At 40.0% G+C, this 144,179-nt stretch overlaps 6 protein-coding genes across 9 annotated transcripts; 2 read left to right on the top strand and 4 right to left on the bottom strand.

Moving 5' to 3' along the window:
* Positions 1 to 70,193: 70,193 nt before the first annotated feature.
* galt (galactose-1-phosphate uridylyltransferase) lies at positions 70,194 to 102,330 on the bottom strand. The gene is made up of 11 exons (XM_083983507.1): positions 102,162 to 102,330; positions 101,034 to 101,203; positions 100,808 to 100,883; positions 100,600 to 100,648; positions 99,222 to 99,351; positions 97,788 to 97,844; positions 92,351 to 92,473; positions 85,199 to 85,331; positions 83,995 to 84,078; positions 75,019 to 75,173; positions 70,194 to 73,746 (listed from the first exon to the last, which is right to left on the bottom strand). The coding sequence occupies exons 1-11, from the start codon at positions 102,196 to 102,198 to the stop codon at positions 73,648 to 73,650; spliced, it is 1,113 nt and encodes a 370-aa protein (XP_083839633.1). The 5' UTR covers positions 102,199 to 102,330; the 3' UTR covers positions 70,194 to 73,647.
* Positions 102,331 to 102,541: 211 nt separating this feature from the next.
* On the top strand, positions 102,542 to 106,444 carry sigmar1 (sigma non-opioid intracellular receptor 1). The gene is made up of 5 exons (XM_083983508.1): positions 102,542 to 102,884; positions 102,996 to 103,047; positions 104,058 to 104,206; positions 104,320 to 104,412; positions 104,549 to 106,444. The coding sequence occupies exons 1-5, from the start codon at positions 102,740 to 102,742 to the stop codon at positions 104,776 to 104,778; spliced, it is 669 nt and encodes a 222-aa protein (XP_083839634.1). The 5' UTR covers positions 102,542 to 102,739; the 3' UTR covers positions 104,779 to 106,444.
* Positions 106,445 to 108,573: 2,129 nt separating this feature from the next.
* Positions 108,574 to 114,400, top strand: katnal2 (katanin p60 subunit A-like 2; the record flags this gene model as incomplete). Its single annotated transcript, XM_083984043.1, has 16 exons — positions 108,574 to 108,624; positions 109,436 to 109,506; positions 109,811 to 109,977; positions 110,071 to 110,107; positions 110,221 to 110,311; positions 110,405 to 110,503; positions 110,743 to 110,808; positions 110,910 to 110,987; positions 111,348 to 111,446; positions 112,343 to 112,406; positions 112,573 to 112,691; positions 112,830 to 112,921; positions 113,099 to 113,209; positions 113,663 to 113,825; positions 114,030 to 114,132; positions 114,261 to 114,400. The coding sequence occupies 16 exons, from the start codon at positions 108,574 to 108,576 to the stop codon at positions 114,398 to 114,400; spliced, it is 1,551 nt and encodes a 516-aa protein (XP_083840169.1).
* On the bottom strand, positions 114,099 to 118,801 carry hdhd2 (haloacid dehalogenase-like hydrolase domain containing 2). 4 transcript variants are annotated; one of them, XM_083983135.1, is made up of 10 exons: positions 118,745 to 118,801; positions 116,969 to 117,078; positions 116,670 to 116,772; positions 116,427 to 116,532; positions 116,152 to 116,236; positions 115,828 to 115,993; positions 115,507 to 115,557; positions 115,342 to 115,405; positions 115,108 to 115,218; positions 114,099 to 114,372 (listed from the first exon to the last, which is right to left on the bottom strand). In XM_083983135.1, the coding sequence occupies exons 2-9, from the start codon at positions 117,067 to 117,069 to the stop codon at positions 115,115 to 115,117; spliced, it is 780 nt and encodes a 259-aa protein (XP_083839261.1). In that variant the 5' UTR covers positions 117,070 to 117,078; positions 118,745 to 118,801; the 3' UTR covers positions 114,099 to 114,372; positions 115,108 to 115,114. The 4 variants fall into 4 exon arrangements, with proteins under 4 accessions (XP_083839261.1, XP_083839263.1, XP_083839260.1 ...); XM_083983137.1 differs by lacking the exon at positions 115,507 to 115,557; XM_083983134.1 differs by lacking the exon at positions 114,099 to 114,372 and having other exon boundaries at positions 114,940 to 115,218.
* A 2,060-nt stretch (positions 118,802 to 120,861) lies between these two features.
* On the bottom strand, positions 120,862 to 121,975 carry ier3ip1 (immediate early response 3 interacting protein 1). Its single transcript, XM_083983474.1, has 3 exons — positions 121,843 to 121,975; positions 121,497 to 121,598; positions 120,862 to 121,119 (listed from the first exon to the last, which is right to left on the bottom strand). Exons 1-3 carry the CDS (start codon positions 121,931 to 121,933, stop codon positions 121,064 to 121,066), a joined length of 249 nt encoding a protein of 82 aa, XP_083839600.1. The 5' UTR covers positions 121,934 to 121,975; the 3' UTR covers positions 120,862 to 121,063.
* Positions 121,976 to 124,561: 2,586 nt separating this feature from the next.
* Positions 124,562 to 132,152, bottom strand: skor2 (SKI family transcriptional corepressor 2; the record flags this gene model as incomplete). Its single annotated transcript, XM_083983290.1, has 7 exons — positions 124,562 to 124,618; positions 125,709 to 125,776; positions 126,022 to 126,120; positions 126,216 to 126,281; positions 128,585 to 128,662; positions 129,463 to 129,526; positions 130,179 to 132,152. 7 exons carry the CDS (start codon positions 132,150 to 132,152, stop codon positions 124,562 to 124,564), a joined length of 2,406 nt encoding a protein of 801 aa, XP_083839416.1.
* Between the last annotated feature and the right edge of the window lie 12,027 nt (positions 132,153 to 144,179).

Raw genomic sequence — 144,179 nt, 5'->3', positions numbered from 1 at the left:
CTGTCAGCAATGAAGAGTGTGTGCTCATTATATGCCAGTAACTGCAGGCAGGTGAATTTGTGTGTGAGTGTGAATGCTTTAAACAAGATGCGTTAATAACTTATTTTGCCATAGTAATTGCAAGCACTCAAGTTGATTATTTTATCTCCATTTGATGATATATAATATATACAAATTAAAATAAATAGAGAGTTCAATCTCAGGTCAGCTCAGTTCTTCCCTCTCATAGCAGCCTGTGTTAATTCCCCAATGTCGGCTGTTGGTAAGAGGCAGGTTGTTCTAGTGTGCACTTTGTTTTGTTGTATGTGTGCTTACATGGATGGTTGGAGTGTTCATCCCCTTCACTCTTAGCATTATGGTGTTTTAACGACTCTGGCAGATGTTGTTGTTGTTTTTGTGAGAGAATGAACTCACTTGAGTGTGAGATGGTGATCTGGTGAGATTACCTACCTTTCCCCCTCAAGGGCACGTTTTAATGGTGCTGTAAATCAGCAAAGAGCTCATTTCACAAGAATTATGCCGCCATCTCTCAGCTGACAGAGAAAGAGCTGACAGGTCGGCCAATTAATTAATATGCTGTAAAGAGATTTGTTGAGTGTGATTAAACGTATTCAATCAATTCTGTATCTTTTTTTTAATCAGTTCAATCACTCAGTGGCATGCTCTTCACCAGTATTGCCACTGCGGCTGCAGAAACAAGTCAACTTTGCATCATGACCTTCAAAGAGAAAAACACACATCTACTTCATAATGTAAATAAACAAAACTTAAAACCTCCAGGATGAACAGAAAACTAAATTTAAACGCATAATAACAGCATAAAATGATTGATGGATGGTGAAGCAGGGACAGATTGAAAGGAAAAGAGGGATTTGGGTGGAAGTAGAGAGAAATATACTCTAAATACTGTCACTTTGAGACCGTACTCAAATGAGCTGTGAGAGACAGAAGGAAGGTGGGATGGCAGGATAAAACAGGGATAGATGGATTGACAGAAATAGCGTGTATAATGGGTTCTAACTATGACCACCTGCTGGAGGTTTTATTGAATAAGCTGGTCTCATGAGACAACAAGAAAATGGAGTAATTTGAAGGATCCCAGAATGTATTTTACAGCATTTGTGATTGCAAGTTTTCCTTTCAACTTTCTGTTTTTTAGACACATATGAAATTGGAGATAGTCATTGTTGCAGCTTTTGAAGCTTTTTTCCTGAAGTAAATGCAAGAATTTCAACCAGGGACTGATGGGAAAACGGGGTCGGACTCTAATATGACATTTAAAAACTATGAACTGTATTATTCTTCAGTCTCATGCAAATCCACAACAAGTGCTGGACCAAATTTTATAAACATGAAACAGTGGCTTAATAAGTAAATTAAACTGACATAAGATATTCAAGATATAACCATAGGCTTAAGTAAATATTTAATGAGTACAAAATACTATACCCATGCCATTTAATTTGATGTAAATTACACCAGTGCAGTGGTGTGAAACAGGAGCCCGAGTCTGGACTGCCAGCTCAGCAGCTGAGCAGTGCACCACACAAATACAAGCCAGCCTCACTTTTGGAGATTAACAGCAAGCAAACCTCTTGGAGTCTTAATATAGTGTGAATCAATAATTTCCACAGTGACTATGACAAATCCCATGTTGAAATATTGCATACCATGCATTTTCACCACTACTTCATTTTAATCTTATGCCAGCCAAAAGGGAGTAGACTTAACATGCTAAAAGGAGGTTTAACATGTGAGCTTAAGTGTCATGCAAGTATATAAAACTATGTAAGGAAAAGAAGGAAATGTAACCAATTACCTTCATCTTTAATCTACAGTATACCAACAAAACATGATCCTAGTTAAATTGAATTGTTATATATGTCTTGGTGTCATGGCTCGGTCTCCCGTTGTGATTAAGCCACAGCTAGAACATCTGAGCTATTGAAACAACATTGGCTGCCTCCTCCTGCTGCTGCTGGACCTGTTATTTCCCTGACTGTTTAGTCAATTGTTTACTCCTTAAATACTTTTCTAATCTTGGCCCCATGCAATTCTTGCTTTTCCTGATGCACCTTCGCTTCAAAGACCATGTGCCTCAACAGCAATTTGCTGACCTGTTCTATTGATTTTTAAGTGTCAGATTCTAACAGATCTGGCCAACTATGTCCTTTCTACCCTCTCATCATGTGGTCCAGAAGTCTGGGACCACTTTTCACAGACATTCGCACCCCAATGTGTGAACTGGAAATGGGCAGAAGCAACCATTTAAAAGAAAGCTGTCATTGCATTTGAGTCCCAAAACTGAAAAAGAGATTTTTTTTTTTCCAACAGTGCTGACTTTGTGCCAAGCCTCGCTCAATAATACAGTACCCAGTCTGTATCATTCTAATATCTTTTACATCTACATTGAGTCAAATGACCATGTAATACATCTTAATTTAACAAGGGTAGTTTCTCTAGGAGTTATAATGTGAGCTGTGCTCTGCTTTGCTCCTCTCAAGGAGCCCCCTGCTTGTAGTCACACACATTCAAACATGGAAGCTGCTCAGTAAAGCAACAGTCCTATCAGTCAACCACTGACGAGCTCTACCCAGTCTGTTCATACTGGTTGAATTCACACCTCATGAATTAAGTACAACATGCAATGCCAGTGAGGGAAGTTGTGTGCCCTATGAGGTTGGATGTAAGGTCAGGGTGACCCATGTCTGTCTTACTCAAAACTTCTATCTTCAAACACTCAGTACGTTTACAAAGGAAATTATTGCCTTCATTCATTATTGACTTCACCCAAAATCAATAATTCACTAATTTTCTACTCACCATCATGCCAAGGAAGGGTTCCGAGAACTTTCAGAGTTATCAAAACACTTTTGGAGTTCCAGGGTGGGTTCGACTGGCAATGGATTTTCATATAATGGCGGTGGAGTGCTCCCTTTTGAATCGTCCAAAACACACACTATGAAACATCCAGATACCTCCATACTGCTCATTCGTACTGACCCAAGTGTCCTGAAGCCATGTCATGAAAAGGTTGTTCAAAAATTTTTATTTGATCTCTGTTTTTAGCCTTGTTGTAGTAGTAGCTCCCAGTGGCTGCACACGATGCGCGAAATTTGCTGCAAGATGTTCTTCCGTGTTTACATCATACATCCAATGGTTTCCAATGACGAACAAACATCTCGCAGCAAATCTTGCACATGTGCACAAACATCAACAGAGCAGCCTATACTGCAGCTGACAGGTGATTCTGGTAGACCCTGTGGCTGAGAAAACCCTGCTTTACCACATATGGAGCTCTTTCTATTGTTGGGCTCACATCCATGTTGTGGATCGTCATAACTATTTCCCCAATAACAGACGCTATCTTTTCAAACATTTTTTAGGCAGCTTTTTCCATTGCTCTACATAAATGTCAGACCATTCAGTGAAATAACACAAGGTAAGATTGACCTCTACATAATGAAGAATGTTCACTAGTGTTTGATCTTGAAACACTAACAATTCCAACCTTTTTGGATTTGATAAACTACTTTCAAAGGGTTTTCAGCAGGAGGTAAAAGAACACATAACTCCCATGGAGTTATTTTAGTATTATCAAGGGTGGATTAAGGGGCTAGAACCTGCTGAGATTTTCAATGAGAGATTATAATGGATGTACTGTAGTTCACTAACACCGCACAGCCTCCATCTCTAACACTATACGCACTGATCACCTAATTTGGCAAAGCACACACATCCACATCATAGGCCCAAGATCTTGCTGGCATAATAGGGTGGAATACCTCCCCATCTGTGTCTGTGCTTTAGTTTAGCTCATTTAGAAGCAGCAAGCTCTTACTCAGGTCTTGGCTTATTAGTGGCAGTGTGGAGAAAAAGTGGATGGATAGTGAAATGAATTCATTTAAAAGGAACAGCATGTTGGTAATCACCTGGGAAATCAAGGATCAGATAAACCTACCTGTTTATCCCTCCAGGAGGCAGGTAACATATTGCAGACAATATTAACTGGCTGGATACGGGACTAGGACACAGAGAAGATACAAATAGTGGGTTAGACAGATATGCAGGGATAAAGAATGTACCATTATAAACAGGCTACAAATCAAAGCATGATTCAAGCTATCTGATTACTAGATAGAAAACAACACCTGGGTGACAGAAAGGTGGAGAGTGAAGAGAATGAAAACAGATCATTGATCACATGTAGCTACCTCTTTGGTTTCACTTTTGCAGTTTGAGCAGAATGACTGGGGCCATGGGAAACCAAGGAGTAGCCCTACATTGATACCTATCACACACAACTGACAGCACAGAAGGACATGCATCTAGAAAAGGCAGTCCAGAATAAAATAATATGGAGGGATTATATTACATCCTCTCTGAGGGGATCTTCAAGGAGGAAATGTTTCATGTTTGGTATGTTGCTGGGTAGAAAGACCTCTGAGGAGCTCCTCTTGGCTTCAGCTGGCACACTATATGCCATGCACATGTTGCTAATAGTCATGGTGTAGTGCATCCACCTCTGTTGGCTGAGAGGGTCAAGAGATAATCATGTTTCCAGAAAGTAGAAGATACAATATATTGGGATGAGGGTTGTTAGATGCCTTTCAGCACCTTGGCTGCAGGAGGTGGCGGACTATGATATGGATTTCAGACTGAATGACAATCCAGAAAGTAGAGACAGGGTTTTTCTTGCAGGCATTGCTTGGAGAGGCTGGGAGATGTGCGAAACTATACTGTTTTAGAATGCCTTTGATACAGCGTGACATGTAAGGCCCTCTGGACACAACTGTAAGGGTGACCATTCAATACTGTGTTTTTAATCACGTTTTAAACTGTCTCTTACAAAGAGAGATAAGATGTTAGACATAGACAGTGGTAGCTAAAATCTGGTGTCATAGTTCACATGGACAAACACAGTTTTCCTTACTGAAGGTTCTTAGGTTAGTGTTAGGTTCCTGTCTAGGTTAGCTAGAAACGGTCCAGCCTTGGTGAATTGTCAACTGTTTGCTCAGTAAGGTATGTAAGACTACAGATGGAGCAAGATGCAGATGGATTTTCACAGCCAGGTGGGACGATGATGAAAGGATCAGGCTCCAGATGGTGGGCATCATCCAAAGACAGCTTGGTGGGGGCAGGCAGCGGACAACGCTGATAAGAACGACAGCTCTATCCGGACGATGTAGCAAACACACCGGAAAGCCCGGAATGACCTGGTCTGTAATGTCTTAGATATGTAAAGCGTGTAGACAAAGACAGGGGTAAGTTAGTTGTTTATAGGGTTTATCCTGCTTTACCCCAGGCTTAGCTTCATCGGCAAGAGGATTGGAATTACTGTCACAGAGGCAGAAAGAGAACTCTGGATTTGAAAAGACAGACACAAGCACCAGCAAAGGAAGCTGGAAGTGATGGATTGTTTTGGAAGTTTCATGGGACTTGAACACTCAAAAAGGGCACCAGTTGGCGTAAGTTAAATAGGTGGTAATGTGTTACTAATTCGACCACAAATCCCACAAGTGTGAAGCATGCATCTAATTCACGTGTGGGCAAAATCTCAAAACATCAGTGTCATTCTTTCCCTAATTTTTGAACATAGATTGGTGCCAGATCAGCTCACATAATATGCTACTATCTGCAATGGGATTTAAATGTCTGGTGTGAAGTGAAGCTACAACCAGAGAATGCATCGTAATACTTGGTTTGTGCATGACCACAAATCCTATTGTGTCTGTCAGCGTCACAGAGAAAGGGCCACCATTGTCTGTCTTTATTTACAACCAAAATGCAGATACCATAATCAAAAAGTTTGACACGACTTCAGTGTCCTATTTATTCCAGTTCCAAAGTGAGCTGTAGATTACAGTGGTTGGATTGGCTGGCATTTCAGCAGAGCATGATTTTCAAGAGTTCAGCCAATGTGGGCGATGCTTTTCCGGGCAGCTGTCTGTGGCAACACTGAATGTGTTGACCAAACAATTACTTCTGTCTGAGAACTCTCAGAACAGACCTTACAGACACATTTGTCGAGTCTGTGGGCAAATAAGAACTCTTAAGATTTCTTTACAGTGTGATTTTTTGTATCAGGTGAGATCAATTCTAGTTTTGGTTGTATTTCTGCAATGTATGAGTTTGCCATCAGGGTAGGGAGTAAACAACTCTACCATCTGAGCCACAGTCCAAACAATCCTTGTTTTGTTAATGAATCCCTTAATACTGCTCGTGAAGTTTTGGGGCTATACAGAGGAAGCAGTGTGCAAAAAAGAAATGCTTTTAACAGAATGCTGCGGGAGCTGTTTGAGACGTTTCTATGCACATTTTGACACTTTGGTTTGTTGTGAATCCAAGCTGACTACAGCTCCTGTCCTGTCGACGAGAAAGTTACAAATCTTTCGACCCTACAGGGAGCGAGTCTTTGATACTCAGTAGCTGTCAGCCTCAAGCTGCTCCAGAACTTGGATTTAACCCGAGTTAGCGCTGAATGGTTCATGATAGATTGTGTTTGTGCCACAAGTTGAGTGTCGTTTTTCCTGTTTTGAAATAAACTAATATTCCTCACCCGGGACTGAAAATATAGAATCTGGACTCATTAGAACAATTTCCAAAACTGCAAATTCAAAAATAGCTTATTTTTCTTACCTGCATTGTTTTATTTTTTCCTTTTGCTTAAATTATTCATTTATACACTCTTCTTATTCTTCTTCTAATTGCCTGAGGCTAAAGAACATCATTTTATGGGAAGAAATCCTTTTTTCGGCGGACAGGGTTTAAAGCAACCCACGTGGCAGGAGAAGAAAATGAATGCTCATTTATACCATCCCTGTTCCCTTTTTCAAAATTAGACATTAATTGCCTATTAAGTTAGACAGTACTTTGTCGCAGACCCCCAAATCTTATTGTGCTAAATGGTTTCCGTGCCAAATGGTTTTATCCCTTAAATGAGAAAGCTCAATGCCTGAATGTGACTCATCCCTGACTGCATGTAGCCAGGGATGAGCTTCTCCTCATACCTGCATATATATATAGCTCAGCACAGCAAGAAGAATTCATTATAGGGCCTTATATTAATTAAGAGATGATGGTTTGTGATTGCTCATCACTCACAGGGGAGAAGGAGAGACAGGGGGAAACAGGAGATGGAGTATTAAGTCAGGAATTGTGGGGAGATAATGAAAGAGAGAGAAAATGAATACGCTGTGTAGCTGAGACAAACAGTCTGATCTGATAACATTGTGTTTTGTGGAAAGTGCAGTTGCTACAGTAGATGTGTTGATCTTGTGGTAACCAGAAAACCTTTTGCCTTACCTTTTTTTTTTTTTTTTTTTACATGAATTGCCATGGATGAAACCTTTTCTCAGAGTATAGTAATATTTGCAGTAGAGAAACTTTTCACAGTAGCAGCAATGCTGTTAGTGACTTCAATGAGTCACATCATTGTGATACCCATAATTGTAGCAAAGAGCAGCCTTGTGGATATTAGTACTAAAACTAGACATTGTTCTCGGACAGCGATCCCTCTTTTCTTTCTCACTTTCTCTTTTTTTTATCTCCTTCTGTCCCCTCAGTTCACCCCTCCTGGTGTAATAAATGATCATTCCTCATAATTACATCTGTTTTGTACAGTCAGCTAGACACAAAGGACAAAGCCATCATTTTGTGCTCTCAGTATCTCCCTTGTTCCTTACCTCCGTTTTTTACTCCCTCCTTCCCTTCATCCCTGTATTTGTCTTAATTTTTACTCTCGCCGTCTCCTCTGAATTTATAACCTCTTAAAGCTGCATTAATCAATACTGTTACATGACTAGATGTAATGTAAAGGGGGCGCTTTTAGTCACAAACCAAGAAAAATGATTACCCAACTCTGCACTTCCACTCAGCTGTAATATGAGCATTTTTCTTTTGCTCATTGTTTTAATGCAATCTGTAACTTTGCTGTTTTGGTTCAGTTTCACCGCTGTCATCATATAACAGACAGCCGCTTTTTGCTACCTGCTCAGCACAAGATGTCAGACAGACAGAATTTTGCTGCTACAGCACAGGGTACTGTATGTTTTGTGAGCCATAACTGAAGGTGAAGTAGTGAAAACACTGAACTTAATGGAGAAATGTTGGGACTTTTGCAGATGAGCAGAAATAGCACCCTTTTCAGCAACAGGTGGTAAGTCCATGGTCCCAACACACTGAATTTATCCCGATACATCATCTCATTACAAACCACTATACTAAGAAATCATGCTGCTCCCTCATGTCATGTTAGCATGAGATCATTTGGACCACTGCATGATAGTAGCTCCTCTTTGCCTCTATGCATTTACTACTGTATGGTAACCTTCATTTATGCCTCTCTTGTCGTCTTGTGTTCTTACTATTAAGTAGTTGTTGGTGTGTTTGCTTGTAAATTAAAACCTTTGCTCACACTCTCATCCAACAACAACAGCAGTGAAAATAAAAGCAGTATACCGCAATGACATGTTATATACTGTACACCGCTGAGCCACAACATTATAACAGGTGATTGGTTTGAAACTTTTTAGTATCAGTTAGTTTCCATGGCTTCATGGCTTTGAAAAAAAAAAACACAGATTCATCACCACATTAGAACTACAGTAGGTTGCCTGGGAGTATTTCCAGAGATGCCCCTATAGGTGAGGACAAATGACCTGCACATGGATTTATAATAGTTTCCTCTCTTTTTGGTCACCAGTTGTCAGCTGTAACTGTCTCCACGGTGAGATTGTGAGAAAATGGAAGTAGATAGGAACACATTAGGGGACTACAGACAGAGAAGAGGAGAGACGAGGAAGGTATAGCGATATTAGAGAGATGGAGAAAGACAGGGGGGAAGGGGAGGAGGAAAAAGAGAGGCGCAGGGATAAAGGGCAGATAGACTGTCAAGGCAGGGAAGATGAGTAAGAGAGGGGGACACTGTGACAAGAGAGACTGTGCAGATCAAGCTGGAGCCGTGCATATGTAATAACCTCATGATGGATGGCTAGCCTACAACCACATCAACTGTGTGTTACTTGTGCATGTCATTAACTTGCTGCAAAGGGGGGAGTCAAACTGCGGAGCAAAGTATAAACACTTATGATGAATGATAGATGGACAGTCTGGCAGGTAAATCGTCAGGCAGGGAGACAGACACATTAATATGCTGGCAGACAGAGAACTGCTCAAATAATGAGGCAGATAGGAAAATGAAGTCAGACTAATAGCTCCAGAGTTTCACAGATAAACAATTTACAAACAGGCGAAAAAAACCAAAGCAAAACAACAACAACAAAAAAGGCAGACACTTAACATTAGGCCCTAAGGCTCTCAGAGAAAACAGTTGGTTTACATCCAGAAAGAGAAACACTGTTTACATGCATCCCAGTACCACAATTATAACAGGGAGATAATTAGGGTATTATTTCAGTTTCATTTTACATGGAGTGAAGTAAGGCTCTTCAAAACCAGATGAATTAAGGCAATTATTGCTCATCCTTCCACTGCATACTGTAGCACCTTTTATTTACTTTCCAGCATCTGCCATACTCCAGAGACAAACATTTCCTATATTTGGTCAGATATGCACGTTGGCAATAGGAGCAAGTATGGCAAGTATGGCAGTTATATTACTTAGTCTATCAGTGATGAAACACTATATGCATTTACAAGGAAATATGTAAATTACAAGCTATTACAGAAAAAAATCAACGTATCTGCCACCCCATACCCTGTCATAGAAAGACTTTCCCAGTCAGAAGTGAGTCTTTCTCTCTAACTGAGTGTTTGCTTCCTTAATCCAGACGAATATTAAAAAGAATTTCAAAGATTTGCCCTGAGGAGGCAAAAAGACAAAAAAAAAGGACCAGAGGTATTAGAAAAACTAAGCACCTAGAAAACACACAAGTAAGGTGAGCAAGTCTGGCCACTGTGACTGGCTATCCAACTAATTTGTTTCATATACTGTGTTTCCAGGCTTCATCCAGTGCTGCTGTGGCACCTGAAGCAGCAAGAGAGGGTCAGCAAGGGATGGCAGCTAATGAAGAGAGAGCTGCAGGGGAGGAGGTGGAGGAGGAGGACAGCTGCCAACATGCTGCTGCAGGAGAAACAAAAAGGACAGAAGCAACAGGTGAGATTGACAGCAAACACACTGATAGAGCTGTACAGTATATATTATTTATGCGTCACAAAGTATATGGCAAATAATGAAATACTTGCAGTGGAGCACCCCATCTATGACCTTGACGGTATTGCGATTAGAGCTAGGGGTGGAAAGGGGTGCTAGTGGTGCTCAAGTGGGTGTGGATGTTTACACCTAAGTGGCAGCAGAGACCTCTACTGTAGCACCCTCAAGAATTGTGACTGTTTTCCACTGGGATTCACAGAATGAAAACTGTCCAGAATATAATGACAAAACATCCATTTATTTATTTCCGGATATTGCAGTCTGGACCAACACTGCCATCACCTAATTGGTTTGGGTCGGAGGAAAATCTTGGTCATGAAAATAAGTAAGTATTTATTGTTGGTTTCCTGAGAGTGCTGCATCACGAGTCAAAGTCACACATACTGTTAATCAAACCATCCACCCTGGACTTTTTTTTATGGTCCCTATGTTGAGATGTTGAGAGCACAATAATTAGTGTCTGACTGCAGGAGGTTACATCAAGTGAAGTGACTATTGCTTTTCTGATGAAGATGACCTCTGTTGTAAATTGGCAGAGAAGCCCACTGCAGATGTGCAGGTAAAATGTATAGACAAAGATGGACAATTAAAGACACAGACAAAGGATAGAGACAGGTAAAAATAAATAAATAAATAAATGAAACAGACAGGTAGAACCCTAACTGACCTGCGCAAGGCCAGACAGTGTGAATAAAGAGAAACAGAAGTGTCCTTTAGTCATCGCTAAGCTGACAGCTAGTTCAGGATTTAGAGCAGCTCTGTGTGTGAGAGGGAGTTTATGTCAGGGATACAGGTCTAAGTTGACATGCTTCATGGGACAAAGCCTCACACACATTGATTTCACTACACAGCCTGACATCCTTCAACAGACAGGGGCAAGATGTACAACCCCTTTTCACGTTCAAATTTTAATCATATCATCATTGGGTCATTAACTCAGAGGCAAGGCCTTTTATCAAGGTTGAAAAGTGAAAACTTTTTATCCCATTTTCCGAGAAAATCGGATGTCTCCCAAGTGTGAATTGTATGATCTAGTGTGTGCAAGGCAGCAGAGATCCGTATCTAGTGTTTTCGTCTTTTTTCTTTATCTTTGTTTTGGTCAGATAATTGGGCCATCACTGCAAAAAACCTCTACACTTCACCTCCTCTTAAATTAAGTGCTGGTACTGTGACACATTGGTTGTTGTACTCTTTTGTTTGTTCATCCATGGTGGCTGGAATTGCCATCACAGAGAAAGAACTGGATAGTGTTGAATAAGAGACACAAAGCTACTAGACCAAAAATGTAAAGCAAGTGTGAAATACACTGGGATACTTTATGTTGTCAGCTGGAGAGAGGAAAACCTGTATTTATTTGAAAAATTTTCACTGTTTCCCCCATACAGTAAGTCCAACAATTTCTTCCCGACTGTTAGAGAATCCAGTTTAGTGGATGTGTTGATGCATATTTTTGAGAACTTTTTGTTTTTATATGTATCATATCATCCATCCTTTGTGCAGGAGGAGTCGACGATTGCAGCTTGCTGGGGAGTCGGGACAACATAGCAACCAAAGCATGATGAATATGCTAATGAAGATTTCTGCATGAACAGTAAGTAACCTACCACTCAGAGTGTACATCATTAGTGAGGCAGGCGTGTGTTTCACCTCCTCTGTTTGCTCTCTTGTCGAGATGTTCACCAAAATGATCATTTTTAGCGCTGCTCCAAAATGCAATCAATGTGTTGGGTGCTCTGAGAAAACTGGCTGTGATGACTTCTCCTTTATGTAAAGATGCATGTATATGTGTGTGAGTGTGTGTGTCTGTGTCTGTGTTTGGCTTTGTCATTACCTCTTGTCGTTCTATCACTGGTTTCAAAGCATTTCCGATTCCCTCTCTCTGGCTCTTGCATAACCACACATAGAAACACTCTAGGATTCGTATTAACTACACTTTGAAGGAGAAAAAGCCTGTGGAATCAGCCTCGTCCCCTCGTCGTTTTCAGCCTTGATGTACCTATAAATCATAATGTCAACAGAAATATGCAGCTCTTTACTTTGGCTCCCCAAACTGATTTTCTGTTGTGATTCACTCGATAACATGACAGCTTTAAGTGAAAGAAAGGGGAAAAAACACTGCACTTCAAATGGGTTCTTTCAGAAAATTGCAGTCGCAGTTATCTTAGCAACAACAGGCACCAGCAGTGTTTCTGCCAAATATCTGCTGTATGCCAATACTTTATATGAAAGAGAAGGCTGACAGGCACAGAGCAATGGTGCTGATCAAGGAGTCAAACATAAGAAAACGGTAACAAGAGAGGAAAGAGGCAGTATGAAAGGAAGCAGCTGAGCCAGAAGAGTAAAATCTATATCACAATAAATTGTCACATCAATCGTGATAATGATACTGTTTAAAAAAAAAAAAAAAAAAAAAAGCATCACTGCATGATTTTTGTTTTGTTTTGTTGTTGTTTTTTTCTCATCTTGGTGCACTTCTGATGTGATTGCCTAAATTAATCACAGCAAAAACAATTACAGATTCTGGATAAGGCTGTGAGCTGATTGGAAACTATTAGTTAGATGTCATTTGTTGTTAAAGTTGTTTTCAGTTTAATTATGTGAGATTCAGACAGTTCATTTACTGAGAAATTAGCTCTTGTTTGGGTCTGCTAAGACTGACCGCATCTTTAATCTGATCTATTTATCCCCAACTCTATTTCTGTTGAGGTCTCGGTGTCCACTGGGCTGTTTTGTGACAATATTTCTCTTGAAAATTGATTTTAATAATGAAATATTGGTAGTGTTTTCAGGTGCAAGGTTTTGGACCCATTAAAGTCTATTTTGTCCATGAATGCTGGTGACACCTGTTGCTGGCAGGTTGCATTGGTTGTGCCTATTATTTATATGATTTCCAGTCCGTTTTTAAATATAGCTATTTGTCAGTTTTGTATTTGCCACATAGCCACCAATGTTATCATTACTTATCAATCTGGAAGAAACATTGTTGTCCAGAGGAAGAAAGCAACACCAAGGTTAACTCTTGTCTTTATCACATCTTTCCTTCCATCAGCATGCTAACCAGCCAGCTCCAACCTTTATTGCCACTTTCCAGTAGAAACTCACTGTTGCCTCCAGTTTGCCCTCATATAGCGCTGCTCAGAGGGCGTATTGTAACCTCTTGTCTTGTCAAGTGACAATTACCTCCGCCTTTCTCTGCACAAGAGAAAACTTAAACTCTTCCTCTTACTAGTGACCACTGCATTTGGAGAAGATCTTGCATGCCTACATAGAGTTTGTGAGCTGTGATTGGACAATCAAAAGTCCTTAGGAGTTACAAAAGTAACCTACGTTTTTGGGGGAGAAACACAAACTGACTGTGACACAAACTCTGATCATCCTCTCATCACCCACTGTGCTGTATAGAGCTCCTTGTTGACAACTTCAACATGGGTTTATTGATCAGGTTGATCTATACAGTCGACTGATTAATACATGGTAAAAACAGGCCAAAACAAGCAGTCAATCTCACAGTGATTAGCCACGCATGCTAAAAGCTCAGTTTAGATTTGCTTATCACTACAAGGATCTCAAAACTCTCATAGATTTTGGAAGCGTAAGTCACCTCCTCCATCTCCATCCAGTGTCCTACTTTATACTGTGCATGATAACTGGGCTGATCCTTTGGATGATATTTGTTATCAAAAATCAGCTTATTTTATACGTTCAACAATGTCCAAATGAAAGACAGTGACTTCATACTGGCAGAAGATAAACACAGAGCATGTGAGGACACCAGCCTCCGCAGTGACAGCATCCTTAATAAACCAGAATGCAATGCAGCTTTGATGTTTTCTAAAGGGGGGCAAAGTCTTGTTATTTCTGATGCCAGTCCCCGAGGTCAGCTGTTTTGTTTGGGACTGTATTAAACACAGGGGCCTTAATTTTGCAGCATTGACCCGATGATGTAGGAGCTATTCATCACCAGCAGAGTGCATTGACATAAGCAGCTAATGAGGGCTTTTGCTAACACTGAACGATGGAGACTTTTAATAAGGAAAACCGATGGATACGGATGGAGAAATGCGGGAGATGAGTGATTGTGCTGAGGGAGCAGAAGATCACCCAGTCATCCATGTCATTAAAAAACACAAGGCTTCGGGGAAAACAGTCCTGTAGCTCTTATTTTACTTCCCTAATGATTTTCCTTCCAATCCAACTACCATCAGCTCTGTTTTTGACAGCGTTTATCAGAGAATATGTGATTTATGCAGAAGCAGCAAAGCATCTGAGTTTTCATGTGGAGGCCTAGTCTGGGTTTGTCTTGGTCTGTTGCTTTCATGTGTCTGTGCTTTTATTCTGTTATGCTTTAACAGAGTAAAGCTCCTTTAAGAAACTCTTGCCCTTGTTCTTCATTGTATGTGAGGAACTTGATACAGATTTTCTTAAGTCACTTAGCCAAGATCTTTCATGATCATCTGCCCCTATAACTTTTGTGACAGTTTTTAGACTCTTGGACTGTTTATGTTTGGGCCTTTGTTGATTTCCTCTTTTATTTTGGAATCCCTTACTGAATGTCCACTTTTTTCAGTTTACTTTCAGTCATTGCCACTCTGATTGTCTTGCTCTTCTCTTTCACTTGTATTTAGTTACCCTGTCCTCCTTGTGCCAGGCTGGGTTTTTCCCTCAGTCCTTGTGAGTTTGTCGGTTCAGTTCCTCTGATGTTGTTCCTGAGTTCTGCTAGCTGATTGGAATTTCTGAGTTTTGTTTCTTTGCCAGCTCTTCAGTTTCGCATCTGTTTCTGAGTCAGGTTTGTTCATTAAATTACTCTTATTTCACCAGCTTGCCCTCGTTTGAGTTTATCTTCATTTGGGTTCTGAAAAGTTTGCAAGAACATCCTGACAAACCCACTCTTTGATATTTGAAACATCTTTCTTTTTTTATGAAGTGCTCTTCAATCTTTGCCAGCATAGTTCTAATATACAGAGAAAAACACTGAATAATTTCTTGTATTTTCGAGTAATGAAATGTGTGCAAACCTGAGTGGAAAACTTTGGCAATTAACCTCTAACTGATGACTTTATTTTACTCTGTGATTCCCTGGAAATGAAGTGCCTAAAACATTAAATACAAAATGCTGAAAAATGCAGCTCTATGCACCAACACATCTATATGCAGTAGATTGAAATAAGGCAGGAAAAAACTGCTGAGTTACGCCACTGTTAAAAACGTCGACACATTTGTGATTCTTCTGATGTATGTTGACATCACACTGGTGCTTTAAATTGACTAAAAACACACAGGCACTGGGATGAAGACAAAAAGATAACGCATGTTGCAGACAAAAGCTGCAAATAATTATAAAAGGTCTTGTACCAACATGCCTTCCTCAAGCTTTTACATTACTCAGGTCTTGGTATTGTCATTTCAGGCTTTTTTGTGTTATTTTGGTAGCATGTATGCATGATTTTAGTTAAACCATGTTGACAGTCTCACTCATTAGTTTTACAAAAATGAGAGTTTTGCACTGTATTGCCAGTAATAAGCTGTACATGGAGTTTGTTAACAAGTGCTACAATTCTCAATAATGAAGACATGAACATTGTTCCATACAACATACTGTATAACAAGTTGATGAGTCACTGTTATGTGTGGCCTTGTAAGTGCACAATTGCACATCCCTTGTGGGATTGTTTTGTTTCATTCTTCTTTTTGTTTTGTGCGGCAGTGGAGCACCTGAACTCAATTAATGACCTAACAGAGGAGAAAAGGTGGAACCTGAGGAGCAGAGGCACAACACACACACACACACACACACACACACACACACACACGCTACACAGCCTGTACAATGCTTGAAGTGGGCTCCAGATTGCCCTTTGTTTCACGACATGGTCCAGATTGTTGGGTTTTTGTTGTTGTACTTCTGGGTGGGAAGTCACTGGTAGTCGAGGTACTGGGGTTTGGTAAATTTTTCTTTAGGCAGCACACCATATGTGTGTGGCTTACTCAGCAGCCTCCTCCACTTTTGTTTGTTTGTTTCTATACTCTGCAGTTTATTTTAAAGCAAGCTGGCTTTCCTTTCTTGGCAACTCCAACTCTTGTTATCCTTAATATGTACTTTCATCACTTTGCTTTAGGAGGCTGTAACAGTCACAGTAAGAGCTGCACAGATATAAATAATGAAATTAATGACGGTTGACTTCCATTTAACTGCTTCAATTTCAGAGACTTGCTGTAAAACTGTAAGACTAACATCTGTAACACTTAACACCTCCTAACACTCTTTACTAAAGCAGCTATGTATGGATACACACATTCACATTTTCTCTTGAAGATTGTCTGGAAAATATGGTAATATTAGCACAACATCTGACTTTGATGTTTCACTGTAGGTGCCATAACTAACAAGTCACAAGGCCTGCTGTTAAAGAGGTCTATTGGAAAAATTGCCCTTCTCTGAAATATGAACATGAGTAGACCTCAGCAGTTTTCCCCTTGTAGTAGCCTCATACTCTCAAATATCACAGCTGTATATACATTATATACTGTACTGTAAATAGTATATATACTGTACTATACAGTAGGTATACCTGTATGTATTTCAATTACAAGAAAAAACTGTAGAAAACAGGCCCATAGTTTAAGTTAAAAAGAAAAAAAGGCACACTATGCAATGTATATTTCAAATGTATCTAAGAACCTGTAGCTATATTTAAAATAATAATTCATAACTGCACTGTATCCTCCTGTGCACAGAGACATTTAAAAAAAAATGTATCACTCTTTTGCAACAAAGACTCACACTTACACCAGTTTCTCTCTGGCTCTCAGATACAAACAGATGTTATCAAAGGCTGGTGGCAGGGTTTCTAGACGGCCTATGGAGACAAACACATGGTGCTGCAATGGAGTGGAGAGGGGAGGCTTACACAGAGCTTCATAGCTGACAAGACCTCCCTGTTTCAGTACTGAGGGGACAGCTGAGAGGAGAAACGGGGAGAGAAACTGGGGTGGTGGAGAGGATGACAAATACAGGCACAGCTTCATAGGAAAACATGACCTCCTTAGGGAAAAAAAGAGGGAAGAGGGACTAGAGATGAGATGGAAAAAGAAAAGTCGAGAAGTAGGGACACAAAAAAGAAGAAGAAATGATTAGAGGAGGACAAACACACAGCTCTATAGTTGACAAGACCTCCTGCTGAGGCCCACATGGGAACGGAGATGTTTGGGAAAAAAGATGCAAACAGAGGAGGGAAGAGAAACTCTGATAAACATGCACTGCTCAAGCTTGGAGACAGAAAAGAGGCTGAGGTCCACTCAACAGCTGGTGTAGGCTTTGGTCTACTTTTGTTCCTATTGGCTTTTACAATATTGTTTTATACATTTCCAATTGGCCAAATACAGACATGTTATATAAACCTGCATAAATGTAAGTAAATGATAAATAAACATGGCAGCATCCATCACCAAAGGACTGTGGGAGCTATTTTTGCACAGCACTCAGTTTCTTAGATGTATATATATTCAGATTTCATCTCTCCTCTCCTTGGCATAAACAAACACAGTGCATTTAAACTGAGCAACAGAGAGTTTACAAACTGTAAATCTGTCTCAAAGACAGTTTTTACCCTTGTGGTGTGGGTGTGTTTTTAAGAGGTCAAGTTACAGCTACACTGACTGACTAATGTGGTGTATTAACTACATTTACAGAGCCACCACCTTGGCAAACAAATAAAAATGATGCATAGTGATCTGCAGAGGGATTACAGTAACATGCACATACAGGGGCAAACACACTTTAAACTTGGTTGTTAAAGCACACACTCAAATAATAAAGTAAACCCCTAAATGTGTGCCTCTGTGCTTTATTCACAGTCCAGCTCCTGAAAGGAAAAGCGATGCCAAATTAAAAAAGGGGGTCATTTATTTAAGAGTTAGATTTAAAAGGACCAGCAGACGGTTCAGTCTTTGTGCTGTTGACTCCTGAGCACTCCTCTCTTTTAATATGGATTACGGTAGAGATTTGGTTTTGGGCACGGAATTGCTTCAGTGTTCAAACAATGACAGAGCTCAGCGTCCTAATCTGTATGCTAATGAGCGTGTTTGATATTTCATCTTAAGTCTGCTTCCTCTTAGCTTGCCTTGCTCTCTGCTGCCAGCAGAAGCTACGAGGCTGTGATCGGGACAACCGCAGAGCAGGGACGTTCGTGGCCTTAAAATTTGCAATGCTGAATAAAAACTCTGTTTCATCCCTGAGGGTTTTGTATTAACAATAGGAGCTTTTCCTGTAGAATCAGTTTTCACACAATGGAGGCTGATGAGACTTAGACTTAGAGATGATGGGAGGCCAACATAATGGAAACCAATGAATGAGAGGACAGAAGAGAAGGAACAATAAAAAGACTTGCACACGCTCATTAACACACATACCTACACACATGGTCACTGTGTGCAAATGCGTGGGTTTTGTTTTTCTGATTTTATTTTCTTGGAACCTGTTGGCTTAATTTCTTACGGCCTTTGAAACCCAATGAAGATTTATTCAAAAACAATTAGAACAACATATTTTTTACAAAGATGTGTGAAAATGTTGAAGTGTGGAAAGTTAGCTATACTGTACCTCCACCCGCTTCTCTCTGATAAGCACTTTGAGACAACTTGAGAATGACTGCAGGTTTCAATCCTGTAATAAAACTTTTGGTTGTTGCACTGTGCTTTTGTTTTGGTTTGGTCATAATTTGTGCTTGTGGCAGATACAGTTCATATAAAAAAAGGAAGGCATGATCAGAGGATTCAGGAAATCACACTGTGTTCACAGAAGCAGGCCTGTGTGGGCAGAGAGCATGTAGGTGTTTAAGCTTTATTGTACTGCGTACATCAGCTCAAAAATACATTCAGTGTTCACAGTGTTGACAGACACAGCATCCGTGGTTATTAATGTCAATGTGCTAAGACAGAACTGAGACAAGCTGCTGAAGTCTACGTTGTTTTGAAGTGAGAATCCCAGTAATCACATCTCAGAAATGATACCTGACTGTGCAATACTGGAGACCAGGTGGGATCATATGCAGTTATTGTGTCCAACTATGTTGATGAAGTTGATGAGAGCCAACATTTTGCAGAATTTCATTCAAATCCAACAGTACAGCAGCTGATTACACTGATTAGCACCTTCAACCAGAGAGGAGGATGTAATCACTGAAATAACCAGCTGCTGTGTTTGGGTGGAATTACATCCGACCTGGTCTCGGGTCTTCCTGGCATATGTTAGGACCCCGCTGTGCTGCAGAATTTGCAAATTCATTCATGCGCAGAGGAAACTCAGCTTTGCAAATTCTTAACTTCCGTAGGTATTTGGTTGGCACATTAAAGTCAGAGCAGTGAAGGGAATTAAGACGGAGTCACTGAGAACTGAGAGAATGTAGGGTATTGTCACATTACACCTGCGTCTTGTCAGTTTTGGCTCAGTTCCCATTCAATTCAATTGAAGCCTGTGCAACAGACAAATTCAAGCATGTGTCTTCTGTTTCAGTGCAATTTACAGCTGCTCCAACAGAGTTCAGCTTTGTGTCTACTCTGAATGTGGATGCGCTCAGTTGGCCAAGAGCAGCACACTGAACATGGAAAAGTTATTTAACCAGCATCTTTTACCACTAGTTTGATCACAAATTGAGGGTCTAAGTGCAGATTGTAAAAGGCAAGGCAAACTTGTCATTTGTGATTTTTTATATAGTGCATATTGCATATTGTTGGCCTGCAACTCTGGACGAATAAGCAGCATAGCCGATGGATGGATGGATGGATGGATGGATGGATGGATGGATGGATGGATGGATGGATGGATGGATGGATGGATGGATGGATGGATGGATGGATGGATGGATTGTGTCATCATACAGTCAAACTACATCACTCACACTTGCTCTGATCATTATTAGTTGTACAAGTAAACTTTTGTTGAATGATATGAGCATATGAACATACTCATATACTGAAGGAGAAGTTTTGCTATCGCTGGCTGCATAGCCAATGTTAGCTGTTGTTTATGAATCCAGAAGGAACGTTAAGTGTTCACCATCAATCTTTATTCCTTTGTTCACTAAGTGCTGTATTGAGTGGTGGAAAAAGCTGCCATTGTTAATCATGTTGCCATGGCTTTTCCTCTGCAGAGGATTAGCAAGCTAACCAGCTTGCCACCGGCCCAAGGTCACTCACCGTATAGCCTCTAGTCTACCAGGTTTAGACGGTGTATTATTACCTCTTTTAAGTGACGATCACCATGTGATCTTGTTCTGAAATTGTTTTTATTACAGTGAAGTACTGTATTACGCATACGATCTTCACAATTTCTTTCCTTGTATGTTCCACTAAAGCCATGAAATTGAGGCATCATCAGAAAAATATTATTTCATTTTCAAATGCTACTGCATCAAACATTAATCAGTTAAAAGAAATCTCTGTCACTTTGATCTTACACCTTATTTTCATAGTGAATTTGGACAAATCAAAGAACAAGTTAAAAAGTTTGACTGAGTTTGGGAACATCTAGAAAATCTACTTTAATATCCACGGTGATGGATGTTTCAGGTCATGGTGGAAGGTGGCATCCCACAGTTCACCTGTTTATTTATTCCGTCCTCCTTAATACAGAGGGGCCTCCTCGACTGCGGGTGTGATATCATGCAGAGTGACACTCCTTGGTGAAGTGCTAGTGGGAAGGAAGTGATTTGGCAGAGCTCCATATTGTACCCAGAAAGAGTTGTGATGGGTTTTCTGCCCTCGTGGCCTGTGGTGAGGGAAAGAGAGCAGCATAATGGATCTAATGAGGCCAAAGCACTGTGAGTGAAATTAGTACCATCTCTAGGAAGGTTTCTGCAACAGATATGCTGTGGAAATGTGTGACAGCGTCTGAATGCAAAACTCCTATTGTAAATTACACTGTGGCCTGATAGATGAGGCCATGGCTTCCATCAGACAGCTAAAACTAGAACAGCACACCGTGATGCTGAAAGTTGTATTATTCTAAAATAAAGTTGAGCCATTTATTATCTAGTTATGACTGTGATGTCTTGATATATCCCCTTAGGATGTGTTATTCCACTTTAGTCAGCACAATTGAATTAAATAGTTCAAGTATAGTTTGCCCCAAAACCACTGACACCACACAAACACTAGACCACAGCTCAGAGCAATTTTTATTCAAGTCACTGTGCAGCGTTGGTTGTTTTTTGATGCATCTATTCCTCGCTTTGTTTCTCTTTCAGTCTCTCTGCTGATTTCACAAAGAAATTACTGAGCCTCCTCTGTGTCCCACACCGGTCCCAGTCCGAGCATAGTTTAATTCATTGTTGAAGTCCATCCAGTTAGTTTAACTGCAGCAGTTGAGCCTGTGCGCATGGGGCTGATCTAATTGTTGGTTTGTCTCAGCCGGCGCCACCGCAGGGCTCTCAGCAGGAAGAAAAGATGGGCCAAAAGCTCCCGCAGTGAGCCCGCCGGTGTCGTCAGCTGAGACAAAGCAACAATTAGCAATTAGTCTCAGCTGCTAAAGTGAAACTAACAGCTCCAGCTACTTGACTGTAGGGATTACATTCATTGTTTGGATTCCAAAGCAGAAAACTACATTGATTAGTGAAGATTTTAGCTCATCGCAGAAACGTTGCAGGAAAGACACAGTAATTAAATCAGGTCCTTATTCAAATTCTCTGTGTCTGGAATGAAGAAAATCAGCAAAGTGCCACTCAAAGAACTGAACCTCTGAAGTACACCTGTGCATAAAGAGCTATGTGTGCGTGTAATAGTGCGCAAGTGTGTTGTTCCTGTCTATATGGAGGGGATGATGTAATGATGGTTGTTTGGACCATTGAATAATGTCTAGTAATGGACTTCTTCCCCAGTTGCACAGTGTTTTGGTAATACACAGACTCATAAAAAACCCTCCTGAATCTGACTCTTCTTAAAGGACAATTCCAGGCGAATTCAACTCGGGGGTGTATTTTCCTATCATTTTAGGTCTAAAAGAAGGAATCTGAAGATTTTCAGTTTAATCGCTCCTGTTTTGCGGTAGCTGCGTCTGTCCCCGCATCGCCACGGCAGCAATGAATGGGAGTGGATGTAAGTTCCGCTGTTTAGACTGTTTCCAGCCCTCAAAGCCGCAATTTTTTTCCACAGACAGCGTCAGATGGCTACTCAAACATGCACCGAGAAGTTTATTTACTTCAAGCAAGCCGACATGTTTGTAAAAGTCTCCCGGAGTCTCGCGCGAGACCCAGTTGCCGTGCGCGGTGTGTTCACATGCAATGGGAAAAGCTATCGTTTGTGTCATAAACACAGGAATATCAACTCTTTACTTGCTTCAAGTAAAAAAAACTTCTCGCCGCATGTTTGAGTAGCCACCTGACGCTGTCTGTGGAAAAAAATGTACACTTCAAGCAAGTAAAGAGTTGATATTCCTGTGTTTATGACACAAGCGGTAGCTTTCCGACTGCGCCTGAATACAGCAGCACTGCAACTTCGGGCTCGCGCGAGACTCCGGGAGACTTTGAATTAGATCTAGTTTTACAAACATGTCGGCTTGCTTGAAGTAAATAAACTTCTCGGTGCATGTTTGAGTAGCCATCTGACGCTGTCTGTGGGAAAAAATTGCGGCTTTGAGGGCTGGAAACAGCCTAAACAGCGGAACTTACATCCACTCCCATTCATTGCTGCCGTGGCGATGCGGGGACAGACACAACTACCGCAAAACAGGAGCAATTAAACTGAAAATCTTCAGATTCCTTCTTTTAGACCTAAAATGATATGAAAATACACCCCCAAGTTGAATTCGCCTGGAATTGTCCTTTAAAACTTGAAAAAGACAGTGTTTGTCCATTTAGAGAAGCTCCGTGGCCAGTGCAACATTAAAATCATTCACTCTCCCCTTAGGGAATAAATTACAGCCTAATGGGATTTTAGAGTGTCTCCGCTGTCATTTTACCAGACTTTACTTTACCTGTGTTTAGTTTAAGATTTATTGAGTACAGTACTTTGTGAATTGAGTCGTTCCATTTTTTTCTGGCAACTTGATGTTTTCGTGTTGCCATTACCTTTCCCATTTGTCATATGTATTACTTATGCACTGAACGTGATTGAGTTATTTTGTCTTTGTGGACTAGACAATGAGTCTTTGGATGATGAATAACCATTATACACAGTAAATGTTGCCTATTGCTGTATAATCAGCATTCACTGGAAGTTTATAAATCACAATCTTTATATTAAATTCCACCTTCCACAAAAATATAGCAGCTCATTGGGACAACTTCATGCCTGTGTTTGACAGATTCCAGTGTTAACAAAAGAAACAGGATGCATAATCAAAAGTGGAAGAGGGAGTGATGAGACTGGGAGAGAAGTGGAAGTAATGAAGAAAATTTAACACTGAAGCACAGACTTCGAATGTTATTTTTTGCTGTTGAATACTACATCAGGGCTATCAAACTCTCACAGGTGCATTTACAAAGTAGCTTCCGGTATTAAAATATTGAGTTTCATGGCAGAATAATGCAGCACCCCCAAATATCTTATCTTTCTGTATCAGTTTGAAAAAACATAAGAAAACATTATACGTCCATGCTTCACACTCTCAGAGGTCATGAGCAACTGGTCTCTACCTGTTCAGAGATTTAATCCAACTGTGACTATTGAGACAGTAACCCATGCGTACAGAATAGAGCCTTCAAGCATGTAATGTAATAAACACTAGTTGATTAGACTATGGCATGTGCTGTACTGTAGTTTGTACTATGGTCCATGAAGATTAGTGATAGGAAAGGAATGTAAGAGTCATATTGTTTATCTGCAGGAAAATGCCTCATGAAATAATACTATATTGGCTCACTATGGGCAGCTACACATGATTATCAGAATGAAATAAAGATGTCATGGAGCCAGGAGTTCTCACATCTTTAATTTCTATTCTTTCACACTCTGTTTCTGTTCACCTCGCTACCTCTTTCCTTTGCGTGGTGTCTTGGCCACAGTCAACATACACTGCATGTCTATTGAAAAAAACAAACACATATGTTTGTTTGCTCATCCATCTGGAAACATTGTGAAATAGACTAAGATTTTTAGACTGCAGACATTTTGGTACATCTTCAACTAATGATGCCACACTGAAATGGCTTTCTTTTCTTAATGATATACAGTATTGACAAAAGAAAAGAAATGGTAAGGTAGCGGAATCACTAAAAACTTACATATGACATATATTTTACACTTGAAAACAATGCAATAACAATGAAACCTTCATTTTTACTTTCTTTTAGCTCTATTTTGGTCTCTACCGACTCTTTGGCTACATTAACACTAAATTAATGTTTCACTTAAAAAAAATTATGTTTTAAAACAGAAAAAGAATGTTTTTTTGCTATGTGTCAGAAATTGGCACCTACTCCACACTACCACTACTATCCATATTTACACAAAAGAAAGCATAAGACATGACCATTCATCTGTACTATGGGCATGAGTGTGTCAGTGTAAACAAGTAAAAGTCACATCATCTTCCCATTTAGACTAAAATGCAACCCATGAGTCTTAAAAAAAAAAAAAAAAAACACCAGAATTGTTTCCAAAGGTTTCTGTTTTAGGGGCCTGAATAATTACATTTTCTATGTTAGTATAGAGATGCCAGAAGTTATGGATTTTAAGCTATGTATTATGTAGCAGCAAACTGATACATCCTTCACTATGTTCCATCAGCTAGGTTCTAAAATTGTACAGCTATAGTAGCTTTTGTGATCTTCTCACTGAAAATAGTTGCTGGTTGCAGCAGACAAAAACAAAATGTGAGAATTTAAGATAAGAGATAAAGAATAAACTGAAACTCACCCTGAAGCTCCTTAAAGGGATAGTTCACCCTAGAATGATATTTTGCTCATTATCTACTCACCCTCATGTTGACTAAGGGCTGGAAGAATTTTCAGAGTCCACCGTCCCTTCTCTGAGTTACAGGGGGTCTTGGCGTAGCAGTGCATTTCAATGCAACGGTTGCAAAGGGACACTTCGCACTGATACTGAGACCGACTGAGACTCGCTTCCTTGTTTACCCCGGCAAAGAAATGCAGCTCGTCCTCGACATCAAAATCTTCAGCCATGGCTAAAATATGTTTTAAGAGGCCAAAATTGCACGAAAAAGTGTTGTCCCGATGCAAGGCAGGCTATTACGGACTGCTTCTAGTCCTTCGCCGGGGTAAACAAGGAAGCGAGTCGGTCTCAGTGCGAACCTTGCGCATGCGCGCTTATTTAATTTTTTTCGGGACAATTACGCAATTTGGGGCTTCAGCACAAGACGGACATTACATACGAGCATCATGGAGGTATTTGGATGTTTTTTTGTGGGTGTTTTTTTACGAAGAGCTCTGGTGTCCCTTTGCAACCGTTGCATTGAAATGCACTGCTACGCCAAGACCCCCTGTAACTCAGAGAAGGGACGGTGGACTCTGAAAATTCTTCCAGCCCTTAGTCAACATGAGGGTGAGTAGATAATGAGCGAAATATCATTCTAGGGTGAACTATCCCTTTAAAACCAAGGTGCACAGCAGATTCAACTGGTATAGAAAATTAAAACTTTTTTAAAGTTGTTTACTGTAGAGCAATAAAAAATGTAATAAGATAGCAAGATTTTTTTTCCATCACATTTAGAAATATTCACACACGAGTGAAATGACCAAGACTGATTTCCATTGATGTCTCTTTAAGTCTGCCAATAATTGCAGATTATCATGAGCAATTTCATTTTGCATTAATATCTGTTCATGTCTGTGTCCTCAAGTAGATGATTATTCTGCTTTAGAATTAAAAGCATTGAAAGATGCTTGTAGAGCTTGTTTTGACTTGAGATTAATCAAAAGAATAGAGAGAATTGTACAGCAAGTTCATACAAGGACATGCAAGGACATTTCAATGCTTACTGCATTAACCTCTTCTTCTCTTCATCAAATTCTCAGTCCCCTCTTCTTTTTTTTTACCTCCTTTGTTTTCCTCTGCCAGTACTGTATGTCTCTTCACCTTGTTTCACCTCTTTACTTTTTATTCTTAATCTAAGAGCTTGTTCTGTGCAGCAGGAAAGTAAACTGAAAGCGAGGACATGCAACTATGACAGAGGCTCTCGAGAACTACATGTACTTCATCAGACTTCAGTCCTTCTTGTTTGAAATGCACTAAAGAAAAGAGTGATTCATTTAAAAACTCTTCTTTACTAATAATGCTGTTGTATAACATCACTATAGTTGATGGACATGTCTGTCCCATGTTCTCTCCTCTTTCTCCTTCTCTCTCTCTCTGTGCATGAGAGAGAGAACCCCTTCTGACCCCATCACCATCTCTCCTTTCATAACATCTATCTCTCCCTTTTCTCCATCCAGTTTTTCTCCCTGCTGGACCATGTGAGCCTCCTCTTTCCCTCTGTTTGTCCCTTCCTTTCTCTCTTGCACCGTTTGCAAAACTCATACTATCATCTGCGGTTGACAGTTGCTCAGAGGAGAAGGGTTATAATTGGATAGGGGAAAACATTCACTCCATGAGAGTCCCAAAAAACCTTGGGCTTGAGTGCTGAGAGTCAATATCAAGAAGGATTTTTTATTTATTTTTTATTACCTCTATCTTTTTATTTTTTGTCTTCCTCATTTTTCTCACTCACTCTCTTGCCTCTCACTACTTCTAATTAGGCTGCTGCTGACATACAGTATTTGTGTTGGGTTCATGTTTGTATTGTAGTCACAAGCTTGTCCGTTCACTTTGTGCGCGTGGCCAATGATGTGTGTGCATTTAGCTGAAGGAGAGCACATACGGTAGCGCTGACAAGCCGGCTAATTAGCTGCTCAGCTAACGAATGTGTCGCTAACAAGGCTGCACTTGGTGGCACTGTGTTTTCAGCAACACAACTTCGACTAACATTCACAATAATGGCAGAGATGAAAAGCAGCTTGACAGTGCAAGAAATCCAAAAGGAAACCAGAGTGTTTGTAATGAAGTGCCACAGAAGCAGGTGTAGCACAGCTGGGGAGCTTTTTATCATAAAATTGTGTTTCTGAAATACAAATGATGTGAGATGTCGAAACATAACACGTGTATAAGTGGTATTAAAAGATGTGAACGCTATTTGTGATTTAGGAATCCAGCAAATAGCAACTGACAGTTACTGACACTGTAGCAGCATTAAATCAGGTAATCAAATAAAATATCATTTCAGCAATTTTGTATGTTATCCTCGTTGACACTGGCCACACAAAAGAGAGTTAAAATATGATGTTTTTGTAGAACTAAAATGTCCACATTGATTCACTGAGGCCTATTAGCTCAAGCTTATAAATTCTGGATCCTACACTTCCCGTAATACAACTTGATGGTGTCAGCACCAGATTCAGCTGCACACTGCTGAAACATGCAGTACAGTTTTATTTTTCCCAACAATTCTCAATACACATTAATTTAATAAGCACTTTTTTAAAAGACAAAAGAGTTGCCGTAATTAATATCATGCTGTAATTCATTTATCATTTAAGGAACTTTACAGTTGATCACAGTTGATCATATCTGTTGACACACAGATATAGTACCATTCGATGTGATGATAAACATATAGAAAATAAGCAAACAACATGATACAGTCTTTACAGTGCCCTAGTTAGCTTCAGCAAAATTATAGTGATGCATTGAATTGATTGTCCTTTTTATTCATCATCCGCCCTAGTACATTATGTTTAGCAGAAACTAATGTGAAAATTACATTCCTCCACTGAAAGGCTGATGTGATTATGTCATCAGTTGGACAAGCCATTTTCATGTCTTTGTGATAAGTAAAGGTGAGGTAACGGTTTAATTATAGGCCACATGGTCACGGTGCATACTGGGAAATCAGCCTCACCAATTACACAGAACTCTGGGAAAATCTGAGTGGAAAAGTTGATTAGAAATGAACAGATACAAGGTCACTTCCATCTAGGACAAAAAAAATTGCAATGGAGGTACCTCTTGCAATAGAGGGCGAGAGGTACTGTTTGTCTTTTCCTGTCAAATGGGTGTATGGGCCTGAGGAAACTTTGCTCTATCGACTTTGAGTAAGATTTTTACACTCACCTAAAGTTTGACTCTGACCTGTTTAGAACTGTCTCATCGACTGTGTGAGATCCTGTCCCAGATGCTTCCTATTACTAAAAATTCTGTTCTTTAGCAGAGGTGGATGAAGGTAACCAGACACAGCTTGATCTCATCTTTGAAGCTTTCATTTCTCCAAAATTAATCTACTAGTGCATAAATCTGACTTTTGTGTTGCCACGATGTAATGAAGATCACATTGTTACGCAAAATGAGAGATTCCTCAATGTATAGTTTGATTGTTCCCTGTTTTGTTCATGCAGGTAAAATTATGTATAGCTGTGACGCAAATGCATGCATGCTATTTTTGTGACTCAGTTCCTGTCTGTGTAGAGTTGAGGTTTTGTGTCATAGAGCAGTCAATGCATTTTGTGCATCTCAAGGATGCACATTCAGTGTTCTTGGGAATCTGAACAGAATGAATGAGAGTGGTTTAGTCAACAGAGGCACTCTTATTTCTCCATATGACTTAAAACCTTGAATTTCAGTTGCAATATCTACTTCTTATTCTGCCATTTCTGACCCCATAACTTTTCCTCTGCACTTTTTGTAACTGCTGTCTATCCACTACCTGCTTCCTGAGCTCTTTCTAGTTGAATACCCCTTGTTAGTCCTGCTTGTTTTTCGTCCATGTTATTTCACAAGACAAGAAAACACTTCATTTTCTTTGATAATGTTTTTATGAACTGTGCAACTGCGCCACAAGGCACCGAACATGCTGAGTTTCAGTTCTGATTTTGAAAAAGTGTGGGCGAGTGAGAAGAAGGCAGGAGATTAGTTTAGGGAGCTGGTCTTCAGCCCATATCAGTGCCAGGACACGGCATGAACTGCAGCCAGCTGAGCCAGGGGGCATCCCGGGAGCTGCCCTGGAAAGAAGACAAGTCGTGATATGCACACACAAACACAGCCAAGGACTCATTGTGGGACACATGTGCACGTACACGCACACGCAGAGACACGCGCGCACACAGGTTGCATCCCACAGCTTCTCTTCATCGTAGATGCTGTCCTGTTTTGACCAGAGCTCATTTACCACAGCCCGAGGCTATCAACACCACCACCACCACCTCGTCCCACCGCCCGCCCCCACCCCACACCTCACTCCTTATCAGCTCTCCCACCACTTCTACTCCTCTCTCACCCAGCCTCTCTGTTTACCTCTCTGTGTCTGTCCTTTCACCTCTGTCTGTCACTCCAGCCCCCCCACCCTCACACATACACACACACACACACACTTCTCTCCTTTACAAGAGAAATCTTGCCATGCTCTTCAGCAGTAATGAAATGCATTTTCCTTCCTCTAATTCAATCACAGAATGCTGTGTGCGGCGATGGTTTATGAATACATTACTTCATTGCCAAGACAGGATGAAAGAGGAAATAGATAGCCATGACAGCCTTTAGCTTTTTGAACACACACTCACCTTCTTCCCCCTCTCTCTGTCACACTCACACACACACACACACACACACACACACACACACACACACACACACACATAGTATGACAGTGAGAGGGGTTTTAAGAGGAATATTATAGAACTCAAGAAGTGGATCCAGTTCAAATGTTCCATTTGAACTTCACTTGAACTGAAACATGCTCAGCAATTACAGTACAGTCCTTATTAATAATATATTGAATATGGTCAAGGCTTGAGATAACTTGTGTTATGAGTCAGTGCTGTATGAATAAAAATTACATATTAAACATCAATATACACTTGGTTGTGTTCTGACAGGAATGATACACGACACCAGCAGACAGGGCATTGATTAAAATGTAGCAAGCGCCTCTGTAAATTAAGCATAACAACACAAGAGGTGAATTTTGCAGTTGCTTGATTTAACATTTTATTTGTTTGTTTCTAAGGTGTTATTGGAGCTGTCTCACCAGGTCCACACTTTGCATTGTACGATAAGAACACTCTTTTTTTCTTTTACTACTTTGTGGAAATGTGGAAATGTTATCTAGTTATTAGTCTACTTGCCAGCCCATAGGGCCCCATTGTGAACCCGGAAATGTTGAGTACCCTAAAGTTTTATGTTAGAAATATATAGTATGGGTCCCCAGTATTCAGAAACTGCCGGATGCTAACTTATATATATTGGGCAATTAGCACAATTGACATAATTAGCATAAATTAGCATATTTTGCCTATATGGGCAATATTTCAACAAAAATGACTTGGCTGATCTGGGCAATATTGGAGTGGTTTTAGGGGTTATTGATGATGCTGAATCCATTTCTGACATTTTCAAAATTCAAAATTGCTGTCTAAACCGGAAGTGACCAGATTGAAATCCATCAAAATCGGCCCACTGGCGGTTAAAATCTGGTCACTTCCGGTTTAGACAGCCATTTTGAATTTTGAAAATGTCAGAAATGGATTCAGCATCATCAATAACCCCTAAAACCACTCCAATATTGCCCAGATCAGCCAAGTCAATTTTGTTGAAATATTGCCCATATAGGCAAAATATGCTAATTTATGCTAATTATGTCAATTGTGCTAATTGCCCAATATATATAAATTAGCATCCGGCAGTTTCTAAATACTGGGGACCCATACTATCTATTTCTAACATAAAACTTTGGGGTACTCAACATTTCCGGGTACTCATTGTTGGCAAGTAGACTATATTGAGAATCTGCTTTGTATACGATCAGAACCTTTCAAATTATTCTTATACATTTGATTCAGTAGAATAATGAGATATTTCTGGTTGACATTGGTGAACTCTGTTCCTTCCCATCCATTTATTTTCAAGGTCTGAGTAGACTTGAAATGAATTAGTTCATACAGCAACTTTGTCTGAAGACCAAAGAGTTTATATTCTGATCTGAGAAAAAGGTGCTGTAAGAGAAGTGGATAAGATGAAATACTCATTCACTGTATGATTACTATATACTATAAAATGGGGATTCACAGTGTCTGCAGGCTTTCAAACCACTCTTAAAGTATTTGTAACAACTACAACTGTGTTAGATTGACTTTGTGTCCACCACACCTAACTGTGTGAGGTGTGCATGATTGTGCTATTGTTGGTTTCCAAAAAATATAAAAACTATTGAAATACCTCCTCCAATCTCAATGACAGAAAAGTGTTGGGAGTTTCAGATCTTGTTCAATCACCAAGTGCAACCAACTCAGACATTTCAAAATTCTAGAACACAGTGTCCCTAATTTGACGAATGAACAATGGCTTTTGTTTCTGTTTACACAAAAACGCAGCTGGAGTGAAATGGTTTCTTTTTAAGGGGATCTGGGTTGACAATGATGGCAACGATCTAAATGTAAATATACTGCTCTTCAATAGAAATAAGCTCAGTTTTAAATATCCTCCAGCATGACAGTGTTTTGCTGCCAACTCCACTTCTCCTCCCCCTCCTTTGCTCGCTGGGGGCCTGAACTCGGGAAAGTTGATTGCAGGTCTTTCTCGCCACACAATGCACCACCTTGTTGCCCCATTTACTCTGTCCTCCATCCTACACTTCCATGCTTTGCTGCTGTAATGACTCAATTTCCCCTCTGGCATGCCTGGCCTTCAGGGATCAATAAAGTTAATCTTATGTTGCCTTACCTTCTCGCCTTGGATCCCAGCCTCATTAAGACAAGCTGGAACTTTTGCCATGTGGGGGGGCTGAATAAAAGTAGGCCCATGGCCCAAAAGCATGTCTGAGGCTTACTTCTGGTGGCAGCAGTGGCAATATGTTTTAATAAACTTAGATCTTAGACTCAAGGGGAGTGCATTTCTCATTTGCGTCCCTGACTGAAGGAGCTTTAATATCCCTGGGAATATGGGTTTGTGGAAGCCACAGGGCTTCCAGTCCATCTGTCAGACAACTGTTCATTTAACAAACTGTAGCTTTTTCCTCTGTTAAATGCTTGATGGTAGCAACAGAAGATAAGACCCAGAGATTCACCCCAAGATCATTCAAGGTCTGTCTGAAAATGGTGTGTCTCTTTTAGCAGCAACTTATCACACCTCCTCAGCAATAAAATGCCAGAAGTCAAACCTTTAAAAGCACCTCTAGCTACACCATCACTTACACTTCAAGCTTTAGAGTAGTAGATTCTTAAGGTGCTGTTCTGCGGATCACAGAAGAAAGCAAGTGTTCCTTACTTACAAATGAACTTTTAACATAATGCAATGAGTCTAGCCTCGTAAACCAGCCTCTCGCGGAAATGCATTTCATTTCATTTCTCGGGAGAGTCTGGCCTCATCCCCCCTGAATGCGTTTGGGGTGGGCGGGAGCTGGGCGGGAGTAGTAGCAAAGACGGTTTAATATATTTGGTAGTAGCGTTGACAGACAACCCCATTCAGCCAATCAGCAAGTTGATGTAGTGACGGGGCTTTGCACCAGTCGGTCCCTGATTGGCCAACGTGCTGTGTCAATCACAGCGGGCGACGCTGATTGGCTCGGCCTTCTGAGGGTTTCAGTCCAAACGCTTAGAATGGGGATGAGGCCAGACTCTCCCTCGGAATGAAATGAAATGCACTTCCGCGAGAGGCTGGTTTACGAGGCTACAATGAGTCAACTTAGAAATAACAATCCTAATACTGTTTTATACATTTCATCAAAGGCGTTGAGGTAAAGTTGTGGTTCTTTGATACTGTATGATAGACAAGCAAGAAATATTCTTTATCAAAACTGCATGACCTAAAATAAAATCTAGGTCCTCATCTGTTTCACTCATGTATTCAGATTATTGCTTGTAAAGGTTTCTGAAAATCAAATACAACAAGACTGTGTGGTGTGTCTATTTCTATCCTGTATGATCAGTTGTTCTTGCAGTTACTATTATAGCATTTGACCTTGTTTCTTATTGGCTGATCCTGGCCTTCAGAGTGATATGTCAAAGAGGGTAATTAACTTCCCACATGCACACACTTATGTTCTCAACTACACACACAAACACACACATACAGAGCATGCATGGATTCATGAGTCATCCTGTCACCATGATTGCTGCCTTTTGGGTGCTAATGGTGGACTGTGTGTCTCTTGGATCAGATGAACCTTGCTCTGCTGTCTTGGTGAAGAGTCAAGCTGGCTAATAAAGTCAACACTGGCTGCCTCCTTCATTTACCTTGTTAGCTAAGTGACAGGGGGCTGTCTGGCCTCCAGCTTAAAGGCCTTAATGAGCAGAGGGCCTTGTTAGCGCTGTGTGGACGGCGAGAGACAAATGAGCTTGTTAAGTCTATGGCTATGCATATTCTTAATTAGCCTTTTGTTATGTGTTTGATAGCACAATCATTATGTGTGTGATAGAGAAAGAGAGAGCGTGTGCGTCTGTATGCAACATTAAACACGTGGAAAACTAATAAGTAATACCACTTAGGTCACTGCTTGTGTTTACTATGGGTGCACACATACAAAACCATACATATGATCAGCCATAAAGTGACATCAAACCAATAGGAGAATAGTGGTAGCAGCATGTATCATTATCATCATGTTAACAATAATAAACTTATGCTTAAGGTTGTGAAGTATAGCTTTCTGTTCTACTTGATTAGATTGAGGAAAATATCCTTTATCTTAGAATAAAATAAGTAGTTTCCTAACTTGAAATTACTGTTGTTGTACTGGTTAAAATAATAACTGCTGACTACCCCCTTTCATCCAGTACACAATAAGAGGAACACTGTTTTGTTGACCCACTCCAATTTCTCTTGAAAATTATTAATTAAAATATTAATTATTAATTACAACAAATGCCATTAATTAAGAAAATATAAAATACATGTAAATGTAAATGTAAAAAAAACACACCAAGTTTACCATCCTGAAAGCAATTTCTACAGCTGAGGAGCCTGGACAGTAAAGGCGCAATCATCATTTGTGATGATGCAATCACAGCCAGATCAGGGTCATGCGGTGTTACAGTAGTAGATCGGAGATGTCGGCAGGACCCGCAAAGGCTTTAAAAAGAAGCCGTAAAATCTTAAGATACTATACTATAAAATATTTTTTTAAAAGCAACATTTGTGTAAAAAGTATAGAAATAACATCTAGGTTTGGGCCTTTTTTTTAAAAAAACATTATTGCATTATTCATGCCACAACTATGTTGGGTAATTATCTTTTGTATCATTCGGCTGCAGGATTGTAGACATCCTTTTTTTTTCAGTGAGGCAAGATATAATACTGGACACATCCGTGGTTCCAAGTTCCATATAATTGGATATCATCTGTATAGCAATGGAAAACAATGTCATGCTAGAGATTTGCCCCAGGCTTGGCATGTATATGGTAAACAACAGGGGTCCCAAAACGGACTTTTGGAGAATCCCACTGTATGACAGGTGCCATAAAGGTTTAGGGTAAATCTGGATAAGACTGGCTATTTATTAAGTCAATAACTTATTATTTTTCTTTTTTTTTTGTTTGCTCTCATTATGATCAAGTGAAAGTAGATTAAAAATTATCAAAAGAAAAAGCTAGCGAAGGGACAAATCATCCATACCACAGATATGGGGATTTTTACATAAACGGGGCACTACATTCCTGTTGGGATTGATGCTAAAACAAAAGAGTCTTTTTTAAATGAGCTCCACTGGTAGTGTAGTAGCTCTTCCTGCTGGCAACTGCAGAACTCATGGGACTGAGACCTTTAGCAGAATCGCTGTAATTGGATGATGGAAGCCCTTGGAGTCCTCGCTGGCCTCAAAGACTAACACCACCATCATAGCTAGGAAAATAATGTATGTACACAAACTGTATCAAAAGCTACCTTTGCATATACTAGGTGTTATCTAACACATACATGCACACACTCACGTATTCCTTCAGTTTTGCCAGATACATGTTGCAGCTTTCCATTCCTGGTACTAGGCCCTTTCCTTCAGTCTCCCCCTCAGGGCAAGATCCCCTACAAGCAACATGATCAATAAGTCAACAGAAGTCTATTTATTTCCTTTAGAAGTTACCAACTGGGGAAAATTGTCTGATCTTTGGATGATTGACATGCTTGCTGGCAGAGAAAATGGGGCCCATGGCTTAAATTTGCGCAACCAGTGTTGAATCAAATTCACAGATTTGCATGCTTTGTTGTCTACCAGTTTGACTTCATTTTGGGGAACAAAAGCTGTCTGGCAAGTGCTAAATGGATAAACAGTTGATGCAAGGATTTCTACACTCCCCAACCGTCTACAACTTTTATTTGAATGGCTGTAGAAAGAGTAAATTGATTGAGTTTTTGTTTATTTTCTCTGAATGCCTCCAGTGGTCTATGTCAACTAATCAAAAATAATAATAATACGTGAGGAAATATCAATCCAACAAAACACATCTGTTGTAGCATTTTATCTGTTCAGGACCACTGATTCATTATTGACTAATTTATTTTTGAATATGGCCCTGTTTTTGTTTTGATGGTGATGAAAACCAGAAAATCTGCTCTGCCATTTTATTTTCATTTTTAATGTTTTCCAAGGACAGCACAGATAAAAGTTTGTCAGGATTGTTTGGCACATGACCAGTGTTGGGGAAGCTACTCTGCAAGCATATACTGTATTGTAAAACTAAATGCAATTCAGCCTGGCAGTAATTTGAACAAACTACATTTCTACCCCTGGAGAAATATAGTTTGTTAAACTACAGATTTAAAAAAGTAGCTTTAGCAACAACGTATACTCATTCTACTCATTTAACTCAGAGTTAAATAAATCAACATGTGGTGTAGGCTATATATAGTAAAACAAAGTATAATAGCCTACAAAAAATTCACATGCCAGCAGAAATATGCCTGTCAACTCAGGTTTTTGTTTGTTTTTTTAAAGAAAACAAGCTGATATTTTTGGACATACTATTTTCTCATTTTCTAAATGAAAATCCTACCCAAATACCCACTTGTAAATGTAAATCAGTCAACAGAAAATGTAATAAAAAATACAAAGAGGTCGACATATTCTAGAACCATGACAGGAACGCCAGAGGCAGCGTTGGCTTGGCATGATTCATGCCTTTTTTCAAAGAGAGTACATGTAGTTTAACTACCAGCAAGTTACAGCAAATTGTAGTTAAGCTACAGTATGTAGTTCAATTACATGTAAGTCTCCCCAACACTGCACATGACCCTCGTTAACATGTTTGACATCACTGCTGGAGATGGTGATGAATCACCAGTGATTGGGCTCCCAATTGTAATTACAGTGACACTTTGAGAAAAGTAATCATACAAAACCTCTTTATTTTGGAGAGATAATACTAGAAATCAATCTGTTCCCTCACCACCAACTCAAATGTGAGCAAAATGGCTGTTTATTTTACTTTGTTGATCAAACACCAAGCTTTTCCCCAGCAACTCTTGGTCTTATTTGAGATTCAAATCAGTGTCTTCATTTCTTTTGAACGCGTTCAGAGGGAGGATGAGTCTCAAATTAGTCTGTTCTGTTTGACAGCTCACAGCTTCAAAGGCGAGAGTCTAGACTGTAGCTAGCCTCTCACTGAAGACTGAATGCCTGCGTTTCAAAGCATCTGCTCTGCTAAAGTGTCCTTGAGCAAGAGTCCCTACCGGCTCCTCTGGGGCAGCTGAGCAAGTGATGGTGTTGAGTGTAAGTGGCTTCAACAACCATTGTGTTATAGTTTACCCCAAGGAACAACACCAAAAAGGCCAGTTACTCTAGAGACTTACATCAAACCCAGCTGAAAATATACATTTCAAAACTGTAAATAGTGAGTAAAACTGAAGTTTGGAAAGAGGGGTGGCTTGGTTCCTGGAGATTTTGGAGCATTATAAGTCTGTTTTTAGAAATAATATAACAGTTAATGGGGCTGGCATGGTTTCTCTCCACACCAGAAATTCTGGGACCATGAGTAAATGTATGTACACACTTACTGTAGCTCAATATGTTATGTGCGGCCCCGTTTCCTCTCTGTCTCTATCGCGACTCCCTCCCACTGTATAGATTATACACACACCATCTTTGTGTTCGAGCCTTTGTTTTGTTTGCTTTGAGGCCGTAACAGTAACATGTGATTTCAAGCTAGGTTGAGGTGTTGAATGGCGTCCACTCCTAGTGCTTGTTGACCTTGAGCACCCTGACCTACTGCAAGTCTCTACTCTTTCTCCTGCACTTCACTAACAAAATGCTCTCTCTCTTGTGGAGTAAGTGGTGTTAAAAGGCTAAAGAGATATCAAATGTTTGTTGGTTTGCTTTTTTTCTGTGTGAGTGGGTTTTACACAGACTGCGGTCAACACACTCCCATCAGTTGGATTGTTATCGTTAATGTGCCATTAGAGTGCGTTTCATAGCAGTGCCACGAATTACAATCGAGAACACAACTGGAGCAAAACCAACAAGTTGCAAACATAAAACAGCAGCAACTGGGCAATGACGCCAGTTAACAGGAACGATTCTGAGTAATCAAACAGCAGTGAAAGATAATTGAAGAGCGGTCAAACAGTTTGACATGACAATCAACACAATTACAGTCAAAAACAATGAGATTTGTAATTGGGTGTATACAAAGCTCAGTTTTTACATCTTGCAAAGTTCACCACATGCGTTTGGAGAACAGATTGAAAATGTGACTGAAGCTAATGCATTTTTAAGTCAAACTGGAGGGGACTGAAGCTGCAGTTGAGTTTAATTGGATTACTGTCGAACTTAGACAAGGTGGGATCTCGGTGCACACATTTACATGATCAGTTTGGAGTGTTTAAACACTTCACATTTCAAACCGCTCTTGCCCTCTTCTCAGTGGTAATTTACACTCTGTTTGATTAATAAGTAATACATTGCATAAAGCAATTGATAATGAGATTCCATTAACATTGTCATGGTTAATTGACAAAGCAATTAGCCATCTGTTGATGGAGCAGATCTCGGAACGCATGCTGACTGGTGTAATCCATACACACACACACAGTGACAAAAGTCACAGGAAACACTCGTAGCTGCCATCACAAGACAAGGTTTATTTTATACTGAGAGAGTGTGTGTGTGTGTGTGTGTGTGTGTGTGTGTGTGTGTGTGTGTGTGTGTGTGTGTGTGTGTGTGTGTGTGTGTGTGTGTGTGTGTGTGTGTGTGTGTGTGTGTGTGAGTGCGTTTATGCCTGTGTACATTTACACCTCAAAATGAGCCTTCACCATGTGTTTCATTGTTGACCCAGCAAGTCGCAAGCCTGCGTGTGTGTGTGTGTGTCAGGTTGGACCATCTGTTCTCTCCGTTTTTAGGCACTGCGTGTTTTTACAAAGATGATCTTGAATAAACAGAGCAGTTCGCTCACCTGTGACCGAGCCATCTGACTACAGTATTTAACACTGACAACAGTAAATGTTATTGAATTGCTGCTGCCTGCACCGCTGTGTGTTCCTGTTTCTTAATAGGACTTTTCTCCTGCTCATTATACTTTTCCTGGTGTTTAAAGAGTCAGGTGGGGAGCATAAGAAGCACAGTAATGGTTATGAGCTGCATTTAATGCTGTCAACAGTAAATGTAAAATCTGTAGTTTTTACCTTGAAAAATAATACGATCATTGTCCTCTAACTGATTACGACATGCAGCATGAGATGCAGTAAAGCTTTATGAGACAAGTTGAACCCAGGCCGAGTTCAAATCTGACTCACAGCTTCACAAGGGTACCTATCTTTGAAGTCGCTTTTTCCCATATCAAGTCTCTGTTTTTTCACGCAGATGTCAACAGAGCATGTGTATTCTCTCACAGAAATGTTTCAGATCCATCAGTTAGTCTCCAAACTAAAGCCTGGAGGCTGCCCAATACGAGTACACTGACACTGAGCAACTCTAAATGGGGCAGTTAGAGGTCATTTGCTTCCTCTGCCAAGATTTTTCCAATGAGCCAGTCCACGGATGCAAAGGTGTGACTTAAAATCCATAGGGGTGTTTCTCAAAGCTCCAGGCTACCACTGACCTTGCACTCCTTTTCAGTTTCATGTTTCAAGTTCAAGATTTATTGTAATCTGCCCCGGCCCCATCAGGAATGTGAAATTAAACTCTATCCAAACTTAAGAAAAATATGCAGTCCTGAAAATATATCTGTTATTCAAGTTTTGGGAAAAAATCAAAAAACATGTTTATTTTGAATCAATAGATAAAAATCACTTAAAATAATAAAATACTTTGTTTTCATATTGTTATGCAATCATTAGCACTTCTCACTCATCCTAAAGAAATAATTCAACATTACTTGGTGCAAACATTCACGGTTTCCAAATGATGGAGCGATTATACAGTCTATAAATCATTGCACACAAAATATTGAAGAAGGAAACTTGTGTGACTCAGTTATTTATATTCATCCAACCATTTTTAACAAATTGTAATCCACAGGCCACATTCAGGAGGACTCAACGATAACAGCACAGCTTAGTACGAAGACCAATAACCTGAAACAGACAAGACATTTCTTTTCTGCTTCTGTCTTTATTTCTGTGAGGCACGATGAATGACCTCAGATTTTGTGCCATAAATGTGCCTGTACTTCGCCTGTTCCTGTCTTCACTGAAGGAAATTCAGGCTTTTACATGTAGCCCTCCCATAAATTATGGAGAAATTTAGGTGCAATCAATAAAAGGCCTTCAACGTCTTATGGATCTATTTATAAAGTCTTGTCTGACAGGACATGTCTCTGAGGAAACCTTTGAATTACTTATAATTACTTTTTTTAGTCCCTGCTACTTTAAGCTGCAAGAAACAGTAACGCACTGATGAATGACCGGCTACTGAACATAAAGATGTTCTAATCCATCTTTAATGATAATTTAGACATTTTCTTATTAATTTTCCATCAGGTTTCCTTGGAGTGACCCTGAATCTAAAGTCTTGCCATGCACTTGCTCCCACTTCAAATGTCTTTCCACTTTTCCCTTTATCTCTCTCCTGACCATTATCTGTTCTGCCTTTTTTGTCACCTCTCAACCAATCTCACTCCTCTTCCCTTTCACTTTGTCCTTTTCTTCTGCTCGTCCTGTTTTCTTTTTGTTTTTCACTCCCTATCCCTTTGCTTTCTCCTCTCCTCTCCTCTTTTCTCCTCTCCAGGCAGCCAATTAATCTTGCCTGGTGCTAATTCCTCATGAGTGCCATTTAGTGGCAGCTCAGCGAGAGGATCCATAAGGATTTAATGTGTTTATTAAAAGTTTGACTGCCGGTCGATGGAGACTTCTCCTCTCCCAGCGGTCTACTCTCTGTCTCTGCCAGCAGGACCATGCACAGCATGCGCATTTGTGTGTGTTTGTCTGTGTGTGGAAATTCCTCAGGGCTGCTGCTTAGTAAATGATTTTCAATATCTGTGACACATTGGGTGGTAGAAATGAAACAGACAGTGAAGAGACATTTCAGCAGGTTGCTGCTTGACAGAATTGTTTTCTTATTTTGCCTTTGCATTGTCATTTGAAAGTCCTTTTGACTGCAGGACACTTATTTGTGTATTGTTGTTTGAAAACATTTGCAATATGAAGTTGAAAATGCTGACGTGACTCAAAAATGTTGGAACAGTTATTTGTTGAATCAGGATCAGTCATGGAGGAGCATTTCATGAATATAGCATTCATTTATTTATGCAGCCGCTTTTGGTCTTCTGTATATTGTATTAGGAGTGTAGTGCAAACAGTGTGTATGGTGTCTGTGTGTTTAGATCTGACTGAGCTACAGTATGACTTTGAGAAAACAGCATCATTAACTTTGTAGTTAACTGTGTCACTGGGAGACAGGTCTCATCTAGGCCAAGTAACTATTCAGCTAACTTTAGCAGTCTGTTGAGATGCCTATGAATATTCCCTTCTACTTATGAGTAAACGGTTAAAAGCAGTGGACATAACATAAGAAACCTCATTAAAATGAATTACAACAACCAACATTTTACTGAACATTAACTTCACAATTTTGGAAAATAAATACTTTTTTGCCTCTGTATGCACACAGTATTTTGTCTGTTGGCCTTGGTCCAGTGAAGTTTTAGCTGTAAGGATTCACCTCTGATGCAGCTGAACATTGCTCTACAGTAAGAACAAACTAATTAACTGGATACTGCTTTGTCAGTGGTGTCTTAGGTGTGACAATGTTTTAATTAATTATATAATAGTTTATAAGCTGTTGTGTATTAGTAGGACAGGCTCATCGGTTGCTGTGCAGTATGTTAATATGCTGCTTTATTGCTCCGGAGAGTCTTATACTTGCAAGTAGTTGATATTCCAAAAGAATAAAGTGTATCTATTGCGGAGTAAAGCATTTGGGATTAGTAGCTGCAAACAGCTCTTGGATTGTTTGTTGATACAATCTTATTTCTAAACTGCAAAATGGCTCAGTAGTTGTGTTAACGGGCCTTTCATTTGCTGCTGAGACTGAGAGCAGGCAGCAGAGAACATTTAAAAACTAAGAAGGAATACAATGGGGAAAAAAAAGATGTTTTAACCAATTTTGTATTCCTGTTGTCTTGAGAAGAGTTTTCAGGAGGATTGACTCACTATCTTTTCGCTATCTGCAACTATCTTTTCACTGACTGTTGCTTTTTAGTGATTTTTAATGTATTGGTAACTTTTTGGTCAAGTCATGCCAAGTCTATGCATCCACTGTAGCAAGTCATCTCCTATGAAAGAATGTTTCCTTCTTTTTTAATCTGCTTTATTGATTTACATCATTTGCTTCATCACTGTTTCACAAAATTGCTTCTACATTTCACAAGCATGGAAACAAACGACTACTCGGTGACTGATGATGTCCTCGGTTGGTGAGCTATTACTCGCTCACCATGCATTAGATGGTCTCGCATCTCTCCTCACTTCATTTCTGAACCAATGCCAGAGCAAAAGTTGGCAGGTGAGAGGAATAAGAGAGGGAAACAAAACCTTTGAGCGCTCATATTTCTTTACCCGGCGGTGACAATAACTCAGGGTTGTTTCCACCATCAGAGCTGGTTGTACCTCATCTTGCTACGTTCATTAGGTAATGAGCAGCTAGATGTGAAAAGTAAATTGAAACTTCATGAATAAATAAAATAAATGATTGTTGCTGTTGCTCCAGGTGGTGATTTACATTTACATTTCCCCCCAAAGCTTAGCAACTAAATACATCCACACTTTTCAATTTCACATTTATGCTTGTCTGGAAAGAACTGCTTCATCCAAAACACCTTGACCAAAGTTGTCTTAAGTGATTTTTGCACTTTGTCATAGCTAAACTTGTAGAGTAACACATTCAAATGAAATAGGTATTCAACTGAGCTGAGATGTGACTGAACTAAAAGTTTGATTCACATCACGTTTATATTTACTTTAGCCATTCATAATTTTGTGTCCCCCATGTAAAAGGATCTTGATTCATTATGTTTATCTACTTACTTTTTCCTTTGGTTACATAATAACCTAAGAAAGAGAAACAAACACAATTTAAGTTTGTTACAATTTGTTAAATGTATACCAAGGGGGTTGAGTTGCAATAATGTGCAGTTGCTATAATGTGAACCATTATGGGAGGTGTAAACACGGAGTCAGCAAGTTCGCTGTGGGCTCCAACTTTTTAAGAATATGTACAGTATATGCTTTCATTTTCATCAAACTAGCTATGAGAAGTTCCAGGTTGTACCCTGGCTGTACAGAAAAATATTACTGGATTCAAATGTGATGCTTTTCAAGCCTGTTCTGGAGTTAATATTTGATCCTGACCCTGTGTGTGCATTATAGTTTCCTCCAGGCGCTCCAGCTTCCTCCCACAATCGAGAGACAGGGACATTAGGTTAATTGACAGCTCTAAATTGAACATATAGGCGTAAATGTGAACACAAAGCCGTTTGTCTTTATATGTTAGCCCTATGTTAGACTTGCAGGCTGTCCAGGGTGGACCCTGCCCTCACCCAATATCAGCTTCAGCCCCTCACCACTCTAAAAGAAGAAGCAATGTGGCTAATGAATCAGTGAATAATGCATAGTTTGTAGCCTGCAGCCACACCTATAGGGATTCACACAACTATACAACTGGAATTTGTTGGTCCAATACAATCATGTAAGCATTGTTTTATAACAATTTTGAATTCTGTATTTAATTAAGACAAACCCCTTTGAGCTTCCACAGTGGCTCAAAGTTCAGTAGTACCATGGATAGTTCCACCATAATGAACTAACAGTCAGAGAGCAGAGGAGCTGGACAGTCTCTGAAAATACATTTTCATTATGTGACTGCAGGAAAGTTGCCCTGACTTTCTCTGTACCCTGAACCTCACAAAAACTTGTTCAAGGTCCTTTCGTTTTTCTGTCTCCGTCTTTCTCTCTTTAAAAGTGAAATTTTGTTATCCCTTAGTGACAGGGACTAGTTAAGCGATATCATCTGCCAGGGGACAATCTGTCAAAGCCAGGACAGAAAGCTGGCAGTGGAAAACTGCAGGACAATCCCTGATACCGAAGAGGCACACAGCCAAAATGAAGAGAGGGATGAGGGCAGATGGGCAAACCAGATAGAAAGCAAAAGTTTAAGGCAGGGTTTGTGGGGTGGTTGTATGACAGGGAAAGAGGATGGGAGGCCAATGACATGAGAGGTCACAGTAGAGATTAAAAAGAGAGAAAAGAAAAGAAAAAAACAGCCAGGTCAGGAAAATGAGAATGTTCAGTTGTATTTCAATTGTGACTGTAGAGAAATTGATATTTTAACTTTTAATGGACAAGAGTTGCACTACAGATTAATAAAACAGTAACACTGGATATGTGTTTTGCAGCTATATAGCTCTGCATTAGCAAACCAACCCTCAGAGTGCACCTCTAGCCTAAATTAAAATCCAAGAAGTTGTTTGATATTTCAATGTGATGCAGTCACGTCGTCATGTAGTTTTATACTCACATCAGATTGGAGATGTGTGTCCAACTTGTGGCTTTCAATTATACCTCAATAATTACAGTGATGTCACACATGAGCCCAGTGTACAAGCACACACACAGGTATACTACATTTTTGTTTGGTGATGTGCAGTACATCATAAATTGAATCTGTATGATATTATCTCTCAGTTAGTAATTGTGGTTCAGAGGGGTTTCAGGGGTTTGGATTACTGTTTCTTGACATTGTGTCAGAAAATGTTGAGTTTATACAAACACCTGACAGATTTTTACTATCTTCCACAGAAAACAGCCAGGGGTCTTAAACACTTACTATCACCTCACAATTTTTGACAGCCAGCGGTCTTTAAAGGAGCTGCTCTAGTTGGAGACAGCTGGAACATAAAAATAGACTGTAGCCTATATTCACATAGTGCAGTCTGGTGACAGAAGTTTCTGCCATGGTGACTCTGGGTATGTTTGCCAACTTCTTGTTTTAATGCCTAAAAACCTGCTACTAAACAATTCACAATCAGTTGTTGAATTTTTATTGCAACTTTTGTACAGGTTAATGGACACTGAGTGGAAGAGGCCCACAGGTGTGGCTGTTCTTGTATAGTCCTGTTTCTTAAGTTTTAGCTGGTGTTCAGCAGCTGCTGTGTTACACCCTTGTTTGAGGAAAGCAAAAGAAGAAAAAGACAGTTAAATTGTTAAGTATTGAATGAAGAAAAACATATAAGAGAAGGAGGACTGGATCAATCATCAGAGTTTTTACAATGTTAAATAATACCTGTGTAACTGTCACTGAACAAAATACTGTAATAATAAGAAAAACACAGAAAGTAGCACCCCTGTTGCTAGTGCCACTAACTGCCATTGTCCTACAACACGCCCTGAGTGATGGCTGGCTGTGAATCCTCTGCCTTTAAAGTGGCTGCAGCTTCTTTGGTGTTGGCATGTCAGATATTCCAATGGGCAAAGCACCACAGACAATGAAAACACACACTCATTAGCAGCAGCCAGTCCCAAAACTGCATGTGGGGCACCAATGACAGCTGTAACATGCTGTTAAGTTTGTACTGTAAGTGACACAAGATATTTTCATGTTTTGTTTTGTTTTCTAAATGTATTCACTTTTCATCCAACAGTGAAATGATGTAAAACCTCGATTTCACTGTTTTCAGCTGAGTTATCGTCTCATCTTTGGAAAGTTCAACCTTGATTTGTCTTTGAGGAACCTGCAGTTAATGCTCTTTGGAGGGAGGAACTGCCCATAACAAGCCAAGGCGCGCGCGCGCACACACACACACACACCTAAATTTACAGCCCCTGACCACACCTGTGGTAAATGATCCAGCAAATGGAATACTGCTCAATCCTCACTTTAATACACAGCCATGCACACACACATTTTCAATGCAAATATTATAAAGAAAGGACAAACTGCTGTACTAGCGGCACAGAGAAATGTGAAATCACATTTTAGTGTCAGCAATGACTCCCAAAGAACCAGCTACACAGTCTTATACACTCAAATAAACACAAATCACGATCTCACACACACATAGAACTGGTCTTAAAAGCTTGAAATCCATCCACACATAACATTCAAGGCAGCTGGAAAGTCATCAGATTCTGAGAAACTATTTCATGGTCTGTTTATTCAAAAATTTAATTTTCTCACAATCTCTCTTTTGCACACACACACACAGATATATAGCTAACATGGCCAAACCTGATGCAAGAGTCTTATACCCAATTTCATATGAGGAAAATGACTGCAGTCTGAACACAAGTTTGAGTGAAAAGGTAAACTACAGTATAGATAAGAGTGTATTAACATCTCAATACGATGCTTATTGTTTGCATAGTGTAGACAATGACAGACTGTTGTGACATCCTGTCATAGTGATTTCAATAGGTGTTAGCTACAGAGTTTGTGATTCACCAAGACCTTTTAACTTTTTTTAAGACTTGTTGTGATGATTTACTATAGTGTTTTCAGTTGTACAATTTAATTGTGTTAAATTACATGGTATAATAATAATGATGATGACCTATGTCATTTATCCAATTGTATAATTAAAACACATGTTATTGATCTTTCTGGGGATTGGGCAAAAGTTCAGTTGCAAATCATGAACATGAAACATGAAACAATCCAATATTTACTGTATCTACTTAAAGCAGAAGTAAGCGGAATGTTTGTGTTAATATAAGTCTTAAATAGTTATATCTTCCGACAGCAATCACTTACATACAGTGTTTGGTCTGAAACACGGGTCTGTCAGTTACTCTGCTCTGCTGTAAGCCGAGGAGAAAACTTCTTCCTTGTATCCTACAACCTTCATCCAATGAGGAGAGAGAACGGCATGAAGGGCTGTGTGTGCAGCAAGGGATGCGCGTGAATGTGGTGACGTAGGGACGAGGCTCAATAGATCCATGACGAGGGCGGGGGCTGCTACTCCATCGGCTGACAAGAAGTTAGCCAAAATGACCGGATCACTTACTTCTGCTTTAAAGCCCCTGTACAGACTTTTCATTTAGTGTTGATTTTGGCGGCCCCTGTGGACGTAAGCGGTGGAATGAAGACTGCATTTCCCACTGTCATGAAGACGTTTGTCTGGCCGGCGCGTGTAGATTTGTTTTGGAAACGTCGGAAAGAAGACGGGACTTGCTTCTTCTTTTTTTATTTGCAGCGTAATGTATCTATTCATATCGTTTTGTCAGTGGTCCGACCTGACCATGCCTTCCAGAGGTATAGAATTAGACTACTTAGAAATAGCCTATCTTCACACTGATGGGCTCATTTGCTGTTGTAGGTAACAGAGACACATCAACAGAAACCAGAGACTTTTGCATATCCAGTTAAAAGCTCCGTACAGGGGCTTTAAATATAAGACATTTCAACTTAGAAGAAGAAAAACAAAGAAGTATCTCAGCCATGTTGCTGCTCTGTGTAAGCCTACTAATGCTTTATCTAGCATGCTAACATATTTACAATGGCTACACTACTGATGTTAGCATTATAGCATGTTAACACTTGTAGCACTAACCACAGATTAAAGCTCTAGCTGATACAACATTAGTTTTTGGCCAAATAAAACTTTTGAAATGTCAAGAGATCACCAAAGTTATTACAATTAATCCTGAGGGTGGCATGGATCGCTGTACCAAATGTAATAGAAATCCAGGTATTGCAATTTAAAACCTCAAATAGTGTAGCAAGGGGAAGAGTGAGGGCATTTCCAAATTCATTAATACTCATCCTTTTGGCATCATGGGGGAAGAAAATTGCATGGCAATGCATCCCATAATTACTGAGATATTGCAGTGAAAGTGGTGGACATCCATCCCAAGGGTCACAAAACAGAGAAATAAACACGGTGGGTTGTGGAACATGACTGGATGAAATAAAGTGGTTTTGTGAATCTTGTAAACCCTCCTGAGGAAGACACATCAAGACATAAACTTTCAAGATTTTGATTTCGAGATTTCAAGACCTTTTTTCCCCACATACTGTAAGGGTAGACGAAACGAACTGTAAACACAACTCTGAGATATTATTAAGTTATGAAGTTGTGTTAGAGTCAATTTCAAACAGACACAGAGCAATACTGGCATTTAAAGCAGAAGTAAGCAGAATGTTTGTGTTAATATAAGTCTTAAATAGTTTTATCTTCCGACAGCAATCACTTACATAGAGTGTTTGGTCCGAAACACGGGTCTGTCAGTCACTCTACTCTGCTGTAAGCCGAGGAGAAAACGTCTTGTATACTTCCTTGTATCCTACAAGCTTTATCCAATGAGGAGAGAGAACGGCATGAAGGACTCTGTGTGCAGCCAAGGGATGTGCGTGAATGTGGTGACGTAGGGACGAGGACCAATAGATCCATGACGAGGGCTGGGGCTGCTACCTCCATCTGCTGACAAAAAGTTAGCCAAAACGGCCGGATTGCTTACTTCTGCTTTAATGACTATGCTAGCAAAGCACTAAATTTATCATGATTAAAGCAGAAGTAAGCGATCCGGTCATTTTTCTGACTTCTTGTCAGCCAATGGAGTTAGCAGCCCCCGTCCTCGTCATGGATCTATTGGTCCTCGTCCCTACGTCACCACATTCACGCACATTCACGCACATCCCTTGGCTGCACACACAGCCCTTCATGCCGTTCTCTCTCCTCATTGGATAAAGCTTGTAGGATACAAGGAAATAAAATAAAAGTTTTCTCCTCGGCTTACAGCAGAGCAGAGTGACTGACAGACCCGTGTTTCAGACCAAACACTCTATGTAAGTGATTGCCGTCGGAAGATATAACTATTTAAGACTTATATTAACACAAATATTCCGCTTACTTCTGCTTTAAGGTGCATGTTGTTTGTTGTATGAAGAAAGGAAACATATTGTTTGCTGGTATAAATGGTCCATTCAGGGTACAAGGAAACAGCTACTGGTATTTATTTGACTTTGTATATCAATAGATGTGGGTGATTACATACAGAAACAGCAGAAAACAACATACCTATTATCCTGTGTTCTTGGATGAAGGAAGACGAAGCCCTCAGCACAGAAGATAAGCCCTGAAAACCTGTTATTGAAATCAATATGAATTCATCAAGGGAACAGAGAGAAGAGAGAAACATCTACTGGTGAAGAAGCCTGAATGCCAAGGCCAAAGGCCTCAGCCAGACAAATCCCAGAGTACTACAAATCTCGAAGAGGTGTTGGTAACACTTTACTTGAATATGTGTTCATAAGATTGACATAATACTGTCATAACCATGACATAACACCTGTCATAAACATCAATGAATACTTATGACAGCTGTCATTAAAGCAGAAGTAAGTGATATATTTGTGTTAATATAAGTCTTAAATAGTTATATCTTCCGACAGCAATCACTTACATAGAGTGTTTGGACCGAAACACGGGTCTGTCAGTCACTCTGCTCTGCTCTGAGTCGAGGAGAAAACATTTATCGTATCCTACAGTTTTTATCCAATGAGGAGAGAGAACGGCATGCAGGGCTGTGTGTGCAGCCAAGGAACGCTGTGAATGTGGCGACGTAGGGACGAGGACTGTTATGGTGCGTTCAAGGAAACTCGTATTTTTCCGACCGTGAAGTCGTACCAGTTCGATCTGGTACGAGTTCACCGGTCGGAAGTTACGAGTGGCCGTTATAGTGACTTTCACCGGTAAAACAGGTCGGAAAAACACGAGTGGGTTGCCTGGAACGCTACAAAGTCGTAAGTTGTGACTTGAAGCTGTAATTTACGATTTCAAAAGCCTGCCTGGAACGCAGCATTAGCGAAAACGACCGGACCACTTACTTCTGCTTTAAGTGTGATTAGGTAAGTTTTGTCACTTTTGATGCAAAGTTGACATTGTTTGAGATGTCCTTATGACAACTTGACATAAAGACAACATAACCTGTCATAGCAGACCTAATTGCCAACATTTTAAAGTTATGCCAAGTTCTCATAACAAGGACATCTCAAACAATGTCAACTTTGCATCAAAAGTGACATAAGTTACCAAATGACACTTAACGACAGCTGTCATAAGTATTCATTGATGTTAATGACGTCATGGTTATGACAGTATTATGTCAGTTTTATGAACACGTATTCAAGTAAAGTGTTACCGAGGTGTTTGACCTGAAGTCCTTGCTTGAGAGGAGCAACAAACAGACTCAGCCTCAGCAGAGACTGAAGACAGACCCAGCGCTGGTATGACCAAACAAGTCTCCTTTTACCTGAGCTGGAGCAATGGGTGAGGAGGAGTTGGAAATATCTGCACCTGAAGAAGAACAACATGTCTTGATCCAGAAGATAGATCAGGGGAAACATCAAAGAACTGAGGAAGAGGAGAATGGACTCGTCGCTAATGCACTGCCCAAATCTTTGAGGATAAAAAAGGATTCAGCCCAAACAATATGACAGCTGGAAACTCCCAATGTAAGGCATAACTAGCCAGATATGTTGAGTAAGCCCAGAAATTAAAAAATGCACTGCATGGCCCAGGCTAAAAACAACCTGGAAAAGTCATGTTGCCAGTGGAAGTTGTGGTAGAATGTCATTCCAACGTTCACCCTCCCTTTAGCTCCGGTCTGATTACTCTAAACCCATGTGGTAAATGTTTCTTTAACAGCTACGATAAATGCTCAACTCAGGTCACCGGCTAATTGCTAACAAGTCTATCTGCCATTTGGTGCTGTACAGTGAGCTTATCCAAGCTCTTTCATTGAAAACACCATCTGGAATGGACGATGATGGGAGCGGTGAACCAAAACACAAACCTGTTGTGGGCCAGGAGACAATGACAATAAACTGAAAGAAGCTGAGGAGAACAGGAGAGTCTCATTCACTGTGGGTTTGTCATTACTTGAAGTCATTCAATCTGAAATCTCCTTCTTTGAAATGACATGTAACATACTGTACACAGACAAGCACACTGGCCGAAATGTCCTCACACACATTCACACACACTAAAAAGGCTTCAGTCCCTGCAAAACAAAACCACCTCCAAAAAACCTGGAAATGCAGAGCATTTTTTAAAGACTGACACACTTGAGTATTTATAAGGAGTGTATGTGTTTGTTTGTGTTTGTGTTCATAGAGTGAACAGCCAGAAGCCCCACTCCATGATCCCCAGTCAGTCTGTAACAAGCTTTGAGACCCTGTACAAGCCAGCAGCTGTCACTTACTGTCATCTACCAAACAAGCACTCATACACACCAAATACTGTGCACGAAGTACACACCCACACACTGTCGCTCCATACATGCACTCCATTCAACATTTCGAAACACACCCATACACCTTGTTATGAACACATACACTCTTTCTGCGGACACTCGTCATACAAAGCCTTTGTCCCACACACATGCACACGCACACATGCATACACACAGACTTCTGTATTCATCTAAATTGATGGGCTCATCAATTTTTTTAATCTGCATTGTTCTTAGGACAGCAATTACCATCTTTCCCTCTTGTCACATTGCCCAATATGAATTGGTCACACAGGGTGAATAGCTTGTTATTGCAGTAATTATATTCAGTGGTTATAATTCTCTTCTCACCACTCGCCCCACTCCCTCTCCATGATCTTTTTTTTTCTTTCTCCTCACACTGTTTTGCTCTTGTACTTTTTTCTTGTTTTGTGCAATCCTTAGTTTTCCCATGGCTGCTTCTCATAACCAACTCAGGGCTTGTTTTCCAATGTTTAACGGCTGCATGGTGGCTTGAAAACAGAAGCACCCCTCATGTAACATAAACATTACGTTTCTTTGTCTAAGCAACTGTACACAAATTATAAAAGGTCCGGAAAGGGTGTTTTTCTTACTATTATTTAACATTCCTTTGCAAAAACTAATATAAAGTTATTCTTTGTCATAATACAAAGAACAACATATACATACCAAAATATGGACCTAAAAACATTGCATTGCATGCAAGTTTAAATTAGATTTCACTGCCATTGATTCTTTATGCTTTGCCTCTTTAATGGAGGAAGGTGGTCAGAGTTATTGCCCAGTTCTTTATTTTGAGAAGTGAAGGATGCTGAGGTTTCAGTTTGTCTTTGCTTGGTCAAGGGTGCCACTAAAATATTAATAATGCTGAGTCAGTGAGAGATGGTTCTATCAAGAGCAAATTTAGATCTCTCGAATATATTGCATATCTGAATTGCATTTTAAATCACTGCCACTCGTGTTTTTATTTTCTTCCTCTCCAAAGAAGTAACATTTGGTCCACCATATGTTAATGTATCAAATAATCATTTTTAATTATGAGTTTTCAGAATTAAACTCATTGTAGGATTTACCCAAGAGAATCAGGCAGATATACCAATTATTGCCAAGATTAGCTTATCTTGGTAACTTTTAGCTACAGTCAGAAAACTTTTTTAACTTAGTGTTATGCATTTGTTAAATGCAATGGATGCTGTGGAAGCTGTTAGATATTCAAGAAACACTCCAGTTGACAAGAGTTGATTAATAAAAGCATCTAATCTGATTACTTCCACAAATTCTGCTCTGAACAGTAAATTAATGGTCTCAATGTGTTGCTGCTTCTTCTGCGTGTCATTGCATCGTTGTACCCGATGCACCTTTCTACAGTCTGGCAGAGATTGTTGTTTTGCCGGAGTTTGTGATTGATTAACCTGGACAGCAGGCCGGTATCATTTCGGCTCTGAGCCTAACTAACAGCTGCTGTGGAGCTGCTGTGAAGGTGGTTTGGGACTGTCAACTTAATGTCTGGAATCTATACCAGAGACAGAGGGAGGTTATAAACTCAACAACTACTTCTGTCATATGAAAAAATATGCAGCACTCACGCACAAGTAGAGACAGTGCATGTGTGAAAAAATATTTCTTTCTTGCATAACTTAGACTACAGTTTTCCGCTGAAGCCAGTATCTCTCCCGCCCTGAGGCAGTGTGTCATGAGGAGGGGCATCACAGAACATCTGCTGCATCATGAACACACAGGTTACAAAACAAGGGCTTGCTTCTTTGCACAGCAGACTGGGCTGACCTGTGCTGCAGAGGGACATTAGAATAGCCTTGCAAAATTTAAGGGACACTGGGAAGGCCAGCTTCCATCTGCTCGGGCTAACAACCAAAAGTGCAGCTCTCACCCACTCAATATGGAGAAAGACTATGATTAATAATGCAATTTTTTTTAGCAGAAGCTGCTCTGGATGTTTATAAAAACTGACCTAAAATTCAACAAGCTATGCTTTTATTACTCCGAGTAAAGATAGGTGCGACAGGTTGCAGCAACATGCCCTTAGAGAATGATTACAACAAGACTGTTTTGGATTATATTGCTGAAATGAAAAATAAGTTCTGATGTCCGGCTGCTGGTGCATCTGGGAAAACAAACAAACATGTTAATTTGGTTTTCATGCCATCATGATGGATACGTTGTCAAAAAAAGACAACTGGCCATGTGGACACAGTAAGTCAAAAAATGGGCAGTAATTAGCTACTTAACTACTCACTGATCAAGCATTAAGTCTGGCAGTATAGCTGAAACAGAAAAAAGAGGCAACAGCTGGTGATACACAAAAAAATCTTTATAGTGAAGCTGTCAAATGCTGCACATGCTGTTTAAAAGCAGTATGTAATTAGTCTACTCTGGTCAGTTTTAAACTGAACTGTAAACTGAAGACACTTGTTGTAAACAGTGAAGACAGATCAACCTTGCCTTTAAGACAGAAAGAAACATAAAAAAAAATATTTTCTTCCCAAATCCTCTACAAGACGATTACTTCTCGTTACACAAAATGGCATCTGTCTTCTTGACTCTAACCAGCCAAACAAGTTAACCTCTACTGTTATTATTGCTGAGATGTTCAGTCAAACTGCAGAGGTGAAATGAAATTTCAACTTTAAGTGCCCACTGTATCAGAGATGTCACAGATGGCTGGTTTGCGATTTAATTTTATTGTCAAAAAAAAGATCAGACCCATGGATGTAGTTTACAAAGAGCTGTTGTGTCTCAGTGCTGTGAACGCAGTATTTCTCCATTTTGCATTCTGTGTCAGAATGTCATTATGACATGAGAAAGAATTACTAAATTGGAAAGTGTGTCTCTGATCTGTCATCTTCCATCCTGTTACCGTACAAGCCCAAGTACCAGCTAATGCAAACGCAATCTTGGAGCTGTGTGTGATGGGGAAAAAACATCCAAACATCATCCAAAACAATCAAAAAATGCTTGCGAGACTTAATTTGGCTTGACTAAAGGTCATTATTTTCATTCTTAGCATTTTTCATTCAAGGTGCATTTAAGGTACGGTATTGAATGAAATGATTGATGGACTGTGTATATATGATTGATGCACTGTGTATATAGTACGAAGGTGTTTCGAAGCCTGATCAGTCAGTTTATTTTTTACCAGAACTACTTTTCTCTAAACCAGTGTAACATTGTTTTCTAGAAATCATTAAGAGAATTAAACTGCATGCTACTTGTCTTCTGCTCTTTGATTCTAGTGGTATTGCATGTATTATTTGGTTTAAAAAAAAGTCCCATGCCACAAGATGTGTTTACCTACTGTAAGTTACCTCTGAAATGAGACAGATTTGGTAGAAGGTCGATGAAGATCCATCCTATCCTTAGCCTGGACAAACGTACCATAACCTGATGCCCCTGAATGTCTCAGTTTTCCTCACCTCAGACTCAGGTCGTCCTTGTGAAGCATCTGTGGCGTGGCCAGTTCGCTGTCGGCCTCCTGGCTGACAGATTGGTAGCGACCTGATGGTGTCTGGATTGCTGGGCAGGTGGCTGCTAACTGACTGCTGGCTGGCGGTCTGAATAGTCATCAGCTGCTGGCTGGCTGTGTTGGTGGTTACCTACAGCTGCCAGGCTGTGGGATGTAGACTGGCTGCTGGTACACTGATTGGCTTGTTCTCACCTCGAGGGACTGAGGGGCTAGGTGAAATGAAATGAAAGCTGGTGACCCTGAAAAACTGACAGAAGTTGTCATTGTCGTCTTTGTGAGGCCTCATGTGGCCGCCTCTTTTTTAGCAGGCGTCCCTATGTGGACATACTATGAGCATATGCACAGTATATGGAGTCGAACGGTGCACATCGTTTTTAATCATTTCAAATTAGAGATTAGATTAGAATTTAGATTAGAAATTGTTTCTAATGAGAAACCTGGACCTTCTCAGTCTGACTAATCTAACATGCTAACTTTACACACATCCAGGGATGCAGCACAAGCATCCCACCGGTTTTCCAAAAATAATTTTGTATTTTTCCACTGCTGCTGACTGCACATGGATGTTGTTGTTGTTGGGCAATATGCTGACTAACTATCAGATCCCTACAGTATGGTTTAAATTGACAGTTTTTAATATTTCCTATTCCCAACAATACATTTTGGAATATAATTACCACTGCTTCTTTTTTTCCAGATATCCCAGAATGGCCCAAACAAACCAACTAGCAGGAATAGCTACAGTTTAAATTAAAAGCTACAGTTTCCATTAGTAGGCTACTCTGTTACCAGACATAAAACTGAATTGATGACGCTTCTTTTCCTTCTTCTCAATAGAAAAACATGAACTAATTCCGTCACCATGATTTCAACCATATATGCTCCCATCTGCGTTTTAGACTGAAAAGGTTGTTCTACAATTTGTAAGATTTTCACTCATCAGGCAGTGGTTTTGATTTACGACCACTTTACAACAAAATCCATTCCATGAAATTGCCACTCTGTAACTGCCTCTCTGTGTGGTAGTTTTCATTGCTACCACTACAATCTGCCAAGGGACAAATAGAAGGCACTTCATGCATGTAATGGATGTAATGGCACAGGTGTAAAAAGTAATAAAACAAAGGATGAGTTCCATTCATTCTCATGGTTCTGGTGCTGTGCAGACAGGCTGGCATGCTATCACTGCCATATTGTCATGGGACACTTGAATAGAATAGAGTCATCATTATTGTTAATAGAAACACCTGTGCTTTTTGTACTATGACTAGCCAAATGCCTGCTGTGAAAAAGGCCTACGAGCACAGATTGTCTGGTAAAGTGATTTTCGAATTTCTGACCAAGAGGCTTCTCACAGTCCTTTGCTGCCAGTGCTCAATACGAGTCTTTTTGAGCCGAACCCTGCAACCTGTATTATTAAAACACACTACTTGTTGACACAAGCAACCACAGTATTGCTGTATCTTCCAGGGCTGAAAACGTAAAGATTGTAGGTTTGAGTTGGGTGAAGGTTATTCAGTGTGGTTTAAAAAAAAAAAAGTAATCTCTGTCTCTGTCTGTCTCTCCCAGTCAATACTGCCCTGTGTGTTTCTGTCCTCTGAGTACCTTACCATTGATTCAGTAAGATCGACTGGCCATCATTTGTCAACACACTGACCAAACTCTTGCAGACCTGTGCCTCTGTGACGGTAAATACTGCTACTGGAAATGAATGGAATAATATTGTTAGCCTGACTATCAGTTTGACAAGCTAGGTGATGTCCACATTAATATATACACTTTTAGAAATGGCATACTTTTTACCATGTGATTTATGATTTATTTGTAATAATCGGAAAGACAACAGGCATGTAAATGAGTATTTACATGGTGTCGTGGCTCGTGTTAAACTGCACACTGCAGAACTGATGGATCATTATTCCAGATGTTTGTGCAGTGGGAGATAAATTAAACCAGGAACGGAAAGGAATTTTAATTGTGAAGTGTGAAATGCTGTAGTGAATGTAAAGAAGTACCCTGGGAAGGGAAAGAAAAGAGCAACAGCAACTTGGCGGTGTCTTTTTATAGAGAGATCATTGATAGTCTACAGCTGAGTTACCAGCAAATACTGGAACAAAACAATGAAAGGAACAATAATGTGGACATTAACAATGAGATAAGACAACAAACAAGATACAAGAGAACAAGAGCAATGCGATGAGGCAGAGAGATGGGACTTGAGCCAGCTAAACGGGCACCAGCATCCACAGCAGCTCGAGCAGCAGCGGGCTGAATCACTTTATATACTGCCAGCCGGGCCACTTCTGCCACGTGAAGTCACTGTGTGACTAAGGATAAGACTACACACTCAGAGCAGTCTCCCAGTAGAAAGGCAGGTACACACGCCTCAAGAGAGTCAGCAGGCAGCGAGATAAACATGGAATAGTAAAGTATGTTTGCATATGAATTCTGCCTGAGCTCGATGTTGGTCCTATTAATGGAAAAGCTGGGTCATCAGTCCACCATCTTGGTTTGGATTGCAAACAGTTCTCATGAATCCTTTTGTGACCTTCTGACTTTTCCTCTGGTGTCACCAGCAGCTCAAACTTTTCAAATGAAAACTAATGTTGGATGGATTAGAATGCAATTCAGCTTCAGTATTAACTGTAATAACTTTAGCCGTCATCTGTTTGTTTTTTTCACCCCTCACAGGGTCAACATTCTAATTAATCAGTTCACTGCTGTTACACCTGCAAAACTGATAACATTGGCTCTCATTAGAGCTAATTAGTACATGTTAACATGTATTCTCTAAATTTAGACTGTGAACACCAGAATGTGACACGGTAGTGCTATTTAAACTATGGTCCACCTTTATAACAGTGTCTGCAGTTGTGATTAAGTTACCATACAGTTTAAATGTCTCATCATCTCTCATCATGACTATGGCTTTCACAGTTAAAACTGTGAAAGCCATCAGCACTAACTCAGTAAGGTATTCTATATAAAGGTGAGGTGTTGCATTGGGAGGTGGATGAAGGAGACAGAACGAGGCCAATGTTAACAAATTAGTAACTTTAATTAAAGGTGGCACAACAATTTGGGCAAGTTGAATGTGTTTAATACTGTAGTCATGCTGCTGTGTATGCGAGCCAGTTTGAATGAATATATGATCCCACTAAGCAGCTGGACACGGTCTACAGAGCCTGCAGCTCTCTGCTCTGTACTAATCACTAATGTCCAGTCACTGTTTGTGTTGCTGCAGTTTCCTTTTTCTCCCTCGTCTGGGTCTTGGCTCGCTGTCGTCTTTTCTTTTTGCTGAAACTCTCTTTATTTTCTAATTTGTGTTTTTGTCCCTTTTTGTTGTTTTGCCTGTTTTCCAACAAGCCCCTTGAAGCATATAGCATAAATAAAGCCCTTGTTTTCTTGGAGTATAAAATAATTGTCACTCCTGTTGCTACTTTCTCTTTGCTTTTACTTTGTCTTTGCTTCCCTCTCTTTTAGACTCTTTATTGCAAACAGCCTAACCTAAAGTGGAGGTTTACAGACAATCAGTGAAATGGCCTTTTACTACACAATTCATCCTAGGTTTTTGATTTGTGCAGATTTTAATGATTATATCTTCTTTACAGAAGATATAATATATATTAGCAGAACTTCACATGGAAATTGTTGTTTTCTTATCTTTAAAGGGACAACGAGGAGTTTCTATTCGGTTATAAAAAAGTCTCACGTTAATGTGGATGAATCTCTGCTACCCACACTTATTAATGGGCCCATTTTCGATAAATATATCGTTCTGTCTCTGTCGTTATTTTGTTATTATTAGTGGTGGCGGAAATGCTGGTCGAGCCGACCAGCATTTCCTTCGTGGCCAGTCATGAGAATAACGCAGCCGAATCGCCGTTTATGGTCGGAACTACGACGGTATGTGAACCTCTTTGAACCTCTGACTTTAATTCTTGATGAATGAAAACATGAGTCCGTCTTGCGCCGGTCAAAGAATTTTACGGTGCGCGCGGAGGCTCATAAATGTAGTGTGAAAACGTTTGCTTTTCCAAAACCTCGTTGTCCCTTTAACTAATTATTGTTGTGTCTTCTGTGTGAAAAGGAGTTACAGTGTTCACAACTCTGATCATCCTTGCTGGTATATTTATTTCCTGTAATGCTGGTTTTGGTTTTGTTGTTTGCCTCGTCTACAGGCATTGTAGATTGAGATTGAGTAGGAACACATCTATGCAGGATTTGACCTTTATCACCCCAAATTCCTCTTCCATCTCTCCATATTTCCTTTTGTGTGAGGAATAAAAAAGTAAAATGCCATAAAAAATAATCTTTAAGATAGCAGTATCTGTGTCTGTACTAAAGTATGATACATTTCTCCTTGTATCACTGATGAATATTTGTGCAATAGTGTCAGTTTAGTTTGGAAAGAAGTTGCTTTCATTTAAAGGGAGGGATACCAAATCCTGACATTTAGAGCCGCTGCTGCAGGAAGCAGAAATATGTTCTGTGATCAAAATCAATCACAGCTTCACTGGAGACATAATGTCACACTTTCTGTGTTCACTTGTCATCCTGAACGATATGAAAATATCACCAATAAACAGAGTTAAAAATCTTTAACGTGAATTTTCACCCCTGTAGACCTCTGTGCTCTCTCCTCGCTCTGCCGCAGGAGGAGATCTAAATCTTTTATGTAACTGAGGAGATAATGAGGGATGGTAAAGCATGCAGGCTGAGGCAGGTTGAAGGTCACTTGCTGCACAGGTGAGTTTATTTCTGCAGCACCTTGACACCTGTGGCTGTGTGGAGGATGCAGCGAGAACTCAGACCATAAATATGGTTATGACCTCAGAGCAGCAGAGTATGAAGGAAACCTCCTGGCTTTGACCATGCAGAGCAGGACCATGTATTTTTAAAGGGTGGCTCCCTTTATTTAAAAAAATATGAGTTGTACATTTTTCCCACTGAGAATTTGCAAAAGAAATAAAACGCTGTAAAATGTGTCAATTTAAAGTAAATTTGTGTCTTTTATAATCAAGCGAGTACCATACATTAACAAAACCAATAGAGTTTTGATGATTTTGAATCTCAATCTTAAACAATTTTGGCAGAAATCATCAGTTTGCAACGCTTTCTGTTTCTTGTTTGTTTGTTTTGTTCCCAGTTTTTTTTTTTTTTTTTTTTTTTTGCATCTTTTTGGTCTTGGTTGGAGTTTTCACCCACTCTAGGCTTCATATTCTGAGATATTTTTAGGCTGTCTTGCTTGCACAGCATGTTTATTATCTACCCACAGATTTTCAATGATGTTCAAGTGAGGAGACCTTGATAGCTGTTGTACTGACTAAGCACTTGACTCAAAACAATCAACAATCAGACACTTCTAGTTCTTATGCAAGACAATTGTACATTTGGTGGAGTTAACTAGAGGGCAGACCTCTGCCAATGAAATGTAAATGAACCAGAAACACCCCAAAATGCTAATGGTATCTTCTCTGATCCATCTTCATCCCTCCACCAATGCCAGTGCAAAACCCTTCAGTGCTTTTTTGGGGTAATTTTGTAACAAAAGTGTGAAAATATAACCTCAGAAAATGAAGGAAACCAAGCTCACTGGAAATTCCATATGGATAGAGCATTTGTTTCACAGGGTGGTCTACTGGGATTTGTCTTTTCTTCAGAAAACAAAAAAAGTTTTTCACAAATCCAAAGATAAAAACACACATGGAGAAACTGTGTTTTTCTGCTCTCACGGTGTGTTTTTATCCATCACGTCAAATACAGTGAAGGCGACGTGGTGATACACGTCACCTCACCTAATAAATCTGTGAGTAGTTCACAGCCAATAGACATCCCCCTGTTATATGAAACAGAAAAGGTCACAGTCCTTCACGAACTTGCACAGCAGACAATGAAAACAGGTTTATATTTGGGGAATTAAAACTGTATCTATCCGAGATCATCCCCACGGGGTGTAATTGGGTTTCATATGTTCGCTTTTGGGAACGGCTACGATAAAACAAATTCTACAAGACAATAAATGGCACAGTAAACAACAGAAAGTGGTCATTGAGATAATACACAAGAGCAGTGGACTGCACAAGTTAACAAGTGCTTTTTAACAACACTATGGCAAATCAGGATAACAGATTGTTGTTGTCCTTTCTTGCAGCCTGTAGACCTGAGTCTTACAGTGTTCAATCAGTCCTATCTTGATGTGACCAGAGCTGAGGTTATCACTTGCAGCCTCTCACTGTGCATCTATGTTTCATTATCTAGTAAGCAACATTAGTGTTTGTATTTTTTTTCCAAACTACTGTATCTGATGGTGGAAGAAGACATATCTGCCTCCTCTCCAGATCTAACAATTTCTCTCCCTCTATGAGGAGACTGTGGAGATTTTGGGATATAGCTGCATGTTTATCATGTTTATCTTGCAGACACCAATAAATATTATAATCCAACAGCCCCTCTCTATGGTTTTATGAAGTGGAGTTAAGGGAGTCTGGGTCTTAGCTGAGCTACAGCAGCTAATATTAAGTTTCTGAAATCCATCTGCTTGCTAATTCTCGTGGTAGCTATGAAACTCCTACGTGGCCCTGTGGGGCTATCGATTGTATCTGTTTCTCTTGTCACTGTTAAAAAAAAACGATAACACCAACAGCTGCTTAGTCAGCTCTTATACAGATAAATTATCTTAGAGGTGGAGGAGGAGGAGCAGGAAAGGACGAAGGAAAAAATAAGGAAGAGGAGATTAAAGAGGGAGATTGGTCGGGAAATGGAGGGAATCTAGAACAGAGATAAGGAGTGAAGATAAGAGAAAGTGAGAAAGAGGTGGGTGAAATTAGGGATGAAGAGGCAAGAGAGGATGAAGACAGAGGGGGAAGAAACAGTGCAAGTATATAAAAACCGAGCAAGAGGAGACCAGCGCCTTGTGTAATCTGATTTTTGCAAAAACACCTTATAGTAGGTATTGTACGTATTGTACATATTGTTACATGTTGTAGAAAATAGCACGTAATACTCTAGAAAATTTCTGTTGTTTTGTTAAAGCAGAAGTAAGCGGAATGTTTGTGTTAATATAAGTCTTAAATAGTTATATCTTCCGACAGCAATCACTTCTATAGAGTGTTTGGTCTGAAACACGGGTCTGTCAGTCACTCTGCTCTGCTGTAAGCCGAGGAGAAAACTTTCCTTGTATCCTACAACCTTTATCCAATGAGGAGAGAGAACAGCATAAAGGGGCGGTCCTCTCTGTGTGTGCATCCAAGGGATGCACGTGAATGTGGTGACGTAGGGACGAGGGCGGGGACTGCTAACTCCATCTGCTGACAGGAAGTTGGCCAAAACCACCGGATCGCTTACTACTTCTTGTTCTTGTTCACAATTTCCATGTGAAGTTCTTCTTCTTGTCCTAACAAGACATATTCCAGCTATTTCAATCAGGACAGACCATTTACGACAAGAGAGCCAGGTTTGAAGATAAAGATGACATTACATTTATTGTGCACAAAATAAACTTTGGCGCTTAGACCATGGGGTGTAGATCAGTAAACTGATCTGGGGATGAGAAGCTTGCATCTGAAGAAGTTACAGTATATCCCCCCACCCCCGGGCCTAGACACTGGTGGTGGTAGGGAAGCTTGAAGTCGCCTGATGAGGGAACTTCTCGGTTGAAGATCCAGGTTAAGACAGTCTGTATCTTGGAGGTGGGCTGAGAGTTTTGCTGAAATGACGGCTGGATGACAGGAGAGAGAGAACTTTTAAATTTGACGCTAATGACTGATTGGTGGAAGGGAAAGAGGATGGCAGACTGTGATTGGTTGAATTATGAGAATAAGGGTGGAGCGAGAGGATAGCGGGAAAATAGGGAAAGGGCTTTGAGGTGCGCTTAAAGAGATAGTCTTCCTGTCTGAACTTTCGCTTAGCTTCGTTTCTATTGCACTAGATACAAGACTAAGATTTTTAAAATCTATATTCACTTAAAGGGATAGTTCACCCAAAATTCAAATTTCACTCATTATCTGCTCACTCCCATGTCGACTAAGAGCTGGGAGAATTTTCAGAGTCTTCTGTGCCTTCTCGGAGTTACGGGGGGGTCCGTGCAGCAGTATTTGTCCATATGTAATGGTTGTGAATGGTGCTCACTTTTCCTCGTCCAAAAAAACATCCAAATACCTCCATACTGCTCGTCTGTAATGTCCCTCTTGTATTGAAGCCCCAACATGAGAAATTGTTCCAAAAAAAATTAAATAAGTCTATATTTTAAGCTTGTTTGTAGCGGAAGCTCCCAGTGTCTCAGTTCACTGCTCTTCCTGTGTCAGTGCAAATCTCGCATGATTTGCACTAACCAGCGGAACAATTTCTCATGTCGGGGCTTCAATACAAGAGGGACATTACAGACGAGCAGCATGGAGGTATTTGGATGTTTTTTGGTGTGTCTTTTTGAACAAAGAAAAGTGAGCACCAATTCACAATCATTATATGGACAAATACTGCTGCGCGGACCCCCCCGTAACTCCGAGAAGGCACGGAGGACTCTGAAAATTCTCCCAGCCCTTAGTTGACATGAGGGTGAGTAGATAATGAGTGAAATTTGAATTTTGGGTGAACTATCCCTTTAAGTTGTAAACAGATCTCCCATAATGCAACCCATAGCATTTACTGTTTTACAGTACCAGTCTAAATTGTACACCTCAATTAAGCTGCAAGTAAAATCTTAACAGTCAGTAATTCATGTTTTCACCACTGCTTTCAACAAATAATGCTTTTTTAGTAATGATATTTAGGGTGAATGCTGATACACATATAGGCTACTGTACATTCAATCTGATTTTAGCTGCTGAATTCATTTTGAGAGTATTAAACAGATTATTTGTTATAAATGTAACTTGTAATCTGTCTTGTGTATCACTGCTGCACTTCAAAAGTCTCTTACTGCCCTCTGTTGATCATTTACATACTGTCGCTTCAATAATGAAGTACTGTAGGCCTACACCACGGCACACCATGCTTACATGTAGTTAGTTTAAGTGATAACACTTTGTGTCTTGTTTTCAAAGTGTCCCCTTTTTTTTCTTTGTCACTCTGGAGAGTCTCCCCATGCCATAAAAACCATCATTCTATGTTCATTTTCATTACACCAGCCCTGCAAGACTGCGGGTCCCAACTGTGAGATTTCATCCTCTTTTGAAGTCTGCTGCTGGTCTGATTTAAAATGGAGCTCGGAGGCAGAGCAAAGTTATGGCTGGCCTGAAAAAGTTTAACAGAAAAGAACGATGCATGCAAGAGTTTGATTTTACAGAGTTAATTTAGATAGATAGATTATAGTACACCCTCAGTTTTTGAAGGCTTTTGTGATAACATCAGTGCTGCGGTGGTGTTTCAATCACGCGTTTGGTTATATTTTAATCATACTTTTTTTGCTCTCTATAAAGCCTCCCCACGTCATGACAAAACAATCCTCTGTTTACTCCCATTATACGAGCACGGAAGCTGAAAACTTTCACAGTTGGCTAACTGTGAAAGTTTTCAGCTTCGTTTGAACTCTGCTGCTGATCTGATTCGAAATGAAGTTCCAAGGAAGAGATAACTTGCGGTTGGCCTGAGAATTAAAAAAGACGTACAACTGATTCACTCAAGGGAAAGTTTAATTTCAAGGCTGTTAAATTTTCTTTTCAGTCCGACAGATAAATCCCTCATTCTTTCTAATTCAAATAACAACTACACATTTCCTAATTTTCCTCTCCGAAATGCGGTATGCACTGTATGTACGCTGTACAGGCCTGATCCCTGAAGGGCTAACCCTTGTTTAGCCACTGTTCTCTCGAAGACTTGACTCTGCGAAGCCCTGGGTCTCCAGGGCAGAGAGGAAGAGGTCTGAGAAAAAATACTGCTAGAAGGAAAGAGAACATTGGACTTAGCTACAGCAAAACAACTCAGAATGAATGCTAATGTTGTTCCATGTTTGCTGGACGTGTCGATTGCTTGCTAACATGACAGCCACAGCAACTTTACAGGGTGACGGTTGTGTCAGAGTTGTGGTGAGCTCTGGTGCATCTAGTCAGGGTGCACAGATGGAGTGGGAGGGTGCTGTGTCAGAGCCTCATAAAAAAAGCCACTTGGGTTATCAACTGGAACAAATTGAGGGAACATCCTACAATATAATGCAATCCAATACAACAGTGCAGTGATAAACAACCTTATAGTATATCTATTAAATTATTGTTGTGTTTGAGCCAGAAAGGCCATGATCCAACTATGATAATTTTCTGTGACTCCAGCTTGCGTAGGGTGGATGGTTTAAATAATTTTCTTTCAAATTCAGATTTAATCGCTCTGTGGTGTCCTTACATCCCGCCGCTACACCCTACTCTATCTTGTATTTCTCACCGTGCCTCCCCCCTGTTTTGCTTTCTTCCCACTATCTCATTTTAGCGTCCACAGCACCCGGTGAGGTGACAGATTAGCGTGCAAGAGGCTCGCTCACGCCTCCCTCTAATTGGAGTCTGCTGAGCTGTTAGTTCAGCCTCCATCTATCTCATTCACACTGGTCAGTCAGAGAAGACAAGCGTTCAACATTTGTCTTAATAAATCATGTTAAGCTAATATCGGCTTCACTGTCACAACCTCAGTGCTATGCTATAGATACATGCTGGTATGGTATAGGTATGTTGGTGTCCGTCTGTGTGCTCACTTTATGAAGGCCTTGACAATCAGCTTCAAATTACAAATAAACAAAACACAACTCCGCCCACACCAGTACATCTTTCCCAGAATGAGATGTTGTATCTTGATACGAACACACTATTATGTAAATTTATCACAATATCTTCCTGTATTATTTTACCACAGCATAGCACGACCACAAAGTCCTGATGAGGCAGATTAGGTTGCAGCTGAATGTTAAATTCTCCATATTCATCACTTACAATACAATGTTGTTATGCTTCTATAGGTTTCCCCGCTAAACTCTGAAGTAGAGTAGCGCTGTTCTCTAAACATCCGATAACAGATTCAATATTACCTTGCATATTTGTCCTTTGATAGTGCACCTACTTTCTTCTGTTACCTCAGAATTTTCCTTGCCACAAGGACAAAATCCTTATTCAGACTTTAGTAAGTAAGACAATGAAAGAGAGAGGGAGAGAGAGAGAGCATGTGTGTGTGTCTGTGGAGAAATGGGGGTGAGGATAATGCATCCTGCTGGGTATGTTTGCATATTATTACTCTTATTGGAAAAAATATCAGCAAGTGAATACCAAATGTTGGCATTTAATCATAACTGAATACCATTTGTATCATATCCCTATGGAAGCTCATTACTGCCAATGTAATGAAAAAAATAGAACTGTTAGTCAAAATAATGGGCATCTTGCTCGAAACAATGACTTAGTGCCTCAAAAATAATAATTCAGTATCTTAAAATAATTACTTATATGTAAAATTACTCTTGAGAATCTTTTTTTTTTTTTTTTTTTTTCATTTTTTCATTTTTGCGCAACATACATGCATTAACTATGATGCATATCCCAGTTGACATTGGGCAAGGGCAAAAAACAAACAACCTCACACCTGCAACATCCAATATATTGGAATTCTTACAGGTGTTCATAACCGTGTGTCCATCCCAAAGCATTTGTTGAATGTAATTTGCCTTCTGTAACTGCACAACATATTATAATGAAGAATTTGGCAAAGGAGCCAAAACTATCATCTATTCCTCTGCGAGTGAGGAGATACATAGAGGTTACACACACACACACACACACACACACACACACACACACACACACACACACACACACACACACACACACACACACACACACACACACACACACACACTCCTCGCTGTCTGTGTGGAGATAGAAAGATATATCTTGAATACACACACAGAGAGAGACACATGCACACACAGAGTCTCAAAGGAGTGATGAAATAGATGAGAAGAGGATCCACGGTGAGCCTGGAGGACTGGATAAATATTGACCTGAATGCATGAGGTCTGTCACAGTACATAAAAAGGGCTATACGCTTACTCAGACACGCGCGCACACACACACACACACACACACACACACACACACAGATACACAGATACACACAAACATACACTCACACAAAAATACACTCACTCACCAACTGTATGCCCTAACAGAACCACTACTGAACTCTATAAACTAGACCTTTAAATCACACTTGAAATATGTATTTGAACAAAACCTGCAATCAATATTAATATTTATGGAGAAAGTGAGATTGAGCCTCACTGGGTGAGGTATAAATAATCAAAATCTTGAGTGTGTGAGACAGAAATGTGTCATTGCTTAGGTGAGATTGCAAGCACAGTTCTATCCAGTGCTTGTGGGTGAGGATGGGGTGTGGTTTGCATACCCGTTAAAAGAAGATGCAATAAATGCTGCTGGCAATTCATAATTTTCTTATAAACAATGATGCTTCAGGCTCTGCTTCTGCTCTTTTTATTTTGTAGTTATCTAAAACATGTGACTGACAAAAATGCTACAGTATATGTTGTGTGTGAGATAATTCATTAAAATAAGATACATGAAATAAAATCTATCTTGGGATGGAAGAGGCCAAAAAAATGAAAAAAAATGCAGTTTATAAAAAAAATATTTTCATTTTGGAACATCTTGCAGAAGATGTTCAGCATGGTGTAGATTTGGGAGATGGTGGTACAGCTCTGGTACAGTCCTTGTTAGTTTATAAACCTGAAACTCAGCTTTATTAAAAAAAAGTGTTGAAAGCGGGCGGGGTGAGGCAGTAAGAAAGTAGTTTCCCCTTTGATCGGTTTACACCAGAGGGAGGAATAAAAAGGTGAGTTCAGACGTGGATGATGCAACTCGAAATAACATGAAGCCAGCCTGATCTGTCAATATGTGGTAAACAAAACCTAGTATTCCTGGAGAAATGACAGCAGCATACATGTTACCTCAAGATCTGACATGAAGCTGATTGTCCTGAGCCTGCAGGGACAGTCTTTCTGTAGAGTCTCGGTCCACTGAGCCTGATGTGGAGTGATAAGAGTGACTGAGAATGAGTAGGAGCAACTGTACTCCAGTTAAGAACAACCCTGGAATAGAAACAGCAGATGTTTGGCAATTTTGATTGAGATTGCTTATCAAAGTTCTAGATCAACATTTTGTAGATTGTTTTTTTCTAGAGTCAAAAGTTGCTCAAGTTATAGTGACATTTTTTATTTATTTTATTTTATTTTTTGATCAAGAGATGATTGCAACTCCAAGGTTCCTACTCCAAGGTTCCCAGTCCTGTCTATTGTAGGTAGGATTACTCATGTAATCTGTTTTGAAGGTGAGGCATCTTGGAAAGCCTGTTACCAGATATGACCTAAATCATTTGAGTGCGATTCCTTTAATCCCAATGACACGTTCCAGTATATACGGATACAGAAACTGTGATCCTCTAGTGCCAAAATTCATACTGCAGCTTGACAACAACAAGCCCCAGACATACAGGCACGAAGAAGAGACAAACAAGAACGAGGAGTCCTGTAACAGATGGTCTCGCCCCCACAGAGCCCTGATCTCAACATCATGAGATCACATGAAGAGACAGAAGACACTCAGACAGCAACAAGCTACCTGCCAAGCCGGAACTGTGTGCAAGTGTACCACAGAGAACTGGTGCTGTTATGAAGACAACGGGTGACATCATGAAGTATTGATTTGATTTTTAACTATTATTTTGGCACTCAATATTAAATAATAAAAAACTACTCACAAAAAGTTAGAGATATTCAGCTTTCGGATGAAATTTCAGAATGTACCTAAAATACTCTAAAATACCTTCTCTAAACCTTTGAATGCACATGTCCAACTGTTTAATGTTTCAGTACCGGGGACTGAGGTCAGGTGTTTCGTGAACACGAGATACCGGGGACTGAGGCCAGGTGTTTCGTTCCTGTGTGGAGTCTAACGGGAGAACACAAGATACCGGGGACTGAGGCCAGGTGTTTCGTTCCTGTGTGGAGTCTAACGGGAGAACACAAGATACCGGGGACTGAGGCCAGGTGTTTCGTTCCTGTGTGGAGTCTAACGTGAGAACACAAGATACCGGGGACTAAGGCCAGGTGTGTGGAGTTTAACATGAGAGCACGAGATACCGGGACAGTGAATTAATGAAACGCTACAAATTGGATCGTGCAGGAATCATGCTTGTGGTTGATCTCATTAGAGATGCACTTACTTCTCCAACCCAACGCCACAATGCAATACCACCCGAAATGAAAGTCATCACAACACTGCTTCTTATAGGCCGGTCAGCAATCACAGACACTGATGAAATCTGAGCCATTTTACCCTCGTTAATACCAAATTGAGTTGAAATGTTGAAACTGCAAAGATAAGAGTTTCTGTCCATTCCTTGCTCAGAGTTCTCCGAGAATGTTCTGGAATCACTCATAAGCTAATGGTGCGTTCCAGGCAGGCTTTTGAACCCGTAAGTCACGACTTCAAGTCACCAGTTACAAGTTTGTAGCGTTCCAGGCAAGTTACGAGTTACAACTGGGAACTGGGAGTACATCGATCTAGTACGAGTTCACAGGTGCGAAGTTACGAGTTTGACTGTACATTCCAACGGGTAACCATAGGAACAGGTCGGAAAAACACGAGTTACGGGTTGCCTGGAGTAAGACTCCTTGCTAGGAATTTTTAGGTTAAGTTAGGAGCTCTCTGAGAGGATTCTCAGAATCTTTAGGAATACGGGCCCAGATGTTCTCAGATGAAGTGTCCACTCATCTTATAGTGTCACAGAGTGTCATCAGCAGGTTGCAACAGAGACACAGAGAGACTGGAAGAGTCACTGAAAGGCGCATGCGGCAGGCGTCCTTTGGCCATACCCTAAGACAAGTTATTGAGACACTGACATTTTTTGTTGTTCTATACCCAGTGTTGTTAGCTTGCTTACTTCAACTTAAATGCCCTACTTCCATGATATAATCCTGACACCGTTAAGTCCCGTCCAGCCACTCCTCACAAAACCACAGACCTCCATTCCACTCGTGTACATTCCCACAGATGGCGGTCTGTGTGTAGGATTTACATACTGTTGAGAAGTATACGATAACATACTATAAAGTGGAACTGTAGCATGAACTTTTTACATTTTCCATAAATTTAATCTAAAAGTCAAAGATCCCTAACTTTTTGTGAGCAGTGTATATTTAAAGCAGAAGTAAGCGATCCGGTCGTTTTGGCTAACTTCCTGTCAGCCGATGGAGTTAGCCTTCCCCGCCCTCGTCCCTACGTCCCCACATTCACGCGCATCCCTTGGCTGCACACACAGAGAGGACCGCCCCTTTATGCGGTTCTCTCTCCTCATTGGATAAAGGTTGTAGGATACGTGTTTCAGACCAAACTCTCTATGATTGCCGTCGGAAGATATAACTATTTAAGACTTAATTATTTAACACAAACATTCCGCTTACTTCTGCTTTAAAGTATTGTTTTTTTAAAGCAGCCTCTTTTGCATATTACTGTTTAAAGTTGTGGTAGTAAACCAAACAAGTGTTAATAGTGCATTGGATTCATTTTTAAACACACAGGATCCTGTGCCCAAACCCTTAATGTACCCTTAATGTAATACATCATTCTTTATGGCTACCATGATGATCTCCTCATTAACTGGTTTAAACAGTGATCCAATTGGGATATGCATGTGGCAGTGAATGATATAAAAATTCTGCTGCAGTGAATCTTCCTCTACAGTGAAATTGTCATGGGGTGGTTCAGGGAAGCAGAGTGCACAATACAGCAGCAGAGGCTAGGGATTGGAACAAGGCTTCATTTATTAACAAGCTGATATTATGGGCAGCAAGAGTTGAGGGCAGAGGGGAGCAGACGCTGGACAAGGAGGAACCAGGGGAAAAGGTTGAGGCTGGCAGCTGGAGTGAGAGGCATGAGACAGGTGCAGGGGAAATGAGAGGGGGCAAAGCAGGGGGAAGTGGAGAGGATGAGCCGATACAGTGCAGAGCAGGAGACAGATGGAGGCAGGAGTCGGGCCGGAACTGGCTGCAGGCAGAGGGAGACAAATATCAGCAAAAAGCCCAAACAAGCCAAGACGTTCAAAAGAGGATGAGAATAACGGTGTCGCTGAGTCTACGATCTGGCAGCGCGGTGGAGTCGAAGCCTGGTACTTAAACCAGAGAAGATTGAAGATGATTAGTAGTTTTCCAGCCAGACACTTGTGCACCTGATGCCACTCCTGTAATCAGAGCACAACACAGACAGACAGACAGAGAGGGCAAAACAGAAATACACAATCTCACACAAGAACACTTCAATTATCATATGTGATGCAGCTTGAAGTACCAACCTGGGTATCTGGGTATCTTTAGGAGGTGGGTTAAAAAATGAGTAGAAATGAAAAGGTACACCACAATCTATTTCCACTCCAAGATAAAGTGCTTCTACTCACTATTCTCCATGTTACATCAATTTCAGTGTACTCACCACTAAGAAATCTCCATAATCCATTAAGTTACGTTACTATTGAAGTAATCCTATTTTTATCTAAATCTCATAACTTCAGATATATGATTCTACTTAGGTAAGGGAGGAAAAAAAACAGCACTAAGTTTCATATTACTGACTCTGCAGCAAAGCCAGAATTTAAACCGTGGGTGTAAGCAAAACAGGATCTTGTTAACTGGGCTTTGGTTTTTCTTTGATACATCACCAACTAAAATTCAAAAAATCAAAACATTACAACACTCCCACAAAAATATACTTGTCCACCAGTCTCAGAACTCTACCATGAAGGTATATGACTGAAAACAAAGGTTCTTCTTTCCATTTTATTTTTGGGCAATTGGTAGTTCTTCTCCTTCACCATCCACAAAAGTGCTTTCCTTTCTCCCTCAGGATTGTACTTAGATTGACCTGCAGCTGCAAGGCAGTAATTGACTTTGGCGTTACGTGGCTTCTTCCCTGGTGTGGATCTTAGCTAGTGGTGCCTTGCTTTTCTTTCACAGTGTTAATGCTCAATTCAGCGCAGCCAATTTACATCCACGTTAGTTTCCATCAAATACCACCAAGGGAGTTAACCCAAGGGTGTAAGAGATGCCTCAAGATCTCCAAAGCACTTTGCCATGTGATGGGACAGAGAGGTAAGTCAGATGTACTGTAGAACTAAAATTTAATAGAGACATGCATCAAAAATTATTCAGCATAATTACTCTACTACTGCATAATCAGCCTCAAGAAGTTGAGAGAGAAGGGTATTCCCAGTGAAGGGAATTTGTGTCTGAATACAAAAACAATGGTAAAACACATCTAGATTTAACAGAATCACAACAGGGTTTCAAAGAAAGTCATTTATAAAGTATGACCTTTTGAACTTGCTCTATTATCTCCACCCACTACACATATAAACACAATGTTCACATGAAAATGACAAACCAAATTGTTCTATTCATATAGACCTAAAATGGTGGCATATTCTCCAATTTGAAGATGCAGGAATGAAGGGCATGGAGAACCAGGGTTAACCAGTTAACCTTTGTGATATTCAGTCTAGACCTGTTAAACTGATATGGGATTTCAAACAGCCTTTCCATTGACCTTTGACCTCATCCTGAAGAAGATCAGAATACAACATGGTCCAGCATCAGAAAGGTTTGAATGAAACAATGAGCACCTATTTGCACTACGGCCAGTATTCTGGGGCTGAACCCGACTTCTGACCTCCCTGTTGAGGGAGACATGTTTACAACGGCATTAAAGAGGAGGACACTGCATTTAAAGGTTTTGGCGTAGGTTTAAACATGGTCAGATTCTCCAGCCCAAATCCAGGTCATCTCCCTCACTTTCTAAGCAACACCACCATCTACTGTTGTCATTGTGAGAACACACCTCATTAGACATGTCAAGAGTTCCCCTGGCATTTTTATTTGCATGCCTTCATCTAACAACCACAAGTGAATGTTGTTTACAGCCATTCATCTGTAGTCACCCAGAGTCCAAGTGAGTAAAAAATCAAGTGTTTGTCTTTCAAAGTTTCACTCTTTTTTGTACAAAAATCTTTTCTGTGTTGCTGCTCATCTCCCATGGCTCAGTAAACAAACACTGTCCTTTGAAGCACAAAGTGGGTATTTTGTACTATAAGGACAAGACAGCGCTTTAGCTCAGCATGAATTTGAGAACAAGGACTGTGGATTTTGTCTCCCATCACTTACATCAAAGTTGCTTTAAAGAGGGAATCTCATTGTGCCAAGGAGGAGGAGAGGAAACAATTGCAGCAACCAATAACTATTTCAATGCACATATGGGGCATGGTAGTACAGTATTATACAACACAATGAGTACATACCCATCCCTCTGGCTCTCTCCATGGTGCTGAAACTCAGCCACTCTGCCCCTTGCTGTGGTTTAGAAACTATGAAGCCCAGGTTGTTTTTAGCCTTGTGTTTTAGTAAGTTAACGATCATTATAAAAACAAAACAATAGCAAAACTATAAAGAATTACAGTAATATCTTTCATTCAATTTAATTCTCAAATATTTCTTACCAATATAATGTACGTTTTGAAACCCTAATAAGGCTGCTATTCATGTTCAAGAACTTTTTTTTTAATGTTCAAGAACTTAGCTGCCTAATAAAAGTGCATGACGTTAAAATGTTCACTTAGGATATTAATTCCTCTTCTGCCTGTTTAATCAGATATTTTCTATACAAAGCTAAGCTCTAAACAATCTTACTCCTTTTGAGCCTGAAAGTGACAGTTGACTAATTCGAGAATTGTTTTCCGTGCAAAAAAAGAAAGAAAAAATCCCAGGAAAAAAAATCCTTCATTTGAATCACAAATAACTCGCCGTATTGTTGGACAAAACAAAGCTTTGTGGTTGAAAGCTTTGCAGCATAGCCAAACCACAAGCAAAGTTTGTTTAAATTCAACAGAAGGGACAGCAGGGTAGAAAAGAAGAACGCTCTCTTATTATCGCCCAAAAACAGGGAGGAGAAGATACATAGCACATTTTGTTTGAAGTCCATTTCATAATTACAATAAGGAGCCCAGTAGCAGATTTGTGTACACAGAAATGTATTAAAATATATACATATATTGTACACTGCAAGATAGAATTATTTTCAGTGTTCATGTGTTGGCATAGGCACTTTTTTATGTTTGTCTTTTCTTTTCTTTCTTTCTTTCTTTCTTTCTTTCTTTCTTTCTTTCTTTCTTTCTTTCTTTCTTTTTTTTTTTTTTTACAGTACTTCCAAAACAAAACCAATAAATCAACCACACATTCCAAATTAATACTGTGCTTCAATTAAAGCCGGGTTCCCTTTCTCGTCTACTGATGACACTGTTTCACTTTGACTTCTATTTTCCTCCTTCTTCTTTGTCTTTACTTCCTCCCTTTTCCTGGTGCCCCCTGGTTTTATAGTGCTCTTCTGGCAGACTTCTTAGCTTCTCAGCAGCCTAAAAACACAAACACACTTCTAAAGACAAATACAGGGACAAAGAGTAATTCACTGAAATCCCAGATTTGCATTATAATTAGTGCTGGAAAAAGGTTTTTGTTTACTCTGAAATGTCAGTTTGCTGTTTTACCATTGTCTTTTAAAGCAGAACTATGCAGGATTTCGGCTGTAATTATTGTGGCTCAGAGACACTGTGATGGTTGAGTGACCTACAGTATTATGAGGTGAATGGGGTCTAGGCCAATGTCAACCGTTCTTGTATCATGTTTTCCACTGCTGTGAGGCTAACCAGTCCCCCAGCATGACTCAGTAAGAGTATTAAGCTTATGTTGTCCCCCAAGGTTCGATTCTTGGGCCACTGTTATTCAACCTGCACATGCCCCTGTATCGCTGGGTAAAACCTTGACGACAACAGAGTGCAACATAGATGAAGTTGATCGTAGCTCCTTCTCGCAGTGCCTGGGTGCAATTAAATTTCCTTGAATTAAATGAAGATGGGAAAGTCATTTTATTTTAAAGTTATTACTCAGGTTGTTTCCAGAGCTATAAATACAAACACCCAAGACAGAAATCATGGTGTTTTAATTGACTCTGATCTGAGCTTCAGCAGACACATCAAAGCAATAACTAAATGAGCATTTTATCATCTCAAGAGTAAGATTTGATGTCTCCTGTTCAGACAAGACCCAAGGAAACTTGTTTATGCCTTCATGACAATTGTAATGTTCCCCCCGAAAAATCCATTTGACATGCAGTTCATGTTCAACAAGAATGAGAAGGAGAAGAGCTGAGCACATCTTTCCTGTTAAACCCTTAAATATTTACACTGGCTCCCTGTGGCCAACAGAACACAGTGGATCCAAGGTGTTGCTATCAGTCCCCAAATCACTCAACAACGTGGGGAAAAATAACATCAACCAAATTTGTATTGTTGCCGACCTTGAAATCTAAATGAAAGGTCTTTGGTTGATTGGTTTCTCTGATCCACTTTTACTTGTTTTGTAGCAGGATCTTTGTATAATATTTAATGTTATGCATCTTATGTTCCATATATTATACACTTGTACTAATTGCTCTTATTCTGTTTTTAATTGCTTATATTTTATGTTGTATGGTGTGGTAAAGAAAGAAGTCTAGCAAACTTCTGTCTTCATAAATAAACGTGCGGTACCCTAACATTGTTTGTCTCTATGAAAACCAGAACAGTCACTCTGTGTCTTCAGTCCCACGACTATATGACAGGGGGATTGTACATGTGTTGTATACTGACCTGTTCAGGGGTGAGGTCTCTCTGCTCCAGGGCGAGCATCTCATATCCGACCATAAATTTCTTAACTGAAGCTGAGCGCAGCAGAGGAGGGTAGTAGTGAGCATGTAGCTGCCAGTGGGAGTTGTCTTCTTTTAAATAGGGGCCAGTAGGGGCTCCTGAGTAAAGAGGGGGAGACATTTGAGTTGAGATATAGGGTTAGTGTAACACTAAATGGGCACAAGGTCAATCAGAGACTTTGGTTACACTGATTAGCAGATTAATCGAATCTAACTTTACAGCTAATGTGTGTGATACTCTATCGTTTCTCAATTACCCATTTCAAGAATATTATTTAAAAAAAACCATTCACAATCAGTAAAATCAAGCAGTTTTTTACTCATTTCATTTCACTCTGTCAAAAGCTATTTAAATTGTTTGCACATATATCAGGACAGTTTTGACATTTTTGTCAAAAAAATAATAATAAAACAGCCGGCAACCAAATCATGAACGTCTGTCTACCAACTGAGTTACAACCACACTATAACACCATCCTAATGGCCTATGGGCTTTATGCACAGCTCCACTACTTCCTGAAATAAGCCAGCTCCTTTATTTCCTGTCTTACATTATTGGACCAACTGATTAATCCAGGTGTGTCTGACCTCACAACAATGTTGTGTAGCGGAGCTGTGCATAAAGCCTACTGGTCCATAAGTGTCCCATTATATTGGCCTCAATTCCACCTCAAACATAATACTATTCAGCTAACAATCGTTCAAAATCACTATGTGAGGTATTAATGGTGCGTTCCAGGCAGGCTTTTTAACCCGTAAGTCACGACTTCAAGTCACCAGTTACGAGTTTGTAGCGTTCCAGGCAAGTTACGAGTTACAAACTGGGAACTGGGAGTAGATCGATCTAGTACGAGTTCACAGGTGGGAAGTTACGAGTTTGACTGTACGTTCTGACGGGTAACCATAGGAACAGGTCGGAAAAACACGAGTTACGGGTTGCCTGGAACGCACCATAAGTTAAGTTCATTTCAGTTTGGTTTATTGTCATTCTACATGTTAAAGGGATAGTTCAACATTTTGGCATATTGGCCCATTGCCATAATCCCTATAGTTTTAGAAGTAGGTTTGTTATCTTTAATTGTCGGTGAAAGCTATTTTTAGAACGGCGGAGCCAAGCTACGCTACGGAGGCTAATGAGATTTCTTGGTTTCCCTCATAAAACTCATCAAATACACAATCCAACAACTCCAAAACGCTCTGTTGGACAAGATGTGACCTGCACATTCACCACGCTATGAGATAATAATGGAACGTTACAAAACAGAGTTGTTTTCGAGGTAAATTCATGCAAAACCGTTGATGTGCGTCACCGTCGGGGGCAGTTTTTTGGCAAGCAGTATCTGCATTTGCCTTGAAAACAACTCTGTCTCGAAATGTTCTCATAGCAGCAGTGCAAAATAAATAACATTTAAAAATGGACCCTGTAATAAAATAAATAAATAAAACAACCAAAAGAAAAAATAGAAATAGCAGCAAGTAATTACAGCAGTACAAAGTGTAAAGTGCGGAGGACAGACTTAAGGCATTAAGTTCATATCAGCATTGCTGTTCTGTCTTTGAGGCAGCCCAACCTGCTGCCTGAGGGGAGTTGGGAGAACAGTTTGTGTGCCGGGTGGGTGGGGTCCTTTTTGATAGATGATGTTCTGCTTCTGAACCTTGCTGACATAAACGTCCTCCCAGGTGGGGAGGCTGCTGTTGGTTATTTTTTGTGCAGATTTGACCACTTGTTGCAGCACCTCCCTGTCAGCCACAGAGCAGTCCCCGTACTAGACAGTAATGCAGAATGTCATCGGGCTCTCCACCACACACGTGTAGAAGGAGGTCAGGACTGCAGGGCTGAGGCGCTGGTGGTGTGCCTTCAAAATGATGCTGGCTGTATTGGTGGCCCACCTCAGATCGCTGGGAATGTGCATGCCCAGGTATTTAAAGGGTGGACACTATCTCCACAGCTGCTTCCCCAATGAAAAGGGGGAGGGTGGGGGTTCTGTTCGGAGAAATGCACAGAAGTTCTGCATTTCTGGTCAGATGGAGTCACATTATGTCCATTTTGTTACAGTATCAAACAAGCCGACAAGGCCAGAAAGAGCACTAGAAAAGGAGCTGCTAGCTCCTTGCTGCTAGCCTTAAGCCAAATCAGCACATCAGCCTGCTTGCCTCTCCTCTGTCTCCATGAACACCGCTTCCTTTTTCCCTTGAGCTGGTATGTTTTACCCCTACAAGCTGCTGTGCTCGGGAGCTGCATTCTGCCCAACACTGCTTTAAGCTCTGGGAGCACTGAATTAAAGAAGTGAAGTGAAGAACTGTTGGTATGATTGGTCCACCGACCTGTTGATATACCAGTGCCCATGTTGTCTGGATAGCAAATAGACCTGAGTCTCCCTGAGAACCCACAAATGTCTTAAAATGAGTCCTGGTCAGTCAGGTGCATTTCTGGTGTATTGTTATCATGTGAACCACACTGTTGAATCCTACAAATCCCCATTAATCTCTTTATATTTGCCTGCCTTTAGTTGTCTTGGCAACCACTCATTCAATTCATAACATTCAGGTCTGAAGAATATTGCTTCAACAATGGATGATGTCATCATGTTCTTTAGGTCAGTGTCATCAATTACTCTCAGAATGTTGACAATGGACGATAGCATCAGAATGCATTACTGTTGGACTTCATTTGATCTGTGAGTCAAGGACAAGAAAAGTTTCTCTCCACGTTTCTCTGGACGTCTAAGAAGACAAAAAGAAGATCATCAACCATCATGAGCTTGAAGACCAGACAGTCCCGCTACCGTATTCTGGGTCCTGTCTCCCAGATGGATGTGAGCCTGTTTGGGGGCCTAAAACCAAGACCACCCTCCCAATCAAAGCTTTCCATGGCCCAGTCTCAATCAAGAGGGACTGCTCGAATCGTCACCAGTGACAATTTGAAGGACAGGAGGCGCCAAAAGAAGAAGGTGGGGTCAGAACCAAAACATCTCTGCCTCGAACAGATTGCAGAGAAGCCGTGGATGGAGCTGAGGGCCAAAGGTGAGCAGAACCTGCTATCAGAGTTTATACTAAAGCTGACCCACCCTCCACCCATTAACAAACCATCTAAAGCCCTGTCCTGTACACTCTCCTTCTCTCCTAAAGCCTGCCTCCCGCCCATCCCAAGTGCTGCCACAAAGAGGTCCGAACCCCACTGATCTGGACTCTCCTGCTACCACCATGAACACCAGCATGTGGGTTTTCCCCGGGTGCTCCGGTTTTCCCCACAATCCAAAAGAAATATGTGATTTGTTTTAGTATGAAAATAAATGAACAGAATATGAAAATAAATGAACAGTGCACATGGTTTTTTATTGTTAAATAAAAATTACAAAATACAAATGCAACTGGCTTTAATATCCCTCCACCACTGTCAGGTTATAAGAAAGTCTAAATGTGAATATTAAAAAAAATAAAGGGCTTCTCAGAGGACTCACAAATGTCTGGTCTTAAAGAGGAACTATGAAGTCCAGTTGCTTTTCCGCTGTTTTGCTAACCCTCGTCCTGACCATGTGTTTACAACGAAGCCGGAGGGAAATCAATCAACAGAGCCATAGATAACGTGTTATACAATGTTACGTGTATATTTGTGTCTTTTAATCTGTCATAAACAAGAGATTACGGGGCGCATTTGTGTCACGGTGCACAGATACGAGAGCTGGGACAACAGGGCAGCGGCCCCGAACTTGCAAAGATGTTTTTCAGCCAAGAGACGCAAAGTGACACCCATGTTGAAGGCAGAGAGCCTCCATTCTCTCTCGTAACAAGTTAAGCTATTTATTAAACCATCACAATTACTCAAAAACGGTTTAATTAAGGTACAAATGTAGCATAGTTAAGCTACAAATCCTGCATAGTTCCTCCATAAGGACGCCTTCCTGATACAGTATAAGGTTCAACACTATTTCCTTCAATGCCAAAATGCTATACATTCATGCTGAAGAATAAACTTTCTAGTGTGAAATCACCAAATCTCCTATGGGTGCCTGGTAGTTTGAGATCTGGTGACTGTGAACGTCACATTTCTACTTAATTTTCATATTCATGCAGACCACCAAGAAAACATTGTTCATCTGTCTTCCTCATGTTTTTCTGCCTCTTTATCCCTGTTTTTCCTTTGCCACCGTCTGCGTAACGTCACAAACTAGTGGATGAAGAATTACATTATTGCAAAAACCTCCAAATCCTCTCAAGAGGGTCATTATCAGAGATACATTTTCAGTGATTTGCGACTGTATTTTATTTTTCATTTAAACACCTCTTTTGCTGCCTGTTTGGCTCTGTGATCTTAGTGGAAGGTAACGAGGTGATCAGGGAAGTAGAAACTGCAGTGACATATCTCTCTTAAAAATAACACAAAAGACTTAAAAAGAAAAAAAAATCCCTGGAGCTATTGTGAGCTTTTCCTTTAGAGGTGGCTTCCTGACAATGGGGGCTGATCAGACACAGATAGAGGCGACAGGAGGGAGACATAAAGGAAACTAATGGATAGCAAAAGAAAAGGAAAGAACAAAGAAAAGACTAAAGAGTCTAGATAAGGAATGGATAGAGATGAATGCCCCTATTAGTAGACAGTTACAGAATTTTTATAATATCCCCGTGTTGGTTCTGCTGCAAACTGTGTGGCCATATATAGTATGTGCATATTAATATATGAATTAGCATAAATGTTACAGATACTCCTTGACAGGGGGACCACCTGTTGTTACTGGTGTAATAATCAGAGACAAATCATAATAAGGTATAAGCAGGTACCTTTGTCTAATCCATGATTTCCCAGATGACTCCAGCACCATCCAACCACTTCTCCCCCCCCCTCTCCACTCTGCCACTAATAAGCCTAGCCCTAAATAAAAGCTGGCTGCCTCCAAATGAGCCGAAATAAAGCAGAAACACAGATGGGGAGATAAAGCAGCTCATTATGTGAGCCAGGTCTGGGTGTGTGTATGTGGATAAGAACGCATTTTACTAAATTAGGTGGTCAGTGTTTACAGTATGTGTAGCAGTAGACACAGTGTCTGTTAGAGTCTCTTTTTCCTTAATCCCCCTTGATGATCTTAAAATAACACCAGTGTTTTAGGAGTTGAAAGTTCCTCCAATTAAAAAACCATTGAAGTAGTCTATCAACTTCAATAACAGCACTGGAAAAGCACTGAAAAAGTGGTTCATTGTTATTTTTTTTTTAAGGGAAAGGATTCTTAATTCCACATTGTTAGAGGATCATGAAACAGTTTTTGGCAGTTGATATTCAGAGATATTTGTTGTAATAGTGGGAAGTAATTCCATTTTAATTTGATTTTTTTTTTTCATACTCCAGATGGCATATTACACTAACTGATCCATGGGAAAAGCGGTGCAGTGGTGTAGTTTATTTACCCAACCACTCTCCTTCTCTCTGCTTCACTTGATATGGCAGGAAAGGACCGATGTAACGCATCTCAAGCCGATGGTCGTGTGAGGGATTTTAGACAGAAAATAGCAGCTGCAGGTGTTTTGACACAGAGAATGAATAGAGGCAAACCTCCCTTCAGCAGGCTGCAGTTGTAGCTATAGGCCTGACAAAGCTTGTTAGTTCACTTTGGACAAGGTAACATTACTGTACCTCAGTTAAGGGTGGCACAGTGATGCAGTGTTTAGCACCCCGCAACCCTGCACAGATAAGCAGTAAGGCCAAGAGATGGATGAATGTTTTTTTGGGGGGCAACATGATCCAATCTATTGGTTTTAACAAAAATCTTTTTCTTTTTTGTTCTTAGTGTGTGTGTTTTTGTGTGTTTAGTACAATATTTTCCTCTACAAATGGTTCTGTTTGTCACGAAAAAAAAAAACGAGGTGAATTCCTGCCTATAACCTTCAAAACAGCAAGGTAACCTGACCTATGAGTTTAGTGTCTACCTGGGAAATAAAACGGACTAGAAGATTAAAGGCAAAACTTAACACAAGATCTGTAGGAGCCTGCAACTTTAGACTGAGATTTTACTTCAAAGATGTGATATCTGATAAAATAAAAAAGAAGAAAGTGAGTCAATGACTGTGTCCTCTCCTGCCCTGTGTCCTTTTCTCTGCGCTACACTTTGGGAGGGAGTGTATCATCTCTCTTTTTATAAACTATATCTTTCATGTGGGCTGCCTTGCTCTGAGCGTGAAAAGGCAGCAACGGACTGACAGCAGCGGGTCAGCGACCCCGGTAGTGTGTTCAAAAAAGATACAGCTCTTCATTCTCTCAAAGAGATGAGATGATATAATCAGGGCTTGAAAATGGTCTCTCTTCAATAACTTACTTCCTCTCTGTGGAGCCATGGACTAAATTAAGCAAGATTTATTTCTTCCGTGTGGTAAGTTTTTATTAGTCATACCATATGTACATGACATCAGCCTGAGGCTACTTATAAAAGGTGAAAGAGATCACAAAAAGACCCAAATATATATTCATTTGGAGAAAGTAAGAGGCCAATGTAAGGGAGGAAGAAAGCCTGTGTTCATGAGCACATTACCAAAGATCAGTGTTCTTGTTTTTGAGAATTGTTAAAACCATTCTGTCAGAAACACAAGCTCTATATTATATCTATATTATATATTTGCTCCTAGTTCCCGTGTCAGTGAGGTTTCCTTTGTCTAAAACCACCCAGCAGGACGCAGCTGCTGCAGGGATTGAACCTGCGACCTTTAGCCTCGACAAGGATCCCTCTGACCGCTCAGCCATGATGACACTGCTCTCTCTTCCTGTCACACATCACTCATCGCATCACCGCACTCTGTTCACCTCTACTCCTCTTTGATCCCGCTGTGAGTTGCGTCTGTGACATGGCTCAAAAAGAGACATTCCTCCTCAACTGTCTCAGAGCAGGTAACTATCAGAAACCGTCTCGGCCGGGCTTTAGACTCACACAGGGAACAGCTGCCTGATGTCAAACACCTTTCTGTCCAAAGACTTACAGCCTTGCGTGTGTTCGCGCAAATTGCTTCTTCACAAAAGGCCAATTAAACATCGGCCGGGCCGTCAGCGAGAGAAGATCCACATCCACATCTTTGGCTGATGTGATGCAAGTTATTTCAAAATAGATTTATTTTGGATGTTATTGTCTGAGGTCTATGCAAATTGTGTTTATCACTGCGTGTTCTGTCAAAACGAAAAAGTAATTTGCCGTTTGCTGCAAAGGTGCCGAGCAGCCAGTGTTTTTGTATGGGTGCCTGTTCATTCATTTGCTCCCTGTCTCATTACTGCTTCATTTCCTCTGACCTGTAGTGCTTTGCTGCGGTGCAAAGGTAATAGAAGCAACATGAAAAATGGCAGCGGGATCCAGACACATGATAGCAAATAAAGAGTAGTCAAACTGAACATGTTTAAGATGAGAAACTGTGGCAAACACTGACAGTATCTGATGTTAATGTCCCTTTCTCACTAACACTGCTCTATCACTGTAACCTAATCCTTTTTCATACCTTTTAAAATCACGGTCCCCTCGCAAGATGTTGCAACTTCAAAGGAAATATAGGACAACATTCACACAAAATGACTAATATGTAACAATCTCAGATTACAGCGTATATGTCTTTGATGCACTAAAAAACACTTTATCTAACAAAAATGAAGCATTGTTCTTTTGACAGACCCAGATGAAAGCTGCTCTCTTGATACAAGTTTCTCTGCTGTCAAATGCAGTTTTTTGTTCATTTCAGAGTTCAAATTATGACATAACATGTTATTTAATATGTTGCTATTTCCAGGTGACTTTCTAAGAATCCTTGACCACTGTCACTCTTATCTCCAGGACCAAAAGGCGAACACTGTGCAGCTTTCCTGTCTCCGCCACTACACCATGAGTGCTCTTTACTGCCTTCATATAGGAGACATACACCATAAATATATTCAGATGAGTCTGAGTATGAGCTGAAGTGGTAATGAGAGAGTGGCATTAGAGTTGAGTGTCTTGTTTGTCAGTTTATTTCAGCAGAGATGATGCAACCACATCAAAAGGTGTCTAACCCGTGAAAAACAAGATCCTTCCCATGACATTGGACAATCAATCATTATATATATATATATATATATATATATATATATATAGTATGTAATATTAATGTCATGTTGGCGCATAGCGTGATGTGAGGTATTGTAAAATCACATGAGATGGAAACTATTGGAGAACACTGAGTGAGAGGAGACGCCCTCTGTGTGTAAAATTATATTGATCTTATGTTGTAACCAGCATAGTACAGAGTGAAGACTGACTCCAAGGACAAAAGGAGGGAGAAGGGGATGGAAGGATGGCAACATAGTGAAAGAGAGGATCAAGACGGGGAAGAGTGTGAAGAGACAAAGAGAAGGAAGGGGAAACAGAAAGCGAGGTGCAAAGAGAAAAATGAGAGGTGGCAACTATGTTGTCTCTTGGCGGCCAGAGGAGAGGTGGAGGTGAAAGGTATTTAGTGTATTAAAAGTCTGCAGGGTGTTGAGCTGTCATAAAAACTTCAGGTGAGGTGTGACAACATTTTAATGCACGTCTTCTCTCTTTATCGCTTGTCATTCCTGTTTAGGAGTATTTTACATTCCCAACTCAACTTCCCATATTTCATGACGGACTCTCTTGCAAATTACAGTCACAGTAAAGCATCACTGTCAGCAAAACTCATTCACATATTAAATTGACTAAGTGCACCCTCACAGTCGGCCTGATATGTGAACAGCCAAAAGATTGTAGCCATGCAGTTGGGTTCCAATGTACCACAAATTCACAGATTGTCAAGTATATAGACTGAAATTATGTTAAATCTTCCCCTCCATCTGTCCCCGCTCCTTCTGTCACTCCACAGGAGAGGCTTTAAACAGGTCACTTCATTTATACCAACACCTTTTTTCTTCTTTTTATCCCTCCCACTTCCTTGCTTTTTGTCTTACCGTGCCAGCCCATGGAGTAGGGGAAAGAGACTTCAAACAGATTGTCGTACTTGGTCAGGAGTTGCTTCATAATATCAGCCAGATCTGACAAACAGAGAAAGACAGAAAGAGATGAAGTGAAAAAAAAAAAAAACACAACAAGAAAGTGGCAAGGAGGAAGTCAAGTGATATTCGTTATCGAGTGTTGTTAATAATGAATGATGTGCGGGAGGGGAGCTGAAGGGAGCCCATGTAAGAGTGAAAACTGAAAAATAGAAACTGAAAAGCGAGTGCGGTCTAGGCAGCTGGAAAAGTTGGAAATTGAAAATAAGATAAAACTTTTATTCATCTTGAGGGGAAATGAAATATAAAAGAAACACCTGAATATATGATGAACAAGTCAGCCAGACAAAAAACAAAAAACAAAAAAACACTGTAGTCACACACACGTGTATGTTTCTCTCTTATGCACAAACCCTAGACAGATACAGAAGGTATCGTGGATAGTCTAGTATTCAATCATTTGAGTTAGCAATTAAATTACCACAGTATTATATACAGTAAGTCAAATAAGAAATATATTATAGAAAAGAAATATAAGAATATAAGAAATATATATTTAGTGTTGATGACTTGACAAATGACATAATCGGGCTAGTCAAGAAAACCCACCGAAAATTCCCACAGGACCTGAAGTACTATTGGGCCAACTTCGCACATTATCAGTTAAATACTGTCTGGATTGATCGAACTCTTCATGGTCCTTAATTGCTCACTGGAACCAACAAATCAATGTGCTGTTCTGCTGGCTGACAGCATGCTACAGGAACACGTTTGAAATGACTTTAAGTGTCAAATCAAAAGTTGGTTCAGACCACAAAAACAAATCTGAAATCTGAAAAACAGCGCTGATGGGCTCTGTCTCAGAAGACACCGACCCACTGATGCTTCCCTTTCCATGTGCCTGGAGCTCCACATCTTGACTTTACACAGGCTCAGTCAGTTAAACAGACTCAACTGCCAACACACAGTAGGTCTTTATGTGACTCTGCAGCTGATTTGCTATTGCAGTGTTGTATGTTGGTGAGGGAGAATGATGGGTAATCCTAAAACACCTCAATGGTGAATTGCAACTGTTATAAATAATGAAATATTGTTATTGTTATTGTTTCCTTAGTCACTTACTCCCCACACACACACACATTAACACGACACACACACTCACCCTCCCTCTCATCTGATGTCAGGTCGCTGAGTCTGAGGATGTGTCGTCGTGGTAACAGCAGCGTCTGGTAGGGCCACGTTGCCCAATATGGAACCACTGCCAGCCAATGAGAGTTCTCCACCACCACACGCTCCTAAGGAATGACAATGTTTTTGATTGTTAGAGTGAAACAATGCTATTCTGTATAAGATGTTTTATAGATTTTGTTCTCAACTGTGATTTATTTTTCTTTCTAACAACGTCTGAAACACCAAGCTGAAGTAAAAGCACAACTTTTGGGATCTGTTCCAGAGTTAAGAAAACAATATTTAAAATGTAAATTACTAGTAAAAAAAACTAAACTTTATATTGTGTATATGTGTTTTGTGTTTACTAATCTTGAACACAGAGGGTTTGTAGTTTGTAAGACCACAGTCAGTCACAGTCACACAGGTTAAACATCATCATCTTGTTAAAATCAATGGGGAGCCAGTGAACCTGAATCTATGCCCATCGTCTGTCAGCTGTTGGAGCTCCTTGAACACATCTCCTTGGTGAATTTAAGTTTTTCAAAAGCAGTTCAAGCATCTTAACAGTCAATTTATCCACTACTTGATTCAAGAGGACGGCTGATCTCACAATTCTGCTACTGCTTGACTTCTCTCAGCTTTTCTCATTTCATGATTTTATTTCTCCTTTTCACACGATTTGCTTTTTTCCCCACCTCAATCTTTCCCTGTTTACGTCTGCTCTGTCTTTGGCAGACATCCTATACAGGCAATACAATCTAACATATGTCACCTGTCGGCTGACTTGCGGGTAATTACTGTGCAACACTGTCTTACTGTCCTACTTACTACACTCTCTTGTCTGACTGTGTTAAAGATCAATGTCGATTTAACATGTGGGTGAACTACACATTCACCCACATACTGTATGTTAGAGCAAACATACCAATAAAGAAAGGCCATACAGATCTTGATCACACTCCTTTGACTCAAAAAGTATCCACAACCAAAAAGAATGCAAAAGCAATCACCTTTTCATAGATGATAATAAAAAAGGTGGGTCAGGATTGGCTGTTTGCAGCAAGAACCCTAATTATCATAAATTGTTTAAATGCAGAATGTGTCAGAAGCTGAGATTTAACAAGCTGGTGAGCAGGAACAAACACAACCTGACCTTGGTATTACAATCCATTAGAAACAGATTAACTCAGTGTTCATGTGTGTTAATATGTGTGTGTGCTCGCACCAAAGCCACGGTAGGACTCTCCTCTAAATCAGCTTCATACTAATCCCAAAACACCAGTCACAATCTATCCTGTACTTGTTTTTAATTGCATTGGATTTATAGTAACCACTTTCAATATATAATATCATATACGTATATGTACAGTTTTCAAATATTTCACAACTCTGTCTGATCGCAAACTGGAATGGAAATACTTTTGCACTGAGAGCATAAACCACAATTTGCAGCAACATTGATTGTCATTAGAGTGAATGTCTTAGTGCTATGTCTTAAGGGCATACTAGGGGCTACACTGAGTTGCCATCAATAAAAAAAAACTGAAAACACACATCTGTGCTAGCAATGTTTCCTGTAGCTATGCAAAATTGGCAAAACATACAAATGGCTCCTTTACATACATGTTTTACTTTTTATATCATTTTATATCATTTATATCATATTATTTTAGGTTATGTAAGCTGCTGGATGATCTGAATTTCCCTCCTAGGGATTAATAAAGTATTTTCTATTCTCTTATATTTAAGTTATGAAATATCTTGGCTACATACAATAGCTAAATAAAACAACCTGAGACAGGTGGAAATTGCTACAATGACTGAAACACTATATTGTATATAAACTGAACACTGTCATCTCATTGCTATTACCCAACCCCTCACTGCTCAATTGTACTGTGCCTTCTTTGTGGGTTTTGCATGTAAAACTGGGAATCTTTTCTGCCATCACTCTTCACTATGTTTGTGGCCTCAGAGCTGACTGTCTCTACATATTTTTGAGATGTTGTTTCTGTAATATCAGATGTTATTCAGCTTCACATTGTGTGTCTACAAAGCTTTGTACTTCTGAACGATGAGTCACTGCTTAATCTGTCAAGATGTCGAAAGAAATTCGTTTTTTTAAGACTGAATACTTGCACATCATCTTATAAAACAGAGCATCCTTCTCACACAGTCTTTTAGTTTTACAAATAGGCTACCTGTTGTGTTATGTGGGCGGTGAAACTTTCTTCTTCTTGTGTTCTCTCACTGAATGTTTCACCCTTCCTTCTGGTTTCTGTAATTACTTCTATTACATTTGCCGTCTTAACCTTGCATTTATCTAGTATGTTAATTAAATATCCAGGTGCTGTGCTGTGTATGAAAACTAGTTACACAATCTGATCACTGGTAATCAGACAAGGCAGAAAGAGGATCCTGGGCTATAAATCTCCCAGAGGTTTGAACAAACTTGTGGCATTAGTGCATAATTAAGGGATCTACGGGGGATACTGTGGTGTTTAATAACTGTGGAGGAAAACACAGAGTAATCTAACAGAATCCCAAAGTGTTCAGTTCTCTTAATGAACTGTACTTGCAGTATAGGATTCTACTTAGCATCTGGTGCAATAACATTTTCAGTAATGCTTCTCTCTCAATAAATAGGCTATTTTAAGGGAAGAAAAGGAGTATGAAAGGCATAAATATTATGTGTGTCTCTCAAGTATTTAGTCAGTGCATTGTGAGCTACATTTTGAGTGGTTATGCGTTATTGATTTGATCCATTCTTTTCGCTTAAAGACAGTTTTTTACCACTTTTTTATTCTGGTAGGAATTTCAGCTTTGTCCTCCTCAGGCTTGAACAGCATTATAAAGGAGGGGAATGAAGATAAATAGGAGAGAACTGGGGTCGAGAGGAAAGATTGAGGAGTGGGGAGAAGAGACACAAAGAGTGAGAGAGAGAGGGGGGTGCAGGATGTCCATAACACACACACACACCTCACACAAGGCAAATCCTGGAGTTTTTTCATTCAATTAGCTTGAGAAAGTTTTGGTTTCAAAGTCAAGTGTGTCACCTGGGACCCAAACCCCAATTCAAACTCCTCCAGACACTGCAGTGTGCCAATTTACGGTCCTAACCTTGGGTCAGAGAGACAGGAGCAAACACACACACACACTAACACAATCACACACAGGCGGACAGGACCCAGTAGTTTAAGGCATTCTTGCAAACAGACACACTTTGCTCCCACTCTTATTTTATAAAGGTCGGTCCCCATGAGCAGCTGTCTGGGAGAATCTAAGTGTCTACTCTGCTCTTCTCAAAACCTTAATGCTATTCTCTCTCTTTCCCTCTCTCCCTCTCTCTCTCCGACACACACACACACACACACACACACACAGTAGGAAAGGTATCAGCTCCTTCCCTGAATGAATCAGTGGCTCTCTGATTACCCTTTCCTTCTTACTCTCTCCGTGACTTTGTGTCTCTGTTTCTGTCCTCACTCCTCTCTCTCCATCCCTTTGTCTCCTTCATTTGCTCTCCCTCCTTCTTTAATCTTTTCATCTTGCTCCTCTGCCTCTGTCTTGCTTTGCGCTTCAACACTTTTTGGTTAATTTTATACTTGCTAATCAAGCCGATCCTCTGCCTCCAACTATTCTTGAAGAGGAGTGAGGAGGAGTTCTCTAGACACTCAAAGAATCATCTTGAACTCGGGAGGAGAAAAAGTAGAAAAACCCTCCTACTGCGATAGTCCCCGAGTGGATTTCAGCCTGGCGGGAAGAGAGTTCCTGGTCTTACTTAATCCAAATGTCTGAGATGTGATTTTCTCTGGTGTTGAAATAATCATCAAATAATCATGGATATATTCTCCAACAACATGAACAAAATCTGTGTTTTAAAGAGACAGCCTGGCCTTTTGGGAAACACTTCGCACTGTCTGGCAGAGGGTTAGGTGAACATCAATACTCCTCTCATGTCTGAGCAGTAAATATGAAGCTCCAGCCAGCCATACATTATCTTAGTCTGACACGGACATGAAATACTAAGAACAGCTAGTCTGGCTCCGCCAAAAGATAACAACATCTGCGCACCATCGAGTTGCAAGTCCTGATTTTCAGGACTTGACATGAGCATCGCCTGCATTCAGACTCAAAAGTAGCAAGGAGTCTTAGCTTAGGAGTGATTCCAGAACACTCTCAGAGAACTCTGAGCAAGGAGTGGACAGAAACTCCTATCTTAGTGAGGAGGTGTGGTTGACCCCCGTTGCTAGGTATGAGTCATCATTTCAAACGCTGTGATTGGTTGATCCTAAAAGTTAGATAAAGAGCACCCGCCCCATGTGTTGAGGCTATAGTCCTCACTGCAGGTGGCCCCGGTTCGAATCCCTTGTGGAGCAGTCCTATCCTGCATGTCATTCTGCCTCTCATTTCCTGTCTCTCTCTCAACTGTTCTGTCAATTAAAGGCCAAAATGCCCAAAAATATACTTTAAAAAAAAGCTAGATAAAAAATATACTTTTGGTGATAATGGGCAAAGGATAGACCCTCAAATCGATAAATTTAACCATAGAATCCAATCTTATGAAGACTGTGTAATTGTAAAAATTATTTCACATGAAAGAAAATATCTGTTAAATGAATAGTAAGCTATACTTTAAAATTATCCTACAAAATGTGTGAAAACTTGCACAGTATTCACATAGTGAAACTTAGATTTATTTGCTTATATTAATTACCATGCTGGTAATTTTTGCACTTTCAACTTTCCAACTCAATTTGGCATTAACAAGAGTAAAATGGCTCAGCTTTCATCAGTGTCTGTGATTGCTGACCGGCCTATAAGAAGCAGTGTTGGTTGGCTTTGAAATCTACCACAAACCAGTGAACAGCAATGGAGAAGAAAAGAACAAGGAAATCCAACTGGACAGAGGAACAGGAACAATGTAGCGTTTCATTAATTCACTGTCATCCAGTGTTTGGAGAATATCTCTCCTGCCTCTTCTGACCACCATTTTGTCCTCTGCTTAGGGAACTCCTAAGCCACTTAAAAGTCCCTAGTTCCCTACTCTTAACAGATCCCACCTTAGGAGCTTAACTTTTAGGAGAAATTCTAAGAAAACATCATGATTCTAAGAATTTTCTTAGAATTTGGCCACTAGGAGCAACTCTTTGCACTAAGAATCTTTAGGAATACGGCCCCAGGACTTGAGTGAATTATTTTTAGCGATTGTGTAACACAATTACTGTGTCACTTTTGTTTAATGTAAAGTTTTTTTATTTGGATGTCAGCTGACTGAGCCACACTGGAGCCCTACTCAGATTTGACTTGGACTTGCAGACTGGGAACTTAAGACTTTAACATAAGGTTTAATGAGTGAACTCCTCCACATCTAAAGCTTCAATATTCATCAATATTATGTGTTTATCTGTGCAGGATATTAAGACGGACAATCCTGGTCTAGTTAACTACAACATTTTGCTACAATAACACAATATATGTGTCAAGCTATGATACATAGCTGCTGACTCCAGTCACACATTTGCCACATAGACTTGAGAGCAGTACACCTTTTGTTACTGTATAAAGCCCAGTTGCAGGAAACATGGCCAGAGTCTCCCCTTCCTGCACAGCACTGAGTGACAGAAGTGTTTCTGTAGAACCTTATAATGTCACAGTGAGGGTGACCTTTGCTCATTTGGATATAAAATGTCACCATGTCATCATTTTATCTAGTAAGATGTTAAACACTGTCATAATCTGTGCACATTAAATATAATCCTATCAATTTGTGAGTTATGGTCAAAAATGTGTTTTGTGAGGTCACAGTGACCTTTGACCAACCGAATCTAATCAGTTCAGTTTTGTAGGAACCTTTAGGAAAATGTCTCATGGAGTTACTGAGATATCACATTTAAGAGATACACAGTCAAATATCCATGCATCCTGCCAATGCTGTCACAGACACCGAACCATAATAAGGTGAAAAACAACTGCCACTCATTATTGTTGTGTGACTGCAATAACCAAATTACTACTTAACTCTTAACAGCTCTGAGGGCCCCTAAAAGTGCTGCTTGGTAATGGCCTTTAGAACAGGAGGAGCTGGCAGCACATTTTATTGGCTTCTCACTTGATGAACACACATGACGCCAGATTTATTGTGTTTTAGCTGTGACTATTACCTGAGATTAAATATATTAAATAATAAAGTAGCATAAGTAAGACATCTCCCTGCAGCTTCAAGCACAGAGAAAAAAAGAGTTATGGCTCTGTCAAGTTTAATTCTCCTGCAGAAAGTTCATGGTTTCCACTAAATGTCTGCTTACTAATAAGACATTTGCCAGAATGCTAAATGTGCTCAGACCCTGTCTTTAAATTTTACTGCTGGTAAAGCCCCATACACATGACTGGAGAACCACTCTCACACACACACACACACACACACTCAAACACACACACAAACACACACAGAGATGGTTTTCCTTCACGCAGGTTGAAGATGTACTGTACACTGCAGCATTATGCTAATGAGCCTCTCTGCTGTCCAATCACACGGTTCACTGACTGAAAGACAGGCCGAGGATGCTGATGGGAAAAAGAGGGAATGATGAAGTAAGAGGAAGACCTGGAAACATGGTGTGGTGGGAAAGGGAGTTGAAGAAGATGGATGAAGGGAGAAGCAACAAGGGCAATCATGGTGAGAAAAATAAGGTACCACCGTTTTCTTTTTCTTTCAGCATTCCTCTGATGTTTATCACCTACCACAAACATGCAATTAGGGATTATTTGGTTTTCCCTTCATCATACATGATACATTTTCACTGAGGTAATTCAAAGTAAGTACTTAATTAAATCTTACATGCCATTTCAGTCATGTATATTGTTTATTTACTGTATTCTGGAGGCCTAGGTGTATTTCATATCACTGCATTTGTATTCACTGTATCACCCTAATTGCTGCATATTGTCTGTTTTCTTCCACATCAAGGGGAAAAGCTGCCTTCTCTAAGCTAGTTAAAAGCTTTTTAGGAGAATCCAAACTGAAGTTGGACTTAATGAGCCTAGAATCACAGTAAATTATGACTTTCTGAGGGCAATTTTAGCTTTAAATGTACTTTTTAAGGATTATTTGCCTGGATGTTTGCATGTGTGTGTACTGCACCTTTTTCTCTGCCTCTTGCTTGGCGTAGTGCAGCAGCAGCGGCTCTCCATGGTTCTGAAAGTACGCTCTCTGACAGCGGTCTGACAGAGCCGGCTCATTAGGCAGGAAGTTGCTGGCCCACACCTATAATGTCAGGGGGAACAAGAAGAAGATGGAGGAAGATGACGATGGGACATGACAAAAAATTCTAGACCCTATCTATAAAGTTAGAGTTATGTCCAGTAGTATTACACTCGGTTTAGAAAATTAAAAGAACCTGTCCACTTTTCCCCCACTTTGCTGAATCCAAATGGCCACATTATACCTGCGATTTGACAGAGTTATATAACAACACTACTCGATAAATACATATTTCAAAGATGGGATTTCTGGGTTCCAAACATCACTTTCATTTTTTTTTCTCTCAGGCTTTTTAGATTGATAAATGGGTTTTCCACTGCATCCACCACTTTCATTTCAGTACAGTGTGAAAATCAACCTGTCCCGTAGACACTAAAATGTAATTGAAATGGGTAATTCATCACAGCGAACAACATCAGCTGGGTACCAGCATAAATGGCCCCTGCAGAAATAAATGTAGGGTCTCGCGGTAGATGAACACAAACCATTTGTCAAAGTTGGAACAGTTGTGCTGATTCACGTGACATTTTCTGACCCTGCTGAAAAATAAGTTACGTATGTTATGTACTAAAATCTTATGTATTTCTGTAAATGACTCAAAACGTGCCAAAATATACTCTCAAATTTGTGGCTGTTTGCTTATGTTGTCATGCAACTGTCAATCAAATCTGTCCATTTACTTTTATGAATCATGATATTATTCCAAACTCGTACCAAAAATTGCATGTTCTCTCTGTGCCTGCGTGGGTTTTCTCTGGGTTTTCAGCTTCTTCCTCCAGTCCAAAGACATGAACACTAGGCTATCTCTAAAATGTCCAGATGGGTGTGTGCAAGCATCGTTTGTCTCTATATGTTGGCCTGTGATACATTGGCTGGGTGTACTGTACATCTTCATCCTATGTCACCTGGGACTGTCTTCAGCCTCCCAATGGCCTTCCATGGTAAAGCACTATAGCAATGGATGTCTGGGAAACAGGACGTGTGACTGTTGTGTGCACTTTCTGATCATATTTGGACTTTGGTGTTTACATGGAACATGGCCATAACAGGTTGCTGATCATGCGCCAACAGGTGTCATTATTTCTCATCATCTCACCCACTATGAGACAGTTCAGGACCTTTCTCTTTTCAGCCAGATTGTCTATAAAGCACTGTGATGGTACTGCAGTAAGCATGTACAACACAACAATTATGTAACACTGACAAAAGTAAAGTATAATACTCAAATAGTGAATTCAAGCTAGCTTCTGCTAAATGAGTTTATACTCTATGTCTATGTCTGAATGGAGAAATAGTAATTAATTAAAAAACAAAACAATACTTAAATTATGAGGTATTTTTATTTTATCAGATACAAAATAAAATACTTGTGTTTCATTTCATTTACAATTACAAAAACAAATACTAAATAACTATGTCGTGCTCGTGCCCAATATTAAAGTCATAGCAGCAGTAGTCAGTGACACACATCTTTTTTTGCTACAATTAACATACTGTAAATGTCAGAGCGACATTTCGTGTGCCCACTGACACAGAAACACACACACACACGCACTGACAAAATCAGTTTCCTGATTGTGGTTAATAACATCTCCAAAAAAATTGAAAAAATTCAGAGCAGTTTTTTTGATGTCTGACTGAGACAAACATATTGTTCACTCTTCTCTCTCATCAGCCACCAACTGGCAGTCTGCACCACGCACTATTCACAACACAAAACTCTGACTTAGTGTGTAAACATCCCTGAAACAATAAAGCATTTGTTGCCCTGAAACAGGGGAGATACTGTAGGTCATTTCATTTGTGGAAACCATTCATCTGTGTCACTCATCTCCACAAACAGCACTGCAGTCCATTTTAAACCATGTTTTGGGGTAAACACGCAAACGCAAAAATAAATTCAGAGAGCTTTTTATGGCCGACACTGAACGTCATGACAGGCATTTAAATAATTTATGTTTGTACTTTATGGTATTTTAATGGATGTAAAAGCAGGCAAAGACTGCCAAATGACTGAGATGTTTGCATATTGTTTGTTAAAGTGGCTCTCCGAGTATGAAATTATACAATTATGCAAAAACTGAAATATTGATTAGTGATTTCTGCATTGGGGGGTGTACATGAGTGTATGTGGGCTGCAGATTGATGTTTTATGCAGGCTAGAAGCTGCTTTGTTTTAAGAGAATTTAGGTCTTTTACGGTATAGTTTTAGTGAAAGGAACATATTTGTGCCACCAAGAGAAGTTTTTTCCAATTATAACATTCCATCGCATCATGAACAGGGTAATAATCAGAGGCATTCTCTGCTGCTTTGAGCAGCACTGCTTCAGGCTGCATGGCAAATTGTTTTCTGATTAAACACTCGTCTTCTCCCCCAGAATGCAGTGCAGGAATCCCACTGTCATAGGCTGCTATGAATGTGCTTTATTTCCTTCTCTCTTCACAAGGCGAAGGGAAAATTAGCAGCATTGACTTCATGGGGGAAATGTAACGAGGGTCCTCTTGATGATCAGCACCCTAAGTACTAAGTGTCCTGCTGGCCTCGCCTCAGGAGCACGTGTCATATACTGCAAATCACCCTCACTTTAGATTCATTTTATTCATGAATACTGAAGCATATGTAATCAGATACAGTAACTGTTAAAAAAAATTGGAAATGATTCCTGTTTCATGGAATTTTTGCCCTGAGTCTTGGTAAGATTCTGTACACAACTGCTGCAAAGATAGTAAACAAATCAGATTGGTGTAATGTTAATATTAATGGCTTCTGAATATTGGCCGCAGGCTACTGCCATGTTTGTAATCATGATCCTGGAAAGACACAAAGATACAGATAATATTGTGTGAATGGTGTGAATATGTGTCAATATTCTACATCTGCAAGCCTCTAGGCATTTGTAATAGTATCGACGCGCCTGCCAGCATCTGTAGCTGTGGGCCTATTTGTACACCTGTTATTGTGTATACACAGATCTATCTCCTTTCCAGCTGCAGACTGCTGCTTCTCAGAGAAAAGTAGAAAGCAAAGATAATGCACTCAATGTCTACCAGGGAGAACTTCTGGAAATGACATGTATTACACTTAACAGCTATTATGAGTGCATCCCTGCTTTTACATTCAGCGTCCGAGTGCTCCTCAACACTGAAATACGTACTTAGGCTGTAAGTATGAACTCAATAACCGTCTGCTCCTGAGAGGCAAATGTTTTCAAACACAATCTATGCACTTCACAGAATATACTTTGGGCTGCTTATATAAAAAGGGGATATTTTTATTCCAGAGGCATAAGTTCGCCCTCCTCCACTTATATGAAAATACATACAGCTCTGTTCCTCTGAGACCAAAGTTATCAGAAGCAACACAGCCTCCAGAACATGATTAACATTTTCTGTTCGTTATTCTTCAAAGTTTTAGATCTATGCTTTATACGTTTTGGCCTGGAGGGTTTGTCTGGCTGTACTCACAGATACACGCACATTAACACTGCTCCTCTCTTGGACTTTGATGTCGTAAGAAAAAGAAATCTGGACTGCAGGAAATAAGAAACAAAACTGCTAAAACTTTTAAAAGGGCTTCAAAGCCTGAATGCAGGTTTCATTTTGTTTTTTGTTTTTTGTTTTTTTTACTGGACAAGATGAAGACAACTCTTTTTTATTTTATTTTTTGACCTGGTAACACACCTGAATATGTACATTATAGGGTTTTTAAACCATCACAAACATAAAGCTGAATGTGTTTGAAGAACCTTCCCGAAGAAACAAATAAATAACTGCTCTCAACGAGGGAAACGTCCTGTGATGGCACACCAGTATGATAGTGTTATTCTAAGGTCACATACTGCCCTCTGCTGTTTATTTCAATATTACAGCCTCAGAAAACTTCAAATACAAAATCCAAGTGGGCTTTTGTTTCTACCTGTCCTGTGAAAGCCAGTTATTTATTTTACCCCAGAAGCCTGAAGTGCCCCTGGATTTGAAATTAACCAAAGAGGAGGAGCATCACTGAGTAAATGCAATCAATTGCTGAGCTGTTACATTACAATAGCATCTTCAATGAGCTCCTCACCATAGTGAAGTAAACTTTTTATAGCTTTTCCATTTCCATTTGCATTTCATCATGTTTTTGTAATGAGCCACTCAACCTTTTTCTGTTTAATATTAAAAGCAAGGTGGTCAAATTAGTGCTATATTTAGTGACGGCAGTGAACAATCAAGACAGAATCCTTAAGTGAATAGTTCAGGATGTTAGGAACAAGATATACCCCATTATTTAGTGAGATTTAGAGGTGCTAATAGGATTTTTGTTTTTTTACTGACTGCCCCTGACTTCAGTCTTTAGGTTAAGTTAAAATATCCAGCTTCATAGTTTCAGGACAAATATGAGAGGTGCGGTATGTACAGGATGTATCTTGTTATGTAACCATCAGCATGAAAGCCCGAAACCTTTTTATTCTGAGTGTCAAACTATTCCTTTAAACATTTTGAAAAAGCAGTAAATGGCTCTGTTTGAGTGCTGTTGAAAGGGGGTTTTGCCTGTTGCCAGTATTTTCCATCTCTATCACAATTAAATTTGTTCACATTTTACTCAGCCTCATCATGAATAAAGTTAAACTTGGTATAACAGCTTCATTCAGAGTGGCTGCTGTGGTCAATCAAAAAGTAATTTGTATTTGCTTGGATAACTGACATGTTATTCTGACAATATTGAAAATGTAATATTTCCCTTTGTCTGCCTTGACTAACCATCCTTCTGTTTGTGTTGTTCTCCCTCCTAATTCTGCTGCTGCTCAGCGTCACACTGTGAGGTGACAGTCTGACAGGAAACATCTCTGTCTCTCTGAGTTGTTAGTCTTGCTTCAATCACCTTACTGAATGGAAAAACATGAAAAGACAATGAACTGCCTGAAGCAGTAATATAGGTGTGACTCTGTATAAAAAGCAATAAAAGGAGGAAATAACACATTCACATGAACGTGCTTACCCAAAATGTGACAAAGGCACACAGTCACTGATGGTTTCAGAATGAAGAGTTAATTAACAGCTTCTATGTTGAGACAAGTCTGGCTCAAAAACATTTCAACACACGTCAACGTCACTCTCAGAGTGAATCCTAAAAGCCAGATGTGCAAATTGGACCAGTGACAGATTGTATTTTGGAAATGTGTGAATATATTTGTTATGTGTCGCTGAAATTGCACAAAGTCCAGACAAGACTGGACTAATTAGAGGTGAATTAGAGGTGAATTACATGTACACTTCAATCAAAAGAACAGCTTGCATGTGTTTGTGCAGCGTGTCATGTGTGTATGTTTCCTACCTGACAGTGAGGATGTGGATTTGAACATCCCATCGTGGCTCCTTTATTCTCAAATATCTACAAACAGAAAATCAGAAAGCAGATTAGTCAAAAGTTTCATCCTTTGCAAGATTGACATTTTACTGATCCTCTGGTTTAAAATATGAGATTTTTCAGAGGAAACTTAAAATACTGGGTTGACCTGTAAATATTATCTAAAATATCAATAGTTTCCATTGCACACACTGGTCAAATTCCTTTGTGGACTTAAAGCAGATATCAGCTTCACGGCCGTTTCGGCTAATGCTGCGTTCAAGGCAGGCTTTTGAAACCGTAAGTTACAGCTTCAAGTCACAACTACGACTTGGTAGCGTTCCAGGTAACCCGTAGCTCGTGTTTTTACCATCCTGTTGTCTGTGAAAGTTCCCTATAACGGCCACTCGTAACTTCCGACCCGTGAACTCGTACCAGATCGAACTGGTATGACTTCACAGGAAGGAAAAACACAAAGTACGAGTTTCTTTGAACGCACCATGAGTTAGCAGCCCCCGCCCTTGTCAGGCATCAATTGGTCCTCGTGCTACGTCACCACATTCACGCGCATCCCTTGGCTGCACACACAGCCCTTCATGCCGTTCTCTCTCCTCATTGGATAACACTTGTATCCCACAAGGAAAATTTTCTCCTCGGGTTACAGCAGAGCAGAGTGACGGAGAGACTCGTGTTTAGGCTGAAATACTTCATGTAAGTGATTGCTGACGGAAAATAGGACTATTTAGGACTTATATTAACAAAAACATTCCACTGATATCTGCTTTAAGAAATGTGTGCTAGCATTCTGTGATTGATCTTTTTTTAACTGACTAAATATGAATACTAAAATACTTTACTCTAAATTTCTCTTTAAAAAAATAGACAAAAATCAATATAGGATGAAAACCACTGGACAACTCGGCATCAACTCAAACTGTAGTTTTATGGCTGTAGCTAATGGCTCATGAGGATCCTCTCCACACTGAGCTGATGAAAAAGCTGTAATTTTCTTTGCATCGCTGTGCATACACATTTTAATGAACATAAACATGTACATCAGCCATTAACCTCGAAATTGACCAGTAAAATATCCCCTGCATGTGATACAGGAAGTGTTTGAAACCTAGCTGTAAAAACTTTGACGTCTTATCTATGTACATTCTCGTCTCGGCTGCTGCTACAGTTTAGATTTGCCACTTTGCCCAGAGGCATCATTAATGTTTCAACTAATCCAATGCGAGACACATTAAAATGAAAAATTTGGAAAATGCAGAAAACCAGATGATCAGTGATGCTGCAGCACAGGGTGAAAAGTTTAGCTCATACAGTTTTACAAATATCCACCCCTGAGGGAGAATTAAATCATAATGTACAAAAATAATTAGAAATGTATATGTGTGTGTGTGCGTGTGTGTCTGTTACCTGAACCCAGGGATAGGTGCTGCCAAGTTCTTCAACAAGCTCTGTCCACTTGTCAATCACCTTGACAACCTCCTCTATTTTCATGAGAGGGAGGGTGACATCAGACCAGGGATGGAAGCACATGACCTTACTGTAGAGCACATGAAGAGAGGACAACAGGGAGGAACAGTCACACATCAGACAGGTTACACAACCTCCACTGTGATTGTTCTGAATGTGATAACTAGTAAATGTTCTGTCTCATCAGTTCAATAGTAAAATGTGATTACTGGACATCTGAAATAAGAATCAAGACTTAGTTAGGATGAATTCAGATATAACTCAGTTCCTCAGAGATCGGCGGTCTCCACAAATACCAACAGCACTGGTAGATAGTTGTAAAGTCTCTGGTGTAAAAACAGATATACAGAGTTGTAAACACAGAGATGCAGTGGATCTTCTCCTTCACCACCCTATAATGAATAGTTAATCCACTGTAAAGTGGTGAAATGAGGTTAGATGAGAGCACACAGTTACTGTATACATTTTTCCTATTACAAGAACAAGACATGTTACGAACACATTCACGTAAAAGTTTCAAACAACGCTCAGCCCTCTGTGGCTGTCACACACCACTGTGTATTGTGCATGTAAGGGAGCACTAACAATGCATAAGCTCTCCCATTAGGCTTCTCCAAGCCATCTATCGACTTTGACAGCAAACAAATGCAACGGTCGATAGCTATAGATCAGAAAGCTGGTTCGAAATGGTTCACGTTCATGACTGAATGCAGCACACTCCCAGGAATAGAGATTTGCAAGATGTAGCCACAGGTAAAGCTCTTATTCCCTGCTTACCAATATACAGCTGCTGAGGCAAATATCACTGCTCAGAAATCTATGTCATAACATCATTCATTCATCTGCAGGGTGTTCTTCTGACACAGAGGGAAACATCCCCATCTGCTGGTGGCATGTTAGAAACACACATTTACATGTACAGTACTTGTGTGTTTTTATGACTTTGTTTTGAAGCCCCATGCAGCTGATTGTGATAATGATGATGATGACAACTAATGAAAGTTGCCTCATGTTGTGTATGCTCTGATTAAACTCATCAGTTCAGATGTAATTAGTGAAAATATGAACATATCATAATAGAAGATGCCTCCATTTAGATACAGCCTCGATTAATTCAAACATTTAGACCGCATATATTATGTTGTATTAAATGTCATGTTAAATGATCATGTGCAGTATCAAACACGTGTTGTCTGATGTTTTGAAACTAACATTTCTCTTCAGCCCCTTAAATAACAAAACTTTATACAATAAGACAGTTGATGTGAACTGATTCAGTGCTGTACAGTGTGTCTGTCACACTAAGCTTTGTTCTTACCAAACGCCTCTGGCGGCTTTAGACTGGAACAACGGGTGTTGTTGTGAGCCTGAAGGAGAAACGGGAAATGTAAGTCATTTCAATACTATTTACTATTTACTGTAACTTCAGACTATAGAGCATGCATTTTTGAAAGCTTTCTTTCTTTCTATTACTAGAAACAATTACTTGTTACTGGTAGTTTCACAGAATCATAAATGAGACTTGCCTGGATCTGGAGCATCCGGTTGAAGAGCAGGGAAATCATTTTCGAAAACAAAAGTGCTGTCATAGTCTGGATTTACCTGAAGGAATAACGACGGACAGACGAAGAGACAAAAATGGGAGAGAAACTCAAAATCCCATTTGTTGTCCAAATTGATTACCTTAAATAAGGCCACATACATCATCTTGGAGCCAACACATCTGTTCATTTATTATACCTATAGTCTTACCTCTCCATTTGCTCGTGTGTTGCCAGGACAGAGGGGATTGCAGGGATCATATCTGGGAATGTGTTCCTCAGGAGGTTTTTCCACCTGACCTGCCCAGGGTCTCTTCATGCGGTGGGCCGACACCAGTACCCAGCTGTCCCGCAGTGGGTTGTAACGCAGGTGCTGGTGTTCTAAGGTATATGAGACATACATTAAGATGAGGCAATGCAATTAAACACACATAAAGAGAGGGTTGGCAAAAATGGGACCTTATTAGTGCAAACTGGAGGAAATTACTGATGTCTCTTGTTGAATGTTGCCAAGCATGGCTTCAATTAATTATTACTTTAATTAGCATTTGTTTTTATTTATCATTGCAAAATAGTAAATCAGTGTAACACTGTGTCAAAAAGACTATCACGCTCACTGCTACACACAATCCGCAAATGAAACACATCCAAAAGCATTCAGGAACAAATGGGTTCCTGCAGTTTCTACATAGCAGTGAGCAACAGGAACTACAGTATAGTCACGAGGCTGCACAGCTGCCTGTCTGCGACTGTAAAGCGATGAGCAGGTCAGTGCAGCCTGACAAATAAGTTGTCACCTTATTTCATGTTACAGCGTTGACATAAAACAAAATACACAAATGAACTCAGGAAACTTGACGTGGAAACGCAACGAGACCAAACTTGAAAAATGTGATATTTTCACTGTAACTAGTGTCGAACGATTCTGCCTCACATTAAAATATAACCAAATTATAAATATAACCACATTTTATGAACAGCTTTGACATTCAGGTAAATACGGCTGGTAAACAGTCCACGAAGCACTGCTCTGACTGCAATAACACTCAAATTTAAGTCATTTGCTGCTACGGTGATACGTTTAAATACAGGACAATTATACAGATCCTTCTTAAAACTGTCAATATTAATGGTAATGTTTAGTGGAGTCATAAAGCCAAGCAGAGTTTAACTGTGTATCATGTGTGTATGTGATTCGGTGTGATTGTAAGTGGTCTACTCGTGTTGCTTTAGGTAAAGTAAACCAGCAGGACTTAGCCTACAACATCTGCACGGAACGATAACAATATTTTCATCAGCTTCTGCTCTTTAACTGTGATGAGCTGACAAACCTTCATACCTTTAGGATCAAAACTGACTTCTTCCTTGACGCTCATGTTGGTCGGTCTGAGAGAACCACTGGCTCCCTCTGAACTTTACAGCCATGAAGAGAGGATCGCCGGCGCAGGTCCACAAATGCATCATTGTCACGTGATTCGTGTAGCCTTCATAGTTTACGGAAGTTCTGAGCCAGGATAGATGCACGGACCAATATCTGGTAATTAAGAGTCGGTTGATGCCTTCATTTACAATGTATAATATAAAAATAACTTTAAGTTAAATCTATGTTTGGACCACACTGCTTTAAAGTGAAGTTACGTAATTTTAAGTAATGTTTCATGCTAAAGAAATCAAAACACCTAAAGTAGGTTTTCCCAGTGTGCTGGCAACCCAGGAGTCGCAGCTGCCGACGCGACCAAATCGGCTTATGATTGGTCCAGTGCTGATGTCCCGCCCCCACCTGAGCAGGAAGAAGCTGTCAGCGGGACTCCACGCCTCCTCTGCTGATGGCGTGTTTGGAGCGACCTGTCTTCCCCCAGTGTGCACATGTAGTGTAAACCCGCCGCCGTGTCTTCGTCTCTGCGTGTTGTTTCAGCCATGTCTGTCGTTAAAACGAGTTTAAGACTGTTCGTGTTGGTCACAGTCTCCGTCCTGGCCGTGCTACTGCTGCGCCACTGGATGGCCACCAAGCAGTACGTCTTCAACAAAGAAGACGTAGCTAAATTGGCCAAACAGTACGCAGGTGAGTTTGTGTTTGAGGAGTGTGGCGCCTAAACAGAGTGCAGACCACCCTGTAAGTCACTCAGGTAGAATATAATTATGACATGTTGACTGTAAATCCCTCTATTCTCAGGACAGGACCATGAGCAGGCCTTCTCCAAAGTGGTGGTGGAGCTCAGGAAGAGGTAACAGCCACAGTATTTCTCACTACAAGTGGGGCAGTTATAGAAACATTGAGAGATGCAACTAATGCAGCTAACATCATTAGTAATTAATATGAGCACTCATCCAAGACATGTGTGGTTGTTTATGCTGAAAGTGATCATTCAAGCACCAGACTGTGACTGAACCATAACCTCCCACTTCAGGACACATAAAACTGTTAAAAGTTTGTTCTATTCAGCCTCAGTGTTTGCAGTCCAATACAAGTCTTCAGTATATAAGTGAACATCTGCCACTTTCTCTGCTTTGGTAAAATTTAAGTATATATATATATATATATATATATATATATATATATATATATATACTTTCATCTTTTTTTATTTTATTTAGTGGTCAAAACATAAAAGGCTGGATCCCAGACGACTACAGTACAGAAACCCAAATGTAATAATATTACTAATACATTACCCAAAGTGGTATAAATAAGACTATAGTAGATTTTGTGTATTATTTGTTTATCAACATTTGTCAACATTCTTTTTGGGTCTTTTGATGGAAGTGGTGAAAACAAGACCTGCATGAGACATGTGATTTAGAGTTTCTTATTTAAAAGTTAGTTGTACTTCCCTGTAAGTATGTACATGTAGGAGGATATCACTTGATAAATGTGTCTCATTGTACATTCCTAGTCTTAATTTAATACTTTTAAGCACTCTAATTCTCTGTAAGACTGGTAAAGGCCACATTTGGAAAGGTGGCCCGAATGAATATTTAGCTACTTTTATTTGATCAATTCCCCAAATGATTAATCTGTGAGCCAAATGTTTTGATCGACTGAGCAATTAAGTCAAAAGTCCTTGAAAGATCCAGCAACACTGCGTCTTTGCATGTAATCCCTTACTGGATCTCTTTAGTTTGTCTGGAATTTGGTTATCTATGTATTAAGTCAACTGTGTGATTTGTATCAATGTTGTTTGGGCACTCAATGTTTCTACAGTTGTTAATAGCTCATGATGTGTGATTGAATCAGGTATCCGGGTCACATCCTGCCAGACGAGGACCTGCAGTGGGTGTTTGTGAATGCTGGAGGTTGGATGGGCTCCATGTGTCTGCTCCATGCCTCGCTTACAGAGTACTTACTACTGTTTGGAACTGCAGTGGATACAGGAGGACACTCAGGTGAGAAAGGAGCAATAAAACAGAGTAATTGCTCCTGCACTTATGTAATAGTAGTTACGCTTGTTTTTTGGATTTGTGTATTAATTTTGCTTCTACTGTATGGCTTCTTTCAGGTCGTTACTGGGCTGAAATTTCTGACACAATCATCTCTGGCAACTTTAGACAGTGGAAGGAGGGGACAACAAAGAGTGAAACATACTACCCTGGTATTACTTTAACACACTGAAACACACTTATCTGAAACATTGTTATAGAGATGTGTCCCTCTTTTTTCATTCAATAATTGATATACACTTCTTTTGAATGACATTTTCTCTTACCTCCCAAATCTCTGTCCCACAGGTGACACCATCGTACACGGTGTGGGCGAGGCAACATCAGTCCAATGGACCGCAGGCACATGGATGGTGGAATATGGCAGAGGTTTCATTCCCTCCACACTGGGATTCGCTCTGGCTGACACCCTGTTCAGCACCCAGGACTTCCTCACGATGTTCTACACCGTACGCGTTTACGTCAAGGGTATGCTGCTGGAGGCTGGTGCGCTGCTTACAGACGCCGGTGTCTTCTGAAGCACAGCTGAGGCTCGGAGAGCTGCACATGGACAGTCTGTAGTTCGCCTCGTCTTGCTGTTTTACCCGTGAACTCTAAAATCTAGCATGGGGAGAAATCTGTGCTGAATAAGTTTAAATATTAAAATGTCTTACCTGAAACTGTAGACAATCCGAGTTTGCTCCCGCACAGTTGATCCCGCCATCTTTCAAATTCTCTCTCATTGTCAAAAGCTTTACAAACTGTGTCTGACTCCACTTCAACCAGTAGTCCTAACATTTACCCTGTGACTTTAAACTGCTGTACTACCCTACCAATACCACCTGACAACTTATCATTCTGAATCTAAGCCATCACATAGTCCCTCAGTGATCCTCAACATCTTAATACACACAGTAAGCATTCCTAAGAGAGCTCAAACTGCCTGAATAGTCACAGTCTTTGGTGCCATGAAAGTACACATCATCCATACTTCATCCGGCTTCAGGAATTGAGGCCTTAAAGCAGAAGTAAGCGGAATGTTTGTGTTAATATACTAAGTCTTAAATAGTTATATCTTCCAACAGCAATCACTTATATAGAGTGTTTGGTCCGAAACACGGATCTGTCAGTCACTCTGCTCTGCTGTAAACTTTCCTTGTATCCTACAACCTTTATCCAATGAGGAGAGAGAACGGCATAAAGGGGCGGTCCTCTCTGTGTGTGCAGCCAAGGGGGCAGTTGCATAGACTGAGGACGATGCGCGTGCATGTGGTGACGTAGGGACGAGGGCGGGGACTGCTAACTCTATCCGCTGACAGGAAGTTAGCCAAAACGACCGGATCGCTTACTTCTGCTTTAACTTCTCCGACTAGTCCAACTACTCCTGCCAAATCTTAGAAAAATAATGCAATATTAAAACCAGGTTTGACTTTTTGCAGCAATCAACAATATTTTAAAAATAATAAGAATCAGAAAACTTGCTGTTGCACATTTGTGGACCAAGGAAATATGTTTAAAGCAAATATGCAATACTTAATTTGGCTTGTGAAATAAATCCAAAATGTAAAGCCAAAGTCACTATTTTCTAAACATCCATGTCATATTTGTATGCATGTGGAGTCCTAGAAAACGAGGACCTCATTTTGAAGACCTGCCTCAGTGGTCTGTTGTTACTATATCAATTATTTTTTTGAAAATTTTGATGAGGGTGAAATGATGTAGAAAGCTGCCTGGATGATGTGTGTGTGTATGTTATGTCCCATCTTGCCCAGTTCTCAGATCCATACCAGCTCGGAGACAGCAGTGGTTTTAATGATTACAGTTACTTTGCTCAACTCTTTTTCAGCAATTTTCACATTTCTCAGTTTTTCATCTCACAATCCCTTTTTTTTTTTTTTTTTTTGAACAAGAGTTTCAATCATGTATCTTCTCCCTACCATTTAGCATCAATGAAATGTATAATGTTTGTAAACCTGCTTTTCTTTTTAGCTTAACATTAACACTACAAACTTTGGTAACTTATGTGTTATACTGTAACTCTACATGTTTCATCCATTCATTTAATTGGATGGATCAAATTTGTAAAACATGACCTCATTCAATAACTGTGGTTTCTTGACATTAAGTAGACATGGCACATTATTTTTTGGAAATGTAACTAGAAATAGATTTGAATGATCAACTAAACTACAATGGTACAGTTTCCTCAGCCTGTGTTCATCGTCTTGAAACTTGCACTAGCCCCACAGGGCAAAAAACTAAGCACTATCCACCAGCCTCCATAGTTACACATTTTAACAGTCCTGAGCAGAAATGGCAGAAAATTATTTTAGGAAATCATCTTGGTGTATTTCACTAGAAATTGTACTGTAAAAGCAAATGACTGCTGCTGTGTCTGCCATTTCCTGATAAAACAGCCTTATTCTACACACATGGTTTCCATGGGAGTGAAAACATACAGCAAAACAAAATGCAAGATGGACAGAACACTTAATACTGTAACTGAAATGCTGATGTGTGGATGTGCAATTTACTGTGAGATGAGGGTGAAAACTGACAGTCCTGGAAGAAATAAATGTTTTTAAAGGAAAATTAGTCCAGCCTGTTTTCATTGTTACTGTACTTTGTGTACACTATCAAGATCAATGTGAAAAAAAACTCACCTTTGCTGTAGCCATAGCACGGATGGGATTTAGAGGTCAACTCAAGCCACGAGGACCACATGTTACCATGATTCAGCACTACCTTGTTTATCACAGGAGTCTCAACACACTTGATTTTCCATTGTATAGGATATCACTGCATAATTCATCACCCTTGCCCTTGCTCTAGAAAACAAAACAAAACAAACCATTTGGGGTAATTTTAGCAGGTAAATAGAATGTGAGTGAAATCACAAAAGTGACCTTATATAAAGAAGGAAAAAAAGATGGCGAGGTTGGAGATGAGATTAGAGATTGTGAGAAGGTGGAGGGACGGTGTTATTCAATAAAACAGGCCAACAGAAAAGAAGATAGACACATCCGTCCTCATCTCCGTCTGTAAATGCCAAGAGGATGCACACAAGCTGATCTGTTGTCATCATATCCATGAGAGGTCTAGGTGATGATGATTGAAGTGTGTGTATTTCACAAGGGTGTGTATTTGCTTATACCTGCTTTAGTGTGTGTGTGTATGTGAATGTGAACGTTCATGCCTGTGTATGCGTTCTAAATATATATCAACTCTGTGGTGTTCCTGTTCCCTGCCTATCAATCCATCTCTACATGTGTGTTACCATATTACCACAGTTATAGATTTAATGTCAGCCTAACAAACTGCCCGACCCCTCTGCCCTCTTCCTCTTTAAGCCCTTTAAAGGAGATGTATTCAGAATCGAAGACAGGCGGCTGATGCTGAAATACCAGCGTGCTCAGGCTGCAGCCACACCTTAATGGCACAGACGACGGCCTCTTTGACTAATCGCTTTGGCTCCTTCCAGGCTGATGATATCCTCCCACATGTTGGCCTGTGCAAATATATCATTTAGTTTGAGATGTAAGCAGAAAATATCACATGGGGTGGATACATGGAGAAAGCACTCCCCAAACACACACATGTACTACGCCTAACCAACATAAACATATCAGTCAACAAAGCAGCACTCACAATCACTCAGGTAGAAAACCAGTGACATGCAGCCTGCCAATTAAAGGCTCACATAATTAGGTGTCTTTTAGAAAGAAACACCAAACCAGGGAAGTGAAGCGAGAACCCATATGACTTCATTGAGTCTCCAATTTACTCACAGCAAAGCTCTTTACTGCTCTCGAGTGGTCATCTTCAGGACCACATCACACATGTTTTTTTTTTTTTTTTGGATGAAAACCTTCTTTGCAAAATCTCATCAGGAGAAACAGATGAACCCAAAAATATGGCAAAGCAAATTATCAACTGACAGCAAAATTTGTGATTTGCAAGGAAAGAAAGTCAAAAATTACTTTGCTGCTCAATTTTCAGAGCTGTCAACATCTCATGGCCATTCCTTTGACTAATGGCTTGCTAATTTTGGATTTAAGAAATTACATTTTTATTAGATTAATTTATTCAATTATTCTTATATATTTTCAAACTGTTTGTGGTTTAAATTATTCAGTGTTTGTACTAACCTTTTTTATACAGTCAAAAATGTACACACTAACAAGAGGAGGTGTTTCCTGTAAGTACGGAAGCCCCGAGGTGAAAGCGTCAGGTCAGGATGGATAAAAACAGAGCAAACTGACAAAGACGAACAATCAACTAGGCTATTTGTGAAAACTGGTGATTACTGTCTCACTGCTCTCTTGGTATTAATAATGGAGCTCTCATATCAATCCATGAAAATCGCACACCAAGCCCGGGAGGCGGTGAGTGTCTTGTCTTTTATATATTTTCAATCAGATTTGATTGGCAGCTACTGGTAACGTTAAGTTTGCAACTTTTAGCTAACCATGTCTTGAACGCTTATGGGAAAATAAACTGTCCCATATGACATGTACTGTCACATTACTTAAGTTATACAATGCATTGCCAAGTCAATACCTTATTGTCCATGCAACAAACAGCAGCAAAACTATCACAACTACATGATAAGCCGCTAGCAGTTGAGCTAATCAGGCTAATTTTACATACCGTAGATGCAACTACTCGGCGTCCGCTTGTTGCCTAGATACGAAGTCAGGTGGTTGTCATCATTAGTGGCACATTGTCGCCCCCTGCTGGCGACTGGTCTCTGTCTGTCCACCGCCCAGTCACTGCAACGTTTACAAAGAGGCAAAGTAGCTTACTTTGTACTGTAATACAACGTTAGTAGCCTACTGTGCTGTGTAAAAATGTGTTAAATCGCTTCAGCGCTTTTTAACAAGGGACATTTTGACTTGATAAACACAGGTGTCGTTGATGTCACCTGTGGTGGCTGTATGCTATGAAAAAGAAAAAAGAAAACAAAATATATAATTTCCAAAATAATTGGCAACAGTACTACTAAATCAAATATACTAGGACTCTGAAATAAGAAGGAGCCATCATTGATTACTAGCATGCTTTTCTATGTCAAAATGTCAGTGATAATCGTTGTTATTAGTTACACATGATGCCACTTCCTAACTGAATCAAGCTTAAGTTTGACCTGTTTCTGAATGTCAGTCGCTGATTATATTCTGTGGTGTTGTCCAACAGGATGAGCTGAGGACTGAGATGAGGAGGAAGAGCCTTCTCAGCCTCATCCACCACCACCTGCTGGGGCAAGGGTCAGTATGAAGTACAGATAAGCAGCTACTTGATGACATGTGAGGTGGACCAGGTAGTTATTATAGAGGTTAAAGGGGCATGTCAGAGAACACAAAGTATGAAATATCTAGATTTCTGGTTCAATACACATTACTGGAAGATGGTGTGTGAACTTTGTGCCAATTCATACTGAAATCATAGCAACAAACATACAGATAGATGCATGTGTTTATATGTAAAGTACATGCAATTAAGTCAAAACAAGGTAACTCAGTCATGTTGGTTACCCCAGCATATGACAGTATGTGTGTGTCTGTCCAGCAGCTATGTGGCAGCAGCAGTGGCCTTGGACCAGGAGACAAATGGAGGTGTGAGAAAGTTTGAGGTTTGCGATAACATCGATCTGGAGATGGTGCTGATGGAGTACGAGAGCTATCACTATGTCAAGTTCCAGAAATATCCCAAACTTATCAGAAGAACAGCAGAATCAGGTACATGACCCTCTCTAGCACACTCAACAACATAGCCTACTCAGCAAACAAATCTGAAGTTCTGGGATATGGCTCAACCTTTTTCTGGTTTAGGTGAAAACAAATGTCCAAGAAGTGGTGGAGTAAAGAGGTGAGAATGTCCAGCCAGCTCTCACACATTTATTTCACATCATATTCATAACTTATGAGCCATGCATTGCCCTACATTATGTCAGCATATGTTTTGTGCCTCTCTTTCATCAGGAGTCCCCATTCAGCTACAAGGCCTCTTCCCAAAATCAACCCGACCCAGAAGCCACAGTGTGGAAATGGAACAAAGAGGGCAGCCCCTGGTGTAAATACAAATAGACATACATGTAGGCAGTATTAAGTACAACATAACATATGGTATATTACACATACTTACTTTCTGTGTACCATGCTGCAGGAGAATGGTTCGTCTGTACCTTCAGAGACGTCCGAGTTTGGTCTCAGTGTTTCCTCAATTAAAAATGGACCAGCAGGAGAAGCAGCCGTGAACAGAAAGGTACTGAGGGAATCAATGGTGGTTATTTCAAAAAGATATATTTTATTTTAACTTTAGACAATATTAATGTTTGTTTTACTCAAAATTGTGTTTGTGTCACTCTGCCTCTACATCTGTCAGAAATACAAAACAAATCCTTTTTTTAAATTTGATTTTAAGAATTTTAAACCACTTATGTCTGTTCTATTCTACACCTGAGTGTTTTTAAGAAAAAATTGTATTGTCTAATTTGGGGACAGGTGACTGACGGTAAAGGTCCGATTCATGATGCAGTGAGAGGAGCCGGCATTGACTCAGACCACATGGTAATTATCTGAACAACACATCTGTAAAAGAAGCAAAAATCTATTTTTATTAATTTTGTGGCACAAAATACCTGAGAGTTTTATTTCATGTGTTTTTGCAGGAATGGCTGCTGAAGCCTCTCAGTGGCTTTTCCGGACTGAGTGGTGAGATGAGAGAACTGGCTTCAATCATCAGCAGGGTACGGACTGTATGGTTTACACTGGACAGAAAAATAAACATATAGGAGAGTTCTTTTGTTTGTTTGTTTGTTTTTTAAACCTTTAGCACAACGTAAATTCTAAAAATGTATATTTTAAGCCATTGTTGTAATACCAAATATGTCCACCAGAGAGCAGTGAGAGCTTTATTGTAAATGAATTAGTTTGTTGTATTAATGAAGGCCCAGGTTCAATATATTTCCCTTATCTGATGTTTCATTCTAAAGGACACCTATGCAAGCCTAATCGTGTATCGTCTAAGCTGGTATCTCCCACATGCAATCCCTCACTCTGTGTGTTTGTTTGTTTGTGTGTGTATGTGTGTGTGTTCACCCCTATAGGACATCTATTTGCACAGCCCAAACGTGCGGTGGGAGGACATTGTCGGTCTGGAGGACGCCAAGCGATTAGTCAAAGAGGCCGTCGTCTATCCCATTAAGGTGCGTCCGCTGCCCAAGCACGCTGGTATTTCAGCACCGGTCACCCGTCTTCGATTCTGAATACATCTCATTTAAAGGGCTTAAAGAGAAGGAGGGCAGTGGGGTCAGGCCAGTTTGTTAGGCTGACATTAAATCTATATCTGGAATAATATGGTAACACACATACACAGATGGATAGATAGGCAGGGAGGAAAGCAGGCGCTCGTGGAATGCCATCAAGATTTATACGCATCGCCACATTAACACACTTGTGCCTCTGTGTACAGGAAATTCTCGTACAAATAAAAGCAGGCGCACAAACGCATTAGCGCACTCACAGAAAATACATAGACACGCTTCTGTCTTCATCACCCAGACCTTTTTCTCGTGGATATGATGACAACAGATCAGGTAGTCTGCATCCTCTTGACATTTACAGACGGAGATGAGAACGGATGTGTCTATCTTGTCTTCTGTTGGCCTGTTTTATTGAATAACACCGTCCCTCTGCCTTCTCACGGTCCCTAACTTCTGCCTCCATTATTATTCATTCTCTGAGGTATAAGGTCAGTTTGGTGATTTGAGTCAGCCCCTGTTTGCCACCTAAAATTCAGACTGATGTGCAGTGTGTGGTATTTGCAGCACTGATTCAGCCATACATCACCCAGGTCACTTTCCCTTGCACACAGCTCAACTTCTAATTCATCTGCAAGAAAATGGAAATACGTGTTACACTGCTGGAAGTTGGTAATAAGTTCAAAGCTATAAATTGTTTTCATATTGAAACACGTCTACGCTGTCATAATTTTCATATTTTACTCACTGCTTTTATCGCCCACTCTTTTCCTGCCTGACATGCCCTTTTTTTCTGTCCTTTACTAAATGTATTCTTCCATCTCCCTCTCCTCTTCCTGCAGTACCCCCAGCTGTTTACTGGCATCCTGTCTCCATGGAAAGGTTTGCTGCTCTACGGCCCCCCAGGTACGACCTCCAATGCTGTATACCTTTATCAGATTGCAGTTGCAAAAGGAAAAACATGTTTTCTTGAATTGCTGTTCATTAGTTTCCTACTTTGAAAAATGTCCAACGTTTTGGAAATTTACCTGACATGTATTCTTGTGATGACCTGGCTCACATACACACGCAGGTACAGGTAAGACCCTCCTGGCCAAGGCTGTGGCCACAGAATGTAAGACGACCTTCTTCAACATCTCAGCCTCGAGCATCGTCAGCAAGTGGAGGGGAGACTCAGAGAAACTGGTCAGGGTAGGTTCAGGTTGTCCTCTAATTAAAAACAGATCAAATGCAAGAAATATGAAAAAAAATCTGGTTTATACACTCATTTGTAATGTGTGTTTTTTTTAGTTTCATGTTAAAAAGTCGACATTATCTATATTTCTGTAGGTTCTATTCGAGCTGGCCAGGTACCACGCCCCATCCACCATTTTCCTGGATGAGCTGGAGTCGGTGATGGGTCAGAGAGGAACCAGCATGGGGTGAGCTCAACCACAAATGTAGATGGTGGCAGTTTAACCTGTGCTGAAGGTCCAGCATACTGTACCAAAATTGTTTGTCCCACAGGTAGTTACTGTGTACTTGTGTCACTGTGAAGAGCTTTAAATGACTTGTGTAAATGGCAGATGTTGATGTAATAGTGTGGTGTGTTTTTTCAGAGGAGAGCATGAGGGCAGCCGCAGGATGAAGACAGAGCTGCTGGTTCAGATGGACGGACTGGCCAGTTCAGAAGACCTGGTGTTTGTACTGGCTGCCTCCAACCTCCCCTGGTAACACTTGGCACCTCAACACCTACAGCTTGTATGATAATTATAAACAAACTAATGTCTGTGTTGCCAATTTACTGTAGGAGGATGAGGACATTTTTCTCATCAACTGCTGCTTCATTTCACTTTTGTGTGAATTTGGCAATTCCCTAAAACAAAATCAGATGTTATTATCATCATGACATCTGCAGATTACTTGGATTTCAGCACCATCCAATGATGATTTTTAATTTGCAGCTACTGAGAATCTATTTAAAAAATTACACCCATAAAGATACAAGCTGATAACATTACTATTTATTTTATATACTTCGATCCAAGAACTGGAACCTTTTTTTTTTTCTTTTTCTTTTTTTTACAAATGAGAATTGATGAAGGGACAATAATGGTATTTAATGAGCATATACAATGATATCAGTTTTTTGTACAGATGTGTAACTAGTCTTCTTCTCTCAGGGAACTGGACCATGCCATGCTGAGGAGGTTAGAGAAAAGGATTCTAGTGAGTCTTCCACAGTCTCCAGCTCGCCAGGCCATGATCTCCCATTGGCTGCCCCCTCTCAGCTCCACAGGAGGAGTGGAGCTACGGACTGAGCTGGACTATCAAGTCCTGGCAAAAGTGTGTTACAGTATGATTTTTTGAGACGTTTTAAATGTAATCTGCTGCGCTTTGTCACTAATATGAGAATTGCGATATTTGGCATACAATCTTTTTTTCTGAATCTGTTTTGTTTCCCCATCAAAGAGAGAATAAACGTACAGTAAACTCAAAATACAGTGCCTCAGTTAGGCCTGATCCGCCTGTGTTTTGTGTATATTTCAGGATATGGAGGGTTACTCTGGCTCTGATATTAGATTGGTGTGTAAGGAGGCTGCCATGAGACCAGTCCGCAAGATCTTTGATGCTCTGGAGTCTCATCAGGATGGTAGGACTACACACCATCTACATGCCATGTGAATAGATTAGATGGCCTAAATCCATATAAGATAAACACCCACAGCAGCCGTGTCTTCTGTGAGGTGTCCCTGAATATTGACTGTCACTCCTCCACAGGAGACACTGACATGCCTGCCATCCAGCTGGAGACTGTGACGACAGCTGACTTCCTGGAGGTGCTTGCACACGCCAAACCTTCAGCCCGAAACTTGATGGACAGATACACAGCCTGGGAGAGAGAGTACGAGTCTGTCTGACACCGATCACACAGAGACTTATTTTAATATGGAGACAAGACTGCCACACTAACATTGCAACATACTGCAGTTATACTTAGTGGAAGCTGTAACAAGAGTTTTAACATGATGCTATTTTTAAGCCTATGTTTTTTAAGCTTTACACGTATGTCATATTGTACAAAGCTGGTAATGTATTAGTATTTTGTATATCAGCATTATGATTTCATATTTGATACTGAGGGGAAAATACTGAAATGTGTTAATACAAAGCTCCTGAAGAAGAACCTGAGTGAGTGCAACTTATTCTACTGCTGCCTTAAATGTTTTTTATCTATATGATAAGTCTGAGCACAAAACATTAAACAAGTGTTACCAGCTGAATATTTATTGTTCATACTTAAATTTATACATTGTAATATAATGACAGACATTGTGGCACAAGTTATTTCAACAGGTAGTATTACTTTTTCCTTTTAACATTTTAGACCTAAAGAGAGGAGATTCAGAATCAAATTGACATTTTCATTTTAAATTTAGAGAAGTCTGAAACAGGCGGTCAAACTTTGAAGAACCACAAGATGGTTATTTTAATATAATCATAGTGAGGGGAATCTTTCTCCTCCCTTATGTCCACTGTTAAAGCATCTACAGAGATATGTCAATGGAAGGAGTGTTTCTGTGCAAAGCCTGTACTTGAAAATGAATGTGTAGAGTTCTATTGTTACTTGTAGCTTATAGCAGGTTCTTCAGGATGTGTTCAACAGCATCTGGGAAACTGTTACAGGTCAGGTGGGGAGGGGGGTTGATTTTATTCTCATCTCCTTCCCTGTATTTACCTGAAAGATGACAAGAGAAGGGGTGGTATGACACCAAACACTAACAGAGCAAACTATATCTAAACATGTACAGTAGGTTTAAAATGGGAATAAACTGGTGGAAGAAGTCTATTTTTTTCTTACCGGTTCTGACTAGAATACCCAACATCCCTGCATTCTGAGCTCCACCCACATCATCTCTTGCATCCTGTAGGAACATTGCAGAGACACAAATTATTGCAGACCAACGTGTAAAATACACAGTTGTTGCTACACATGTTCACAGGTTGGAGTGTGGACTATACTTACATCTCCTATCATGACGGCTTCACTGGGGCTACATCCTAAATCAGACAGAGCCTATTTGGTGGAACAACCAGAGAGCAATAAAAATGTTAATCAAGTGTTTTAATCAACTCTGAATCCAATTCAGGTGATGCCTACGAAATCCAATTATTTAAATACAAAAAGAAATGCAGAAAAACTGTACATTTGTGCAATAAATATAATTGAAGCATATGATGAGGTGGGTTTCAGTCCATTAATAATTCTATTTCAAAGAGCAGTGCATTTGTGTGAAATATTTTAACATGTATTTAGGGAAAAGGTGAGCTAAGTGAAATTTCCAACCTGTGTGAAAAAAGTTTTTTCCGGCTTTCCCACCACAGTGGCTTTACAGTCTGTGGCGTACTCCAGCCCCGTCACAAAGGGCCCGGGGCCAAGGGCCAAACCGTCCTTACGTTTGTAGTAGCGAGCCTTATGGATGGCAATGAGAGGAGCACCATCCAGAATCATTCTAAAGGGAAAATGTACAAGATCGACAAAAAGTTCAACTTTATTGAAAACTACAAACTAAAAAGCTGAAATTTGGCTGCTTTTCAATCATTAACTCAACTCTTCTCTGCAAAACAAAAATGCATCACTGAGAGTAAATGTTATGAATAAATTCAGCACCTGAAAGCTCTGTTGAGTGCTTGGTAGTTGAAATGATCTGGAGCGAGTCCGATGACAACAGCGTTTGGATCTGAGGTGTCGATGCCTGTTAACAGAGGGGCATTACAATCAGATACAGATTTAAATACGCAAAGAGCTGCCATGTTTTTTGGTTCAATATTAAATGAAATAGTGAAGGTTGTTTCATTGATGGTCAGGACTAATCATCATTAGTTACAAAACTAAATTTGACAGCCTGTTCTCTCTCCATCACACACACAAATGTAACCCAGTACCAGTGAAGTCCTCCAGTGCGCTGTCCTCCACCAGCAGTAGTGGTCTGTGTTGTTTCTGCTCCAACAGGCTCCTCGCTGCACTCAAAGATGTGAAGATCTCTTTTTCCTGCAGTGTGGTTCATTTTCAAATGACAGCAGAATTAGGAGATTGCACCTGTTTCCTCGTATTTTCATCATTTTTTTGTATTTATTTAGCATTACAGTAAAAGCATTATATAACTTTATTAACTCTTAGGCCTTTACCTGGAGGTTGAAGTTGAGACGTTGCAGTCGTTCCAGTAAGTTCCTCTTACTCTCCTTGGTTGTGTTGGTCACAAACTTCACAGCCACAGACGCTTGTCGTAACCTCACACCACCAAAACACACATCTTATTAATCTAAGATGCTAAAATTAGTAATATATTAATATTGGAGACTATGTGTTCTATACATGACAATATGGCGCAGTGAATATATTTTTAACCAAAGGATTGTATATTCTAAGGACCTGTCCTCTTCATTCAAACTCCTCACTCACCCTATGGTTTGGGGCTGTTTCCTACCTGTTGAGGGCGTCCTGTGCTCCGGGTACAGCTGTGTCCTCTATATGCAGGGTCCCACTCAGGTCAATGAGGACGGCCTTCAGAGCTCGTCGGCCCGCCATGCTGGACACCTGCAGTGGAGGACATGGTGAAGGTGAACATGACCCAGAAAGACCTAAGGTTAAGAATATGTTATATAGCCTTTAGGGATGCAGTGGCTGCTTTGGTTTTGAACTGTTGTTTGGACATACACACACTTTAACCATAACATTTTTGCTGCCTCTACTGTAGTTTATGATTATGATTTTCTAAACCCCTAAATATGGCCAAGGTCTGCTGTGAATGGAGCTTAACTCAGTTTAAAAAAGCTTATTCGTTCAAAATAATATATTATTTTAGAGATTACACACCGGTAGATGCAGAATTGATCAGATTACAGCGTTATTCAAACCTGCATTAGGACAAACTGAGAGGATTATTGACTGGTTTGTCTCCAGCATTTATGGTTTCCTGCCTAGAATACAGATTTTAGGATTGTATTTTTGGGGGGGGAATTTGATTTCTGACTGTATGATCCCCTTTTATTTAGATATGCTTGGATTTCTGTCATGTAGTTATCAATGTGAGACTACAATTAATGCTCTTAATACCCACCAAAATAGGTTAAACATATACACGCATTCTGCCGGTAGATCGTGCATCTATTATTTGTATTTAGCTCAACTAATCACAGGAAATAGGAATAATCGGCTGCACCAAGCTGAGAATAAGCTTTTTTTTTTTTTTGCGTGTATGTGGAATATTATATTACCAGGACACAGGCTGTAGCCTACTGTAACAAGTTTAACAGTTCGCTAAAACTGAGTCCTAGTGTATCTGTAGTATTCAAGCATACTCAACAGTATGCAGTGATCTTAGATTGTGTGAAGATGCAGAAATCCAATTTTGGAGAGGGATTTTTGGAGAAATAATTATAAGACTCAATGATTTCTATGTGATGTACTGATGCCGCCAAAGCATCTCAGCTGATCATAAGCACAGGTGTAACTAATGACATAAAGCACTGCAGCCATCGTTAATGTTATGAATTACACCTGTGCTTTTCCTGTGAGAAATAGGAACCACTCCACCTACAACACACCATCACAATTATGGTGTTTCAGCTAGGCTATATTCTTTCATATTCAGTGGTTCTTGTCTCATTAATACTGAATATATCACACTTAAAGGTTTCATCTCTTCTAAACCATTATCTCTACTTCATTAATATTCTTGTATTATTGCAACAATGGCTTTACATTCTTACTGAATGTAACAGCTTGCTAAGTAGTTTGTGGTCTTTAACATCCGTAATTGCACTGTTCACAAAGACTGTAAGACACTTTGCAGGTGTTTGTTGTAGTTTTGTAGCTCTAAAACTGATGACATTATTGATATTAAGCTAATTTGTATTCACCTATATTACATTACTGTGACATTCCTGTTGTAAGTGTGGTATTTAATGGTCTAGTACTTCTCAGACTGACACTGTAACATTAGAACAACATGCTTATCATACGTTGTTAACATGTAGTTGTTATGTTTTTAAATAATGGTCTAGATTAGAAAACCTTACTTACTCTTCACTGCTGCACCTGCAACTTGTCCCACACATGAATGAAAGATTAAACGTACTGGGAACTTTAATGTTTCTTTCATGCATGTACAGCGCATATGTTGGGGCTACAGAAGGCTGCTGTTTTAATTGTAAAAAACTGCGCAATAACTGTATAAAGTTGATTTATTTAGATAAACTACCCGGCTAACCTCTGGCAGCAGCAGCAGCTGTTCCTCCTGCTTCCTGTTGCCGTCGTTTTCTTCTTCTTCGTAGGGTTGATTTGGACTTGTACTGCCCCCTGCAGCTCAGTGACTGCAACTGCTCCCACTCTCCTCTAAATCCCTGCATCAAAACACAAGTATTTTTCTACTTTATCGGGAAACCAGCAAAAATTAAAAATTAAAAAGAAGAAAAAGAAGTTTTTTTTATGTCACATTCTCTTTCTGATATCACTCTATCTTCCTCTTTCTACTATTATTATTATTTTTCCAATTTATATCAGATAAGAGGGTTATCTTTAACCACTTAATCACTCATTCAAATAATAAAAAAAACATATGTATCCCATCCCACTAACAACCAACAGATGTATCGCATTAGTGCATCTTTTAGGGCATCCAGATAGATTTAATATGTTGGGAGGTATTATCAAAACATCAAAAACCTCCTCTCTGCATGATGCCAGACAACACTGCTCAAATCCTCTTTTCATGTTACCTCCACATAGTGAATAACACACATTTCGGTTTTCAGTTTTTCTAAATATTATGCAGCTCACATGAAAGCACTGTGTTGGACAACTACATTTCTACTGTACTGAGTACTGTCTTTTAATTCACTCTGACAGCTCTAGCTTCAGTTTAATGTTCTAGGTTTTGATCCTGTTTTTGTTTGCCTATTATGTTTGATGTTTTTTTCATTATTATAATACACTCACTAACCCTTGATATTGCCGGAAACAAACCATCTGACTTTGTGGCCACATTTGTTTTATTCTGGATTTTTCATATAATTTGTCTCCTTTCTTTTTTTTTGTTTTGTTCAGAGGCTTGCTTTTGTGAATAAGTAAGCTAGAGTGGCAGAAAACTCGGAAAACTATAGAACTGAAGAGCGTAAATGAAGATGAATGAAAAACTGCTTCAAGCTGACCTGTCAAACCCCATTCTCATGGTTTATTGTTGTCAGACCACCGAGCAAAACAACACGACCTGTGAGGAGCGGATACGTATTCATGTTCACTCGCCTGTGATCGCTTACAGATTTTCTGCCGAACCTGCAGCTAAACTCTGACTAATCACAGATCAAAGTGGCTTTACTGCATAAATCTCCCTGATAAACATATGCTTTTAATTCCAGCAGATCCCCTTTCCCCTCTCACGCCCCCGCTCGTGTGCATTTAGGATCAAAACTACTGTTAATAAAAATATTTGTGAAGCTTAACATGGGAGGAAATGGTGATAATTCACAGCATATGGGGATTATGAAGTGGAGCACAAACATGGTGTATACAACGGCCTGTGTCTCTATGCTGCAACACTCAAAACATAATCAAAACAATTTCATTATACATAATAATACATTTATTTCACCACCACCCCATTAATGTTTGTGACATTTACTGGGTGTGTAAATGGTACAAAAGTACATTTTTTTCTAGTTATGTTTGGCAATAATGTTTAAAATTTACATTACACATATTATACCAAATTCTAACAGAAATAAAACACTGCACATTTTTACTCTTCAGTAAGTGGATTACTGAGAATGAACAAGCTCAAACTGTACTGCTGTTAAAGTTTACATTTGTGAGGCTCTAAGTAGGTGATGGGTTTCCTTCACTGTCACAATGAGGACTGCAGGACCATGTGTCCACAATTTAAAAAAAAAAAGAAAAACTCTTATTGTATGGCCTAACTGCTGAGCCAGGGTTGAACCCAATGTCAGACACGCATTTACTGCACACTGCAGCGATCCATCGTGCTAAACCACACTGTTATGAGAAGTGAAACTGGAATTACTGTCTCTCCTGCTGACATCAGTTCTTTGCCACATTGATAAAAAAGTAACAAGTTCCTCATTGAACACATGACACATATCATCAGGAAATCACTGAAACAGATTTCCTTCAATGTGTCTGTGATAGAAGATGTGATAAGAAAAGTGAAGAGAAACACTGTGCAGCACAAAAACTAAAGCAAAGGTGACATGTTTTTTTCATATCTTGTCCTTTTGGTGTGACACTGACACAGAGGTTAAGGGAAGACATGAGGTGTATTTCAGTCCGGAGGGCTGCTGAGTTCCTATTGTTATAATTCTGAATAATTGTGGTTTTCTTTTCTTTTTTCCTTTTTTTCCATCCACTGCCAACTGTTATGAAAAGAATCTTCCATACTGTTGAATACCAGCAATAGGCAGAGGCTCTGAATGACACACAGCACAATGTCTGTCTGTTTGTTTGAGCGCATGTAGTTCTTCCTTGGCACATATCTGGTCTTCTGTCTTCATACTGGCACGCTGTGTTAACCAAACAGCAACAGCAGGACGATGCAGGCTGAATTCACTATTATTAAAGGCACTGTGAGAAACAAAAACAAGAAAACCACATCAACAAATGTCTCTCATTGGTAAAATCCCCATTCTCTCAATAGGAGAACTGGACAATCACTAAAATGTGTCTGAGTACTGAAATGTTGCTCAGTTTCTTCATCTGGCAAACAGCTCTGAATAATCAGAAATCTGTACACAATATTAAACACTGATCCAAATTAGTAGTAAGGGCATAAAGTACACATCAAACAAGGAAGTATTGTGCTGTTATAAGGTCCCACCCACACTCTGGTATTTATAAGCACAGGTATCAGAATATCTCCTCGCAGAACACCTACAGTAGTCATTCTGAATATGACTTTGAAACAATGTCTTCTATCATAGATGATAAAACGTTTTCCCCACCTCTCATGACAGTCCGAACTGAACGGATCAGATTGAGGATCTGGGCTTTGACTCCTGGATCATCCCCAAAACCTCCGACTCCCTGGTCAACACCCCAGCCGACTGAAGACACACAGAGAGAGGGATGAAGAAATGAGAATAAAGACAGGAGGTGGCAATAGATCGACAGAGAAAAAGTGGATGTTTGAATGGATTTTTAACCATTTAACCTCATTGTATTCCTCCATAATTAGCTGGCTGCAGTAACTAGACAGCAGCGACTACAAGCTAGCTGCTTTTAGCGAGGTTTCTCCGTTATTTCAATAAAATGTGATGCAGGTTGTATAAAACGTGGCGGAATACTCACTCTTGCTGAGAAACCGCTCTTCGTGCAAGACGGCGATCGCATTTGTACACAGGATAGCGGTCTGGATGAGAGAGTAGAGAGTAAACGCCATGCTGGCAACTTCTTCTTCTCCTCCTCCTTCTTCGTGCACCACTCCCAGAGATGCAGATGCCGTAAACCAGCAGCGGAGGTCGTGCAGCAGAAGAACAGGACGTCCCGTGCTTACGACAACGCTCCCTCTTCATCATTTCAAAGTGGTCTTTCATACACAATATACTTCTTATAAAATATTAGGCTACGTCGTATTAGCATAGCATTTTATTTCACTTTTGATGTGCTAATTTATGTCGCAGTCTGCGTTTTCTTCAAATAGAAAAAAAGTAAAATAAATTACGGTAGGCTATGTAGAAAAACGGCTTTTCTGGGTTTGTTTTTTTGTTTTGAAGATTTATGGTTGTGATCATGCATTTAATGTCTAATAAATTGATACAAGTATTTTCTTTCAGTCCTACTACTGCTTCTTATGACATGTTTAATTTCCCCTTGTTTTCATACATGTGTTTCGTGTTATTTGTTTACGTTATATTCAATTTGAGAGGACCTCCTTTATGTGGATATGACTTGGTGACCATCAACTGATCAAGGCTGTAAGGTATTAGTGCCTGTTTCAATCCTAATCACGACACCTCATTCTGGTTGTTGTATAGACTTTTAATTTACACATAAATAGTAGAGAAACTACAAGAACATATTTAAATACATCTGCATTAACAGTTTATAATGATAACATTTTTTCTTGGTAAATGACCACTTTATCCATTCATTCATTTCATTCTATAAACAAGATAAGGGTGAGTGCTCCTTTCTATTCTCTCTGACAAACACTGGACTGCACCGTCATCATTGTGTCTCTTTTTCTTTATAACATTGTAATAAATAATATTTTCACAATCAGGGTCTGATACTCAAATAAATAAACAAACAAACACATACAAGTAGACATGACTGTGAGGCTCAGTGATCTCACTTATGACATTTTATACAGTTGGGTGAAATAATTTACAGGTAGATATACAACACTGACAAACTTTGCTCCTCGTGGCCCAGACATTCTCTTTAAGAGCGAACACGTAAACAGAATTGGCCTGTAAGTGTCTGTTCACCGTCTGCCAACACCCTATAATCTAAAGGCAGATACAGCAGCTGATGGTGGCAAGTTTTTGCCTGTAAGTTAATGGTTGGAAAATTTGGGTGGTTGTTAAAAAGTACCTTCAGGGTGCTTCAAGCAAACATTTCTTGAAGCTATGCTCCTATTTTAAAGTTTTAAAAAAAAGCACAACCGGATGCAGTAACATCTGCATTGAACATAATACTATAGGTTTCCTTATACATTCAGAAATCACTCACAAATACTAAAATTGTGGGTACAAACTGTTCCACCAGTTTGTGTAAAGTGTTGAACCCTCTTTGTGACACCACCCCATAATGATACTGGTCAAATTCACCAATAGGTTTAAAATCTAAATCACCAATAGTCCCTGCACTCTGATTCCTTTCTCTCCTTTATTTTGTTCTTCATCTGGCATCTTCAAGTTAAAACTAAAAGCTTTGAGTGAATCAAGTTCCCATCAACATTTGATGTCTTTAGTGATGACTCATCAAGTAGCCTAGATAATTGGTGGTAATGACGATTTGTCCTCACGTGGAGTTTTGTTTTCGTCAGTAAACATAACTGGATGCGATGAGGAGAATCCCTTGGGGATCTAATGTTGACGATGAATACAAGTTGGTATGTTTGTTTGTCTTTACGGTCCCCATTTGGTGATACCACAGCAACAACAACAATAACAACAGCAAAAAGTCTTGTGTGAGGTCCATCCTCATCCACAGTCTGGAGTATGTACAATTGGGCCAGCAGTAGTCATAGTCACAGTTTTCATGCCCAGTCTGACTGAGGATTTTTAGTGTTCAGAGTTTCTTTTTTCAAGAAGAAGGAGAAATCTACAACTGCCTTATTGGTGGTCTTCAACAGCCTTAGAAGGAGTTCACAAAGGGCAAGAAAGGCTGTGGTTGCTTTGGTCCTGGTTGGGTAAAGCTTTGAGTCTGACTGCCAGTGCAGCAATGAGGAAAAGAGCGGGAGGCTCCTGATGTCACCAGTTTGTCTCCCTGTCACCTCAGTCTTTCTGGGATATAAAGTTAACCAAGGAAACAGATGAATCTTGTCAGTGTGCTACCTCATGGCAGAATGAACTGGTCCAAATGAGTCCTTCCGAGTTTAAGTGCAGACCTATTAACAGTGGTGGTGCTGAAGAAGCAGCCAAATAATAATAATCTCACCTATATTTCTCTGTCAGTTTTCTTGTGAGTTTTTTTTTTCTTTTTTCTTTTTTTTGTTCTTGGAATATTCACAGAAATCCAAGCAGCTTCCCCCTTCTAGATCCTCTTTCCTCTGCCTGCGAAGATGATACATAAATGAAAATTGAACATTAGTATCATATTAGTACCAAAAACACAATAAAATAATAGCTACTGTATAGTATTTTCTTTTACAGCTAAGCTTGTGAAACCATGGTGAAAATGTGAGAATAACTACTCTTATTTACACAAGAAAAGAAAGTGACTGAATTGCATCTTAAAAGCACCACCTGATTTACTGTATTCCCCTGCTCTGACTGTGCGATTGATAAACTCCAGCCTGCATTTGGTCTAGCTTAAAACAAATTAATGGAAAAGTCACCTTCTACTTGTTGAGATGCGAGCTGATCTTTTCTTTCCTGATGATGTTTGCGTAGGGAATCTGAAAGAAACGGAGGGTAGAGGCAAAAGTTAGATTCATCTGAAACAGACAGGACTTATACAGTATTTATATATAAAATAAATGGTCACAGCCAAAAGTTATCAGTATTTGATAGGGGTTTTAAACTTCAGCTCTGGTTCTTAGTGAATACTATAGTATGTGAGGCTTAATACACTGTTTTGTTTCAGAGAATGGATTTATGAAAAAAGTGAACCAAGAATAAGATTTCATTACATTTTCTAAAATATGCCACAGCAACATAAATCACAAATTGTGTTTGAGTTTACTTTAAAGTCTGTGTCAGATGAATGTGTCATTACTCTCCATCTGCTTCTTCTAGACACATTTTTCAATTTTGAGCATTTTGTTGTGTGCACATGCATGTACATGCTTATAAATGAGTTTGGATGCATGTTCAGTCCTGTGACTTTATGGTTACATGGGTGCGGCGCTCTTGCTCTTGTGTGTGCTTGGGCGTATGTGCACGGCTTGCGATCTTGTGCGCACAAGCGTGTACAGTTGTGTCAGAAAGCAAAGACAAACACCGTCTGTCAGCTCGTCTGCCAGCTGCTCGCGTGATTGATGTGGACGGAAATGCTCAGACGGCTGCAGAGGAACTTCTCACCCATGAAAGACAAACTAGATGATTGCCTCTGTCTTTTGATGGACAAATAAGCAACGGCACACATGTCCAGTTGAGTCCAACTGATGCCTTCATTTCATCTTCATTTCATTTCTGTATTAGTTTAAAGACTTGGCTTAGAAGCTCTTATTTTATGTCTACAATCTACTGCCGTCATACTGTTAATTGAGTTATTATTGTCACATTTTCTTAGCCATTTTGATTTGTTCTTTATTTGTTTGAACTGTGAAAGTGTATTTTCTTGAGTAGTGCTTCATAATTAGTCCTATCATCATCAAAATCATTACCAAGACTTCCAAAGCAATCAGTAAGTTTTTTTTAAATTCACTTCTAAATTCACTACCATTCAATTCTATGAATGGATATTTTAGTTGTCATTTACAGGCGAAGCAATGATATTTATGTGCTGTCAGTGTTCAGCACTGATTGTATCATTAGTAGTCTCACCATCTGTAACTGTTGGACCATCTCCTCTCTGTAGGCGAGCTCTCGTTTCATCTGGTCTTGAAAATTATCTGAAATTAGTGTAAAAATCCATGATTAGCCTGAGCAGCATTGTCATTTCAATAGCTGATCAAGTCACTGGGGTGGTGAAGGATAAAGGACAAAAAAAGGGAAAAATAAAGAGAGTAAAAGAGTAAGAGATGGAGAAAAAAGAGACAGACATTGAGGAGAAAGTGAAAAAAAAACAGAGGAGACGTTACCCTTCAAAGCAAAAAGAAGAAAAGAGATATGAGGTAAAAAAAAAAAAAAGACTTACGGAAGACAGGAAAAGGTGAAGTGCCCTTCAGAGCGTGAAACTCTTGCTCCAGTCTCCTCCTGAAGTCGATCTGCTCCAGCAGGACTTTCTGAAGCTCCTCTACAGGGGCAGGAGAGAGCAGAAAAAGAATGAGCGATGAAAATACAAGAAGAGCCGAGAAGAAATGTTTATCTACAACCTGACTTAGTCTTTACCTTTCTCCATGTTCTCCACATCCTTCTTCAGTGGGACAGGAGAGGCAGCTCCTTGGCTTTGATCGCCTGAAAACAAAGAGCAGTTTAGTTACAGTACATCAGTAACATCTGACACCAGGAGTCCGACTACAGCACCGGACACTATATTTCATTTGTCAATCATTTCTGGATCACATGACTCTCTCTCTCTCTCATATTGATCTGATGTCTCATTTGTCTTCTCTCAGTGTATCCTCCATATATTTTTACATGAACCATCTGAATTCTGCTCAATTTCTGAACACTCGCTCTGACTTCCAGTGTTCAGTGAAGCACTGCAATTCACTCCTTGGCCTCTGGGTGTCAGTGTAAGCTTGTGGTAATGGAGACATTTACTGCATTTACTCCCTGGCAAAATCATCATCCTCTTTCACAATTACAATCTTGTCATTAAAAAACAGAAATTTAAATTAGAGAAATGTGCTGAAAGCTGAGGTGATGAAGTTAAGGTTTGACTGGACATTACATCATTTTTTTTCTCAAAACCACAAAGCCGTGTGCTTTCAAACTGTTGCGTTGTCATGTCAAGAATTTGTATTTTTCGGGGGAAATATATTGTAGTTGAACAGAAAATATGTGTATAAGACTATTTATAAAGACATATTTACACAGTGTTTAATATGATCTCTATTTTGTCTGTGTAGATCTACTTGTTGCTTGAAAACTTAACAATTTCCTTCTTTCCTTTGTGACAAACATCTCCATTACGCGCTGCTCCCAAATGTAGCAGTTTGAAAAGTGTCTGTATTGTTTTTGTGTGTATATATGTGTTTGTGCTAACATCTGAGTTGTGACAATGAGGCATTGAACGCCTTAAATGAAGCAATCCAGCACCCTCGATGTGTATATTCTCCCCCAGTCATTTCATATCTTGGCTCCTTAAGCCTCTCTATGCTTCTTTCTCTCCCTCATTTAGAGCAGGGAGAGCTCTCCTCTCCTCTCCTCTCTCTCCTCCTCTCCTCTCTCCTTTCCTCTCCTCTCCTCTCTCTGTCTCATTTGACAAGCAAATTTGCAGACAGTGCCTGAGGATAACAACCTCGTTTGACAGTCAATTAACCGTGAATAGTCAAAGCCAAGGCGGTTTGCATTACATAAATGGAAAATTAGATTATTTTTTCTCCCTAGAAACAGAGGGAGAGTTTAAAGACAGTGGAGAGGGGGGGGAGGCGGTGGGACTCGGAGGAATCAGGCCTTCTAATCACGTAGAGCTTCCCACCGCCCAGGGAGACGTTTGGCAATCAGGGGAAAGGTGGTCTCATTTAATTTGTTTCGTGTAATTTTTCGAAATACATTATACATTATGCGCAGGGATCATTATGGTGTGTGTGTGTGTGTAGGGGTTGAGGGAGTGGGGGGTAGATATAAATGTTGGCACAGATGTCATAAAGCACTTTTAATGTCTTCCTGACAGATATAAAAAGGCAATAAGCTGTGATCTTTTTCAAACGGGAAGGGGTTTTTTTTGCGCTGAGGAAGGGGAAAAAAAAGGCAATTATGTCGGCAGCGATATGGGTCTAGGATGGAGATTGCCAACGCGGCTGCTTATCTCTGAGCTGATGTTTTCTTGTTGAACTATAACGGCCCCCCTAAGAGTAACAGCCCTGGTGACAATGCTGCTAAAGAGAGCAGCTGTGGCAGAGTGGCGGCAGGAGCAGCTTTCCACTGCTGTTTCATCTCTCTGTACTATTATGAATCCCCTAACTCACCGTCTGATAGGAGGAGGAGACTGAGGAGGATGAAGGTGAAGACTATGGAGCCTTCCTTCACATGCTTTAAGCATTATTTGAGTGTCCTTTGTGTAATAATTAGAAATATCACTGTATTTTTTGTAATAAAAAAAAATCATAATTTTTCCAATGAGATTTTTTTTTAAATCCACTTTGTTTTAAATATAGACATTTTACATATTGTATGTGCTCCATTAAAACAGGGAGGGCCATTTGTGTACCATTCAAATTTTATTGTTATTGTTTCTGTTTGACATTTTTTAATTTACCTTTCAATATATTTGTTTTTAAATATTTGTTTTTAAAGAGATGTGTTAATCTTTGAAAGGTCTTTTGATTTAATTTCCTAAAGTAAAGGGTTTAATCTGCAGTTTTATTAAGAGCTCAGTTACTCTGTGATGTGAGATTCAAATTAGCGAGGAGTGAAACCAAATGCAGAATTAAATGAGCCTTTTCATCCTAATAATTATCTTCAGTAGAAGCTAACCTGCCTTTTTTTTCTTTTTACATTTTACTGACTTGTCTTCATTGGATAATTTGATGTTTTAGCAGCTTCTCTGCAGCCATTTACAGAAAGAGAAAAGCACAAGTAAGTGTATGTACCTGAGCTCTCCCTCCAGTAGTCCGGTGCTGACGTCTCACTCTCTGGTGCAAAGAAACTATTCTGCTCTTTGTTTTCGTCTGAGAGAGAGAGAGAGAGACAGGTTGAGAGATTCACTAAGGCCCATTGGGTGAGCTGGTTATCCGGACACATGGAGATAACTAAGTGTGCGCATGGATGTGTGTCTCCTTTGTGTGTATACGTATTTAGGCTATATGCCACGCATATGTGTGTGTTTGTGGCCACGGTGCCACGAAACACACAGAAGACATTTTCTTCAGCAAAAGGGTCAGAGTGGGAGATGAGAGGAGCAAATGAAACGTCACAGGAATATGAGCCTTGCAGGGACACCGAGACACTATAAAACCACTCACTCAGACAATAAATGAAACAAAGATGCTATAATACAACTCAGACGACCCGACTCAGATGTCTGATGAAAACAGATAGTGTGTAACACTTTGCTGAAATAGATTGTGTAATGCTATTTGATGAAACTGTAAAAACCTTATCAAAGATTTGATGAAACCAAGACCTTGTAAAACAACTGCGGGGTGGAAGATGTAGTGTCAAGAAACCCACGCAAACAGTCGAGCGATTAAAGTGATTTTTGTAAATTATATATGACAGAGAAACTATACTTTAGTTTTGCAAATGCTCGATGAAACAAAGACGGTATGTAATGCATTTCAACTTTTGTGCGGTTTAAAGTGTAAAAAGCACAAAATTCACTGTTAATTACATTTTCAAAGCAGGCAACACTCAAATGCTGAAAATAATTTCCTGTCTTATCATTTAAAAAAAAACAAAAAAAACTTCACATTAGAAAAGACAAACGCAAAATATTTTTATAAATAGTGATAATAATATCTGTGCTCACCAGAAATGCTGGAGTTGTCTTTGGTTGCGTACGCAGGTAGCCCTTCATCTCTGTTTTTGTGAATCTGGAAATCACATAATTATAGTCAGTTAACATTTCAAATATCAGTTATAACAATATTTATGAGTCTTATATGGTAAAGTAAACCCTGTATAATTCTTACTTTGACATGATACTCATTTTTTATATCAACAATTTTCTTTTTTGTGTAAAATTTAATCACTTGACAAATGTAATCTCCCTCATCAGTGCCCTGCTTCTTAACAGCCTATGCTTCTATTCACTCATAACAATTTGAATTGCAGTACATGGTTAAACCCCTTTTCCCCTCTGAAATCAGTGAAATCAGGTATGTTAGTCAGCGAATGGTTTAACTTGTCCTACTTTAATATGCTGCTCATAACTCTGTGTGTCGCTCTCTCCCCCAACTCCTCCTTCTCCCCCCTCCATCTCTCAGAGGCCTGGTTAATGTGGGAGTCGACAGGTTAAAGATTAGAGTTGCCCTAACAGGCTGAGGTGACAGAGGGAGAACAAACACACCGTGGCTATTAAACAATCCACGCCTGGGCCTATTAGCCGGGATCAGAGTGGGGTGACTGTTTCAATTTCTACTGGGAGAAACCAGCCTATCAATCTGCTTATGCAGATCACATCACTGCCTGACTGCAGCACCATTTAAATAATAATTAGCTAAAGTGGCCTGGGGGGATATTTACGTTTTTGTAAGCTGGGTCCTCTCTGTGAGGTGGGTTGGAGCTGGAGAGAGGCAGGCCGGCTGGAGGGGAGGCGGGCAGGCTGGGGGACTCCTGCTGGATGGGGTCCGAGGAGGAGGGAGGGGAGGTGCTGGGGTACGCGACGCCACTCCCTCTCTCCTTTCCCCTCTCCTCTCCAGCACTGTCGCTCAGCGCAGGGAAGTACAGGTTGGTTTGAGTCTGTGGTGGCCTGCTCGTGAAACCTTCCTCCTCCTCGTCCTCCTGCTTGGATGACTCCACATCCACCTCCCCCTCCTCTTCGCTCTCCGCTCCCTCCGCTTCTCCCTCGCCTCCGCTTTCACTTCCGTAACTACAGCTGCTGGTGGGCGATAGCCGCTGGTGGCGCTCTGACCCGGCAATCACGACCCCAAAGTCCTCATCCGTTGCCCCGGCGACTCCTCCGCTGTTGCTGTGGAGTTTGGCGATGCTCTCTGCATCCTTGATGACGGGGCGGAAAGCCGAGCCGTAGCTTGGCTTCCTGCTTTGGAGGGTCGGGGTGTCCAGGAGTTTGAGCCAGCCCTCTGATGTCACAGGTCGAAGGTCGGAGGTGACCGCCGTACAGTCTGGTTCAAACAGCCCAGATCTTGGGGTGGCCGTACTACTGCCAGAGGCCAAGGTTGCACTGACACTATTTCCGTTGCCAGCTACAGCTCCAGGCTCACTGGGGTCTGAGAGATCCAGAAAGGCCTGCCTGAGAGAGGGGTTGTCTGCCAGGGAGGTGAGAGCACTGGGCTGAGGCTGGAGGTAGGTGGGGACAGGGATTCCTCCTGCTGCTCTTGGTGGCCAAAACATGCAGAAAGGTGGATAAAAAGTGTCTTTGCGGCCAGGCCATAGAAGACCAGACAACCCTGCCCCTTTCTGCCCAGCTGAAACATCACTGTCCTCTTTTTTCTGCTGGCAGAGGCCGAACGCTGGGAAAGGGTAAGGTGAGGGGAAGAGTGATGTAGGAGGGAACTTTTGCAGCATGCCGAAGCCTTTGCTCGGGACGGGGATGACAGGGTAGCTACGTGGGGTCTTACGGGGAGACAGGCTACCTCCATCCAGATCGTCATCGTCTTCAAAGCGGGCTCTTTTCTGAGCACCCAGGTCAGGTCCCATCATGTGTGAACCTGGGAGACTCTTCATGGGCCCCATGGAGTGACAGTGAGATGAAGAAGGCAGTGCTCTTTTTCGGCTGCCTCCGTTGAACATAGCTTTGACGTCTTCCCATGCGTAAACTAACTCGTCGGCTGGGATTTTGTCAGAGAGTTTGAGATGTCGTCGCCAGGAGTTAAAGTTGGCAGCATCAGGTTGGGTGTACTTGGCGTCTGGTGTGCGATGAGAATGGAAAATGAACTTATTTGGGGAGAAGTACATATTGCAGAAGGAACACTTGATGCATTTGGCTCTGGAGCTGTTGTAACGTGCTGGTATGAAGTTACCACGGCAACCCCAGGCACACTCGTGCGTCACATCGAAAGCAAAGTTGTCGGGCAGTTTCGGCGGCGCATTCTCTCCCAGGAAGGACTTGCACAGGCGCTCGGCTTCACGCTTGGTGATCATACCACAGCGGCGCGATGAGATGGGCATGGCCCCGGCCCGACGGAGGATCTCCAGCTGAACCGGAGTGCACTGGACACAGGTGATGCCCAGCGCCACGCGACGATTATGAATCTCATTGTAACTGTAGTTCTTGAGGAGTGTGTTGGAAATCTGCGCCAGGCAAAGTCTCTCATTGTGATCAATGACCAGTGATACGATTGGAACGCCGTAGAGGATGACCTGGCCGACCTGGTTGGGCTTGAGGGGTGAAGAGGAAGAAGAGGGAGAGGGTGAAGACATGGAAGAGGATGACGAGTGGATGTGGGTGGGTCTGGGTGGAGTCAGGGGTTCCTGCTGGTAGCCAGTTGAGCTTGTCATATTGATGTCATTAGAGCTTGAAAGATGGGTTTTATCCATAGGCCTACTTGGAGGAAACTGTAGAAGGACCTAGAGAAAGAAAGAAAGAAAGAAAGAAAGAAAGAAAGAAAGAAAGAAAATACATTTTATTCAATCTTTCTTAATTAAATAGGCAATGATTTCTATATATAATAGAATAACCTCTGTTGATGCATTTATTCTGCCAGAAATATGTGTGTTATTGTGCATAATAAATAAAAATTTATATTTAAAATGGGATGTATTTATATCAGATTAGTTAACCACCCAGTTTACGGCCAAACAAGACAACGCTGCAAGGACTCACTTGATTTGGAAATAAATCAACATCAATACCTATTGAAAATTAGATTTGAATAATAGATAATAAATAGGATCTGGACTGCTTTGAAAAATATTAGGTGCAGAGAAATATTTCAAACCATCAACAGAAAAGGCAAATACAATAATTATGTGTCATTTTCAGCATTTATTCCTGTATTTTCAAAATATTAAATATGAATGACCAGCAATCAGTAATTTTCTTTAAAATGACTGTCCCTGAAACTTTTTTTTAGTTTTATAGATTTCCAGTCATAGCTCGAAAGTAATATTTGTGTTTCCCTGGTTGTGTTATCAACAGCTGTTCAAGGAATATAGAGGTTTGAAAAAAATGCTAAAATAAAAGTCTATGAAGATACTGAGGCACAACTTAGTGCTTCAAGTTCAACACATCCAGTCTCGCCTTTTTTTTTTTTCTTTTTTTTTTAAGTCTTACTGTATTTATTCAGCTCTAAAAAGTATCATGAAAAAAAACAAAACAGAAATCTTAAGAGTAAGAAAATATTTATAATGTTCCATGCACTGGGTAATAGCAATATTAACTTGTATTTTTTTTTTTTTACAGATTGCATTGTAATGTTTTTAGTGTTTTGGTTTTACTTTATTATAAACATCTGCTTTGTAGTTAATTAGTTATATAAATTCGTTTTAGTTTTTTTATGGTGAATTCTGAAATTTATATTTTAGAAATCATCTTTTAAAACAAAGCACGTCTAAACCTATTTGTAATCTGACTTTTGGCGTGTTTACAGAACAGAAACAACGCCGAAAAAAGAGAGAAATTGCTCACAGATTTTTTAATCTACTCATTTAGTAAATATTTGTTTAAACAAAAAGCCTCAATCAGGTCTACAAATACATTTATACATATACGGGGAAAGCGTTATAATGTTAAAGCGGAACAACAAGGTAGGATAAATAAAACAAAGAACGAAAAAATGTCATTTTGAATTTAACAATTAAGAGATTTGTTAGAAATTACAAAAGCGCGATAGGACTAACATAATGTGGCGTAATTGCGCAGACTGACCAACTACCATGAGACAATGAAGTAATTAACCAACAAAAAAGTCCAGGCTCTCGCCTAAGGTTCAGAAATGAAGTAGCCCGTTGGCTCAACTATTAATTTTAGAATTTCACATCGGCCAAGATTAATTCAAAGCGACATTTTAAGGGCAGCTATAGGCCTGCAAACTAACGCGCTTCCTAGGTAAAGTCAAGCCTCCAACTTATCGTGGAACAATTTCGCTTGCGGACCTGCACAGTCTAACAAAGTGTTATGATAATAATAGTAATAGGAATACAAATGCACCACAATTAATAGGCTACTGTTCATGATAATAGCAACAATAATAATAACAACAACAACACAGTCTTTGTCTACATTTTAAATTAGGGTTAGATAGCCTGTGCAACGGAATGTAGCCTAAGATGTTCACATTCATTTTCCTCTTTGTGAACCATCGCTCATGTCACACACACACACGCAGTTTCCAATAAGCAGATACATTTTAGAAACAGTTGAATCAACTTAAACTCAAAGCTGAAACGGTCGAGCAGTACTCACCTCTGACTCCCGGGAATAATCCCAAATGCGTGGAAAAAGAAAACGAACCCCGTCACGAGACAAATCGATTTATCCTACACAGTTTTAAAAAACTCATTTTTATCACGTGAACGAACAGATTTCACTGAGTTATATCCGAGATGAACAGAATCGGCACCAGCCCGCTCTCTCTCTCTCTCTGTCCAGCTGACGAGTGAGATGTGAGTAAACTGCGACGCTCGCGCGGCTTTATTCGCTTTTCAGAGACACCACGCGCCGTCCTGATCTCTCTCTCTCTCTCTCTCTCTCTCGCGCGCGCTCTCTCTCTCTCTCTCTCTCCAGACAAGGCACCTGCCTCGTCTTTGATTGGCGTGTAGCGCGAGCTCAGCCCACCATCCAGGACACACACACACACACTCACACTCACACAAACACACACCCTTTTCCAACACACACACGTTTTTATTTCTCTTTGCTGCCCCATTCACCTGAGCAGACCAGCTAACTGACACTCAAAAGGCTGCAAAAGTCAAAAATAACGCCACGGACGGCAGGACGCACGGAGCGCGCACTACAAACACCGGCTCACGTGAACCCGCACATTTCAGGGTGAAGCTCATAAACTACATCAGACCCGAAACAGAATTTAAGATCCGGATCATTTTGGCATCTGCACTCACTTATTGCGACTTTTAATGAATATTAATTTGGAATTAATTTGACACTGATCGCATCTCTACAAACAGTTGTAACTACAGTACAATCTGTCGCTATCAGATTGGTGTCTGCAGGTCGACTGCACACACTTGAGGGAGGGACGGGTGGATGGGTGGTGGGGGGGCACTTTGACATTTAATAGCCTAGTTTGGAAAAAGCCTGGGATAAACAACGCGGGAGTGTGACTTTTGATACACAAAGCCCTGAGTTGTGAATTAATTAACAAACTGGTGTTAGGAGCGACTGCTGGCACCAGACACAGGCAGCAGATGAGCTTGGCAATCGGAAATGTGGCTTTTAAACACAGACACAGTGTGGAGTAAAACATTAGTCTGACCATAGGGCCCGAGAAGGAGGAAATAAAGGCTGAGGCAGCAGTCAGACAGGCAGGCAGTCTGGGGATCAGAATAATGTCTGTCAGTACAGCTGATACTCATATTCAACGCTGAGAAGGCTTTTCTAAATATGACTCTATACATGTGCAGGATGTTCCCAGGAGATAGACGGCAGCAGGAAGCACACTATATAGCCTATATCATCTGTTGTAATTGTGGGTCAGAGGAGCAGCTATAGCACCTAATGCTGAAACGGCACAGACAATTCACCTGAAGAGGGCCATCGGAAATTGCAGTGTGGGAGTGTTAGGGGAGGAGAGGGGTGGGGGGGTCAGATCAGTTAGCCTATTCTCTGGGGTGGCAGAGGAGTTTCTAGCTACGTCCCTGCTCCAAGTCCTTAAACCTGGCATGTTGCTCCTGCTGCTCAATTACTTCTTCCACTAAAAATATGCAGGCAAATTACAGATATGAAGGCACAGACCTAAATATGAAGCCTATAACCCAGATATTAGCTGCCTCGTAGTCATCAGCAAATGTTTGAATGATGCAAGAAAGGATCTCATTTAACTCTGAAGGCACTGTCCCAAATATGGAGTGTCCTTGTTAATTAAAACAATTTCATGAAGTTCTTTTTGGGACAAATTCTTCTGTGGCCCATGTTTCATGCCTGGAACAAAAAAAGAAAAGAAAAAAAGAGGAAAACTTTATCCCAGGAGTAACTTGGATGTAAGTTCTGTAGCCTATTTGTATTGCGGCCTTCAGTTTATTACTGAAGACTGTTGGGTATTAGAATACACCACTTAGCCTCTTGTCAAACAAGCTCCTCTCATGAGGTGCAGGGAACGTTTTTTACAGGATGTTTTTGATTATATAAGAAGGCCAGAATAATGTTGATGCATAATGTCCCTGCTGTTATTGAAGCTTGTAGGCCTCCAGGCATTCAGAACAATAAAGAACTACCATGGGGGGAAACAAGCAGGGGTGCAGTAAAGCAGTACCTATGGCTAATGTGAATGCTAATGTAAATGTATTTCAAAAGAGCCTGTGAGCATTATTAACCTGTTTCTTCACAGTCTGGATCCACACTCTAATTCCTCTTCAGAGATTTATACTCTCACGTAAATAATTTTGAGACTCACAGACTCCACTTTTACACTTTAACTTCTTGTTAGCCACTGGCCTATTTATTTATTTATTTTCATTCACAGACGTTCACAGAGATAAAAGTTGTGCCCAACCTCACAGAAATTTATGGAAAACGAATCAAAACATGTTACTTTTTTCAGTTCTTTTTAAACAATAAATTACAAATTTCTCTGTCAAAGGTCAATTAAGATAGGCTGTGATTTATTCTTTACCTATCTCTATTCAGTTGTTCAGTCTTGATCAACATGACAGGAGCGCTTTTAGGCTCACTCCTCTGCACGTGTGTGCAGGAAGCGACACAGAGGAGCGCGTGAGCCCCATCTGCTCCTTCTGAAACCAATTTAGGTTGTCACCGCGCGTGCTTTTGTCTCGCGGACGGACGCCACGGGAGCACTCGTCGCTCGCGATGGGAAGAAAGAGGAGGGGGGCGCGGGCGCGAGCCACGCACGGGCCGCAGCTAGTGAAACGGGTGACGTCACAATAGATGAGAGGAAATAATAAAAACACGAAGAGAAGCTCTAAAAGCTAATAACCAACCGTTGTACATACGAAAAATCTATAAAATATAAATATTTTATGAAGACTTTGCCTAAGTTTTTCAATAGTAGATTCCATGTGTTAGAAAGCTAATGTTTCTGCAAAGTTTACCCCCCTAGAACAAGTTTTTTTTTTTTTTTAAGTTTCTAAGGCGGATTTTTTTTTTCTTTGGGTTTTTCTACCCTACGTGGACTTTGATTTAGCAAGCCTGTAATTAATAAGTGGCAAAGCCTATAGGTGTTTTTCAATGACAATAATCTGTCTGGCTCTGTTTTTGGTAAACTCGCAATGATGCACAACTTGTGTCTGTGTCTGTGAGAAAGATGTTCCTGACGTGTTATCAAAAGCGGAGCGTGTCTAAACCATGTGAAGCAGGAAAAGACTTATTGGAATACAATAGCACTATTAGCCCCTTTGGAATACATTTCACTTTTTTCATAATGCATTAGTCGGTCGCCCTACTGAGAAATTAATCATGCGTTTAAAAAAAGAATTGCTTGTGTGACCTCGGAGGGTCAAACCAGAGAGAGACGTAGAGGGAGGGAGAGGGAGAGAGGGAGTGCTCCAAACATAACAAATTAAGAGCTACAACACTAAGTGAGCTTGAGACTTAACATCAAATCTGTCAATAAATGAAACATGCCCCGGGTGAGTGATTACCATATTGAAATGCATCGCCTCTTTTTCTCCAAACGCACCGGGTCCAGTCTGAATTACAACTTACTTTTTTATCATCAGAATCTTTTGTAAAAACAAACAGACAAACAAAAACATTGATCTATACCATTGCTATTTCCCCCCAGCCTCTCTAGGAATATACAATATTACACAAATCTGTATTTAACCAAGTGTCAACTTATTTCAGCCCATCCTGTAACGACCCACCAGCGCTCATATTAATTTATTGTGGATTTAAAAGCAGATGTAGGCTACAATATGGTGCACAGTCGCCCTGCGTGTCCCAGTTTTAATCCTTACTTAATGCTGCTCGTCTTTTACTGAATGAGACTCTTCTGTTCATCTGCACTGAAGATTTACTGTGCATTACAATTAACACACATCTTAAATAAACTGCTGAGAATTATAATGAGGATTATTTACGTGTTAGTTTTTTTGTTGATTTTTTTTTAATCCGTCCACTTTTCTTGATGAGGACAAATACATTATTGGATCTGGACAGGGGAATAGGTCGCGCGCTTGTGCACGTGCGCGTGTGTGTTATCATGTCGCTCTGTCGTTTAAGAAAGTGTGAATACCACAGTCTATGGTGAATACACATATCAAAACAATAATATAGTGTTATTAACCAATAAAAGAAAGGCCTCATGTAAAATCAAAACTTCTCTGTGCTTTTGTCCATATACCATAACACGATTTTGGTCAGTTTTCGTTTAATTTATTATATTAGGTTAATTGTTAGCAGCACACGCAGCATATGTGAGACATTCACAGCACCAGTTAAGGCAGGCATGTGGAGCCATCTGTTCTAATTTAGCTTTTATTTGTCATGTTTCTATTATTACAGTGTTCCCACAGACGCAGCCCCGCGAACGATGCTGTCCTCAGTTTGTTGGATGTGAGCTCGCCTGGGGCGGTTGTACCAATTAGCGCAGCAGACCAGCCACTAAAGATCCCCATATTTCATCAAAGATCTGGAACATTAGCCAGAGTGAATTATTAAGAAATGATCATTTTACAAAATGTGATGTGATGCAATGTTCAGAGAAGCTGAGTGTTTTTTTTTTATATACATGCATAGGTCTTAAATCCTCTGTAATTGAATGCACAGGCCCCATAGGATTTAATCTATTTATTTTTGTTGTAATGTTTATTATTATTATTATTCAAGAAAAACAGTAATGAGTTTTTCCCTAGGTGTCAGCATAATAATTAATCTAACCATAATGTAATGAAGGTATGCCATACATGAGGCTAAAGATTAAAGAATGTTTTATTTGACTAATACCTATAATGACTTAAAAAATACACACAGAAGATCTGATTTTCTGTGTGTATGTGAGGGTTGGGGCAGGTTTGCTTGGGGGGGGGGGGGGGGGGGGCAGTAGATCTTTGTGTATGTGTGTATTACACTGTTTTGTCTCCAATAGGCACTGCATAATATGACAATAAAATGAATCAAAAAGCTGCTGTGACACCATTATAAAATTCTTGACTGAGCATATGAGGAGGTCTCAGAGATACTAGACATTTAGTTGAAGAGGGTCTACATTAAAGTTCTATAGAAATAATCTAGAAATCCTATTATAAAAGACTGTATTGTACTGTAGGCTACACTGTGGCTTTCATCTGCTCCAGACATTTAAATCTTTTACTCCAGAGATGTCAGTCAGTGACCCTCACTATCAGTTCAGGTACACAGGCCTGTCTCTGCCAATATGAAAAAATAAACAACTTATTTAATTTAATTAAATCAAGAAATTGACCTCACTTCAATAGACAAACCTTCCTCTGAGACAGCAGCTGTTAATCTTGTCTGTCTCTGCACATGTAAACAGAGCACACTGGGAAAACACTGTGTTGAAACAAATAATATTCTTCTTGTTAATATGCAGACATTCAAATCCTCATATTAATTAATTTATTTAAGATAATATTTAATTATTTAGCATTTAATGAGAGAAAGATGTGCAATATGATTAAAATGAGATGACATAATTCAGAAGCAACCAGTGCTTTGATGAATAAATATCCATTTAACATATAATGAAATTAGAGAGTTTATACCCTTGAGGTACTTTGTGATGGCTTCAACTCCTGTTGTTATTGAGATTCAAAGTGTCTCTGAGTTCACAGTGGACTGACTTGATATTATGTTTTATTATCCTATCAGTGTCGTTTTTCCAGTTTCACTGTGACATTTTGACCTTTGCAGCATTTCCTACCATCATTTATTTCCTAAGTGATTTTGTAAAGGACCGAATACAGACACAGTACACTGGGACCTGCTGGGAGATGCAACTTTACTTACTGAATGATCTGGGTTCGTAATTAAAGGCTTCCTTGACTTTTAATGACCCCTGAACACAAGCAAAGTTGTGGAAGTTGCTCTAAGTGGAATGACTGATGAGACGTTTACAGTGAACACTGAAGCCAATTAGCTCGATTGCAGACAGACTGCTGGGCGCTACAGTGCGCTTTAGAGGCAAGCAGAGAGCCTATGGGTCAGAGAGGGCAGCATGAAGTGTGTGTGTGTGATTGTGTTAGTGTGTGTGTGATTGTGTGCGTGTGTGAGGAGAGAGAACACAATGTTGGGGAGAAACAAAAAGCCAGTTTGTAGATTTCTTTTCTCTTGAATCAAGCAAGAATGATACGTTTTCTACATTTGTCATCCACCTGCTTAGCCACTAAATCCTGTGGCAACTTTCTTTTGTGGCTGTGTCTTGCTAAAAGCAACACGTTTATATGTTTGTCACAACCAAACTACTTAATTATGAATAAAAGTTTCAGAACATTCAGCTGCTGATGCTGACGTTGTTTCTCTGCTCTTACCAATCTAAGCAGGTAGATCTATTAGAAACCTTGATGGCATGCTATAGAAACTATACATTGTAATTTAAGGTATACAATACAATTTGAAGTTAATGGGCTACAACATGCAACATCATTGATCTGGCTCCTTTAACGTTTTATCTTGTGAATACAGTATGGTTTAGATGTGTTGTGTTTATAGACATGGTTTCTTATAACGCCGAACTAGGATTTAGCAGTGGGGTACTGAGCTAAGTGTTACACATGGGTATCTGATACTGAAACTGATACTAAAGAATACATAAAAAGTCAAGGTGGGCTCAGTGTTGTGCTGAGGAACACACTGACTTGTCCTGTGGTTATAGCAAGTTTATTCTAATAATAAAGTCAACAGCTTCATTCATCTTTTGACACAATTTTGATAAAAGTTACTCTACTGCTCGTACTTATGTTGTTTTTAATGTTTTAACTCTAATTATCTTTTACAGCATTATACAACACTAAACATGTAACTTCATTTTCTGGATCAGGTTTGTGAAGAGAAGAAAGGGGCTAGAAAGGAAGAGAGAGATCCTAGGCAGGCGACACACTGTAAGACTATTATCTCTCGTCCAAGAGAATCATTCAGTTCTCCACGGGGTGTCAAAGCGACACATCTCGGCGGGGAGAAGATAACTAACCGAGATGATCTCACAGTATCACGGCTTAATTTTCTTTACTGGGGAATATTCGGCAGTAATGTAACTTAAATAGGCCATTGTGGAGCAAACTGCCTCGTTTTATATGGGACATAAAATCATGGAAACTCACCAAAAAGGAAGATTGGCACTTAGGCCTGCACAATGCGTTAAAATGGATTCTGAATGAATTACCACAAATGTCGTCCCATAAGGCCTGTACTCAGTTTTTTCTTGGTATGTGCATGAGTGCAAGAGCTTGTTGTTGTTTTTTTTTCAATGAAAACTTCACTTCCTCATTGTTATTAACCTTGTACTCATTGTAGAAGAACTCAATTCCCACATGATTATGAGCACATTTGAAAAGAAAAGGCATGATTAAGGGCAGGAAAGTAATTGCCTTTTCTTGTCTGTGTATGTGGGTGTGTGTACGTTTACACTTTACTGGAGCTCACATACAACCACCGACATGTGCATGTCGAGAGTGTTTACTCAAGGGCAGTTGATAAAAGCGGTCATCAAGCAACCTGTTGGTGACCACATGGTCTTAGTTTCCTGTAAAACTAACCAACAGGAGCATCATCTTGAATTTGGGTCTATTTATTATGCAATATATGGCTAAAAGTATGTGGATGTTAGTTCTGGGACTCTTTTTTATTAGGGTCCTTTATTCCTTTTAAAAAGGATCTTAATGCTACAGCACATAATGATATTTCATTTTCTTTGCCTCACAAAGCAAGCTCTATTATGAAATGGTTTTCTGTGTTTGGTTTAGAAGAACCTATCTGAGCCCTGAACTCCATCCCATCCAGCACCTGCAAATCCCTGAGGACAGGTTCCAAAACTTTGTGGAAAATGTTCCAATTGAACAGAGCCACATAGTTTGGCCACATAGTTTATGCAAGTTTTGTACTAGATGCAGTACATGATCAATGTTGTTCAATGAATGGCGTTCATTTAATATGTTCTATACATGACATACATAATATATATAGTGAACGCCAAACTGAACATATCAGTTCACAGATGACAAACATGAACGTGAGCAGCATTCACACTAGCGAGAGTAAATGCTGCTAGTAGAGCAGTTCTATGACATGCAGGATGTCTCCGTAGACACAGCCCAGCATCATAGTAACTTGCTAGTGGTACAGACAGTAGAGTGTAGCGCAGTTTGAGCAGTTTTATAAACAAACATGTGAAAACAGACATTGAGATTGTGCCACCAGGTATTTCCTTATACATTATACCTTCACTGTAACTTGTTTTTTCACTTCCAGCAGAATATGACACGTTGCTTATTATGCACTACAATATACTCTCAATCTCTAATAGCCACTCATGTCTGTGATTCTTCAGTGGTTCAATAATTGATTTAGTTTGGAAGTGGTGGAGATTTGGGGCTGGTGATGGACGGTAGAGGGAGGTTCTCCTGAAAAATAATAGTGGTACTTTGTTTAAACAAACAGAACAAAGAAACGTGAACTCGTTTTTTTTTTTTTTTTCATTTTTAGGACTGCGAACTTTGTTAAAAAAAAAAAAAAAAAAAGTAACCATGAGTGTGAATTAATTCATTTTCATCTGTATTACCTGAACTTTCAACTTTCAACTCTGTCCATGATGCATTTATGTGCCCTGTCTTTCACTTGTCCATCTTTCTGACTTGTCTGTCCATCTGCCTGAGTAAACAAGAGGTATGTTAATGTGAACGTTAAGGGCTCTATTAGTGCTGCAGACAGGAAGCGGAACAACCAGGGCTTTTTCTATTCGTCCATTATTAATGAGGACTGGAGGTTAAATCTACCGCTTAATCACCAGGCAACATAGAGAGTGATGCAGAGAATGGAGAGGGTGAATAAAAGGGGGCGAGTGCAAAGAGTTTACTTTCCGCAGAAATCAAACAGAGGAAGTGAGAGAGAAAGACATCTGTATTGATGACCTCATCAACTATGATCAATGAACTACAAATGTGGATGTGTAAGAAACCTCTGTAATTGTCCCTGTGACAATTAGTTAAAACATGAGATCATCCCATTAGTGCAGTAGTAAATGTTGTCCCATCTCAGTTAAAACAACCTGGGGTCATACAGTAACTGTCTTGGGTAACAAAAATAAAAACTGGCGCATCTTCTCAGAAAATATTCATATGTGTCTTTGTAGCTGTCAGAGAAAATACTCCACCACTATCATAATGCACCAGTCCCATAATCTTCCAGACCAATTTAGTTGGTTGTTCTTTTTTTTTATTATTCCTGTGAATATGTGTCCGTGACCTGAGGACTGTGCCAACTGCAAACAGGCCTCAGCCGCCATGAATTCCCCAACGACAACACTTTTTCACGCTATGTCCTAAACTATTGAGTCTCAGCACGTGTGTGTGTACCTGGTGTTTGTGCCGTCGCAGTATCACATCAGTGCGACCCTCCTCACCCCAGACACAGCATAATTGTGTAATCCTGTGATCTATCTTGTAATCCCTTCAAACATACAGTACAGTATCAGAGATTTCTGCCAGATTATATTTTGTAGAGCTGATCTCCATTTATTGTTCATATGTTGTTAGAAAAAAATACAGAAAAATCAGATCTAGTGATCAACAACACAATTTTTGAGGAGGATGCTAGGTTCAAATAAAGCGAAGATGGAATTATTTTCTAGCAAAATAATGATCTGTGTAAATATGAAAGAAAGAAAGAAAGAAAGAAAGAAAAACAAACTTCAATTTGAACATATCATCTTCAAGGAACCTTGCCATGCTCTGGCCAAGTCATTGTAAAACATGAATTTAAAAATAAATATGAAATCTGATACCGAGCGCAACCAGAAATATTCTTCTGAAAAGAAGCAGCTCACACGTTTCACTGGCAATTAATGTTCAAACACAGAAAAACAGCACTTTTATTTTTCAATTATTAGATTTTTAATTATTTGATATTTGTGTTAAATGCAGTTCTGCTCAAGGGCTCGCCATTATAGATAGAGGCTGAGTTTTAAAGAGGGGCCACCAGGCAAAATGGTAAACAACAGAATTAAATGGTAATAATTATTGTTCCAGAAAATAATTATTGTTCAGCTGCCTATCTGCTCTGGTGTTTAAATAACAATGAATATTAGCTGACTTTTTTTTTTTTCCTGTAAGACAACTGTGTGTGTGTGTGTGTGTGTGTGTGTGTGTGTGTGTGTGTGTGTGTGTGTGTGTGTGTGTGTGTGTGTGTGTGTGTGTGTGTGTGTGTGTGTAGGTGGCTTAAGTTGAATCACATATGCAGGGCACAGATAGGCA

This window comes from Trachurus trachurus (genome assembly GCF_905171665.1).
Source record: "Trachurus trachurus genome assembly, chromosome: 12".
Classification (NCBI taxonomy): Eukaryota; Metazoa; Chordata; class Actinopteri; order Carangiformes; family Carangidae; genus Trachurus; species Trachurus trachurus.
Note: the sequence above shows the minus strand (reverse complement) of the source record. Positions and strands in the feature narration are given on the sequence as shown.

Bases quoted from the DNA above. Each gene is read 5' to 3' on its own strand.
- galt (XM_083983507.1), bottom strand. From the start codon at position 102,198: ATGAGCGTCAAGGAAGAAGTCAGTTTTGATCCTAAAG. The intron at 100,649-100,807 runs GCAAGTCTCATT...TTTCTCCTTCAG, and splicing joins ACCGGATGCTCCAGATCCAG to GCTCACAACAACACCCGTTG. The intron at 99,352-100,599 runs GTAAGAACAAAG...TGTGCTCTACAG, and splicing joins AAAGCCGCCAGAGGCGTTTG to TAAGGTCATGTGCTTCCATC.
- sigmar1 (XM_083983508.1), top strand. From the start codon at position 102,740: ATGTCTGTCGTTAAAACGAGTTTAAGACTGTTCGTGTTGGTCACAGTC. The intron at 102,885-102,995 runs GTGAGTTTGTGT...CTCTATTCTCAG, and splicing joins ATTGGCCAAACAGTACGCAG to GACAGGACCATGAGCAGGCC. The intron at 103,048-104,057 runs GTAACAGCCACA...TGATTGAATCAG, and splicing joins GTGGTGGAGCTCAGGAAGAG to GTATCCGGGTCACATCCTGC.
- hdhd2 (XM_083983135.1), bottom strand. From the start codon at position 117,069: ATGGCGGGCCGACGAGCTCTGAAGGCCGTCCTCATTGACCTGAGTGGG. The intron at 116,773-116,968 runs GTAGGAAACAGC...TGGTGGTGTGAG, and splicing joins GCACAGGACGCCCTCAACAG to GTTACGACAAGCGTCTGTGG. The intron at 115,994-116,151 runs GTGCTGAATTTA...TTTTCCCTTTAG, and splicing joins GCACTCAACAGAGCTTTCAG to AATGATTCTGGATGGTGCTC.
- ier3ip1 (XM_083983474.1), bottom strand. From the start codon at position 121,933: ATGGCGTTTACTCTCTACTCTCTCATCCAGACCGCTATCCTGTGTACA. The intron at 121,599-121,842 runs GTGAGTATTCCG...GTGTGTCTTCAG, and splicing joins AGAGCGGTTTCTCAGCAAGA to TCGGCTGGGGTGTTGACCAG. The intron at 121,120-121,496 runs GTGGGGAAAACG...TGTTTCTCACAG, and splicing joins AGTTCGGACTGTCATGAGAG to TGCCTTTAATAATAGTGAAT.